General features: G+C 44.8%; 5 protein-coding genes and 1 long non-coding RNA gene across 6 annotated transcripts; 3 read left to right on the plus strand and 3 right to left on the minus strand.

The window, feature by feature from the left end:
• Nucleotides 1–3,365: 3,365 nt before the first annotated feature.
• TGFB1I1 (transforming growth factor beta 1 induced transcript 1) lies at nt 3,366–9,059 on the minus strand. Its single transcript, XM_080830532.1, has 11 exons — nt 8,915–9,059; nt 7,517–7,632; nt 7,342–7,394; nt 7,096–7,238; nt 6,843–6,930; nt 6,613–6,727; nt 6,316–6,510; nt 5,012–5,185; nt 4,709–4,790; nt 4,287–4,435; nt 3,366–4,049 (listed from the first exon to the last, which is right to left on the minus strand). Exons 1-11 carry the CDS (start codon nt 8,925–8,927, stop codon nt 3,783–3,785), a joined length of 1,395 nt encoding a protein of 464 aa, XP_080686658.1. The 5' UTR covers nt 8,928–9,059; the 3' UTR covers nt 3,366–3,782.
• A 1,696-nt stretch (nt 9,060–10,755) lies between these two features.
• On the minus strand, nt 10,756–16,639 carry ARMC5 (armadillo repeat containing 5). The gene is made up of 6 exons (XM_080830556.1): nt 16,140–16,639; nt 14,501–14,608; nt 13,616–14,402; nt 12,621–13,126; nt 11,933–12,065; nt 10,756–11,845 (listed from the first exon to the last, which is right to left on the minus strand). The coding sequence occupies exons 1-6, from the start codon at nt 16,615–16,617 to the stop codon at nt 11,026–11,028; spliced, it is 2,832 nt and encodes a 943-aa protein (XP_080686682.1). The 5' UTR covers nt 16,618–16,639; the 3' UTR covers nt 10,756–11,025.
• Nucleotides 16,640–35,851: 19,212 nt separating this feature from the next.
• Nucleotides 35,852–49,567, plus strand: LOC308359563. The gene is made up of 3 exons (XR_013968433.1): nt 35,852–35,933; nt 36,295–36,493; nt 48,734–49,567. It is a non-coding gene; the product is annotated as an uncharacterized lncRNA (long non-coding RNA).
• A 7,427-nt stretch (nt 49,568–56,994) lies between these two features.
• On the plus strand, nt 56,995–59,755 carry COX6A2 (cytochrome c oxidase subunit 6A2). Its single transcript, XM_080830029.1, has 3 exons — nt 56,995–57,263; nt 57,436–57,572; nt 57,723–59,755. The coding sequence occupies exons 1-3, from the start codon at nt 57,191–57,193 to the stop codon at nt 57,804–57,806; spliced, it is 294 nt and encodes a 97-aa protein (XP_080686155.1). The 5' UTR covers nt 56,995–57,190; the 3' UTR covers nt 57,807–59,755.
• Nucleotides 59,756–62,861: 3,106 nt separating this feature from the next.
• Nucleotides 62,862–106,617, minus strand: LOC308359214 (integrin alpha-D-like; the record flags this gene model as incomplete). Its single annotated transcript, XM_080830027.1, has 30 exons — nt 62,862–63,494; nt 74,656–74,766; nt 75,030–75,131; nt 75,275–75,388; nt 75,578–75,655; nt 75,763–75,870; nt 76,029–76,107; nt 78,578–78,661; nt 78,762–78,841; nt 78,955–79,068; nt 86,249–86,390; nt 86,626–86,699; nt 87,518–87,649; nt 87,906–88,060; nt 88,976–89,133; nt 89,252–89,382; nt 89,868–90,077; nt 90,171–90,311; nt 90,501–90,643; nt 90,749–90,878; nt 92,161–92,234; nt 92,435–92,585; nt 92,682–92,835; nt 96,122–96,267; nt 96,958–97,088; nt 101,145–101,259; nt 101,384–101,454; nt 101,588–101,691; nt 104,671–104,776; nt 106,587–106,617. The coding sequence occupies 30 exons, from the start codon at nt 106,615–106,617 to the stop codon at nt 63,396–63,398; spliced, it is 3,468 nt and encodes a 1,155-aa protein (XP_080686153.1). The 3' UTR covers nt 62,862–63,395.
• On the plus strand, nt 80,914–81,162 carry LOC308359218 (small integral membrane protein 29-like; the record flags this gene model as incomplete). The annotated part of the gene is made up of 1 exon (XM_080830030.1): nt 80,914–81,162. One exon carries the CDS (start codon nt 80,914–80,916, stop codon nt 81,160–81,162), a length of 249 nt encoding a protein of 82 aa, XP_080686156.1.
• Nucleotides 106,618–119,837: the final 13,220 nt, after the last annotated feature.

The following is a 119,837-nucleotide window of genomic DNA, read 5'->3' on the forward strand; positions in this document are numbered from 1 at the left end:
CCCCAGTGACCCAGGCTCAAAATTACTCCTTTCATCCATGCTTACCCTTCAACCTTGACCTAGGGAGCGTGGCTGAGTCAGCCTCCTTGTATTTACTGATCCAGAGGGATCATTTTCCTTTTTTTTTTTTTTTAAGATTTTATTTTATTTGACAGAGAGAGAGAGAGAGAGATCACAAGTAGGCAGAGAGGCAGGCAGGGAGAGAGAGGAGGAAGCAGGCTCCCCGCTGAGCGGAGAGCCCGATGCGGGGCTGGATCCCAGGACCCTGGGATCATGACCTGAGCCGAAGTTAGAGGCTTTAACCCACTGAGCCACCCAGGCGCCCCCAGAGGGATCATTTTCAAATACAAATCTGACAGTGTCACTCCCCTGCTCAGAAACCCTTCCTAGCTCCCCATCATACTAAAGGAAGTAGGAGCTTTTCAGCCTCATGTTCAAGGACTGCCATCCCCTGACTCCTGCCAACTCTTCCTCCTTGCTCCTCCACACCAAACCTGGGGTGATATCACATTTCCCTCCAACTCCCTTGCCCTGCCCAGGCCCTGTATTTTCACACACCCAAACTTTTGCCTTAGCTGTGCATTCTGCTTAGAGTGCCTCCCTGCCTCCCAAATGGCCCACTCCTACCTCACAGAAGGTAATCTTCAGTACCCAGCCCATGTCAGCTCTTCAAGAAAGGCTTCTCTGACTTTTCTGATACAGTTATGAGCACATTGTGCTGTCCTCCTCTGGGCCCAGGTCTGCCTTCCCAACAGACTAGGGGTTACCCACAAGCAGGAAATGACCTGACTCATCCCTGGAGTCCCATCGTTCAGCACAGGGCTGAACTGAAGAAGGGAGAGTATTGATAAATATCAGTACCTCTGTCTTTCTAGAAGAATTGACCAGACTTGGATGTCTGATTATGACAAGTTAGGTTCATGCCTGAGATGAAGAACAGAAAACAATATTTAGGGGAATATATTTAAGGAATGCCTTAGTTGGGTCCTTTCAAAGCAGATCCGAAGATGAGAATTGGGTGTGAGGACTTTCCTGAGGAGGAAGTGAGGGGAAGTGAGACAAAGAAAGAAGAAAGCCAATTAAGGGGCATTTTGATTAAAAGGTTGCCACAGTGAATGAACAATCTCAGTGGGGACTCTTTGAGACACTTGGAGAATATACCTCAGAATTGACCCCCTCAGAGCCAGGAAGCAGGCATATCTATTCACCAATTCCTGTCTCTGAGGTTACAGAACGTCCCCCTCCCACTTCAGCTGTGCTGGGTGCAGGAGCACACTTGTTTCCCCAGAGAGCACCCTCAGACAGAACCTCAGGGAGCAGCTGAGGAGACTCAGCTGGGGAGACTGGGTGTCTGGGAACTGTCTGCATATGACTTCCCCGACGGGCTTAGTGGATATGGGTGGCACATCCACAGCGTCTGCTTCAGGGGATGATAAATTTGAAGTGCCTGAGAGAAATCCAGGTCCAAGTGTCAGAGGACACATTGGGGTTATAAGCACTTAAAATCGATACACCCTCTTTGTGGCCTGCAAAACCCTTTGTGATGTAGCATCTATTTCCTCTTTGACCTCATCTCCTACTACTCTCACCCTTACTCCTCCTAATCCAGGCCCACCGGCCTTCTTTCCTTTTGTTCAATATGCCCAGCCCCTTCCAGCATCCTGGCCTTTGCACTTGCTGTTTCCTCTGCCCGGAATGCTCTGCTCATGCTGTTTGCTTGGCTGTTTTCTTTCCTCAACCTTCCAAGTCTCAACTTAGATGTTACATATTCACAGAGACTATCTGGTTAAAAGTAATCCCTTCCTCCCTTTCTCTAACTTAGTTCTCTATTTTCCCCCCTTCTCACCCTCCTTCTTTTCCTTTCTTCCTCATTCCTTCCTTCTATTAACAAACATTCACTGAGCACCTACAGCCAGCTAGATAGCATTCTAGATACTGGAGAGACAATGGTCAGCAAAACAAACGTAATCTGACAGACAAACTCTTAGGAGCTTGCATTCCAGTTTCAGAAACAGACATAAATAAGCAACAGATAAACACCTATTTGCCATAGGGATAAGTGCTATGAAGGACTAGGGAAGTGCTATGGATGGAAACAAGGAGAAAGGGTGAGCTTTATTTAGGCCATCGGGAAAGTCTCCATTAGTTCATCACATGTGATGTCATCAGTGTACTTGTCATTTGTCTCCTCTACTAGACTTCAGCTCCTCGAGGTCAAGAAATATGTCTGCTTGGTTCCCTGTGGTCTCCCCAGCACCTGATAGAGAGCCTGGCATAGTACATACTCAATAAATACTTGGTGAAATGAATGAATTGAGACTAGAGATGGCCAGTTGGGGCATCCTCAAGACAGGAAGGTGGTTACAAGCCAGGAAACAAATTTCTCCAGGGAGAATATGTAGGAGGAGAAGAGCAGGAAGCCTGGGAAGACCTAGGGAGAGGAGTTTCAGAGAGGAAAGAATCTGGGGGGGGAGGGGGTCAGGCCAAGGTGAGGACGGAGAACACCTCACATTTGTCTTACTCACACATGCTCTCCTTGGCTACCCGTTCTTCGTCAAGTAGGAAGGGTCTCTGAGAATCCATCATTTCCAGCTTCAAAATCTCCTGCACTTTGGACTCAAGAATCCCAGCCCTCTCCTTAGGGAACTGCAGGGTCCAAAGTGAAGGTTCAGAGGCTCAAAAAGGCTCTGGGCCCTAGTTCAGATACAGCCTAAACTCCACATCTAAAAATCCCTGGCCCAGCCATTTCTGCTGGGGCTTAGCTCAGGTGTTACCTCCTCCAGGAAGACTTACTGGACTCCTAGTCTGAGTTAAAAGGCTCCTTCTGGCTCATACAGCCCCTAGTGTTTCCTTTGGTCACGACTCTGACCACCCCAAGTGTCATCCTCTGCTTAGGGGAGATGCTATGAGTCAGTACAAGTAAGAGCGAAGCTGTGCCTTAGTGCCCAGATGCAGAGAGTGGCCATAAATTGGCACTTCTGCATGGAGCCGCATTTCGGACGGTCTTTTCAGGAGGGGAGGAAAATCTGAAAATTAGACAAGGTGACAGCGTGGGAGGGAGTGGGAGATGGGGGTTGGAGACAGATTAATGTTTAGTTCAAGGATACAGGTTGCTGAAGAAGTGGGGAATGAGGGTGGGAAGTTTCCCTGGGGCCCAGTTGGACCTCCTGTTCTGGCTCCCTACTATCTGTACAATCCAGTGCAGGCTCATTTGATGTGTGAGGGACAGTCTGCAAAGGCTGAGGCTACAGGTCCCCCTGAGGCCACAGGGCAGGGACCTAGAACTGGCTGCAGCCAGAGCCAGCACGAGAGGCAAGGCATCACCTCGCAAGGCTTTCCGGCGCACAGAGACACCACACCAGCATCATGTGGCATGTGTTTTTATGTAGGTAGAAAAAAAAAGTGCACAAAACAGTGAGGGTGTGGGGAGCAGGTATGTCCTGGCCTGTCCTCTCATTAGTGGGACTTGCAAGGGCCCGCCTCCAGTCAGGGGGCTCCCTCAAGGGTGGGGATAAAGACCTCAGGTAGGTTGCTTTACAGTGCAGGACCCACGTATGTGGTCTTGAAATTGGCAGGCCCTTTTCTGAATTTGACCATAGAGAACTGAAGAGTACAGAATAGAGTACCTCAGGGGCGGGTCTCTCCAGTGGGTGTGGCTTCCCAGGGTGGGCTGGGGAGAGACCCCCAGGCTCAAAGAGCGAGGCCGAGGCCTTGGGGTCTTTTGGGGGAAGGGTGGGGTCATTAGGGCCTTGGTCTCTCGCAGGGGCAAGCCCCACAGGCGGTTAGCCGAAGAGCTTGACAAAGCAGGGCTGGCAGTAGGGCTTGCCGGCACGCTCCTGGAAGGAGCCCTTGGTGAGTGGGCGCAGGCAGAAGGTGCAGGTGAAGTGGTCTGGGTGGAAGCGACGGCCCAGGGCTGACACGCAACGGCCGGTCACGGGGAGGCCACACGTGGCGCACAACGAACCACGCCGCGCGTGGAAATGGTTCTCGCACAGTGGGCGGCCCTCGTGCTCGAAAAAGCTGCCTCCGGAGAAGGGTGCGAAGCATTCCTGGGGGAGGGCGGTAGCGATAGGATAGGTCAGCCGCCAACCCCCAGACCAAATAATTAGCTTTAGGAGCTTAATAACCCAAGGTGGGAACCCCACTGCCCACAACCCCACCCGCGACGTGAGGCACCTTGCCTTGAATACCTGAATCAATCGCCCCGCCCCAGGCTCCTAGCTGGGCTCCCTTTGGTCCAGCTCCCCTCCTCTCCCCATCCCCCCCAACCTCGCGCAGCAGCGCACCCTGCAGACGAAGCAGTCCGGGTGCCACAGCGCACTGAGCGCGGAGATGTAGTTATCCAGAATGGGGCCTTGACAGCCCTGGCAGCGCGGGGCGAACAGCTGCAGGAAGTCCCGGCGGCAGTAGGGGCGGCCCTCTCGCTCGTGGAAGCCTAGGGGCGGGAACCGAGCAGAAAGAAAAAGCTGCGGGCTGCCCCCAGGACCTGGGAGATCTGAGACTGTGGGGCCAGATTAGGGGCAGTCAGAATGAGCAGTAGCGAAGGAGGGATCGGGTGGAGGCCAAGTGAAGGGGACAGGATGGGCACCTGCGAGGGGGAGAGAGGGTGGGGCCAGAAGACTTGGGACATTGTAGTAGGCTGGACCAAAGTAGGCGAGGCGGGATATTGAGCAGACGGGTATCTTTCGAGACTGGAGCCAGCTCTCACCCTCATCTCCGAAGGGCTCCCCACAACTGACGCAGCAGAAATGCTCCGGGTGCCAGTGGGTGCCCAAGGCAGTAACCATCTTCTGTGGAGAATGAACGGGGACACTCAGTGTGGCACTCCATCCCTTCTACCCTCCTTCTCCCATCATGATACCTATGTAAATGGGCTTAAGTAGCAGTCGGAGGTGCTGGAGACACAAGAAGGAACTTGGACATCAGAGAGAGTGGGCGGAGTCCAAAGGGCCTTGGATGAGGCGAAGGGGCGGGGCATGGGTGGGGGTGCTCTGGGGAAGGCGGGGCTCACGTGTCTGATGGGTTGATTGCAGAGGCCACACCGTGGGGAAAAGCGCTCAAAGTAGCATTCAGGGCAGAAGGGGGCTCCGTCCTTCTCAAAGAAGCTGCTGCCTCCCAGGGCCATGGAACAGCCACCGCAAATGAAGTGCTCAGGGTGCCAAGCTCGGCCCAGCGCGGTCACCACCTGGAGTTGGGGGTAAGGCCCGGGTCAGAGTGGCCCTCAGGTTGCCATGTGCCCAGTAAGCCACGGTTGACATGGCACATTTCAAGTTTTCCTTTTTCTTTTTCTCTTTTTACAATTTGACTCCCTTAGCTCATTTCTCCCCTCTCGCCCTGAGAAGTCAGGCTGAAAAACCTAATGTTCGAGTCAATCTGTAAGTGACAGAGATTCAACCCAGGGCTTCCAGCAGCACAGTGCCTAGGGCCCTCAATAATTTTAGGAGCCCATGAAAATGCTGTAGTTACTTTTAAAATAAGAAGACTGGGGCGCCTGGGTGGCTCAGTGGGTTAAAGCCTCTGCCTTCGGCTCAGGTCTGGGATCAAGCCCCGCATCGGCTCTCTGCTCGGCAGGGAGCCTGCTTCCTCCTCTCTCTCTGCCTGCCTCTCTGCCTACTTGTGATCTCTCTCTCTGTCAAATAAATAAATAAAAATTAAAAAAAAAATAAAATAAGAAGACAAAAATGAGCTAGAAGAAAATGATTTGATGTGTAATATTAATATGTTCATCTTTATACCAACACAATCATAAAGCACAATTTAAAAAAAATTTTTTTAATGGAGGAAGGGGCCCATGAAGATGAACGTGCCTAGGGCCCACAAGGGGCATAATGCCACCCTGCTTTGCTAAGATTGGAAGTTTTGGAATGGAAGCAGGGCACCAAATATAGCAGGAGGATCTAGGTCAACCACTGGGCAGAGTTGTCATCAATAACATCTACTCAGTCCAAAATCCAAGAATAAGAGCTCACAAACCAGATGCTAGTGGAGGAGAAACTGTCCTTGTTGGTGCCCGAGATATGGTGGGTGGCACCAATAAGACTTCTGTGAAGACTAAGCGAGATGGAGGTTTATAAAGGAGCTAATACGGTGCCTGCACACAGTAGAACCACAATAAATGGTAACTGAGTCGGAATTCTCATCCTGCCACTTACGTGCTGTGTGACTCAGAGCTTTAGTCTCCTCATCTGTAAAATATCAACAATGGTAATACCCACTTCCCAGAGTCATTTATTAAAAGGGAACAGCACAAAGTCTGGCTCTCCATAAGGATAGGTCCATGGGTCTCTACCTTCCTACTCACAGGGCTCCACTTACCTGCCCAGCAATAGGTTTATTGCAGGAGCCACAGAGACCCTTGGTCTGGGTAGGAACACCACGGCGGCTGAGATCAGACTGCAGCAGCCCCAGCATGGTGTCTAGGCTGCCCTTGCTGGCTGGCCCTGGTGAGGATGGGGAGTCCTCATTCACAGAGCTTGGCACAGGTGGTTGGGTTGACCCAGACACTGGAAGCTGCAGCAAAGAGGACATGAGAGTTGAGTCAGCAAAGCAGCAGATGTGGAAGGTCCTAAAAGGGTTTGGGAAGCCGCAAATCCACACTGGCCCACACCCCACCTGATTCACGTGGTTTTGGACACGGAAATCAGACAGCGAAGCCATCAGTCTATCCAACTCCAGGGTGGCTGAGGTTGCTGAAGGCTTTGGGAGAACAGGAGATGGGCTGGGAGGGCTGTGAAGAATACAGTCTGCATCAGCCAGAGTCCCCCAGAGTAATGAATGCTACCCTCCAGTAACTCAGGTATCCATCACATCTCTCCCAGCTCTGCCAACTGTGTCAAACTCACAGGCTGGGCCTTTTCTTGTCCTCACATTGGTCCTCCTTCTGTTCCCCTGCAGTCTCCTTGCTTGATGGGAACTGAGACATTATTTCATCTGCCGAGAGGAAAGAAGGGCACTGGACATGGAACTATACTCTACTCCCTCCCAGTTGAGACTCATGTCCCTTTAGCTGCTACCCTGCGAAGAGTATACCCCTCAGTCTCTGCCCTTTCCTGCCCTTTCCCCATCCCATCAAGGCCCATCTCTGTAACCTGGTACCTGTGATGTTGAACTGGGTAGCATTAAGTTCCTGAAGCAACCGGTCTAGCTCACAGAGCCCTGTGCCCAAGACACCGCTGGAAGAGGAGAATGGAGGGGCTGCAGGGGCCGCAGGCTTTGGGGACCGAGGCTTGCAAACCGTACTGCAAAACAGGGTGGGAGTCTGTGTTCAGGGGTGGAGAATCTAAGCCTCCTTACCGGAGTCTCAGTTGGATTTCCCATCTTCCCAGTTCCCAGGCCCCTCACCTGTATAGATGGTCCTTGTCCCCAGAGGTTCCGGAAGACTCCCCAGACCCTGTCTACAAAGAGGACACATGTGTGGGATGATAGGCCTGTACTTTGCCCCACTCAAGCCAAAGTCCCCCTAGCCTTAGCCAAGCTTGGTCCTAGTGTTACCCCAATCCTTAGTATTTGATCTCACCTGTGGTTGGTGGCCACAGGGCAGGGGAGCTGTGAGAGGCTCTGGGGACCGCTCTTTTGGAACCCCTGACCTTGGCATGTGTGAGGTGGTGGTCTCCAGGTCAGACAGCAGGGCATCTGCAGGAAACAGGCCGTCAGGGTGAGCAGTTGAGAGGTTAAGGTTAGAGCAGAGACAGGGCCTTAAGAGATTAGAGGGTAAGGGTTCCAACTAGCCGTAGTTAAGGAGGGCAGAAGCCAGTATTAAGAGCAGAGGTCAGAAATCAGATGAAAAAACACAGGCCAGACCAAGGCAGAGAAGTAGAAGGGCAGCAAGGAATATTTATGGCCAAAACATCCCAAATGGCTCATCTTGGGAGTCCTACACAAAAGTTGCCTGATTCTTTTATTCTCTGCATCTTCCCTGATGCAGTCAAAATTGACTCTTTACTCAAACCAAATCTGGCTTCACCCCAAATTGCTCAACTGGCTGTTTGCCTGGCACCCAACTTTCTGATTGGATGCTCTTTCTGCCCACTAATTCCTGCCCCCTCCTGCACCTAAACAGGCCCGCCCAGCCCTGGCCCGTATCCAGGCACAGGCTCCCACCCTATTCTCCTCATTGGCAGGTCTGCTGGGACCTGCTTTCTGATTGGCGTATTTTCCACAGAGCCGGTTACCCCTGCTGAGCAGCACCCCCTATCGCAGGGTGCCTGAACCCCTTCTCTAGCATGGAGAGCACAGCCTTCCATCCGTTTCCAACAGACCAGAAGGAGGAGATGCCTGGGTCCTCCTTCCTCCCCCAAGACACCCCCAACCCCAACTCTCTTTCCTAGATATAGATCCTTTATACCCTTTCCTTCCCAGAACCTAGAACTCCCTGCTCCTTTACTTATCTCTGAGTACCACAGTGGAACCCTTAACCTCTCCCTGGCACTCATCTATTTTCTTTCTGTTCCCCAAAGACCCGACCCCTACCATATTTAGGGGTGCATAATTCTTTTCTTCCCCAAACCCTGAGATGGACCTGTTTTCTTCTCCAGAATGTGATGTCATATTCTCCCTTCCTGTCTACTTTCCCAGTGCCCGGACCCCAGACCCCTTTAACCCCTCCTTTCCCAGCGCCCTTGAGCCCAGGTGCCCACTGGTGGGCGCTGCACCTCCCTGCCCATTCGTCGGCAGCTAGTGATGGAGGAGCTGAGCGAGGGAAGAAGGGAGGGAGCGGCCAGTCCAGGAAAAGGCAGGAAGGGAGAGGCAGGAAGGGGGACGTGGAGTCGGAAAGGAGGCGCAGGCAGAGACCAGAATCAAGAAGAGAGGAGGCGGGGATGGGAAGATGCGGGGAGTGCAAGGGGTTTCCAGCATGGGGAAGCGGGTCCAGATGGCGGTGAGGAGCTGGGGACAAGGGGATCCGAGCCCCACTCACCCAGGTCCTCCATGGCGGGGCGCGGGCGCACCGCGCGGGGCGAGCAGGGCGGGGGCTGTGTCCGGTGGGGGCGGGGGGCGGGGGGGACGTCCGGGAGTTGGAGGCCCGGCCGTGACCATGTAAGGAAGCCGGGACCCGCTGGGATGGGGCTTGGGGGGGCGGGGGTGCAAAGAACGGGAGAACTCGGGATGGGGGCGTGTAAGGGAGGGAGGGCCACGGCCCACCCAGGCCCAGCCCGCTTGTCTGCCGCGGAGGCAGCCACACCCCAGCCGTGGCCTCAGCTGCCGGGAGCTGGGGCGGCCAGAGCCAAAGTCAGAGAAGTTGCTCTCCCAGACCAAGCTCGGAATCCTCCGCTCAGTGAGACTCTTAGACACAAACTGAGGACCCCGAGCAAACGCGTCTCAAAGCTAGCAACCTGAGTCCTATAGAGAGTCCTGTCCACTCAGGCCATTCTTGAGAGACTTGCTCCAGACAGAATTTTTGGGTTGAGGGCAGGAGTGATGGTTCTAGGGATCAGGCAACAGGTTCAGAGACCTTCCGTTAGAGACCCTAACAGTGACATGAACAGAGATCCCAAAGGGCACATATACCAGAAACAAATCGCTCAGAAACAGAGACAGATAGACACAAGGAACTGTCTCACCCTCTAAGCCAGGACCTTCTCTTTCAGACTTGGAAACAGAGATGTAGACATGGGTAAACCCCAGGCCCAAACCCCATGAAGACTCAGGGGAAACATGCCCAGGCAGCCAGACCACAGCCAGCCTTCAAGACAAAGACCTTCCTTCCCCGACACTGAGGTAACCCAGACCTGTTCCAAAAGAGCCCTTTCCCAAGATACTGGTGAACATAGACACTCAAGACACAGACTCCAGTCACAAAGGAACTCTCCTTGGCCTGGGACCCTGAGAAGTCAAAGTGGAAACGAACACTTAGAGATGTATGGACAGACACAATAATGTTGCAGCCACTGGACTATGGGTCTCAATCCACATGAATACTGGACTGTGGCCCTCAGGCCAGCAGCAAATTAAACCGACCTGGGAAGCTTTTTAAAAATACTGATGCCCAGGGCATACTCCCCTCAATCCAATTCATTGAGGAAGTGCCTAGACATCAACATTTTTAAAAAGCTCTCTGGGTGATTCTAATGCACAGCCTGAGGATGGAGAGCTGGACACAGAAGCACAGAGACAGCAAGAGTCAACCTTAGCTCCCCAGAAGCTAACAGGCAGGCCCAGTCCAGGCACACTCCTCAGTCAGGCTGCCACCCGAGTGGTTAGTGATCTGGGATCCAGGTGATAGATAGACCCTGCCCTGAGAGACCAAAGCACAACATAAGTCCTTCCCTTGCCTGAATGCACCCAGGGCTCTGGCTCTCTCTGAGTGAAACTAAGACAGGACCTGCCTTAGGGACTCCAGGAACACAGCAGGTCTTCCATTAGGCCAATAGCAGAAGGCTACTTGGCCCAAGAGATGAAAACAGACCCAGACTCTGAAGGCTCAAGATGGGTGAAAGACACTCAGTTAACAGTAATGCCAAGGCCTTGGACATACATTCCCACACTTACTGCATTCCCTCAGCCCAGCCCCTTCATCCCTGACCAAGTCTGTGTGTCTAGCTGGGTATTTGTCTGAGCAATGAAGTTGCATGAGCAGGAAGCAGGCTTCCCCCCACATACTCTATTCTATCCCAGGACTCCAGGAACTTACTTATTAAACTCCTACATGCCAGGGGTGGCCTGTATTGAGATACAGCAACCTGAACAGATCCTGGTGGATTGGGGGGGGGCGGGTAGGGGGAGTTCCACAGGAAAGTAAGCAGAGACACCACACAATATGAATATCCAACTCCAAAGTTTTTAATCTCAACTCTGGAAGGCTGGGCCAGGCCAGGTGCCTGACGCCCTGGGCTGTTCTCCTTCTGTGGGCTTCATACTCCAACTGTGGCCTTGGCTTCTCACTCCTGTATCTTCAGACCACTGTCCTGGGGTATAGTTCCATTCTCTCATCAATCCTTGATGGTAACTTCTGCTCGGCCTCCTCTCATGCTGCTCTGAAGGAGTCCTCCTTCATAGCCAACACATTCTTGGATCCCCTCCCAGGGGACATCAACAGTCTAAGCTGGAACCCTTGCCCCCCATTTCAACCCCCATCACCACAGCCAGTAAAGCCTCAGTCAGGGGCCCTGCCTCCTCTCCTGCTGCCTCCACAAGCCCCACTAAGGCCAAGGCCCGCTTCCGCGGGCACTGCCCTGGCCCCAGGGTCCAGCGGGCACAATGGGCAACCAACCGGGGCCGGCCCAAGCGGAATACCTCACCCACTGACTCTGGGCCACCATGGGGTCCAAGGTGGATATGGCCCACAGCCTCTTCCAGCTCCTCCTCCAGCCCAGGCAGCAAGAAACGGCCAGCAGCTTCCAGTGCCTCCTCAGCCTCTGAGCCTAGCAGGGGCTGGCCTGGTGGGGGAATTGGCCCCAGGGCAGCCCCACAGCCCCGGCAACCATGCAAGTGATGCAGGATAGGCCAGGCTGCACTGGGTGACAGGCCTCGAAGTGGCACCAGGTCCATCTGGGCTTCAGCAAAGCTGCCAGCTAGCAGTGCCCGGAAGAAAGGTGAGGCAGTAGCTGAGGCAGCTCGCTGGGCAGGGAGCCGTAGGCCTGAGTCCAGTAGGAAGTGCAGGTCAGGGGCTAGGATGGGGGCTGGGCCCAGCAGAGGTTCATAGAGGCAAGGGGATGGGGAATCTAGGTCCAGGGAGATTGGAGATGGAAGGGCTGGAATCACAGCAGGAGACACCAGGCCTTGGAGGCAGGAAAGGGAGTCTGCAGCAAAGAAGAGGAACAGTGGATGTGGAACTGGCCGAGTTAGTGCCGAGAGGAGGAGACGGAGGCCACCCTGGTCCAAAAGTAGCCGGCGCCACAGAGAGGGTTTCCTTTGGGAAGAAAGGTGAAAAAGGGTGACATTGCAGAATAGCAACTTTGCTCCCCTGACCCCTATGAGACACCCACATCCTCCTCACCGACAGATGAAGGGCAGGGTCAGTGCACAGGCCACACGGTCCTCAGGGCTTCCAGAGAGCAGCAGGTGAGTGAGGGCACCCACTCCAAAGGGTGATTCAGCTTGCACGGTCAAGTTCTGCAGCAACATCTCACCTGCGGAGATGAACAGAGCAGATCAGCTTGGGAGTTGATGTCCCAACTCTGGCAAAAACCTTAGGGAACGGAAGAGGGGATGACTGCAGGCCCTAGAGGGAAAGGGTCCAGATGCTAGGAAATAGAGGTCAAGGACAAGAACAAAGTGTGATGGTCAGGAAGTGCAGTCGGAACACAGAAGATAGGGCACTCCCTTGCAGTGCTGGGAGTAGTGGGAGGCCTGGGAGGACATGGGGCCTCAGCTGAGGGTTTTCAAATCAGTATGCCCAGTGGGAAGGCAATCAGGACAATGCAGAACCAAGAGCAGATTAGGTAAAGAAATATAGACAAGCACAATTCTAAGTTGTTGGGGCTACACCTGGTATTGGGGTATCTGGGCCCCAAGACTTGGACAGAGGATGGGGCAGAACTTTGCATCCTGGGAGTCCCTCTCCTCCTCCCATGTGGTGACTGAAGTTGATGGTAGGCTGGAGAAGGCAGTGAGAGCCATGAGCAGCAAGGTGAGGTTCTCGGTCCAGAACTAGAGGGGGATGGGACCTCTTATGGGAGACACACCCAGCTCCCGGTGCTCGCGTCGAGCCGGCCGGGCACGCAGTGTGGGCCAGTCATCTGGGGCAACGCCTAACACAAGCCAGGCACGCAGCAGTGCAGCACCATAGCTGCGCACGAAGGCCTCGAGACAGGCAGGGTTGCAGGTAAGGCGCGCCAGGATGCGCAGTGCACGTGGGCTCGGTGGGCCTGGCGAGCCTGTCACATAGGCCAGCAGGCCACACAAGGCTGGACCAGTCACCAATGCCCCACTTGGGTCAGGAGCCTGGGAGAATCGCGATAGTAGCAGCAGCGCTGGCCCCTCGCGGCCCCAAGGCTCCTCGGAGGTGGCCGCAGGGCTCCGCCCCGGTGTGCGTGGCATGCGAGGCGTCCGCAGCGAGGTTGGACCCAGGGTGGGGCTGGTTGGCTCAGCTGGCTCTGGGGGTGGTGGAGGCGGGGGACATCGCTCAGGGGACCAGTCAGGAGAGATGTCTCCCGGGCCTGCGGCATAGCCCTCAGAGATCAGCCACGACCTGCAGAGGGAGAAAGGAGAGACTGAACCCAGAGCCAAGGTAATGGGGCAGAGCCAAAAGAGCTGTCATGCAAAAACAGGAGCCTGAAGCCAGGAAGAAGAAGTAGGGCCAAGGGGAGACAGGAAAGAAAGAGAAATGGGGGCCAAAAAACACCCAACTCATTTAGCAATTACTGATGCCTATGTGCCAATTATGTGCAGAGCCCAATATTAGGTACTGGGCACAAACAATGAACAAAACTAAAGTCCCCATCCTCCTAGAATTTATATTCTAGCGAGGGGCAAACAGACAACAAAATAAAAAAGTCCCAGTGAACCTGTCTGGGTCCCAAAGTTCAGAAGTGCTGGGGCAGAGCCAAGGCCAAAGGTAGACCCAGTGGTCTTGCCCAGGGAGAATGAGTCAATAAGAGTCCTACTGAGACAGAGTGGGGGATGAGGGTAGTGAAGAGAGCCAGAGCCCTCAATCCTCAGCAATCAGGTGGAGACTCGCCTTAGGCTTCGGAAGCTTCCAGCCTCTGCCCGCTCAGGGGTCCGCTCCTCAGGGAAGTCCCAAGAAGCAGCTTCTCTTCCCTCTTCTTCCTCATCACCAGCATCGCCACACAGCTGCCCAGCCAAGAGCGGTACAAGTCCCAGAGCTTGTAGCCGGCCCAGGGCTCCAGTATCATACAGGAAGCCCACAAGGGCAGCCACAACACGAGGGTGCCAGGCACTGGCACGAGGGTCCCGCAGCAGACCCATCAATAGCTCCAAACCACCTGCATCCCGCAGCCGGGCGCGGTTAATGGCCTCCCGGCACAGCAGGCACACAGCCCGCACCAGGGGCTGCTGGGAGGCTGGGCCAGCTCCATTAGGCCCCCTGCGCCGCCGGAGCTCACCCAGTAGTACCTCCACACCTCCAGCATTGCCCAGTGCAGGCCGTACAAGGCCTTGGGCACACAGGTTGGCAAGGATCAGGATAGTTGCCTCTCGTACTGCCTTTTTGGGGTGGGAGGCCAAACTGACCAGTGGTCCTAGCCCCCCACCCAGACTTAGCTGCTCAGCACAGGCCCGGGAGCAACCTCGACTCAGCTCCAAGAGTGCACGGACTAGGGCCAAGGTCAGCGCAGGGTCTGGGGCAGCGGCCAGAAGCTCAGCCAGAGGGCGTACTGCTCCCTGCTGTGCCAGGGCCAGGCGGTGCTGGGGTGAGTCCGCCAGGTTGCGGAGGGCACGCACCACACTCTGCAGGCACTGTGAGTCCTGGCAGGCTGTCAGGCTCTCAACGAGCAGAGGAACAGCACCTGGAGAGGGAAGAGGAGGACAAAGAGTAAGCAAGGAGATAACCAAGCCCCTCTGCCACCCCAAGCCCTAGCCAACGCCACACTCATAGCATTCTCACCAGCAGAATGGATGTCCCCACAGCTCTCAGGTTCCATGGCTAAGTTCCCCAGAGCCCGGGCTGTTCGGTTCTGGATGCTATCTGTCTTCACACATTGAAGAATAGTCACTGCAAGAGAATTTGGCCTCTTGAGGGTCCTACCTCTTCTTGTCTGTCTCATTAATGACCTCAAGAATGTGACCTGAGATGGTCAGGGAAGGCCTCTGGAAGAAGCTAATACTTAATAGGTCTGAAAGGTTAAATGGGTCGATATTTGTTAGGAAGACGGTGGATGGGGATGTTACAGGGCATTTCAGATTTGGAAGCAGACTTTGCAAAGGCCCAGAATTGAGATCCAGTGTCTGTGCTGGGCCTCAAATACCAGGCCAAGGGATCAGGCAGGACTGAATATGAGGGCACTGGGAACCACACAGGATTTTAAGAATAGTAGTGCTGTGATGCAATCTGGTAACTAGATTGGGGAGAACGAATTATAGAGAAAAAGAATAAGGCAAGGGAAGCAGCAACGAGGCTGTCCCAATTAAGGTGAGAAAGGAGAGTGGCCTAAACCAAGTCAGCTACCAGCACAGCCCAGCACATGGGCACCAGTCCCTGAGCACATGATGGGAGAAGGATGAATGCAGATGGACTCAGGAGATATTTAAAATGTTGAACAGCGACTGATGATGTGCGTCACATGATAATAACAAAACCAGTAATTTATTGAGGACTTATTAATGTGCCAGGCCTCTTGTCAAACACATTATGGCCCAGATGCACTTTAGGCCAGTATAAAATATGTTAAAGTTTCATTTTATCAAAAAAATTAAGATTTCGTCAAAACTGACATAATTTCCTAACCGGCGGCAGAGTGTAAACTATGTTCCCAACATTGCCACTAGGAGGCGCCAACTTAGCCGGTAAACAGAAAAGCCTAATTTTTTTTTTTTTTAAGATTTTATTTATTTGAGAGAGAGAGAGAGAGAAAGAGAGGGCGAGCACAAGCAGGGGAAGCAGCAGACGGAGTAGCAGACACCCTGCTGAGCAGAAAGCCGATGCAGGACTCGACCCCAGGACTCTGGGATCAGGCCCTGAGGGGAAGGCGGGCCGACTGAACCACCCAGGGGCCCAGCTTGTTATTTTTCGTTAGGATTTGTTCTTATTGTACTAGTTTTTAATAACTCAAAGTACCCAGTCCATTCTTAGAATATCCGCATTGTCTATTTCATTTTCTCCCTACTTCAATTTTGTGAGATAGCTATTATTCCATTTTACAATGAATTCTTTCTCACTGCAGAGAAACATGACACTTTCCGACCCAAGTTCGTGAAATGGTAGCCCTCTACAGGGCCACCCTTCATTAAGTGTCTGCTATAAACCTCATAAATCACCTAGAAGTCACCACATAACCCCTTGGTCTCCACTGGCCCAGATTCGAGGAAGCAATCAATACCCAGGTCATGGCTGTAATTATCTGAACTGGTCAGGTTCAGGTGTAATCTATGAAGAAGGCTTGAGGGTTTGAGAGGTACGGGTGTCTGGCGGTCAGAAAGTACATTCTTTCCAGCTACAACACAAAAAACTCAAAACTCCGCCCAGCCCCAGAGAAAGAAGTTGCAGTGCGTGGAATCCTTCTAGGAAATGAGGGCGGAGCACTTACCCAAAGGGAGAATGCCTCCGAGTCTGCGCACTTCAGCCCGGCACGCCCCTTCCGTACAGCAGTTGGCTAGGATGCTGAGCGCCAAGTCCAGAGTCTTGCGCAGGCGCGCTGGTGGCGAGGGCGCCGACGACGCCGCAGCGGAGGGGGCAGGGCCCGGCGAGGGGGCGGGGCCAGCAGAAGTCGCTGACTCGACGGACGAGGGGGCGGAGCCGGGGCCAGCCTGGGACGGGGCGGGACCCGCTGCAGCCGCTCGCCGTAGCAGAGCGAGAAGGGGGCGGAGCCCGCCGCGCGCCCGGAAGCGCTCGATTCCCCCTGCAGCCTTGACGTGGCGCGTGCGGAGGGCTAAGAGCGCACGGCCCAAGGGTGTCTCGTTGGTAGCTGTGTCCTTTCCCCCACCTAGACCCTCCCCGGCCGCCGCCGTGAGCTGCGCGAGGCAGAACGAGAGCGAGTCCGTGAGGGTCGGTTTCGCAGCCGCCATCTTGGCTCAAGCCTAAGGCTCCGCCCCCCTTCTCGCCGCTCCTCCAAAGGAGCGGAACTGGAGGAGAGGGGCGTGGCCAGGCACCTCCTCTCTGACGCTTTTTAAGTAGCGCCACCGCAGTTATTTTGCAAGTTGGAAGTTGTAGTTCTCGATCCCGGTGCTCTAGACAGTCGCAGAAGGCACGTAGAGAGTAGTGGTTATCTAATCGCTGAACGAACCAAAGAGGCGCATGTGGTGCACGCTGGGAGATGTGGTCGGCGCCTTGCTTAGCACGCCTGTTTTAGGACAGAGGAGAAACTCAGGGGGCTCGCAGTGGGCTGGTTCCTTTGGAGAACCCAGACATCCGACATGGAGACTCAGTACCGTGCTGCTCCAGGTGGCGTGGCTACTCCAACCACCCCCCCCCCCACCCGGTGTGTTCACAACAGCGACCTCCTTTTCCTTCCAGCTCGCTTCCCTGCCCCACAGTGATGGCACGGCCACCGAAATCCGCGCTGACGGGCTCAGACGCGGAAGCCAGGCCCAAAGTATGAAGCTCCTGACAGCAGCGGCAGATGGGGAGCTCTTGCTCAGTTAGGTGAATGAGAGGGTTAAACCTACCGAGACAGTTCGCTGCCACTTCCTAGAGCGGCACGGGCTAATGGGCACTTCCGGTTCCGGTGCTGGATCTGCTCCCCACCCCACCTCACCCCAGGTGAGGAATGTCTCCCGGTGACCCTCAACTTGTGAACTGAGTGGCTGGTTTCTAGAAAACAGATCTTTCTTCACTGCGCTGTAGTGCACGTCGCCAGAAGTGGCAAGGGAGAGCCCAGAGGGTGCGGAGTTGCAGGGGAATTGGACAACACTATCCTGGGGAGCCCAGAGCTCCGCGCCCTCATTAGCGGAGTTCCACAAGAGCGCACCCCGCCCCCCACCGTGTGCGTGCGACAGCCAACCTCCTGGGAAATACTGCTGGTCCTGAAATACCGATGTAGGTCAGGCTCTGGCCCAGGGAGGAAGCCTTTACAGGACCAACTGTCTTGCAATCCCCAAAGCCTTGGAGTGCTGGGAAGTGGACTGACCGTAGCCTACTTCCCTGACCTCTTTCACCACAAAAGTGGTGTGGGAAACAAAGGCGGAAGAGAGATTGTTAAACTTCGTTATTACCTACAGCCCACTGACAAGTCCTTGAATGAGGCAGAGTGACATTCCTCTAGGGACTCAACTGCCTCAGTGTTAATACTTTGCTAAGGGCAAAAGACAATTCTAGCCCCACCCCCCCACCTCCCCACCCCCTTGCTCAGGATCCTGTAAGTCTACTTTAACATATAAAAATTCCTTTAGAAACTTCCTTTAGCTCTGTCCCCTACGATACATGTTAGCAATCATCCCCCAACCATATGACCCACTGATACACATCTGAAGGGCCTCATGTCTAACTTTCTACTAAACAGTAATGATCTTCCTAGTAATACCTAGCCCCCTCAGGATCCTGGAATCCTTGTTTCCAAAATACCTGGGAGGCTTACACTAGCCCTAACCCTCTCCCAACTTGAAAATGTATAATGGGCCACTCCTCATGACCCCATAGCAGCTCTTTCTGCTCACAGGTCATGTCCATGCGCTTTAAATAAAACTACCTTTTTGCACCAGACATGTTTCAAGAATTCTTTTTTGGCCATCAGCTTTGAAACCTAACCTTCTCTCCTACACATCAAAAGCAGCCATGCAGGTAAGAATCCCTACTGTTGTTCGGAGTGTGACAAAAGTTTCCAGCGTGGCTCAGATCTAGTTAAGCGCTACCAGGTACACACTGGTCAGAGACTATATCTCTGCCCTGAGTCTGGCCATTGCTTCAGCCTCAGCTCCAACCTTGTGCAACACCGTGGTTTCCCACTCAGGCCTCCAGCCCTACAAGTTCCATGAGCTCCTGGAGTACAGGGAGGCTTTTGGCTGCAGCTTCAACCTGGTTAAACACCAACAGAGCACATCAGTGAATAGCCCCATACATGCTGAGTGTGATAAGACTTTCAGCATTAGCTCCATTCTAATCCAGCACCAGCTCACACACAGGGACAAGAAGCCCTACTGCTATGGGGACTGCAGTAAGAGCTTCAGCCTTAGCTCTAATTTGTTGTAGGTCCAGCACTCACACAGGGATGTGCAGCCCTTACTGCTGTGCCTGGTGTGGTGCCAGCTTTGGGCACAGCTTTTATATGCTCAAGCATCAGCATTCACACACTGGGGAGACTCCTTGTAATTGCAGTGAATGTGGCAAGCAGTTCACCAATAGCTCGTACTGCCTATGGCACCAGCATACTCATAAATGACTAAGCATTGTCGTGGCTTTGGTGAGCACACCCAAATCATTGAGCACCAGTGCATCCACTTGGGTGAACAACCCTATGCCTCCTCAGAATGTGGCAAAAGCTTATACCACAGCTCCAGAGCTCGCACACAGGCCAGATGCCCTATAAATGCTCCAGTTGCAGCAAGAGTTTTGTAGACAGTTCAGAGCTGCTTCAGCACCAACATACTCACACAAGCCAGAAGCCTTACACTTGCAGTGAGTGTGGCAAGAGCTTCACCCGGAGTTCCCACCTGCTCATCCACCAGCTGGCCCACAGTGATGAGAAGCCCTATGTTTCTCTGCAATGTGGCATTTACCATCAGCTCCAACCTAGGCCATCACCAATAGATGCAGCAGGGCAGCTGCCCCTGCCAATATCCCTGGCTTCAGTTTCAACCCAAACTTCGGTTCTAACTTTGGTCCAGTCCTCAAGGAGCCTGAGCATCTCTAAGTAAATCTTCTTCCTGCTCCTCTAGGGCTGTTGATTTATGACTGAATCAGGGAAATCCCGGCTGGAAGAATTAGAACAGTAGAGCCTTCAAAGAGCCTTCCCCCAAAAGAAGGCTTAACCCTGTTTTTTGAGGCCCCAAAGACAGAGCCCCAGCTGGAGGGAGGGTTTTTGCATGGTAGGAGCTATCCTTTACTGGCCCAGCTGCTTCCAGATGTAGGAGACCTTTGGCAGCTGCTAACCAGATCCCTTCACGGGCCTAAGGAATGATGGGATTAATCATTCCAAGAGTAACAACTGCCTCCTCCCAGAGGAGTGGAACCAGAGGTCAGGCAAACCTGTGAGGAACACAGTTTGTGGGGAGTACCTAACCTCCATAGGGGATCAAAAGGAAGGCTGGATTCTGGCAGAAAGACCAGAAAATTTGTACCTGGGAATGCTATGTGAACTCTGGGGTATGTGATCCTGTGAAAGGACAGTCTTTATGGAGTAAAGCTAGAGCTGGTGGGCCCAGAGCCAAAGCAAAGGACCAGGAGTCCTGTCTGTTGTGACATTTCTAGGCAGGAACAAAAGGCCCAAGGTTTGCCATCTGCCCCTTTCCCTTCTCTAACCCCTTCTATTGTGGGGTCCCCAGATCCTTTGTCAGATCCTTCAACAGAGAAAAGTGGTAAAGTTTCACTTGTGCATCTCATAAAGTTCACATTGAGAACTGAATGTGGCTCTTTTGCTTGGGCATTGGAGAGAGCTTCCTAAATAAATGCACTTTTATTGGTAAAACTTGTAGAAGCCAGAGGGAGGCTTCCCAAAGCACTACATAATCTATTCCCAGAGCAGAGTCCAAGCTGTGAGGGACTTCTTTTTCCTTCCCATAACTGCCTGTGTTCCTGGGAGAAGCCCAGACTAGTCTTTTTGAGGTTGGAGGAGGCTTAATGCCCACCCTTGCGTAACCATCCTTCCACCATTAGCCCCATGCATGTAGCACACTATCCCCAAATTTTGCCTTCTTTTATCAGGTTTGCTGCATCTAGAATTGTACTTAGGTATAATAGGAGTAAAGGAAAGGAATGTAGAGCAACCCCTCTCTCAGCTTCTAACAGAATGTCCAGGTCTATCTCTTCCTAGCTATGTGAGCTTGGACAGGTCTACCTCTTCTGATCTTCAGTTTCTTCATGTATCATACAGGAATGATGATGGCTACCTCACAACATTGTGTTGAGGATCCCATGGGATCATGTTCATGATGTATCTGGGTCAAAGGGGTGACTCTAAACCTCAGCTCTCCTATATCATTCAAGTCTGGAGCATTTTCACTAGTAGTGTCAGTCAAGGAAAGCACCATGCCATCTCATGTGCTAGCTCCTCCATAAAGTTACAGAAATGAGCAAGCAGCCCTTGTCCTGGGGTAGCTTGGTGTCATGAAGGAGATGGACTCAGGACCATTAACAACACGGAGTGCATAATCCTGGCAGTGGAGAAAGGACTTCACCAGGACCAAGTCTGAGAGGCTTCACTGAGGTAACATCTGATTAATACTACCTGTCTCCTCAAGATGGGAGCAACATGGGGATGGGCATAGGGACTTCTCTTGATGAAGCGAAGGATTCTTGCTATGTTTCCCATCAATGGCACTTCAAAGAGCAGAAACTAGGGTCTGAGTTGAAGGCCTGAGTCCCCAGCACATGCATAATTGGCACTCAGTAAATAGTTGTTATGATAGGGTCCTGTTTATACTGCTTACCTGTGTTGGGTCTTTCCTTCTTCAAAGCTCTATTACATGTGCTACAAAATCTGTAATTGCATACGAATATTAGGTATATGGTAGGGTTGGGCCTGGGAGATTTGTTTGCAAATCTTTGGAAGCTAATTTCTTACATTAAGGCAAGTATTGCTGGGCTCTGTCTCCTCTCAACTTGCTATGTTCTAGTAAATCTCTTATCTCCTCCTTTAGGTAATGTTTAATTTTATTTTTAGTGTGTGTATTGCTTTTATAATCCTAAAAAGATTAAAGTTGGGGTGTCTGGGTGGCGCAGTCAGTTAAGTGTACAACTCTTGGTTTTGACTCAGGTCTGATCTCTGGGTTGTGAGATGGAGACCCACATTGGGCTCTGCACTCAGCAGGGAGTCTGATTGAGTTTCTCTTTCACTTTCCCACTGCCCCTCCCTAGCCCCTCTAAAATAAATAAATCTTTTAAAAAACATTAAATTCATATGATGAATGTTATCCATTTATCCCTCATCTATGGAGTAATTAAAATACATCAGTGTTTATTTTAAATGGTTTTTACTACAAGAAGAATAATTGTTTATTTATTTATTTTTTTAAAAAGATTTTATTTATTTATTTTTTTAAATTTCTTTTCAGCATAACAGAATTCATTGTTTTTGCACCACACCCAGTGTTCCATGCAATACGTGCCCTCCTTAATACCCACCACCTGGCTCCACCAACCTCCCACAGCCCGCCCCTTCAAAACCCTCAGATTGTTTTTCAGAGTCTTAGTCTCTCATAGTTCACCTCCCCTTCCAGTTTCCCTCAACTCCCTTCTCCTCTCCATCTCCCTATGTCCTCCATCTTATTTGTTATGCTCTACAAATAAGTGAAACCATATGATAATGGACTCTGTCTACTTGACTTATTTCACTCAGCACAATCTCTTCCAGTCCCGTCCATGTTGCTACAAAAGCTGGGTATTCATCCTTTCTGATGGAGGCATAATACTCCATAGTGTATATGGACCACATCTTCCTTATCCATTCGTCCGTTGAAGGGCATCTTGGTTCTTTCCACAGTTTGGCGACCGTGGCCATTGCTGCTATAAACATTGGGGTACAGATGGCCCTTCTTTTCACTACATCTGTAAAATATTTTATTTATTTATTTGGCAGACAGAGATCACAAGTAGGCAGAGAGGCAGGGAGAGAAAGGAGGGAAGCAGGCTCCCTGCCGAGCAGAGAGCCCGATGCAGGGCTTGATCCCAGGACCCTGGGACCATGACCCGAGCTGAAGGCAGAGGCTTTAACCCACTGAGCCACCCAGGCACCCCAAGAATGATTGTTTAAATAAACACACATACACAGTAAAATTCAAAACACACAGTGAAGTTTGCTGTCTCTGGCCTAAGCACTGTGTGCATATGTGTGTGTGCGCTTGTATTTACACAATGGGGCCAACATTTAAATCAGGAGATTTCACATCCCAATCTAGATTTCTAGTTTGGTGTTTCGGGGAGGAGAGTGGGGAGGAGGACCAGAAAATAACCCACTCCAGGTGCAGGGTTGAAGTTCCCAGGGCTATTAACTTCAGGTGAATCCTTGGGCAGAAGTAGAGACTAGGGGATCATTCAGAAGCAAGTTGGGGTGTGGTTAGCCAGATCTAAAACATACAAAGAGGGGGGCTCAGGGATTTTCCTGATCCCAGCTATTCATGGAGGGTGGGAGAGGGAGAAGGGGCAAAGAAGTCCAGGAATAAGACAGCCTTCTCTAATGTAGTAGGACACTCCCCTCTCCACCTTACCCTCTGTCTGATTTTAATCTCAGTGGCATGAAGATTTCTGGGAATGTCTGAGGTAGGTCCTAGGTTAAGGGCTAGAACTCATGGCTTAAGAATCTCTGATTTCTGGGAAATACCCATGGAGCCTGCCTCCCCCCACATGCTGTTCCAAGTCCTGAACATACTGCACCTCTCCTCCTGCTTTAGCCCTTGTGCTGCAGTTGCTCAGAGTTGGAAGGGAGGTGAGGAGTGACAGAGCCTCCATTTGGGCCATGACTGTGAAGAACTTGAGGATGGAGAAGCTTCATGAAAGAGAAGTATCCCCCACTCCTGTTATCATCTCTGAGCAAAGTTCTGACCCAGAGGGCTCCCTGTTTCTCCTTAGGGTTAGCTGGAAGATGCTGGGATTGGAATTCCAACACCCATAGCTCAGGATACCTGCCACCAGAGAATCCCACACTTCTCTCCTGGACCCCACGGGTCCCACCAACACAACTCATCTACCTCTCTCCACCAGTGTAAGCTCTCTGAGCTAACCACAGACCCTAAGTTCCTAGAGGTTCCCTAAGTGATAAAGAGAATGTCCTGCCATGTATGATATGTTCTTGTGCTGAAGCGCAAAAGTCTCCTGCACTGAGGACTGGGCACAGGCTTTCAGACCAGTAGTGGTGGGTAAAGGACTTTAGGGAATCCCCCAAGTGGAAACCTGGAGCTGAAGGGGTGTGCATACAAACTGGGGGTGGCTGGTGGTTTTAGAAGCATAAAGGCTAGAGACTTGCCTGAACCTGGAAGTGAGGACTGGGAGTACTGCTGTGGGGCACACATTGTAGGACACTGAGGTTTTGAGCAGGACAGACAAAACAGAGGCAGTGTGGCCTAGAGGGCTCACTGAAGAACAGACTGTGATCTCTCTGTTCTGCGATAGAAGCTTGGTTACAGTCACCCCTGCTCTGAGTCTTGGAAGATACATGGAAACCTCCAGGGAGAGACCCCTGAGAACAAAAGCCCCCCAAAAACCAGGTTTCACTGAGCCCATCTCCCGCCCACAGGGGGAAGAGCAACTCTGCCCAAACAGGGTTACCTGGGTACCAGCACAGCAGGCTCCTCCCCCAGAAGACAGACTGAAAGATCAAGAGGCTGAGAACCCTAAAGTCCCTATAAAATGGGTGCATCATAATTCAGTTGTGGTCAATAATCTGGATTCTGTGCATTCCCTCAACCACTCCTCAACAGAATAACTAAGAGGATGAACTCCCAACACAGGAAAAATTCAGACTGTGACCCCTGCCACAGAAATAATGGATATGGATATAAACAAAATGTTGGGTATAGACTTCAGGGTAACAGTTATGCAGACAATAGCAAGGTTGGAGAAAACCATTAATGGCAATATAGATTCTAAAGGCAGAAGTGAGAGCTGATCTGGCAGAACTTAAAAATACTATCAATGAGATCCAATCTAATCTAAATACTCTAACAGCTAGGGTAAATGAGGCAGAATAACGAATTAGTCACTTAGAAGACAAACTGATAGAAAAGAAGAATCAGGAGAAGGCTTGCAACAAATAGCTTAGAATCCATGAAAACAGAATTAGAGAAATAAATGATACCACGAAACATTCCGATGTGGGAATTATTGGGATCCCTAAGGGGGTGGACGTAAAGAGAGGACTAGAAGATATATTTGACCAAATCCTAGCTGAGAACTTCCCTGATCCGGGAAATGAAATGAGCATTTGTGTCCTAGAGGCAGAGAGAACACTTCCCAAGATCGAGGAGAGCAGACCGATGCCCACGCATGTTATAGTGAAATTCACAAATCTTAAAACCAGGGAAACCATCTTTTTTTTTTTTTTTTTAACCAGGGAAACCATCTTAAGGGCAGTTAGGGGGAAGAGAATCCTTATGTACAGAGGGAAGAACATCAGAATAACATCAGATCTGTCCACAGAAACCTGGCAAGCCGGAAAGAGCTGGCAAGACATATTCAAGGTGCTTAAAAAGATGAACATGCAGCCAAGAATACTTCACCTGACAAGGCTGCCATTTAGAATGGATGGAGACATAAAGAGCTTCCAAGACCAGCAAAAACTGAAAGAATATGTGACCACTTGCTGGCCCTGCAAGAAATATTAGGGGAGTTCTAAAAAAGGGGAAAGACATCAAGAGTGATACAGATCAGAAATTTATGGAGACAATCTATAGAAACAAGGGCCTCACAGGCAACATGATGACAATAAAATCATATCTTTCAATAAGCATTCTCAACATGAATGGCCTAAATGCTCCCATGAAATGGCACAGGGTTGCAGATTGGATGAAAAGACAGGACCCATCCATATGCTGTCTATAAGAGACTCGTTTTTGAACGTAAAGATACATCCAGACTGAAAGTGAAGGGAGGGAGAGCCATCTTTCATACCAATTGACTTCAAAAGAAAGCTGAGTAGTAATTCTCATATCAGACAAACGAGATTTTAAGCTAAAGACTGTAGTCAGAGATACAGAAGGACATTATATCATTCTAAATGGTCTATACAACAAGAAGACCTAACAATTGTAAATATCTATGCCCCCAACATGGGAGCAGCCAACTACAAGCCAACTGTTAACCAAAATAAAGAGACATATTGATAATAATAATATGTTAACTGTAGGAGACCTTAACACTCCACTCTCAGCAACAGATAGATCATCGAAGCAGAAAATCAATAAAGAAACAAGAGCTTTGAATGACACACTGGAGCAGATGGCCCTCATAGATATATACAGAACATTCCACCCTAAAGTAATAGAATACTCATTCTTCTCGAATGCATGTGGCACGTTCTCCAGAATAGACACATACTGGATCACAAATCAGGGCTCAACTGATACTAAAAGATTGAGATTATCCCTTGCATATTCTCAGACCACAATGCTTTCAAACTGAAACTCAATCACAAGAAAAAGTTTGGAAGAAATTCAAACACTTGGAAGCTAAAGACCATCCTGCTCAAGAATTTTTGGGTCTGGGACACCTGGGTGGCTCAGTTGGTTGAGCGGCTCCCCACATCGGGCTCCTTGCTCGGTGGGGAGCCTGCTTCTCCCTCTGTCTCTGCCTGCCACTCTGTCTGCCTGTGCTTGCTCGCTCTCTCTCTCTGACAAATAAATAATTTAAAAAAAAAAAAAAAGAATGTTTGGGTCAACCAGGAAATCAAAGAAGAACTTAAACAATTCATGGAAACCAATGAGAAAGAAAACACATTGGTCCAAAAATTATGGGATGCTCCAAAGGTGGTCCTAAGGGGGAGATACATAGCCATCCAAGCCTCATTCAAAAAAGGGGAAAATCCTAAATACACAAACTCTCTTTACACCTTAAAGAACTGGGGAATAACAACAAATTAAGCCTAACCCATACACAAGAAAATAATTAAGATTAGAGTAGAGATCAATGAAGTAGAAACCAGAAATACAGCAGAACACATCAATGAAACTAGAAGCTGCTTCTTTGAAAGAATTAATAAGATCAATAAACCACTGGCCAGACTTATTCAAAAGAAAATAGAAAGGATCCAAATTAATAAAATCATGAATGAAAGGGGAGAGATCATGACTAACACCAAGGGAATAGAAACAATCACCAGAAATTATTATCAACAGCAGTATGCCAATACATTAAGCAACCTAGAGGAAATGGATGCATTCCTGGAAACCTATAAACTTCCCAGACTGAAACAGGAAGAAATTGACAACTTGAATAGACCAATATCTGGTAACGAGATTGAAGCAGTGATCAAAAACCTCCCCCAAAATAAGAGTCCAGGACCTGACGGATTCCCTGGAGAATTCTACAAAACATTCAAAGAAGAAGAAGTAATATCTAAAAATAGAAACAGTTCAAAAAATAGAAACAGTTTCAAAAAATAGAAACTGAAGGAAAACTTCCAAATTTTTTCTATGAGGCCAGCATTACTCTGATCCCAAAAGCAGACAAAGACCCAATCAAAAAGGGAATTACAGACCAATATCCCTGATGAATATGGTTGCTAAAATTCTCAACAGGATCCTAGCTAATAGGATCCAAGAGTACATCAAAAGGATTGAACCATGAGAGACTATGGACTCTGAAAAACAACCTGAGGGTTTTGAAGGGGCGGGGGGTGCGAGGTTGGGGGAACCAGGTGGTGGGTATTAGGAAGGGCACAGATTGCATGGAGCACTTGGTGTGGTGAAAAAACAATGAATACTGTTACGCTGAAAATAAATAAAAAATTTTTTTAAAAAAAGGATTATATACCAAGACCAGGTGGGATTTATCCCTGGGTTGCAAGGGTGGTTCAATATTCACAAATCCATCAATGTGATAGAACAAATCAATGAAAGAAGAGACAAGAACCACGTGGTCTTCTCAATTGATGCAGAAAAAAAAATTTGACAAAATACAGCATGCATTCCTGATTAAAACTCTTTAGATATAGGCATAGAGGAAATATACCTCAACATCATAAGAGCCATCTATGAAAAGCCCACAGCAAATATCATTCTCAATGGGGAAAAACTGAGAGCTTTTCCTTTAAGGTCAGGAACATGAGAGGAATGCCCATCTCACCATTATTGTTTAACATAGTACTAGAAGTCCTAGCCTCAGCAATCAAACAACAAAAAGAAATAAAATGCATTCAAATTGGCAAAGAAGAAGTCACACACTCTCTCTCTGCAGATGACATGATACTTTATGTGGAAAACCCAAAAGACTCCACCCCCAAATTGCTAGAATTCATACAGCAATTCAGCAATGTGGCAGGATACAAAATCAGTGCACAGATATCAGTTGCATTTCTATACACTAACAGAGTGACTGAAGAAACAGCAATTAAGGAATTGATCCCATTTATAATTGCACCAAAATCACAAGATACCTAGGAACAAACCTAACCAAGGAGGTAAAGGATCTGTACTCTAGAAACTACAGAACACTTGTGAAAGAAATTGAAGAAGGCAAAAGGAAACGGAAAAGCATTCCATGCTCATGGATTGGAAGAATAAACATTATTAAAATGTCTGTGCTTCTCAGAGCAATCTACACATTCAATGCAATCTCTATCAAAATACCATTGACCTTTTTTCACAGAGCTGGATCGAACAATCCTAAAATTTGTCTGGAACCAGAAAAAAGTCTGAATCACCAAGGAAATGTTGACAAAGAAAACCAAAGCTAGGTCATCACGTTGCCTGACTTCAAGATATATTACACAGCTGTAATAATCAAGACAGCATGGTGGTCACACAAAACCAGACACATAGATCAATGGAACAGGATAGAGTGCCCAGAAATGGACCTTCAACTCTATGGTCAACTTATATTCAACAAAGCAGGAAAGAGTCTCCAATGGAAATAAGACAGTCTTTTCAACAAATGGTGCTGGGAAAACTGGATAGCCACATGTAGAAGAATGAAACTCGACTATTCTCTTATACCATCCACAAAGATAACTCTAAATGGATGAAAGACTTCAGTGTGAGACAGGAATCCATCAAAATCCTAGAGAAGAACATAGGCAGAACATACTGCCTATGTTGTGGTCAGCATAGGCCACAACAACTTCTTTCAAGACACATCTCCAAAGGGAAGGGAAACAAAAGTGAAAATGAACTTTTCGGACTTCATCAAGAGAAAAACCTTCTGCAAAGCAAAGGAAACCATCAACAAAACAAAGAGGCAACCTACATAATGAAAGACGATATTTGCAAATGACACTACAAAGGGCTGGTATCCAAGATCTATAAAGAACTTCTCAAACTCAACACCCAAAAAACACATTACCAAGTCAAAAATGGGCAGAAGAAATGAGCAGACACTTCTTCAAAGAAGACATACAAATGGCTAACAGACACATGAAAAAATGTTTAACATCACTAGCCATCAAAAAAATTCAAATCAGAACCATCTCAGGTGAGTGAGATGTCACCTTACATCAGTCAGAATGCCTAAAATAAATAAGATAGGAAACATCAAGTAATGGCGAGGATGTGGAGAAAGAGGAACCCTTTTACACTGTTGGTGGGGATGCAAGCTGGTACAGTAACTATGGAAAACAGTAGGGAGGTTTCTCAAGATGTTAAGAATAGAACTACCCTACTACCCAGCAATTGCACTACTAGGGATTTACCCCAAAGATACAGACATAGTGAAGAGAAGGGCCATATGCACTCCAATGTTCAGAGCGGGAATGTCCACAATAGTCAAACTGCGGAAGGAGCTGAGATGTCCTTCAACAGATGAATGGATAAAGAAATTGTGGTCCATATATACAACGGAATATTACTCAGCCATCAGGAAAGATGAATACCCACCATTTGCATCAAAATGGATGGAACTGGAAGGGATTATGCTATGTGAATTAAGTCAAACAGAGAAAGACAATTATCATATGGTTTCACTCATATGTGGAACATAAGCAATAGCACAGAGGACCATAGGGGGAGGGAGGGAAAACTGAAGAAGGAAAAATCAGAGATGGAGAGAAACCATGAGAGACTATGGACTCCAGGAAACGAACTGAGGGTTTCAGAAGAGGGGGGAATGGGGTAGCCGGGTGATGAGTATTGAGGAGGGCACATGTTGTGATGAGCACTGGGTGTTGTACACAACTAATGAATCACCGAACACTACATCAAGGACTAATGGTGAACTATACAGTGACTGACTGAATATAATTTAAAAAATGTGTTCCCTTGGGGCACCTGGGTGGCTCAGTGGGTTAAAGCCGCTGCCTTCGGCTCAGGTCATGATCCCAGGGTCCTGGGATCGAGCCCTGCATCGGGCTCTCTGCTCAGTGGGGAGCCTGCTTTCCCTTCTCTCTCTGCCTGCCTCTCTGCCTACTTGCGATCTCTGTCTGTCAAGTAAATAAATGAAATCTTAAAAAAAAAATCATTTTAAAAAAAAGTGTTCCCTTAAGAGAAAAAAATGAAAATAAATAAAAAGTGTACTAAGCCGAAAAAAAAATGTATTACCCCAAAAGTAGCCCTCTATACAGATACCTTAGTTACAAAGTCACAATCACCTGTTTTTGTCTGTTCAGGCTGCTCAGGCTCCTCTACATGTACAGATCAAATATCTAAAAAATATAATACTGGGTGGTCCAGACAACAGAAATTTATTTTATCAGAATTCTGGAGACTGAGAATTTCAAGATCAAGTTGGGTTTCTGGTGAGAGCTCTCTTTCTGGCTAGCAGATAAGTGCTTTCTTGCTGTGTCTTCATAAGGAGAGAGGGAGAGAAGAAGTAGAAGAAGAAAGAGAAGAAGGGGAAGAAGGGAAAGGAGGAGAAGGAAAAGAAGTGGAGGATGGAGTGGGGAGTAGGAGGAGGGAAGGAGGCAGAGGAGGGGGAGGCGGAGGAGAGAGGGAAAGGGGAAAGATGGAGAAATGGAGAGAGAGAGGGAAGGAGGGGGAGGAGAAGGAGAGATGAGAAAAGGGGAGAGAGAGCTAGAAAAAGAGAGGTAGAGGGAGGGAGAAAGGGAGAGAGAGAGAGATGAAGAGAAAGTGAGCTCTAGTGTCTTTCTCTTTATATAAGGGCACCAACTGTCAGATTAAGGTCTCACCCTTATGACATTACTTAGCCTTTATCACCCCCTTGCCAGCCCCATCTCCAAATATAGTTACATTAGGAATCAAAGTTTCAACATATGAATGGGGGGGATGAACTTTTAGTCCGTAATACCTCCTATCATCCCAGCCCTAGGCAACTACAAATATATTTCCTATCTCTATAGGTGACCTATTCTGGACATTTCATATAAATGGACTCATATAATGTGTGGGCCTTTATAGTTGGCTTCTGTCACTTACCATAATGGTTTCAAGATTCATCCATGTCATAGTATGCATCAGCACTTTATTACTTCTTATTGGAAGTTTTTTTATTTCATTGTATGGATATACCACATTTCCTTTATCCATTCATCAGTTTCTGGACATTTGGGTTGTTTCTACTTTGGGACTATTATAAATAATGCTTCTATGACCACCATGTACAAGACCTGAGGGAATATGCTTTTACTTTTCTTGGGTATATATTCAGGAATGAAATTGCTGGATCATATCACTATATAGTCAACCATTTGAAGAACTGCCAAACTGTTTTCTAGGGCAGATGTATCATTTTACATTCCCACCAAACTTGTATCGTTTACAATCTTTCCATACCCTTGCAACAATTGTTAATTATTTGTATTTTTTATTATGGTGTTCCTAATGGGTATAAAGTGGTACCTCATTGTGGTTTTGATTTGCATTTTCCTCATGGCTACTGATGTTGAGCATCTTATCATGAGCTTATTGGCCAGTTGTATATCATCTTTGAAGAACTATCTATCCAGATCATCTGCCCACTTCTAATTTGGGTTATTTGTCTTTTTATTTTTAAGTTACCACAGTTATTTATATATTCTAGGTACAAGTCCCTTATCAGATATTTGGCAAAATATTTCTCCCATTCTGTGAATTGTTATTTACTTTCTCTGTGGTGTCCCTTGAAACACAAAAGATATTAATTTTGGTGGCATGCAGCTTATATTTTTTCTTTTGCTGCTTTGCTTTGGTGTCATATATAGGAAAATATTGCCTAATCCAAAGTCATGAAGACTCTAAGAGTTTTACAGTTTTAGCTTTTACATCTAACTCTATGATCCACTCTGAGTTAATTTTTGTATGTGCTTGTGAAGTAGGGCTTCAAAATCATTCTCTTGCATATACAGATCAAATATCTATATAATGTATATTATATATATAATGTATCTATATAAATACATTATATATAATATATATAATGTATCATAGTCTTGTGACTATATGTATAGTCACATATATGTATATGTGTGACTATACATATACATATACATGTACATATATGTGACTATACATATAGTGTATATAATGTATCATAGTCTTGTGTTGGAGGGCCTGTAAATGGTGTATTAAATTAAGAATATGCAGTTTATGATTATGCTGGCACAAGCCACCCACACAGAATCAGTAGATAGTTCCCTCAGCACCCAAGCTCCTACTTCAGGGAACTGAAAACTCCTGGGGTCATTTTGATTGAAGTTTCAGTACACCCATGAAAAGAAAGTAAAGCCACAAGATTTATTACTTACACATCCCAGATGTGGAGGGGCAATCAACTGGGGGAAGGGCAGCCTTCTGTCCTGGGTCATGACCACAGGAGATAGAGAGCAGGGTAGCACCTATTTAAGCAACCACCTATGTGGTTGGGCAGAGGTCACTAACTTTTTAAGGGCTCAACTCCAAGTGGTTATTTTAAAAGGTGCCCTGGGAAAAACAAAATGGGAACTTGGGGCAGGATTGCTAAATTCAGCTCTGAATCTAAATGTCCAGACTCTGAATGTGAAGAGGGTTGTCATACAGTAAAATGCCTAGGCAGCGACTCAAAATAGCTGTTTTCTCATTATGCACTTCTGACCTGGCAAGCAGCAGGCAAAGATGACTGTAGAGTCCACAGAGAGTCCTCAAAGAACATGGGTGCTGGTAGTTAGAAATCAGGTGTGTATAGACGTTGGGAAGAGTGAGAGATTTCAAGAAGGGGACCAATAACCTTGGCTAGCCCACTCAGCTTCATTATGCCATTTCCCAATTTTAGACCTTTTCTGAAGCTCTGTCTGAAACCCCTTCCCCATCTCAGCTCACAAGTTTTCCTGACAAGCAAACAATTCCCAGAATCTATTTCCTTAAGGAGGTTTTCTTAAATCTGTCAAATAATACCTTCACCCAGACTATCCTAGGTTTGTTGATGCAAAACTTAACAATACTTATGCCTTCTACATAATGATGAAGCTGCTTTAGGATCTTGGGTAGATACCAACTCCCATAAAGAGAAATGCACAGCACAATAAGGGAGCCGAGGATGTAAGATTGTTGTCTATTAAAAGATCTCCCCCCACCACCACCCCTACTCCCACTGCAAAGTTTATACACACCCTCTCAGCTCCCAACATCTCCCTCCAGGCCTACTTCTTCTCCACTTTCTCAACAAGCAGGTAGTGTAGCTGATACCCCTTAGTTTCTCTATTGTAATTATCTGATGGCAGCAATTTCCTTAGAAATGTGGACCTTCTGGGGCTCATGGGTGGCTCAGTTGGTTGAACATCTAACTTTTAGCTTTGACTCAGGTCATGGTGTCAGAGTCATGAGACCAAGCCTAGGTGCCAGCTTCCACACTCAGCAGACAGTCTGCTTAGGATTCTCTCTCCCTTTGCCCCTCCCCCAACTCATGCTCTCCTCTCTCTCTCTCTCTCTCTCTCTCTCTCAAATAAATAAATAAATAAATAAACAAATAAACGTTTTTTTAAAAAAATGTGGACCTTCTGATAAGAGCAAATAGCTGATAACAGATTACTGTTTTATTAATTAACTTACTGGGTAAGCCTTCAAGGTATTTGCACTCTGAAAATGTTAAACTTAGTGTAAACTTCTCCAAAGGGGGAACTGATTCTTGAGCATCCCCAAGACTTGGTGCAATTGAGAGACAGTCAGGAGACAGTTGGGAGACAGCTCTGAGCAGAAGGACTGTGAAACCTAGAGAGACCATCAATTTCAGTCCTTCCCTGGCCTTAACTAAATTTCCCCTGTCCACTAATGTGTTATCAATCCAAGAGAATTACGCAGGGAGGGGACGCCTGGGTGGCTCAGTTGGTTAAGCAGCTGCCTTCTGCTCAGGTCATGATCCCAAGGTACTGGGATCGAGTCCCACATTGGGCTCCTTGCTCAGCAGGGAGCCTGCTTCTCCCTCTGCCTCTGCCTGCCACTCTGTCTGCCTGTGCTCACTCTCTCTGACAAATAAATAAATGAAATCTTAAAAAAAAAAAGAATTAGACAGGGAGAGTGGTCATTATAATACAAAGTGTGGACAAAATGAAGAAAGCACTGATGGTAGAGGAAGGAATTGCACCAAGATCCCACATGTTAGATTTAGATAGTGAGGCAGTTTCTATAACCATGTAAAGTAGTTGGACTGGAATTTCAGGATCACGTGGTTGGGAGATAAGAGGTTTAGAAACTCCCCTCTTCCCCACCTGGAGGATTCTGGAGACTTGGCAGGACCTTATTTGGACATTAGCCCTCAGGCATCTCCAGTCTTAAAGACTTAAGAACACTTACTTTCTCTTCCTGTTTAGTGTAGTAAAATTCCACTGCTCTGAGATTTTTATTGTTACCAAGCTTCTGACCCAGGCTTTCAAGTAACAACCTCAGGGCCATCCTAATTCTTCAGCTTACTGTTTGACCAAGGGTCTGCTACAGCACTACACTAGTTCATCAATTTTGCAAATATTTATTAAGCACCTCCCACATGACAAGCACTGTTCTAGATACTTTCCTATCTTTGCAAGCATTTTAAAAATGTTCTACATGCAGGAAAGTACATAAAATCTATGTGCTCTTTTTTTTTAAAGATTGTATTTATTTACTTGACAGAGTCAGACATCATAAGTAGGCAGAGAGGCAGGCAGAGAGAGAGGGGGAAGCAGGCTCCCTGCTGAGCAGAGAGCCTGATGGGGGGCTCAATCCCAGAACCCTGAGACCATGACCTGAGCGGAAGGCAGAGGCTTAACCCTCTGAGCCACCGGGCACGCCTATGTGCTCATTTTTAAAAGTTTGTTTGTTATTCATTCTCTGCACCCAACGTGAGGTTCAAACTCATGACCCCAAGATCTAGAGTCCTATGCTCTTCAGACTGAGCCAGGCAGGTGCTCCATCTATGAGTGTATTTCAAGGAATAGTTAAAAGGCACTATCCCTGTAACCACTACCCAGGGCCAGAAATGTTGTGCTCCAGAGCACCACTTCACACCTTCTTCCTCTCTTCTAGGGCTATAAGCACTTTTCTGACGTTCTATATATGTAGAATGAAATTATCATACATATGAAATTTTTATATATTTATATATATGAAATTTATATATACTTTTAAACTTATAAATATTCATATGTAATATATGTAAATGGATTTCTAAACGATATACTGTGATTCTGCCTGATTTTGAGCCTTATGGAAATGGAATTGGACTGTATGTCTTGTTTCTTCTGAGCTACAGTGTTTGCAAGGTCATCCATTTTTGTTGTTCTCCAGTATTCCATTGTTTGAAATACCATTAATTTTATATGCATTTGACTGCTGATGACCATTGATTTCAGGTTTTGGCTATTAGGAACAATGCTTCTGGGATCACTCTGTAGTCGTATACAGGTATGTGAGCTTCTAGTGAACTTTCTTTTGTTCTACCCTGTGAGAATCACTGCTGTTCAGCACTACCAGGACTCTCCTTAATAATGCAGTTGGACTCTAATTCTGCAAGGGGCAACCGTGAGGAAGAGGAGGGGCATGACGGGCCCAAGGTCACTCAGGCAGCCAGTGGCAGAATTCAGACCATAATCACGGTCTTTTCCAGATGTAGTCCACTTTCGTGTCCCCCCAAACTGAGGGAATTTGGCAGAGATGGCAGCAGCGTAAGATGAGTGAGGCACCACCTTCCAGTGTAAAATGTAAAGGCGCACGAAGATACTTGGTAATCAAGATTAACCCTTGGCTTTTTTTTAGATCGGCCAACTACAGCCTGTGCAGCCTGTGCGGCCAACTGTTTTTATAAATAAAATTAGTTTGTTTTTGAGATATTGCATTCAAATGTTGTTTATCTTGATTACAAAATTCTTGGGCGCCCCCTTAAGTTCTGTGCCAGAAGCCAGCGCCTTACTTTCCTCACCCTAATCTCAGCCCTGCGACCCAGGCAGGACCTAGCGGCCCCCTTCGACTTCGCCATCCTAAACCTTCTCCAAAGCTTTCCAGCCCGGTCGTCACCACTGCTTTCTGTCCCTAGAGGGCGCAGTCGTCCTGTCTCCCGCGTGTCGTTCTCTCAATTCCCAGGTGCGGCGCCGGTCCGGGCGACCGAGGGCGGGGCACGCCCGGGTGCGGAGCCGGCGCGTGCGCGCGACTCGCAGCCTCCGGCACGGGTGCGCGGGTGATTCGCAAGCGCAGCACCCAGGCCTTGCGGGGTAAGCGGGGTTCTGAAGCCTCTCGCTTGAGGACAGTTCGCCCCAAGCCATTTCCTCTCACGCTGTAGTTGGGAACTGGAATGGCGGTTCCTACGGGGCTCTGTGGCGTGCTCACTGCCCAGACCGTTCCGCCCCATTCTTGGGAACGCCAGGGGACGTGCGGGGCGGTTTTTTGGGAAGTGAGAAGCGAGAAGGACGGGCCAGAACGAAATGCCCCTGGCCGAGGCTGGGTAAGGACGCCCAGGACCCTCGGCATCCAGGTCTGGACGGTTGGGGGGATGCCCACGTGAGTGGCTTAGAGGCAGGGTCAGTGATCTTCCCGTTTCCGAGGCCCCTTGCCGGCGACTACATTTTCCGGCAGGGCCAGCAGCAGCGGTTGCTGCCCGTGGAAGCCTCAGAGGCCTCTTTGCGGGAGTGGGGCGTCGGCCCTCGCGGAGCAGGGTCCCATTGCAATGCCGCCGGAACTGGGGTCTCCTGTCCGGAGAGTGGGGATGACCAACCCCGCTTGGCTGCACCCCCAGGTGTCATGCAGGAGACCTGCGGGCACGGGATCTCACTAGGTAAGAGCTAGCGAACAACAGGAGCCCGAGCCTGCTGCCTCTTACCTTGAGCAGGGGGCATTTCCGAGCATGCACTTCCGCCAAACCCCTTCCATAGGTTGTTCCATGGACCCCCGCAAACACGTCAGTATTATCAGGTTTGGAAGGGGCAGCACGAGCATCTCCACTGACCTTTTCAGCTTTGCGCTCTCCATTCTCTTCCTGGAGTGTGCTCATTCCATTAGCTAACTCATGTCCCAGCCATTCCTTCCACACTTGCTGCACCACAGCCCCTCTTGGCCTTAGAATCCAGACCTCCTGCTATTCCCAGGGTCCCCACTGAATTCTACCTTTAACTGCCCCCTCACCTATGTGAAAACCTGCGCACAGGTGTAAGCACCCAGGCCCTCAGGTTCAGCTTTCTCAGAACTTTACACTACACCACTGTGACTAAAAGTCTGTATATCCCCACCCTGTATATCCACACTCATTTAGCCTTAGGCAGGTAAGGTTAAATTTTATTATCATGTGGCATGGAGTCTAGCTATTGAGGGCTCCACACACCTAAGTTTAGGGCCTTGACCTTACTTCATCAATACCCTGGACCCATGCCTGAAAAGGAAGGGCTATAGTGAAAGAAAGGTAATCTGTAGAGATTTCCCAGGATAAACTGAGATGTCCCTTTAGTTCAAAGGCTCTCAGCTGCGGCTGTATACTATGTTATTACACCTGAGTGCAGCCTGGGCAAAAGGATTTTTAGAAACTGGTTAATTTTAATGTACAGCCAGGGTAGAGAGCCACTGCTTTAACCCTGAGGGCAGGTGGGTGGGGCCTGCAATGGCCAGAAGCACTGGGCCAAGCAGTGTCAACCCTTTATTCTAGGATGCTGCACAAATTAACATTTTCCATGTGTCCCCTGTGGAAACTGGAAGCACTGCCCTATATTAAGAAACATGCCTGGGCTCCAGAGTCTCTCATGGTCCGTCTCCCTCTCTGATTTCTCCCCCTTCAGATTTTCCCTCCCTTCCCCTGTGGTCCTCCTTGCTATTGCTTCTATTCCACGTATGAGTGAAACCATATGAGAATTGTCTTTCTCTGCTTGACTTATTTCACTCCGCATAATCTCCTCCAGTTCCATCCATGTCGTTGCAAATGGTGGGTATGCATCCTTTCTAATGGCTGAGTAATATTCCATTGTATATATGGATATCTTTATCCATTCACTTTTTGAGGGGTAACTGGGTGATGGGTATTAAGGAGGGCACATGTTGTGATGAGCACTGGGTGTTATCCACAGCTAATGAATCATTGAACACCCCATCAAAAACTAACGATGTACTATATAGTGACTAACTGAACATAATAAAAAAGAAGAAACATGCCTGACAGCTTTGTGTAAGGTAATTGGAAGTAAGGTAAAACAAGCCAAAAAGGCAAATTAGGAAACATTCAATAATCTCCAGATTTGGGGCACCTGGGTGGCTCAGTGGGTTAAAGCCTCTGCCTTCGGCTCAGGTCATGATCCCGGGGTCCTGGGATCGAGCCCCGCATCGGGCTCTCTGCTCCGCAGGGAGTCTGCTCCCCTTCCCCTCTCTCTGTCTGCCTCTCTGCCTACTTGTGGCCTCTATCAAATAAATAAATAAAATCTTTAAAAAAAATAAATAATAATCTCCAGATTTGGTAAAGAAAGCCTGGGCTAGATTAGTGACAGGGAATGTAGGAAGAGATAGTTGGGACAGTCACAGAAAGAATGACGGACTATGGTGGCTACCTAGATGGAAGTTTTTGGCAGGCTGTATAGCTCTTATAACTGTTACAAGGACTGACTGCACTAACATATCCTAGTTGACCCCCAGAAGAGAGTCACCAGAACTGCTGTAGTCTTTCTAAAACTCCGGAGATGGTGAATAAGCTGGGGTCATTGTGGCTGGCCCAATGTCAGGCTCTAGCAAATTGAACTGTATCCATTCATGGTTAGAAGAGCTTCTGCTTTATGGTGGCCAGAGGCCCTTTCTGATATGGGGCAACAGCTATACTCCTGGGGATGATTCCTCATAAGAAATTCAGCAGGGAAAAAACAAGCTCTGTGCATGGCAGGAAAATGCTTACTATAGCATTATTATAATAATGATATATTCCAATAATAAAGGGAATGAATAAAATAAACTCATTTAACTTAAATAGCTAGCATTAAGGGGCACCTAGGTGGCTCATTCGGTTAAGCCTCCAGCTCTTGATTTCATCTCAAGTCATAATCTCAGGGTCATGAGATCCAGCCCTAGGTCAGGCTCCATGATCAGTTGGAAGTCAGCATGAGGATTTTGCTCCCTCCCTCTGCCCCTCCCCCCACCCTAGTGCTCTCTCTCCCTCTCTCTCAAATACATAAATCTAAAAATATATAAATAGATAGCATTAAAATATCATTATGAAAATGTGAATGAACCAGAAAACATTCATAAAGTATAAAGAGAATCTTCTTTTTGGGAAGCAGAATTGATTCCTTTTTTGATTGGAGTAGCTTTCTCTTCCTCAGTAACTAAACTATGATTATAGAGTATTTAAATATGTAGACATGGGGAAAGAAACTTTCTAACATAAACATTTTTTTCTTAGAGAGGGTCAGAATTATGGAGAAAAGGGAATTTCTTTTTCAAAATTGTCTCAGTGAGAGACATTGTAGCATACAAATTAGGAGAAAACTCTCTCAAGCCAGATCATTTGGGTCCTGGTCTGCAGCTTACCAAATGGATGGCTTTTGGCAAGATTAACACTTTTCAGTGGCTTGTTTTCTTCATCAGTAAAATGGGTTAATAGTCCCCATGTTAGAGAGTTATTGGGAGGTTTAATCTATTTGTGGAAACTCTTAGAACAGCCCCTACATATAATAAGTATTCTATAAGTGCTAGCTATTTATTCTTTTATTAATTTTTGTCTTATTATGTTATGTTAGTCATCATTAGTTTTTGATGTAGTGTTCCATGATACATTGTTTGCGTATATCACCCAGGGCTCCATGCAATCCATGCCCTCCTTAATACCCATCACCAGGCTAACCCATTCCCCCCACTCCCCTCCCCTCTAAAACACTCAGTTTGTTTCCCAGGGTCCATAGTTGCTCAGGGCTCATCTCCCCGTCCAATTTCCCCACCTTCATTTTCCCCTTCCTTCTCCTAATGTCCTCCATGCTATTCCTTATGTTCCAAAAATAAGTGAAACCATCTGATGGTCATCTTTCTCTGTTTGACTTATTTCACTTAGCACAATCTCCTCCACTTCCATCCATGTTGATGCAATGTTGGATATTCATCCTTTCTGATGGAGTCATAATATTCCATTGTATATATGGACCACATCTTCTTTATCCATTCCTCTGTTGAAGGGCATTTGGGCTCTTTCCACAGTTTGGCTTTTGTGGACATTGCTGCTATGAACTTTGGGGTGCATATGGCCCTTCTCTTTACTACATCTCTTTCTTTGGGATAAATACCCAGTAGTGCAATTGCTGGGTCATAGGGCAGCACTATTTTTAACTTTTTGAGGAACTTCCACACTGTTGTCCAAAGTGGCTGTACCAACTTGCATTCCCACCAACAGTGTAAGAGGGTTCCCCTTTCTCCACATCCTCTCCAACAATTGTTTCTTGCCTTGACAATTTTTGCCATTCTACCTGGTGTAAGATGGTATCTCCATGTGGTTTTGATTTGAATTTCCTGATGCCTAATGATGTTGAACATTTTTTCATGTGTCTGTTAGCCATTTGTATGTCTTCTTTGGAGAAGTGTCTGTTCGTGTCCTCTACCTGTTTTTGACTGATTATTTGTGTTTTTTTTTTGTTTTTGTTTTTGTTTTGTTTTTTTTTTTGAGGGGGTGTTGAGTTTGAAAGTTCTGTATAGACCTTGGATACCAGCCCTTTACCTGTAACAAAATTTGTAAATATCTTCTTCCATTGCATGGGTTGCCTTTTTGCTCTGTTGATGGTTTCTTTTGCTGTGCAGAAGCTTTTTATCTTAAGTCCCAAAAGTTCATTTTCACTTTTTGTTTCCCTTGTCTTTGGAGACTTGCCTTGAAAGAAGTTGCTGTGGCCGATGTTGGAGAGGTTACTGCCTATGTTCTCCTCTAGGATTTTGATAGATTCCTGTCTCACACTGAGGTCTTTCATACATTTAGAGTTTATTTTCGTAAGTGAAGGGTTGAATCTCATTCTTCTGTACATAGCTGTCCAATTTTCCCAGCACCATTTATTGAGGAGACTGTCTTTTTTCCACTGGATATTTTTCTAATCAAATAGATGATTTTGATTTTTTCTATTCTCTCAAATATGCTTTGATTTGAATCTTCCTGGTGGCTAATGATGATGAACATTTATTCCTGTTTCTGTTAGCCATTTGTGTGTCTTCTTTGGAGAAGTGTCTATGCATGTCTTCTGCCCGTTTTGTGACAAGATTATCTTTTTTGACTGTTGAGTTTAGGGGTTCTTTATAAATCTTGGATATCAGCCCTTTGTCTGTAGTGTCATTTGCGAATATCTTCTCCCATTCCATGGGTTGCCTCTTTGTTTCATTGTTTCCTTTGCTGTGCAGAAGCTTTTGATCTTGATGAAGTCCCAAAAGTTCATTTTCATTTTTGTTTCCTTTGCCTTTGGAGACATGTCTTGAAGTTTCTGTGACTGATGTCGAAGCGGTTACCACCTATGTTCAATTTTCCCAGCACCATTTATTGAAGGGACTGTCTTTTTTCCACTGTATATTTTTCCTGCTTTGTCGAAGAATATTTGAGCATAGAGTTGTGGGTCCATATCTGGGCTCTCTATTCTGTTCCACTGGCCTATGTGTCTGTTTTTGTGCCAGTACCATGCTGTCTTGGTGATCACAGCTTTATAGTAAAGCTTGAAATCAGGCAACGTGATGCAGCAGCTTGTTTTTCTTTTTAAACATTTCCTTGGTGATTTGGGTTTTTTTCTGGTTCCATACAAATTTTAGGATTATTTGTTCCAGCACTTTGAAAAATGCAGGTGGAATTTTGATCGGGATGGCATTGAAAGTATAAATTGGTCTAGGCAGTATAGACTTTTTTTTTTTTAAGAATTTTTATTTATTTATTTGACAGAGAGAGAGAGAGAGATCACAAGTATGCAGAGAGGCAGGCGGGGGGGGGGGGGAAGCAGGCTCCCTGCTGAGTGGAGAGCCCGTTGGGGGACACCATCCCAGGATCCCGAGATCATGACCTGAGTTGAAGGCTGAGGCTTAACCCACTGAGCCACCCAGGCTCCCCAGTACAGACATTTTAACAATGTTTATTCTTCCAATCCATGAGCATGGAATGCTTTTCCATCTTTTTGTGTCTTCTTCAATTTCTTTCATGAGTGTTCTGTAGTTCCTTGAGTACAGATCCTTTACCTCTTACAGATCTTTTACCTCTTTGGTTAGGTTTATTCCCAGGTATCTTATGGTTCTTGGTGCTATAGTAAGTGGAATCGATTCTCTAATTTCCCTTTCTGTATTTTCATTGTTAGTGTATAAGAAAGCAGCTTTGCCTAGTTTGCAGATTAGAGTAATGCTGGCCTCATAGAAAGAGTCTGGAAGTTTTCCTTCCATTTCCGTCTTTTGAAACAGCTTCAGGAGAATAGGTGTTATTTTTTCTTTGAATGTTTGTTAGAATTCCCCAAGGAATCCATCAGGTCCTGGGCTCTTGTTTTTTGGGAGGTTTTTGATGACTGCTTCAATCTTGTTACTAGATATTGGTCTATTTAGGTTGTCAATTTCTTCCTGTTTCAGTCTTGGAAATATATAGGTTTCTAGGAACGCATCCATTTCTTCTAGATTGCTTAACTTATTGGCATATAACTGCTGATAATAATATCTGATGATTGTTTCTATATCCTTGGTGTTAGTCGTGATCTCTCCCCTTTCATTCATAATTGTATTAATTTGGGTCCTATTTCTTTTCTTTTGGAATAGTTTGGCCAGTGGTCTGTCGATCTTACTGATTCTTTCAAAGAACCAGCTTCTAGTTTCGTTGACATGTTCTACTGTAGCTCTAGTTTCTAACTGATTGATCTCTGCTCTAATATTATTTCTCTTCACTTAATTTGTTGTTGATTTTCCAGTCTTTTTTTTTTTAAGATTTTTATTTATTTATTTGACAGAGAGAGATCACAAGTAGGCAGAGAGGCAGGCAGAGAGAGAGGAGGAAGCAGGCTCCCTGCCGAGCAGAGAGCCCGATGTGGGGCTCGATCCCAGGACCCTGGGATCATGACCTGAGCCGAAGGCAGAGGCTTTAACCCACTGAGCCACCCAGGTGCCCCTCCAGTCTTTAAGGTGTAAAGAGATTTTGTGTATTCGGGATTTTTCAGTTTTTTGAGTGAGGCTTGGATGGCTATGTATGTCCCCCTTAGGATTGCAATTGCCATATCTCATAGCTTTTGGACCGATGTGTCTTCATTCTCATTGGTTTCCATGAATTGTTTAAGTTCTTTGATTTCCTAGTTGATTTAAACATTCTTGAGCAGGTTGGTCTTTATCTTCCAAGTGTTTGAATTCCTTCCAAACTTTTTCTTATGGTTGAGTTCCAGTTTCAAAGCATTGTGGTCTGAGAATATTCAGGGAATCTCAATCTTTTGGTATCGGTTGAGCCCTGATTTGTGACCCAGTATGTGGTCTATTCTGGAGAAAGTTCCATATGTGTTTGAGAACAATGAGTCTTTTGTTGCTTTAGGGTGGAATGTTTTGTATATATCTATGAGGTCCATCTGGTCCAATGTGTCATTCAAAGCTCTTGTTTCTTTATTGATTTTCTGCTTGGATGATCTATTACTGAGAGTGGTGTGTTAAGAATCCCTACAATTAGTGTATTCATATCAATATGGCTCTTTATTTTGGTTAAAATTGGCTTATGTAGTTGGCTGCTCCCATATTGGGGGCAAAAATATTTGCAATTATTAGATCTACTTGTTGGATAGACCCTTTAAAAATGATGTAGTGTCCTTCTGTATCTCTGACTACATTCTTTAGCTTAAAATCTAATTTATCTGATATAAGAATTGCTACCCGACCTTTCTTTTGAGGCCTGTTGGAATGAAATATGGTTCTCCATCCCTTTACTTTCAGTCTGGATGTATCTTTAGGTTCTAAATGTGTGTCTTGTAGACAGAATATGGATGGGTCCTCTCTTTTTTTTTCCAATCTGCAACCCTGTGCCATTTTATGGGAGCATTTAGGCCATTCATGTTGAGAGTGATTATTGAACGATAAGTTTTTATTGATATCATGTTTCCTGTGAAGTCCTTGTTTCTATAGACTGTCTCTGTAAATTTCTGTTCTATGTCACTCTTGGATTCTTTCTTCTTTTATAGAAACCACCCCCCCCCTTAATATTTCTTGTAGTGCTGGCTTGGTGGTCACATAACCTTTTAAACCTTGCTGGTCCTGGAAGCTCTTTATCTCTCCATCCATCTTGAATGTCAGCCTTGCTGCATAAAGTATTCTTGGCTACAACTTGTTCTCATTTAGTGCCCTGAATATGTCCTGCCAGCCCTTTCTGGCTTGCCAGGTTTCTGTAGACAGGTATGACATTATTCTGATGGACCTTCCTCTGTACATAAGGAATCTCTTCCCCCAGCTGCCCTCAGAAGCTCTTGTCTAAAATTATGATTTGTGAGTTTCACAATTAAGTGCCTTGAGTTCTTTCTAGATTTGTTGATCTTGGTGGGTGTCTTTCTGTCTCTAGGACATGAACACTTGTTCTGTTCCCCAGATTGGAAACATTTTCATGGAGAATTTGTTCAGTGCTATCTTCTAGTCTTCTCTCTTTCTCCACCCCCTCAGAGATCCCAGTAGTTCTGACATTGGAACTTTTCATGGCATCATTTATTTCCCTAATTCTGTTTTAGTGGCTTCTAAGCTGTTTGTTCCAGGCATCCTCCTAATCCTTTTTCTCTATCAGTTTGTCTTCTAGATCACTAATTCGATCTTCTGCCTTATTTCCCCTAGCTGTTAGAGTATTTAGATTAGATTGGATCTCACTGATAGCATTTTTAACTTCTGCCAGGTTGGCTCTCACTTCCACCCTTAGAGATTCTATGTTGTCACTAATGGTTTCCTCCAACCTAGCCATTGCCTGTATAATTGTTACCCTGAATTCCCTTTCCAACATACTGTTTATGTCCATATCCAATTGTTCTGTGGAAAAGGGCACAGTCTCTGAATTTTTCCTCTGTTGGGCTTTCCTCCTCCTAGTCATTTTGGTGCGAGGTGGTTGAGGGGATGTGTAGCTGAATATGTCAACATGATTCAGGCAAGGTGCACTCTGGAGATTTTCGGGTTGATTGGAAGTCACCACCAAAAAGGAAAAGAAAAAAAAAAAAGAAAAGAGAGAGAGAGAAAGAGGGAAAAAAAAGAGAAAACCCAGCCAAAATGAGCCCCAAAAGTAAGATTTATGAGGTATATAAACAAAAACAAACAAACAAAAAAGACTGACAAAAGTAAATGACAAGAAAAAAAAGAAGAACCCAGCCAAAATGAACCCCAGGAGTAAGATTTATATAATACAAGAACAAAAACAAATCACAACACTGACAGAAGAAAAAGATGGGAGGGTGGTTATAAATCCTCGATGTGGGCAAGGAAGGTTATTTTGGTTTTTCCTCAGTGTATCTTTGTTAAAGGACTCAACTTTCCAGCAATAAAGGCAAATTGTAACTGGTTTATAGGGATAGTATTGAATAGGGAAAAATGATTACCTTGAAGCTTATATCTATATATTAAAAAAAGAAAAAGAAAAAGGAAAAAGAAACTCAAGTATATGTATGAAAAAAGTTCAAGTTAAAAAGTTATTATGGTGCATAAACAATGAATCTTGGAACACTGAAAAAAATAAAATAAAATTTAAAAATGTTATTATGGAATATGTTGTATTAAACCTCTAGTTGTAATGGCAGATAGGTTAAAAAAATTTAAAAGAATAAGAATCGTGAGAACGAATTAAAAAAAAAAAAGTTGTATCTATGAAATATACTTGTTTTAGGACAATACAGGGAGCTTAATATATTGTTTTCCCCTGATGTTGGGGTTTTACTGTTTCATGGGGAACCTGTGGTGGTTTTCCTCTCATTTTTGGGCTTGCCTTCTGGGGGGAGGGGCCTGCTGCATTATTCTGTCAGTCTTACTTAGGTTGAGTGGCCCTGCAAGTTATCAAGGGGCTGGGCTCTGTGAAAACTGGTTTTTCAGGCTTTTGTTCTCTGGAGGTTTTTTGTTCTTTGGCAGTTTCTTGCAGCTTTTCAGGGGTCAGACTAAAGAAAGAATCTGTCTGCACCCAGACCTCTGCCTCAGAGAGAAGCCTCAGACTGTTCCCCTCTGGGTGGTCCAGAACACACAGACTCCCCCTCTGCAAACTCCGCTGAACAGCACAACCTCCAACAGATGCTGTACACCCCCAGCCACCATCCCAGTGTCACCTGAGGCCCCAGCTTGTTTCTACACCCCCCCGTGCCACTAAAACTGTGAGTGATATTGGTCCAGCCGCTTCCAGTGGCTGCATTTGCTGGGACTGCTGTCTGGATTTCAGGCCCATGGCCAGGTGAGCTCAGACAGAGTGGTCACGCAGTTCACAGAAGGCTGCCAGTGAGGGATCCTGACCAGAGATCACGCCAGGTTCCCTCAGGTGCAGGTTGGGAATGTTCAGACCCCACGGCCAGTCATGGAAGGCTGTGATCCTAGAGACCACCGGCTGGCACCCATACCAGGCTGTCTCAGGTGCAGGCAGGAATGCACTAGACCCCATGGTCACTCAGGTGTCGGAAGGCAGCTGTCTTAGAGACCACCGGCCCATACCCACACCAGGCTCTCTCAGATGCAGGTAGAAGGGGGAGTGCATCCAGCTGACAGTGGTGGTGCAAGCAGCGGAAATCTTCGAGCTCAGGGACCATGGACTGGATGCTCCGCCAGACTCTCTCTAGCATGAATGGTCACTGGCGGTGGCTGTCCTGGGCCCATGGGCTTAGGCCCATGCCTGTGACTGCCCGATTTCACCAGTTGCCCCTTAAGATCTTTTGCTCTTTTTGTGTGCTTTTAACCAGACTCCCAAGTTAATGCTTGTCCCCAACCACAGGGCACTTTTGTATTGGGGTATTACTTTCCAATGGGTTCCTTCTGGTGGCTCCTTCCCCCTTCTGTTTATCCTCCAATATCAGTCCGAGCATTCCCACTCTGCTTTACCTTTCCACTGATGTCTTCTACCCCCATAGAGATCCAAAAGTGCATAATGTTACATCTCAGACTGATTTCATGAGTGTTCAGAGTATTCTGGTAGATATTTAGCTCACTTTAGGGAACCAGTTGAAACAGGGTCTCCTACTTCTCCACCATCTTGCCCCTCCTCCTATGATTCAACAGTCTTATACAATACCCAGTGCTTATTACATCACATGCCCTCCTTAATGTCCATCTGCCCTCCTCCCCTCCAGCAACCCTGTTTGTTTCCTATGATTAAGTTTCTTATGGTTAGTCTCTCTCTTTCATTTTATCTTGTTTTATTTTTTCCTCTCTTCCTCTATGATCCTCTGTTTTGTTTCTTAAATTCACATATCAGTGAGATCACATGATAATCATCTTTCTCTGATTGACTTCTTTTGCTTAGCATAATAACCTCTAGTTCCAACCACATCATTGCAAATGGTAAGATTTCATTCTTTTATGGCTGCATAATATTACATTGTGTGTACACACACACACACATACACGCATGCCATATTTTTATCCATTCATCTGTTGATGGACGTATGGTCTCTTTACATAGTTTGGCTATTGTGGACATTACTCCTTTAAACATTGGGGTGCAGATGCCCCTTCAGATCACTTTATTTGTATCTTTGGGGGTAAATACCGACTAGTGCAGTTGCTGGTTTGTAGGGTAGCTCTAGTTTCAACTTTTTTTTTTTTGAGATTTTATTTATTTATTTGACAGACAGAGATCACAAGTAGGCAGAGAGGCAGGCAGAGAGAGAGGGGGAAGCAGGCTCCCTGCTAAGCAGAGAGCCCGATGCGGGGCTTGATCCCAGGACCCTGAGATCATGACCTGAGCCAAAGGCAGAGGCTTTAACTCAGTGAGCCACCCAGGAACCCCTAGTTTCAACTTTTTGAGGAACCTCCATACTGTTTTCCAAGGGAGAGTGAATCTTAAGCAGGCTCATGCTCAACACAGAGCCTGACACAGGGCTCAGTCTCAAGACCCCGAGATCATGACCTGAACTGAAATCAAGGGTTTAACGCTTAACTGACTGAGCCACTCAGATGCCCCAGCACACCATTTTTTTTTTTTCCTAGCACACCACTTTTAAATGGTAGTTTGTTTCTGAGGAAGAGAGGGTATGGGTCAAAAGAAGTTCCAGCATTTCAAGTTTAGATGTTCAAGAGAATGAAAACTAATGCCACTGATAAAATTAAAACTGGGAGTCAGCAATTATTTGCATAGGATATTGAGTTGAAAGTGATCGCAGGGCATTAAGGGGGAAATATCTGCATGAGCTGCAGGCTTGGAGGGCAGGTAGGAAGTCAAAACCAGATATTAATAGAGCTGTGACATTGGAAGCAGGTGGAGCCCAGAGAGTGAGTTGAGAGCCAAGATCAGGTCTTGGGGTTCAGAATGACTAGCAGTGGTGTCCTCTGTCTTCATTTCCAGCTAATGGGAAATCCACACTGATAGGCTTGATAGGCCTAAAAACATAAAATTTAGCATGCATAGATATGAGCCACTGGGATATTTACAAGTCCTATTGCAAACTCCACTCTTGGACAATTTGATTATTGACATTTTTCTTGTATTATGTTATGTTACTCACCATACAGTATGCCATTAGTTTTTGATGTAGTGTTCCATGATTCATTGTTTATGTATAATACCCAGTGCTCCATGCAATATGTGCCCTCCTTAATACCCATCACTGGCCCAACCCATCTCCCCACCCTCTTCCCCTCTAAAACCCTCAGTTTGTTTCCCGGACTCCATAGTCTCTCATGGTTCATCTCCCCCTCCAATCTCCCCACCTTCATTTTTCCCTTCCTTCTCCTAATGTCCTCCATGCTATTCCTTATGTTCCACAAATAAGTGAAACCATATGATAATTGACTTTCTCTGCTTAACTTATTTCACTTAGCGTAATCTCCTCAAGTCCCACCCATGTTGATGCAAAAGTTGGGTATTCATCCTTTCTGATGGCTGAGTAATATTTCATTGTTTATATGGACCACATCTTCTTTATCCATTCAGGCATCCATCAAAATCCTAGAGGAGAACATGGGCAGTAACCTCTTCAACATCAGCCACAGCAACTTCTTTCAAGACACATCTCCAAAGGCAATGGAAACACAGCAAAAATGGACTTTTGGGACTTCATCAAGATCAAAAGCTTCTGCACAGCAAAGGAAACAGTCAACAAAACTAATAAGCAACCCACGAAATTAGAGAAGATATTTGCAAATGACACTGCAGACAAAGGGCTGATATCCAAGATCTATAAAGAACTTCTCAAATTCATCAGCCAAAAAACACATAATCATGTCAAAAAATGGGCAGAAGACATAAACAGACAGTTCTCCAAAGAAGACATACAAATTGCTACCAGACACATGCAAAAATGTTCATCATCATTAGCCATCGGGAATTCGAATCAAAACCACATTGAGATACCACCTTACACCAGTTAGAGTATCAACATTTTAAATTACAAATTTATGTATATCTTCTTTTAAAATGTTTTTCCAATGGGGCACCTGGGTGTCTCAGTGGGTTAAGCCTGTGCCTTTGGCTCAGGTCATGATCTCAGGGTCTTGGGATTGAACCCTGCATCGGGCTCTCTGCTCAGCAGGGAGCCTGCTTCCCCCTCTCTCTTCCTGCCTCTCAGCCTACTTGTGATCTCTCCCTGTGTGTCAAATAAATGAATGAAATCTTTAAAAAAAGTTTTACCAGTGTCCGTTATACTTCAATTTTTAAAAAAGTTATATTTTCCAATCTTATTTGTGACAAACCATTTAATTATCTTCTTGGCTTGTGTGACTCCCTTCTGTTAATCACTTTAACCAATAAAGTAACATCTTTCCTTCTGCTGTTGAGGTTGATTCTTTCTTGATGGTCAGTGTTCAGGTATTCCAGGCTAATGTGAATGAGCCTTCCTTGGTACATTTTAATGCACGATGAAGCTGACAAAGTCCAAGACTACTAAAATGTTATAACTCCAGGTGATATTTTAAAATAAATCTTACCGTCAAGAAACACTGATTATATGATTCTGAAAGCAAAGTCTCCTTTGCAATTTTATAGCAAAACTATCCTCTATGCTCTGCTTTCCCTCTCTGGGGAGCATATCTGTGCAGGAATCTGAAACCTCCAGTTTCTTCCACAGGAACTGGGAACAAGAATGAGGACAAGCTCAATAATGGAGAACATCAAGGGATAGGCCCAAAAATAGTGTCATCTACTCCTGGACTCAGACTTTATATGACATTGTCCAGAATCTTAAATTAGAGAAATCTAAGACAAGCCCTTGAGGATAGGGAGTACTACTCCTAGACTGTGAGCTTGCTGGACCCAGGAAACCTGTGCCTAATGAGAAACCCTATATCTGCACTGACCACAGTCACAGTCACAGCAAGAGCTTCTGGCAGAGATACTCTCTGACCCATCATCTTTGAAGTCATGCTGGTGAAAAGTCTTACCTCCATCCTGACTACAGAAAACATTTCAGCCAAAGTTCCAACCTGATAATATCAATGGATTCACCAGAGAAATAAGCTCTACAAGTGAAGGGCCTGTGAAAAGGGTTTTTCTCAGAATCCATCCCTCATCCAGTATGGAAAGATCCACACCAGTGAGAGACCCTGTCATTATCCCCAGTGTGACAAGACCTTCTGTGGGAGCTCCAGCCTCATTAAGCACCAGTGAATCCACTCTGGTGAATATATATCTATGGGGAATATGGCAAGGGCTTTACAGTCAGCTCTGTGCTGCTGGCTCACCAAATACTGCATACTGCACTGAAGCCCTACATCTGTCCCCAGTACATGAAGGCTCTGGGGATGGGTAGAAGCTGATATTCTACAAGAGGATTCACACAGGTGAGCAGCTTCTGCTGCTATTACTGTGGTGACAGCTTTAGTCAGAAGACCTCCCTCACCTAGCACATTCATCTACAAACAGGGGGAAAGCCTTACAGGTGTGAGGAGTATGGGGAGACCTTCAGCCTCTGCACCAAGCTCAAACACCCTGTGGCTTGTCACAAGCCCCAGACACCACCTGAGGACACTAGCCCTGCTAGTCCTCCCTCTGCTAGAGCTGAGCAGAAGCCCCAGGTCCTTCATGTCCCTTCAACGACCTCCTTTTCTTTATCTTGCCCCTCCACCACAGTGATTGATGTTCCCACCCCATTCAATCTCCAGCCTCTAATCATGCCCATCTTCTTCAGACTCCTCCCCCACACCATCCTTTTACCTCCCTTATGCCTCCATTTTCTGTTCCCAGTATTTATCAGCCCTCCCTCATTCCTCCTTCACTCACCCCTTCCTCAGCTCTCCCTCTGCCCCAGGGACTCCTGCAGAGTCCAGACTCCAAGTTCACCCTCCACAGATGAACCAGAAGCAGCAATGGCTGCCAAGTTTTCCTGTTCTGAGTGTGGGAAGAATTTCCCAGCCAGTAGCATGCTTCTCCATACAGGTGAGCAGCCTTATATCTGCTCTGAATTTGGGAAGTGCTTCACCCAGACCTCCTTTATGATCCAGCATAGAAAGCTCCATTAAGCAGAAAGGCCACACTTGGATTTAGAGTGTGGCTGTGGCGTCAGTCAGCATGTCCACTTGATCAATCACCCAAAAGATGCACACAGAGGAATAGCCATTTGCAGTATGGGGGTCTTCAGTGTGGGAAAGCTTTCAGCCAGAGGTCTAACCTTTCCAGATGAACCCATGTGGTGTGGTCCTAGATGAGCCCTTTGATAGCCTGGCGGTAGACCTGTAGATCAGTGATTCATTTCCTTCTCTATCCATACCCTTATGAAAGTCTTATTCTGTTATCTGTCTTCCTCAGAAATGCTGAGGGGGTTTTCTTTGCTCAGCTCAGCTCTGCTTTGTTTTGTTTTTCCTGAATTCCTCTCCCTTCCCTCAACTTCACCGTTTACAGAAGGATTTAGATGGTAAGCAAAAGTATGTTACTGAAATATGGGTATATTCTCAGTATGGACAAGGATATTAAGTGACATCTTAATATCAGTGATCAATAAATTATTTCTCTGTGCTTTAAAAAATCATTTTATTTGTTGGTTTTCCCAACAGTGTGCTATTAAAAGTGGGGAAAAAAAGTTGAGCTACCCTGTGAGAATTCAGACTGCATAGCTGTCCCTAATAGCATCAGTCATCCAGTTTCTAAGCCCTAATCTTGATTCCTCTTTCTCCTGTAGCTCAAGTCCCACCAGGCACCACATCCTATTTGTTCCGCTTCAGAAAGTCTTCTCACCTTTGTCCCCTTCTCTCAGTTGCCAGTGCTACTGCCTTAAGTGCAAACTCTTGTCATCATTTCCCTGGTTTATATGAAAGACTCCTAATCAACCTCCCCTGCTTCCAGTCTCTGCATTCTGGTTCATCACCCATATAATCCACCAGTTAGAGTACTCACTTAAACCCCAGACTCCAATACTAAATCTGATGTCATTTCCCTGCTTAAAAGCATTCATGCCTGCCACCCCTTCCCCCAACATGGCCTATAAAATAGAGTTCAAGTGCTTCAGCAGACCTTACATGGCTTCTCACTTGGCTTTGTCCTACCTCCACAGCTTTAGTGGCCATGGCATTCATGCCTCTTGCACTTGTTTTATTTCCAACTACCCAGGATGCCCTTCCCCCTTTTCTGTGACCTAAACGTGTCCTACTTATCATATGAGCCCCAACTCCATTGAAAGCTTTCCCAAACTCTCATATCATACTTGGTATGGTAACTCATACAGCTCCATGATGAACCATCATGACTGTCTGGTCACATGGATGTCTCCTCTAGTAGACTGAGCTCCATGAGAGCCAAGACTCAGGCACAGTGCTTGACTCATAGTAGATACTCAATAAATATTAATTAAATAAGGAACCACTTCCAATTGCTCAAGTTCTTTTTTTTAAGATTTTATTTATTTACTTATTTGTCAGAAGAGAGAGAGAGAGAGATAGCACACACAAGCAGGCAGAGTGGCAGGCAGAGGCAGAGAGAGAAGCAGGCTCCCCGCCGAGCAGGGAGCCTGATGCAGGACTCGATCCCAGGATCTTGGGACCATGACCTGAGCCAAAGGTGGCAGCTTAACCAACTGAGCCACCCAGGCGTCCCAAGTTGCTCAAGTCTTTTATCCTAAAACTTGGGTTTCTTTTACTCTTCTTGTCCTCTCAAGCGACAAAATGGATATATTTGGAAATTTAACCAAAATGATCACATCATATTTGTCTTCTTAGTCCATGTGCCTGCCATTCAATCATTCCATGGTTATTTTTATAGTGATACCAGAGAAAAACAACTGAAAACAACACTGTTTACTTGGGTCCAGTGCATTTCATCCACACATTTGTAATAATGAGATTACTAAAAATTTACAGGATGATCTCATCAAATTTTTAGCAACATCAGTGATAGTGACAAAAGACCTTCTAGTTATCTTCAATAATCAGCATTTTTGATGGCAAAATACTTGAGATTAATAAGTCACTATTATAGGATCTCTTTACCAGCAGGCCTAGTAAATACAGCTCATAGGATACGAGATGAAGATCTCATGGGAATAACTCCATACACTTGGCCTGTGGTATAACTTCAGCCTGGGCTCAAGTTATACAATTAATGAGACCAGCTGAGCACAAGAGTGCCTGCCTCAGCTAAAAACCTCAGTGTTCCCAGGATTAGATACATATTTCAGAAAAATCAGGTCATAGTTATAGATTTATTTTTATGTATGATGTTACATTATTATGAAATGCAAGAAGAAAATAAAAGTATAGACTCAACCATTAAACTTTTAGCAAGTTGGACTACATCTTAATGCATACTTTATTCATTTAATTTCATCTTAAGTAACTATGGACTCACTTCAAGTGCCCATTAAGTTTCATCTACAAAATAAGGCAAAAAGTTTCAATAAAACAGACCATAGTACAGAAATTACGAATTCACTGGTAAACATTTAGCAATAGGATGTAGTTTCACAGAAATGTTTAGCAATTAATGAAGACTTAAAACCCCATTTTTTGGTCATTTTATGTAACTGAAATGTCTAAGGGTACAGACATTTCTCAACTCTGGTACATTGCGATCCAGAGGTTGAGATATTATCAACAAGGCTTGATCTATTCCTGTCTTTCAGGTCTGCTCTGAAATATGGCTTCAGTATTGGCTTCAATATTAAGGTTCCAGCCTGAAGCTCTAGCAACTCCAGGTCCAGTTGAAGTACTACTACATCTCAGTATCCAAGAAATAAGTCCCAAAATTGGGACTCATGGACATGTAGCCCTACCAAACTCAATACTGTGGTTAGGAGGACAGAATGTTCTGGTTTGTCTAAGCCTGGATCATGTTGCCCCTCTTGAAGCTGGAGGATGGAGTCAACACCACCAGAACTAAGAACTGAAAATGAGAAAGCGGTAGTGATTTTACAAAGAAAACCCAGGTTGGGGGCACCTGGGTGGCTCAGTGGGTTAAAGCCTCTAACTTCGGCTCAGGTCATGATCTCAGGGTCCTGGGATCGAGCCCCGAATCGGGCTCTCTGCTCAGCGGGGAGCCTGCTTCCCTTCCTCTCTCTCTCCCTGCCTCTCTGCCTACTTGTGATCTCTGTCTGTAAATAAATAAATAAAATCTTTAAAAAAAAAAAAAGAAAGAAAGAAAACCCAGGTTGTTATTACCAGAAGAAGGCATATGTTGGGCAGAGACACACACACAAAAAATAGATGACCATTATAACAAGGTTCACCTGCTCCAAGGGCAAAGGGAGCTAATAACCCCTTTTTAGACCCTGTCATCCTATTGTCATTAGCCCACTAGTGAGTTCCACCCTGATTCTGTCTTATCTCTAAATCCCTTCACAGTTCATCTTCACTAACTCATATCCTGTATCCTCACTTTCTGGGACAATTCTAATTTCAGATATCCTGTCTTAAGCCTCCCCATAAACAAAATTTATATTTAGTAGATTAGACGTTGGACTGATCTTTGCTTTGGACAATATGGTCATGGTATGTAGAATCCCAGGAAAGACATACAAGAGAAAATGACATGGAATTGTTGCTCCACACCCTTCACAACCAACAGCTGAGGCATGTCTGAAAAGGGGCTGGGGTGCTGCCCACTGGGGTTTACTTAACAACTGGTAAGTTTGTTCTCCCCCCTGCCTAAAACAGAGGAAAACCTAAACTTCTAGAAACTAGAAGCTTTGGAAGCAGCCCAATTACTTGATTGTATGTGAGACACCTTAAGAAATAATGGTGGCTACAAAGACCAAAGGAGCTGCTCTGCACCACCTCTACACAGATCAGCTAGGAAAGTGCATACTACCTAAATGTAAGGCTGAGTACTGGGCAGGTGCTCCACATGGAGGCAACAGTAGCAGAGGATAGCAGCATCTCTCAGGGCCTTCACCAAGTACCAGCAAGAAAAATTCTTCACGGAAACTTCCAAGTTGAGACAAAGGGATGGGAGTGCCCAGGCAATTGTTTGGCTATGACCAGCAAAACTCTGAGTGGAGAGAGGAGAGCCTAGAATGTTTTCAAGTAAAAACACTCTTGGTGATTTGCTTTCTCCAAAAGCCATTATCGTAAGCTGAGGGGACTGTATGTTGAGGGAGATGCCAAGTAACTTGTACTGGAATAAGGCCCATCTTGTCAGCAGCAAGTCCAAATTCCAACTGGGAAATAGCAATCATGGGAAGAATTCCATTATAGCTCAGTAAGGGCTCTGGAATAAGTTAGAAGCACTATGAACATTTGACTGTTCAACAAGGTTACTTAAAAAAAAAAAAAAGCCTCACAATGAATACTGTTACGCTGAAAAGAAAAAAAAAGAGCCTCAGATGGGGTGCCTGGGTGGCTCAGTGGGTTAAAGCCTCTGCCTTCTGTTCAGGTCATGATCCCAGGGTCCTGGGATCAAGCCCCGCATCGGGCTTTTTGCTCAGCAGGGAGCCTGCTTCCTCCTCCCTCTCTGTCTGCTCCTCTGCCTACTTGTGATCTCTGTCTGTCAAATAAATAAATAAAATCTTTGAAAAAAAAAAAAGCCTCAGGGAAAAAAAAGCCTCAGAAAGTTAAGTAGAAGCTGGTGTTCAGTTTCAAACCAACAGAAGGAATAGCTACAGACCCCCTTTCTAAAAATGTATGTTTCTCATTTTTCTTTTATATATTCAGATTAAATATAAAAATTCATTTTTCTTTTATATATTAAATTAATATTATGTACACCAGGCCTGATCAAAGCTAGAGGCATCCTGTTGGATTATAGTCCTGCAAAAGCATTTATATAGGGTTAACTAATGTAACATGTTTGAAGCATTCAATAAAAACATATTTTTAGAACAATAACTTCATGCCAGGTTCTGTGCCAGTACAGAGGACAGAACAGTGAACCAGGCAGAAATTAGCCCTGCACTATCATGTAGCTTTCTAGTGACCTACTTTGATACAGAGCTTATACAGGTCTCACTAAGCTTTCTTCTTTTTCCTCCAAGTAATCAGATTTTTCAGATTGAAATAATATACTTAACAGTAGACACATGTCAAGTCTATGACTACCCAGTATCTTTGGAATATTCTTTTTATATTTGGGGATTTTCTCCAAGATAGAATTCCTGCCTCCTTAAGGCAGAACTCAATTTCCCAGGCTTTCTTGAATCTAAAGCGTAGGCAATGACCTAGCTATTGTAAACTGGGGAGCACATGATTCTCTTATTCAGAAGACATCAATTCAAAGATGCAAGCTTCATGAAGAACCCGCTTTCCAGAAGATGTTAGGGTAGAAGGATCCAGCTTTCCAGAGCTCCATGGTGAAGTTTTTGGCATCCGGAGTCCAACAGTACAAATTGTGGTGGTGTCTCATAGCAGCTGGCCCACAGAATAGTTTGTTTCTGGCTGCACAGATTACTGGCCTCTCTGGCCATACCAGAGACACTGTGAGCTACCTAAGAGTTTCAATTGCTTATCTTTTTAAAACCAATTAGAGTGAGTTCTGTTCTTTGCAAAGAACTGTGACTAATACATATACTGAGCTACTGTTTTATGCCAGACACTAAGGTGCATATTCCTGTTACTTTACTTAAATTTCATAAGCTTCATTTAAGGTATAAATTATTATACATTGTACAGATGAAAAAACTGACATTCAAAAGCCACTTAATTCATTTTACACATAGTCACTAAAGACCAACTGTGTGCCAACCACCGGGAATAGAGTATTAGAGGAAATAGCTCCCTGCAACTATAAAAAGAATGGCATATTGGTTTTTTAAAGCATCTCTTACCAAAATAAGAGGTACCAAATAGCAGCTGTCTAGAGAGAAAGACCTCATGCCTAGTAAGGCCTCACTTTAAATATAGAAAACCCCTAAAAATAGCCACCCATGTTAGAGACTCAACAGGTGATTGGCCCAAAAAGAGGGGAGGAGAATCTAGGCCTCCCTGAAGGAGAGCGAAAGGACAGTGCAGTTTCCAGCTTCTCTCACCCACCACAATGGCTCTGCCTCTGAGGTCCTTGAGTCGGGGCTTGGCAAGTGCAGCAAAGGGGGACCACGGAGGGGCAGGAGGTGAGTTTGGCTGAGATCTGATCCTGTGGCTTGCCTACCTGTACCCCTCTCCCACCTCTTTGGCCTTCCAGGGTCCAATGACACCTCCACAGATCAACGCTCCCACTCTGACCTTCAGAGGCCCTGGCCTCCCCACTTCTCTCTCATCTCTGCTTCCCCCCTCCTTCTGCAGCCAACACCTGGCGCCTCCTGACCTTTGTTCTGGCACTGCCGAGTGTAGCCCTCTGCACCCTCAACTCCTGGCTCCACGCGGGCCACCATGAACGCCCTAAGTTTATTCCCTACCACCACCTCCGTATCCGCACCAAGGTATGCTGGTCTGAGGCCTCTGCCCCAGGGTGGGAGCGAGGGTCAGGTGGACAAAGGGTGCTGGGGTAGGGGGTGGAGGTGGGGGGCGGAGTGGGCGCAGAACCCCTCGGCCTGCACCGCACTGGCAATTTGCTCTCCCTCTCTTCACAGCCCTACTCCTGGGGAGACGGCAACCGCACTCTTTTCCACAATCCCCGTGTCAACCCTTTGCCCACCGGCTATGAACAGCCCTGAGGCCCTGGAAGATGCCACCAGGTGCAATAAAGGTGGAAGTTATGTGTCCGAAGCCTCCTTGGGACCGTGGGGTGGGGGTGGGAGTGCGTCAGAATAGCTCTACTGGGTGCAGACGCACAGTGCAGTCTGTGCTTTACTTATTCTTCCCAAGGCCATGATTTGGGAGGTCCTGGAGGGAATGTCCTTGATGACTAGGTGGGAGATCCCCATCCACTCCTTTCCTCTCACCTATTAATAATTAGGATTCTGGGCTGTAAAGGTCTTTCACATAACACTGAATCCTCACAGTATCTCTGGGAGCAAGATATAATTTTGGTTCCCCTTCTCTAGAGGAGGAACTGAGATTCTCAGAGATTAAATGACTTAAATGAGGCCCTGCTCAGAGGCCCTCTGGGAACTCTGGGCTGCAGATCACTTTTTGCCTGACACACACTGACAGTATCTGTGAATGATGGCTTTCTGGAGACAACCTTGATTCCAAACAGAGGATCTACAGCCCTATACATGAGGCATCATGACCTAATTTTAGATTTGGAATATTTCAGCCATTCTCTATGACCTCTCTTAATGTGTCTTCTGTATTGGTCTGGGACATCAGATGTTCCTTTTTGGAAGTCTTTGGGGACCTCCTTCAAGGGAGATAATGGTTCAAACAAGTTCAGGACATTTCACCCCACTCCTAGGACAGTCTGCTCATTTGCCATTACCAAGGATCCTGAAGCCTGTGTTGAACCCCATGAGAAAACACACATAGAATTCTTCCTTGGGTTTCTCCCCTGATATTAATCATAGCACCACTAAAAAAAGATTATCTCAGGCCTCAGTCACCTAAAAAAGTGAGAGAATGTTTTCTAGGCCCACAAACAGGTTGCCCCAGTTCTTCCTAGAACAGGACTCAGGTCTTTGAATTAGAGCTCTTTCATACAAGAGGAATGTGTTATAAACATCCTTATTTAATGAGGCAATTCTTTTTTTTAATTTTTATTTTATTTTTTTTTATTTTTATTTTTATTATGTTAGTCACCATATTAGTTTTTGATGTAGTATTCCATGATTCACTGTTTGCATATAACACCCAGTGCTCCATGCCATAGCGACAATTCTTTATATATATGAAAATTCATGTTGTCTTCATGTTTGGTTCTGGAAAAAGTGGGTTATTACTGAAGAACTGACAAATATGTTAAAATATAAAAACCTTTCAATGCCTTGAGAAGTTCGCTTAGCACCCAATAAGTTGCTCAGACCAGCCCAGAACTATATAGAAAATTTTCCCATGGAAGCAGATTTGTAGGCAAAGGCAAGACCAGTCCATGGGGGTAGAGACAAACAGAAAAGTGAATTATTAGGACAAGGCAAATTTGGGGCCTCACAACTGACGTCCTCCCCACTAAATGCAGCAGTGTCTTCAGGTTTGTTATCCAGCATTTCTTTGTACTGATGTTTGAAGAAGCCAAGCTGTGAAAGGAAGTAAATCAGAAGAGCTGGGTAAGAGGGCAGGGAAGAAAGCTGGGAGTAGGAAGAAGCTGAGAGAGAAGACGAGAAGGGAAATAAGCTGACTCGTATTTGTGTGCCAAAACACTCATGTGAATAACAGCTATCGTGTATTATCTACTGTGTGCAAGCACAGCAGTTATGCATAAAAGCTATAGTAGAAAAGCATAAATTCATAGGCAGGCCTACACACATACCCTAGCTTCACTTCTGTCTCACTTAAACTGCACTGTAATATAGGCATGACTGTCATTTCAAAAATGAGGAAACAAGGGGCGCCTGGGTGGCTCAGTGGGTTAAAGCCTCTGCCTTCGGCTCAGGTCATGATCTCAGGGCCCTGGGATTGAGTCCCACATCAGGCTCTCTGCATTGCAGAGAGCCTGCTTCCTCCTCTCTCTGTCTCTGCCTGCCTCTCCGCCTACTTGTGATCTCTCTCTGTCAAATAAATAAATAAAATCTTTAAAAAAAAAAAAAGTGAGTAGGATGGAGCCAAAACGTACACACAGACCCACCTGATTCCATTGTCTGAGCTCTTCCCACTTTACTATCCTGTCTCTGGAGGGCTTGGGTTAGATGCTGGTGGTATTGAAAGTGGGATAAAAACAGTCACCTTGTACAGGATGGCTGTGATGGGAGCCAAGAGCAGAAGTCCTCCAACAGAGCTTCCCACAATGAGAGGAATAGGATCATAGACCTCATATGCTTCAAGAACCATTGCAGTCTGATTTGTGAATGAGACAGTATCAAAATCTTTGCTGTCTCAGACACTTTAAGGTTCCCCAGCTTTTAAGTATCTCCCATCCTTCCTTTGCTATAGGGCTAAGATACAGAAACACTCATGAGCCACAGTAGCCACCAGCCCCAGGGACCACCGACTGAAGCCTGCACTGGACCCGCTCATGTCCAGGCAGATGTCGACTGTGGAAGGGCACCAGCTGTGGCCATCCTGGGACCATTGCCGTAGGTCCATGCCTGCAGCCACCAGGTCCCAGAAATTGTCCCTTAATTCCCTTTGTTCTGTTTGAATGCTGTTATCCGTCCTTTCCTGACTTGCAGCCACCGATCTCCAAGTTATTACTGGTCCCCAAGTGCAGGGCACTTTTGCATTGGACATTACTTTCCAATGGCTTACTTCTGGTGGCTGCCTGCCTCTTCCGTTTATCCTCCAATATCTGTCCGTGCACTCCCAGCTCCTCTGTACTTCTCCACTGATGATCCTCTGCTCTCATAGAGATCCAGAAGTGTGTAATCTTACATCTTGGGTTGATTTCATGGGTGTTTAGAGTGCTCTGGTAGATATCTAGCTCAATTCAGGGGACCAGTTGAAATAGGGTCCCCTACTCCTCCACCATCTTGCACCTCCCCCTGTTACAGTCATTCTTTTTTTTTTTTAAGATTTTATTTATTTATTCGACAGACAGATCACAAGTAGGCAGAGAGGCAGGCAGAGAGAGAGAGGGGGGGAAGCAGACTCCCTGCTGACCAGAGAGCCTGATGCGGGGCTCGATCCCATGACCCTGGGATCATGACCTGAGCCGAAGGCAGAGGCTTTATTTTTTTTTATCATATTTTATTTATTTGTCAGAGAGAGGGGGGGGGGGAGAGAGCGAGCGAGCACAGGCAGAGTGGCAGGCAGAGGCAGAGGGAGAAGCAGGCTCCCCGCCGAGCAAGGAGCCCGATGTGGGACCGATCCCAGGACGCTGGGATCATGACCTGAGCCGAAGGCAGCCGCTTAACCAACTGAGCCACCCAGGCGTCCCAAAGAAGGCAGAGGCTTTAACCCACTGAGCCACCCAGGCACCCCTGTTACAGTCATTCTAAGAAATCTTTGTTGCCTTATCTGAAAGCTCATTATGCCATGTTTCAAAATGACACAAAAGCTTTGATAGCTTCATGCCATTATTGAACAAAGTTTCATAATGGACAACAGCCTAGGAAAAAATACATATCTGACCCAATAAAATCCAGTTTCAACGGTACAATATTTTCTGGATGTATTTTAATTTTTGGATCAGGATCACTCATCCCAGCATTCACACTTCCCTATGCTAAATGTGGACTGGAGTCTCATTCAATATTGACTTTGATGAAATTATTCTAAGTTGCAACATTTTACTTCTTCATCTTAATTTTTATCCTTCGACCAAAATTTTTGAGTCATTATCCCACTTTTGTGATTCAGGGATATAGTGCAACACAATAGCACTTCTGAAAATATGCAAAGGGAAAAATGTGAAAAGAACACCTGTTACTTTCATTTTACGCAAGAGCCCACTGCAGCCCTTGGAGTCCATGGTCAACTGTTAGGAAGATAATATGAAGGATATAGCAAGATTTCTATGAAGGTCACCATTTCAAATGTGTGTGTTGTATGGGTTAAAAATTCTTTCTTGCTGTATTTTTTTTTCCTCTAAAACTCAGCACTTAGGAGACGACATGGAACACATTTTGAAAAACAACAATCCAAAGCTGGATTCTCTTAAAGTCTAATCTGGAGCCCTACTTAAACCTATTGCATAATATTCCATCCTGGAGACTCCAAAGGGATTTGTGGACCCTGTGATGATGAACGAAGGAGACATTTTTCTGTGGCAGTAAAGAGTCTTTTTCTAGCTTCCCCTATAATCTCATGATCAACTGCCTCCCCTTTCTGTGTTTCTAATTAGAACATCCACATGGACCAAACACCTGGGAAGTGGCAGCAACAATGGGATCGCTCCAGGGCAGGGAATGACCTGAGATGTGTTGACACCTAGCTCACTAACAGACACCACTTTGAACTTTATGCTAAGATGGGTGGCATAATAGTAACTATGACCATACTGGGGGCAGCAGATCTCTGATCTAGGAGTTCAAAGTGCCTGCCAATCACTAACCATATGCAAACAATATCCCCTTCCCTACCTTCTAGGATTTGTAAGAAACACCAGTATATTGGTTCACTCAAATGACCTTTCCACCAGAGGCTTTTTTCTTGCCCCACTCCCACCTGCCACAGCTCCACTAGCTCCCCATCAGTGACAGCTTTGAGAACTGAGTGAGTAGAATAAGAAGCCAGGTTACACCAATATAGGGATGTAATAACCTCCCCTCTGTTTAACTTTCTTGTCCTGGCCCCAGGATTCAGGGCTGGCCACCACCCAGTATTGGTTAAGGGACACCACGGGCATCACTGTACAAGACCCATATCCCTAAAAGGCCTTAATTTAGATCTTTGACTTACTTCCCCAAAAAGGTACATACATTGGTTTTGTGTGATGTGTTAATTTGTTAAGGCCAACATTTAAACACACACTTTTTATAATTATGTCTCAGAATTTTTTCATTCACTATATCTGAAATCTCAAAAAATTGAAGTGTCCTGGGTTTCTTGATCTCTGAGAGATGCTAGATCGAGGTGAGCCAAAGTGGCATTGGGGCAATACTCCTGCTGGCATTCTATTCCTCCCTCCCATTTAGCAATGCTGACAAAGCCTTAAAACCAAGTTTATAAATTCCAATGTGTAGACATTTTGTTCCCAGTTCAATTTGGGAAATCTGGACTGAGATTCCTGAGACAAAGCTGATACTGACATTATTTTACTAGGAATAAGGATGAAAGGGAAGCACAGAGCAAATCATGGTTTCTGCATCAAAGCCCACCCTCCAGAAATGGAATTGCAATCCTAACACCAACCTGGATAGTTCAGATGTCAACCTGAAAATTATAGGGAGTCACTAAAGATAGAGGAGGATTGTGGCTTGTTTAGTACTGCATTTCGGAGAGATCATTGGTAGCAAGTGAAGCAAGAGAGACTGGAGCTTGAGTCTATTCTCATGTATTTCTAAGTAGAAATCCAAACCAACTCCACCCAGGGGCATGTTTCAGATCCTGTTCTGAGGTTTCCAGTTACAGCCTTGACAAGACAAATGGCCCCTCCCAGACAAGGCACTTTGTGTGGACACACTGCATCCTCCCAAGGAGAGAAAGCAGCCTGACCCTAGCCTCACTCATGTTGAACAGTTCTCCCCTGTAGGCCTAACTTAGGTGGGAATAAGAGAGCCAGGAAACTTCTCAGAGGATATCAGGTCCAAGGGACAATAGTAGGTAGTTTCTTATTGGGCAGCTTGAGGGTCTGAAGTCCCATTTTCTGGCACAGTCTGTCCATTTGCTTCCACCATCATTTCCTTATACTGACGCTTGAAGAAGCCAATCTGTGGGGGAGGAAGGAAAAGAAAATTAGGAAACCCAGTGGAAGAGAGGAAAAGAGATGGCTGGGGGGAGAGCGATCACTATTTCTAGAACCCCTACCATGTTCAAGCACTGCACTAGAATATTTAGACATACTGTGTCAATTAGATTTTATTTATTTTAATTAATTAATTAATTTAGGATTTGTACATTTTGCTTTATGTAAAGTATTTCAACAGGAAAAAAAGAAACCATAAGTAAATGTTGAACTCTAGTTAATCATTTGGTTGCTGAATTATCTAGGGTTGGAAAGTACCGTTGCTTACAGCTTACTTTAATAGACATCCAAAAAAATAAAAAGAGGCAGAGACAAGATGGCAGGGAACTAGGATGAGGCGCCGTTTCAACCTGTACCCTAAAGTGAGCTGATTACCTACCAAAGAACACTGATCACCCATGAAATCAGCCTGAGATTAGAATTATACACTTCTGGATCTCTACGGGGGCAGAAGACACCAGTAGGCAGCTAAAGCAGAGTGGGAACATCGGACTGATATCGGAAGATAAACAAAAGGGGGAGGGAGCCACCAGAGGCGACCCATTGGAAAGTAATACCCCAACACGAGAGTGTCCTGTAACTGGGGACCAGCATTAACTTGGAATCTGGTTGAAAGTACTCAAAAAGAGCAAAGGATGTTGGGGGGAAATGGTGGGAATCGAGGCGGTTAGGGACAGGGGCTTAAGTCCCTGGACCGAGGACAGCCACCCCTAGCACTGAGCCAGAGAGAGTGCGGCAAAGAAACCAGGTCTTGGCACGCCTGAGAGTGCCTGGGTGAGGGCTCCTGTGAGGGGCTGGGAGCCTCGCCAGCAGGCAGAACCACAGCCTTTTGCACTCTCCATAATGCAGCCCACACAACCAGAGTCTGAATCACACCCCACAATCTCCCCTGACAGAGGTGTGTGCAGGTGCCAGCCTGGCGCTCTTGGACCCAGAAAGTCTGAGCACTTCCAGCTCGGGCCAGCGGGAAAATCTCAGTTTGCGATCACTGCTTGGGACCTCTCTGGCAGTCTGGAGCTGCCCAGACAGCAGCCGCTGTTGTGGTTTTGGGTACGAGCAGGAGTTCCTGTGTCTCCAGGGACCGCGACTGGGAACATGCTCTGCCAGCTGCCAAGGGGGAATTTATGTGCTCTGGAGCACCCAGAGGGGAACAGACTGAGGTTTCTCTCTGAGAGAGAGGTCGGGGTGCAGTTTGTTTTCCTCTAAACCTCCAAAAACCATCAAAAGCTGTCAAGGTGAGAGAAAACAAAAACAAACCAAAAAAAACCTCCAGAGAACAAAAGCCTGAAAAACCGGTTTCCTTAGAGCCCACCCCTTAGATGGGGGCAGGAGGACTTAACTCAGGAAACACTGCCTGAAAACCCACGTGGCAGGCCCCTCCCCCAGGAAGCCAACTAAAAAAAAAAAAAAAAAAGAAAAAAAGACAAGAGAACAACCACCACTACTTCATAGATACAACTTTTATTTTTAATTTGTTCCCACTATTCTGGTTCATTTTTTTAATAGATAATTTTTTAACCTATTTACCATCACAGTGAGATGTCCAGTACATCAAATTCCATAATAACCTTTTAACCTGAACTTTTTGATACATATACCTGTGTTTTTCTTTTGCTTTTAATTTTTTTAATTTTTAATTTTAGTTTAGTTTAGTTTATTCTTTTTTCATTTTTATTTTTTAATATTCATATAGAGTTAAACTTCAAGGCAATCCCCTTTCCCCAATCAATGCTACCCCTATAGGTAAACCAATATTTAATCCCCCTTTATCTTAGGAAAGTTGAGTCCTTTAACAAAGATATCAAGATACATCCAGGAAGAATCAAAATAACTTTCCTTGCCCACATTGAGAATTTATAACCACTCTCCCTTCTTTTTCTTCCACCAGTGTTTCTGGGTATTTGTCTGTCCTGGTAGTATATAAATCTTATACTTCGGGTTCTTTTTGACGAGGTTCTTTTGTTTGTTTGTTTTGCTTTTATATATATATATTTTTTTTCTCTTATCATCTACTTTTTTCAGTCTTTTTGTTTGTCTGTTTTTGTTTGTATACTTCATAAATCTTACCTCGAGGCCCATTTGGGCTGGGCCTTCTCTTTTATTTTATCGTTCTTCCCCCCCCCCCCTGTCTTTTTTCTTTTTTCTCTCTTTCTTTTTTTTCTTTCATTTGGGTGGGGACTCTTGATTGCTCAGAAGCGTTCCAGGGTGCACCTTGCCTGCACCATGGTCGATACATTCAGCTACATCTGTTCAGCCATCTCTCACCAAAATGACTAGGAGGAGGAATGCCCAACAGAAGAAAAATTCAGAGGCTGGGCCTTCTGCAATGGAGCTAATGGCTATCAACATAGACAGTATGTCAGAAAGGGAATTCAGGCTAACAATTATCCAGGCAATAGCTAGGTTGGAGAAAGCCATGGATGACAAAATGGAATTGATTAGGGCAGAACTGAAAGCCACCAGGGATGATGTTCACAATGCTCTCAATAAGTTCCAATCTAATCTAAATTCCCTAAAAGCTAGGGTAACTGAGACAGAAGATAGAATTAGTGATCTGGAGGACAAACAGATAGAGAGAAAGGATCAGGAGGAAGCCTGGAACAAACAGCTTAGAAGCCACAAAAACAGAATTAGGTAAATAAATGATGCCATGAAACATTCCAACATCAGAATTCTTGGAATCCCTGAGGGAGAGGAGAAAGAAATAAGTCTAGAAGATATAGTGGAACAAATTCTCCATGAAAAATTTCCCAATCTCGTGAATGGAACCAGAATTCGTGTACTAGAGGCAGAATGGTCTACCCCCAAGATTATAGATTCTAGAAAGACCTCAAGACACCTGATAGTAAGAATTAGGAATCATAATTGTAGACAGGACCTCTTGAAAGCAGCTAGGAAAAAGAAGCTCCCTATGTACAGAGGAAAGCCCATCAGAATAACATCAGACCTGTCCACAGAAACCTGGCAAGCCAGAAAGGGCTGGCAAGACGTATTCAGGGCACTAAATGAGAAGAACATGCAGCCAAGAATACTTTATCCAGCAAGACTGACATTCAAAATGGATGGAGAGATAAACAGTTTCCGAGACTGGCAAGGCTTAAAAGAGTATGCCACCAAGCCGACACTGCAGGAAATATTAAGGGGGGGGAGGTTCTATAAAAGAGGAAAAATCCTAAGAATATCATTGGACAAAAATATATGGAGACAATCTACAGAAAGAAAGACTTCAAAAGTAACACGATGTCAATAAAAATGTATCTATCAATAATCACTCTCAATGTGAATGGCCTAAATGCGCCCATGAAATGACACAAGGTTGCAGTTTGGAAAAAACGACAGGACCCATCCAAGAGACCCATTTTGAACCTAAGGATACACCCAGACTGAAAGTGAAGGGATGGAGAAGCATCCTTCATGCCAATAGGCCTCAAAAGAAGGCCGGGGTAGTGATTCTCATATCAAATAAAATAGATTTTAAACTAAAGACTGTAGTCAGAGATACAGAAGGAAACTACATCGTTCTTTTTTTTTTCAGCATAACAATATTCATTGTTTTTTCACCACACCCAGTGCTCCATGCAATCCATGCCCTCCCTAATACCCACCACCTGGTTCCCCCAACATCCCACCCCCCACCCCTTCAAAACCCTCAGGTTGTTTTTCAGAGTCCGTAGTCTCTCATGGTTCACCTCCCCTTCCAATTTCCCTCAACTCCCTTCTCCTCTCCATCTCCCCTTGTCCTCTATATTATTTGTTATGCTCCACAAATAAGTGAAACCATATGATACTTGACTCTCTCTGCTTCACTTATTTCACTCAGCATAATCTCTTCCAGAGTCTCTCCACTAAGAAGATCTAACAATTGTAAATATTTATGCCCCCAATATGGGAGCAGCCAGTTACATAAGACAACTGTTAATCAAGATAAAGAGTCATATTAATATGAATACATTAATAGTAGGGGATCTTAACACATCACTCTCAGTAACAGACAGATCATCCAAGCAGAAAATAAAAAAATACAAGAGCATTGAATGACACATTGGACCAGATGGACCTCATAGATATATACAGAACATTCCACCCTAAAACAACAGAATACTCATTCTTCTCAAGTGCACATGGAACTTTCTCCAGAATAGACCACATACTGGGTCACAAATCAGAGCTCAACCGATACCAAAAGACTGAGATTATTCCCCGCATATTCTCAGATCACAATGCTTTGAAACTGGAGCTCAATCACAAGGAAAAGTTCAGAAGGAACTCAAACACCTGGAAGCTAAAGACCACCTTGCTTAAGAATGCTTGGATCAACCAGGAGATCAAAGAAGAACTTAAACAATTCATGGAAACCAAGGAGAATGAAGACACTTCGGCCCAAAACCTATGGGATACAGCAAAGGCAGTCCTAAGGGGGAAATACATAGCCATCCAAGCCTCCCTCAAAAAAATGGAAAAATCCAGAAAACACCAGCTGTCTCTACACCTTAAAGAACTGGAGAATCAACAACAAATCAAAGCAACTCCACACGTAAGAAGGGAAATAATCAAGATGAGAGCAGAGATCAATGAGGTAGAAAACAGAGATACAGTAGAACGTATCAATAAAACTAGAAGCTGGTTTTTTGAAAGAATCAATAAGATTGATAAACCATTGGCCACACTAATCCAAAAGAAGAGAGAAAGCCCAAATTAATAAAATTATGAATGAAAAGGGAGAGATACAACTAACACCAAGGAAGTAGAAACAATCATCAGAAGTTATTATCAACAGTTATATGCCAATAAGCTAAGCAACCTAGATGAAATGGATGCATTCCTGGAAAACTATAAACTCCCAAAATTGAACCAGGAAGAAATTGACAACCTGAATAGACCGATACCTAGTAACGAGATTGAAGCGGTGATCAAAAACCTCCCAAAAAACAAGAGCCCAGGACCCGACGGATTCCCTGGGGAATTCTACCAAACTTTCAAAGAAGAAATAACACCTATTCTCCTGAAGCTGTTTCAAAAAATGGAAGCAGAAGGAAAACTTCCAGACTCTTTTTATGAAGCCAGCATTACCCTGATCCCCAAACCAGGCAAAGACCCTACCAAAAAGGAGAATTTCAGACCAATATCACTGATGAATATGGATGCTAGGATTCTCAACAAGATCCTAGCAAACAGGATCCAACAGCACATTAAAAAGATTATCCACCACGACCAGGTGGGATTCATCCCTGGGTTACAAGGATGGTTCAATATTCGCAAATCAATCAATGTGATAGAACAAATCAATAAGAGAAGAGAGAAGAACCACATGATCCTCTTAATTGATGCAGAAAAAGCTTTTGACAAAATCCAGCATCCGTTCCTGATTAAAACGCTTCAAAGGATAGGGATAGAGGGAACATTCCTGAACTTCATCAAATATATCTATGAAAGACCCACAGCAAATACCATCCTCAATGGGAAAAAGCTTGCAGCCTTCCCGTTGAGATCAGGAACACGACAAGGATGCCCACTCTCACCACTCTTGTTCAACATTGTATTAGATGTCCTAGCAACAGCAATCAGACAACAAAGAGAAATAAAATGTATCCAAATTGGCAAGGAAGAAGTCAAACTCTCTCTCTTCGCAGATGACATGATTCTTTATATGGAAAACCCGAAAGACTCCACCCCCAAACTACTAGAACTCATACAACAATTCAGTAATGTGGCAGGATACAAAGTCAATGTCCAGAAATCAGTGGCTTTCTTATACACTAACAATGAAAATACAGAAAGGCAAATTAGAGAATCAATTCCATTTAGTATAGCACCAAGAACCATAAGATACCTCAGAATAAACCTAACCAAAGAGGTTAAAGATCTGTACTTGAGGAACTACAGAACAGTCCTAAAAGAAATTGAAGAAGACACAAAAAGATGGAAGACCATTCTATGATCTTGGATAGGAAGAATAAACATCGTTAAAATGTCTATGCTGCCCAGAGCAATCTATACTTTTAATGCCATTCCAATCAAAATTCCACCAGTATTTTTCAAAGAGCTGGAGCAAATAATCCTAAAATTTGTATGGAATCAGAAGAGACCCCGAATTGCTAAGGAAATGTTGAAAAACAAAAATAAAACTGGTGGCGTCACATTACCTGATTTCAAGTTTTACTACAAAGCTGTGATCAGCAAGACAGCATGGTACTGGCATAAAAACAGACACATGGACCAGTGGAACAGAGTAGAGAGCCCAGATATGGACCCTCAACTCTATGGTCAAATAATCTTCGACAAAACAGGAAAAAATATCCAGTGGAAAAAAGACAGTCTTTTCAATAAATGGTGCTGGGAAAACTGGACAGCTATATGTAGAAGAATGAAACTCGACCATTCTCTTACACTGTACACAAAGATAAACTCGAAATGAATAAAAGACCTCAATGTGAGACAGGAATCCATCAGAATCCTCGAGGAGAACATAGGCAGTAACCTCTTTGATATCAGCCACAGCAACTTCTTTCAAGATATGTCTCCAAAGGCGATGGAAACAAAAGCGAAAATGAACTTTTGGGACTTCATCAAGATCAAAAGCTTCTGCACAGCAAAAGAAACAGTCAACAAAACAAAGAGGCAACCCACGGAATGGGAGAAGATATTTGCAAATGACAGTACAGACAAAAGGTTGATATCCAGGATCTATAAAGATCTCCTCAAACTCAACACACACAAAACAGACAATCATATTAAAAAATGGGCAGAAGATATGAACAGACACTTCTCCAATGAAGACATACAAATGGCCACCAGACACATGAAAAAATGTTCATCATCACAAGCCATCAGGGAGATTCAAATCAAAACCACATTGAGATACCACCTGACACCAGTTAGAATGGCCAAAATCAGCAAGACAGGAAACAACGTGTGTTGGAGAGGATGTGGAGAAAGGGGAACCTTCTTACACTGTTGGTGGGAATGCAAGTTGGTGCAGCCACTTTGGAGTACAGTGTGGAGATTCCTCAGGAAATTAAAAATAGAGCTTTCCTATGACCCTGCAATTGCACTGCTGGGTATTTACCCCAAAGATACAGATGTAGTGAAAAGAAGGGCCATCTGTACCCCAATGTTCATAGCAGCAATGGCCACGGTCGCCAAACTGTGGAAAGAACCAAGATGCCCTTCAACGGATGAATGGATAAGGAAGATGTGGTCCATATACAATATGGAGTATTATGCCTCCATCAGAAAGGACGAATACCCAACTTTTGTAGCAACATGGACAGGACTGGAAGAGATTATGCTGAGTGAAATAAGTCAAACACAGAGAGTCAAGTATCATATGGTTTCACTTATTTGTGGAGCATAACAAATAGTATGGAGGACAAGGGTAGATGGAGAGGAGAAGGGAGTTGAGGGAAATTGGAAGGGGAGGTGAACCATGAGAGACTATGGACTCTGAAAAACAACCTGAAGGTTTTGAAGGGGTGGGGGGTGGGAACCAGGTGGTGGGTATTAGGGAAGGCACAGATTGCATGGAGCACTGGGTGTGGTGGAAAAACAATGAATATTGTTACGTTGAAAATAAATAAAGAAGAATGAAACTTGACCATTCTCTTACACCGTACACAAAGATAAACTCGAAATGGATAAAAGACCTCAACATGAGACAGGAATCCATCAGAATCCTCGAGGAGAACATAGGGAGTAACCTCTTTGATATCAGCCACAGCAACTTCTTTCAAGATATGTCTCCAAAGGCGAAGGAAACAAAGGCAAAGATGAACTTCTGGGACTTCATCAAGATCAAAAGCTTCTGCACAGCAAAAGAAACAGTCATCAAAACAAAGAGGCAACCCACGGAATGGGAGAAGATATTTGCAAATGACAGTACAGATAAAAGGTTGATATCCAGGATCTATAAAGAACTCCTCAAACTCAACACACACAAAACAGATAATCATATTAAAAAATGGGCAGAAGATATGAACAGACACTTCTCCAATGAAGACATACAAATGGCTACCAGACACATGAAAAAATGTTCATCATCACTAGCCATCAGGGAGATTCAAATCAAAACCACATTGAGATACCACCTTACACCAGTTAGAATGGCCAAAATTAGCAAGACAAGAAACAACGTGTGTTGGAGAGGATGTGGAGAAAGGGGAACCCTCTTACACTGTTGGTGGGAATGCAAACTGGTGCAGCCACTTTGGAGAACAGTGTGGAGATTCCTCAGGAAATTAAAAATAGATCTTCCCTATGACCCTGCAATTGCACTGCTGGGTATTTACCCCAAAGATACAGATGTAGTGAAAAGAAGGGCCATCTGTACCCCAATGTTTATAGCAGCAATGGCCACGGTCGCCAAACTGTGGAAAGAACCAAGATGCCCTTCAACGGATGAATGGATAAGGAAGATGTGGTCCATATACACTATGGAGTATTATGCCTCCATCAGAAAGGACGAATACCCAACTTTTGTAGCAACATGGACAGGACTGGAAGAGATTATGCTGAGTGAAATAAGTCAAACAGAGAAAGTCAAGTATCATATGGTTTCACTTATTGGTGGAGCATAACAAATAATATAGAGGACAAGGGTAGATGGAGAGGAGAAGGGAGTTGAGGGAAATTGGAAGGGGAGGTGAACCATGAGAGACTATGGACTCTGAAAAACAACCTGAGGGTTTTGAAGGGGCGGGGGTGGGAGGGTGGGGGAACCAGGTGGTGGGTATTAGGGAGGGCACAGATTGCATGGAGCACTGGGTGTGGTGAAAAAACAATGAATACTGTTACGCTGAAAATAAATAAAAAATTAAAAAAAAATTTGTATGGAATCAGAAGAGACCCTAAATTGCTAAAGAAATGTTGAAAAAGAAAAACAAAAATGGGGGCATCATGTTACCTGATTTGAAGCTTTACTACAAAGCTGTGGTCACCAAGACAGCATGGTACTGGCATAAAAAGAGACACGTAGACCAGTAGAACAGAGTAGAAAGCCCGGATATGGAGCCTCAACTCTATGGTCAAATAATCTTCGACAAAACAGGAAAAAATATCCAGTGGAAAAAAGACAGTCTCTTCAATAAATGGTGCTGCGAAAATTGGACAGCTATGTGTAGAAGAATGAAACTCGACCATTCTCTTAGACCATACACAAAGATAAACTCAAAATGGATAAAAGACGTGAGGCAGAAATCCATCAGAATCCTAGGGGAGAACATAGGCAGTAACCTCTTCAATATCAGCCACAGCAACTTCTTTCAAGATATGTCTCCAAAGGCAAAGGAAACAAAAGCAAAAATGAACTTTTGGGATTTCATCAAGATCAAAAGCTTCTACACAGCAAAGGAAACAGTCAACAAAACAAAGAGGCAACCCACGGAATGGGAGAAGATATTTGCAAATGACAGTACAGACAAAAGGTTGATATCCAGGATCTATAAAGAACTCCTCAAACTCAACACACACAAAATGGACAATCCTATTAAAAAATGAGCAGAAGATATGAACAGACACTTCTCCAATGAAGACATACAAATGGCTATCAGACACATGAAAAAGTGTTCATCTTCACTAGCCATCAGGGAGATTCAAATTAAAACCACATTGAGATATCACCTTACACCAGTTAGAATGGCCAAAACTAGCAAGACAGGAAACAACATGTGTTGGAGAGGTTGTGCAGAAAGGGGAACCCTCTTCCACTGCTGGTGGAAATGCAAGTTGGTGCAGCCACTTTAGAGAACAGTGTGGAGATTCCTTAAGAAATTAAAAATAGAGCTTCCCTATGACCCTGCAATTGCACTACTGGGTATTAACCGACAGATACAGATGTAGTGAAAAGAAGGGCCATCTATACCCCAGTGTTTATAGTGGCAATGGCCACAGTCACCAAACTGTGGAAAGAACCAAGATGCCCTTCAACGGATGAATGGATAAGGAAGATGTGGTCCATATACACTATGGAGTATTAAACCTCCATCAGAAAGGATGAATACGTAACTTTTGTATCAACATGGTCGGGACTGGAAGAGATTATGTGAGTGAAATAAGTCAAGCAGAGAGTCCATTATCATATGGTTTCACTTATTTGTGGAGCATAACAAATAACATGGAGGACATAGGGAGATGGAGAGGAGAAGGGAGTTGAGGGAAATCGGAAGGGGAGATGAACCATGAGAGACTATGACTCTGAAAAACAATCTGAGGGTTTTGAAGGGGCGGGGGGTGGGAGGTTGGGGGAGCCAGGTTGGTGGGTATTATGGAGGGCATGTATTGCATGGAGCACTGGGTGTGGTGCATAAACAATGAATTCTGTTATGCTGAAAAGAAATAAAAAAAATAAGAAGAATAACAAGAATTGCTAGATAGTTAATGGATGGATGCAGAGATACATATGCACTTCAGGAAGGTTGGAAAACTATTTATACTGTAGTTTCTAGGTGGTGGTTACATGGATTTTCAATGTACAACTTAGTTGACTTTTCTGGATGGATGATGGGCTTTAAAAGAAAATATTAGGAAAAACTGAATCATACTGAGCATTTGTACCCTACTTTAATCCTCTTCAGTATAACTTGAAAATGCCTTTATATCATTTATATATCTGTATCATTTTATAGATCTTTTCAATGGAGCCAAATACTTGCGTTTTATAGGTGTTCTCATATTTCTGCCTTGTGGACAAATATACAAAACTAAAGTTGCTTTTAGATTTTACCAAGATTTGTGAACTGGATGGAATCACCTTCAGAATGAGAAATCAAGGCCTAGCATGGACAAGAGCCTGCCTATAGTCAGATAGAATCAGTGGTTGTGTCAACCACTGCTTTTATGTTGTAATTTGCTGTGAAGGGAAACATGTAGTGAGGAAGATGAGAGTAGAAGAGACAGGAAGAAAAGAGTGGAAAATACAGAGAGAGCAATTAAAGGAGGCCTGAAAATCAGATAGAAAAGCACAGATATGGGAGACAGTTGGGGACCAGTGATGTCATAGATGAAAGGGGATGTCTCACATGCAATGACTTGCTAAGACTGTGCGCCTATATCCAAGCTGAGCTCTTGCTTACATTATGGAAAGAATGGGATCAAATTGCTGGTGGTGTCAAGAGCGGGATGGAAACACTCACCTTGTACAGGATGGCTGTGATGAGAGCCAACAGCAGCAGTCCTCCCACAGAGCTGCCCACAATGATGGGGATAGGATTGTAGACCTCATACTTCTCCAGCACCGTCTCCATCTGGAGTGGAGATGACCTTCTCAGAAAGTATCAGAACTCTTCCTTTCCCAGACTTTAGGTTCACCAAACTTTAACTCCCTCCCCTCCTTCCCTTTCTCCAAAGGGGGGATATAGAAACACTCATGGGCCTAGGGACAACCTCCTGCTGATGGACCTTCATCCTTCCTCCCTCCAGGCTTCTGAGCCTCCCACACAGCACCATGGATTTAGCATTAGGAGCCCTCTTACTTAGAGCCTGGCCACTCCTACCACACAGTCACTACCTGAGTTCTCAAGAATGCCTCCTGTCCTGGAAGCTGGGAATACACGGATCTGTTGAGCAAGACTTCAGCCACAGTCATTACCAATACCTTCTTCTGCAATGTCTGCAATACACAGGGACAGAGCTGGGGAAATAGCCCAAGGAAAAGCCTCAGAGTTCGAGAACACTCCTGACTTGAGGATGGGCACAGACATATCTAGTACCACCCAAATCCAGGGGAGGGACTCTGCTGTTGGACCCACGCACCTGGCTGACCCAGCCAAAGTTGAGTTTGCCCTTCAGGATGAAGTCAAGTTCCTCCTGAATGCCAAAAGTGGGGAGGTCACAGTGGAACTTCAGGCAGTCAGCAATGGAGCAGTTCTAGGGACAGGAGAAGAATGAAGCTGAGGAGGCAAGAACCACCAGAAAAAGGAAATCTGTCAGGTTTGGGTTGGAGAATAGATGAACAAATATAGGACATCTATAAAGATCTCCAACCTAGCAATTGCATTTCCCTATATCCCCCATTAGGCAGCTGGTCCTGCAATGGGAATCCAGGGTCTTTCTCACCAGTACAAGACTCCCTGGAATCTGGGTCACGAAGTCAGGATGCTGGGGAGGTACCCTCTCCGACACACAGGAGAGATTCTGGTGTGAGAGAGAAACAGCCGCAGAATGATCAACATTTCACCGGTAAGAGGATGTGAGGCACTATAGGATCAGACTCTGGAGAGTTAGGAAAGGCAAGTAGACACCTGTGAAGGGGCCACCACAGCCTCATCCCACACAGCCATTCCATTCAGGAGGATAGGAATCCAGAAATTAATGCTGATGGTCACATCTCGCTGACTCAGGTTATTCACCTGCAGAAAATTGAGACAACCTTATTGTGCTCCCAGAAGAATCCAAAATACCACTTCATTCCTGCATATAGCCCTCAGCTCCTCATTCTCTCTCCCACCAGCTCCCAACATTAGCAGCACCATGGGAGGGAAGATATGGACACTCCCTTGCTTCTCACACGATAACAATGCTCAGCTTCTTTCTTGCTCTTCTCATCAGAGGTTGAAAAGTTGAAGTACTTTGTAGACTCTTCCTGCCTGGAGAGAGAGGGCTTGTTGGTGAGAAACACTCCCAGAGCTGTCCTCAGTTGTGCCCCTGTCTGATGCCAAGGGCTCTGTTGGGCCCCAGCAGATAATCCCATGAAATAATTATGATCCCCACATGCTTCTGCAGCCTCAGTTTCAACTCTTCTCCTATGGCATTTGCCCCAGTCACCCAGAACTGCTAGCTCGTCCTTTGATACCCTGGCTCTTTCACATCCCCATAGCTTTGTTCAAGTTCTTTCTTTTGCTTGGACCACCCTTACCCTTCCCCTTCTGGAAATGTTCACTTAAAGGCCCAACTTAAACATGACCTCTCATAACATTTAAACATTTTCCCATGGGAAAAAAAGGTGTTCACTTGACTTTCTCCTCTACAAGGTATATGGTTGGCGTCTGGCAATGCTTGCAAAGGCTGTTGCCAGAGCAAATAAGCCTAAGGGGACTCAAGGGAATCATGGTTGGATCGCTCAGGAAAAAATGCAGTGCAAGCCCCTCCACGATGGAATGACGAAAAAAGATGTGGCCATCCTGGGGCAGTCAAGTAAGTGTGTGAAAGGATGGTGCGTAAACACAAGCCCCTGGAGTGGTCACACATGTTCCAGCCTCAGGTGGCTTTCTGTGCATCCATCCATCCATCCACCATCCATCGCCTGCTTCAGTAAACATTTACCCTATACCTGGGTGTGTACTTGGCTCTGGAGAGTCAACAGTTAACAAGCCATAATCCTTTCCTTCCCAGAGTTAACATCTAAGGTCTCAGTGGAATCAAGCAAACAATCAGGAGTGCTGCACATTTCACCCGTATGTAGTGTACAGAAGCCTGGCCAGCCCTACAGAAATTCCATGGGCCTCCCACAGTTTCCCATAAATGTGACTGTCAGTGTGATGATTAAAAACATGGGCTTGGAACCAGACCATCTGACATTTCTGTCTACCACTTCCTACCCAAATAACCTAAGGTAAGTTAGTTAACCTCTGTGGTTTCTTCCTGTATAACCTGAGGTTGCTAATAATAGTGCCTGTGATAGAGTTGTGATGATATCTGCAGCAATGATATAAATGTTAGAATTTATATTTTCCCTTACTGTGCTAACCTTTATGTTTTTCACTCCAACCCTTTCCCTCTCTGCTTCAGTTTTCTCACTTTAAAATCTTCCAGTTCTAACACTCTTTTCAGATTTGAGTAAATCACTCATCTTCCCCAATCCTCGCAATGGTATAGTAGCATATGGACATGAGCACAAGCTCCACAGCCAGACCATTTGACTGATTCCTGGTTCTGTCACTTACCAGATGACTGAAAAGAATAAGTTACTTAACCTCTTAATTTCTTTGTTGGTAAAAAAGGGAGGGGTTAACAATAACCATATCGGGTGCCTGGGTGGCTCAGTGGCTTAAGACGCTGCCTTCGGCTCAGGTCGTGATCTCAGGGTCCTGAGATTGAATCCTGCATTGGGCTCTCTGCTCGGGAGCCTGCTTCCCTCTCTCTCTCTCTGCCTGCCTCTCTCCCTACTTGTGATCTCTCTCTGTCAAATAAATAAATAAAATCTTAAAAAAAAAACAAAAAAAACCCAAAACAAAGCAATAAGCATATCACAGAGTTATAAGAAGGATTAAATGAATGTAAATACATGTAAAGTACTTTTTAAATGCTTGGCATATCATATGTATATATAACTGTAAGCTCTTAATGTAAGTTCCACTATTTTCCTATGAACAGTAGGGAAAATTCATACATGGTGTTTGGAAGGGCAATGACACTGTTTGATTGTCCCTCCTCAGTTGCCCTAAAAATTCATGTGTCATCATCAGCAACAACAGTGGCAAACTCTGTCCCATGGCAATATTATAAGCTTCTGACCACCTTCCAAACCTCTGGAGTTTAGCCAGATTATGTGGGTCTCCTTGCCCTGCTTCCAGCCTGGCCTGACCCTGCTCCACCACCCACCTTCAGAACTGACAGCAACAGCCCTGCACGTGACTTTCCTGTGACCTGCCACAGCCTTGGACTCTAGCAACTTTCCCAGCAGTTTGTCACATCTCTGGTCTCCTCTTTGCTTTGTGAAACCCTGACCTTTTCTTTCCTCTGTGTGGTGACAAACCGTATCTCCCACTTCAGAGTGCTCATAAAAACCTCAATCTTAATCTTGTTAGTTTCACTTCAGCATACTCATATTTAGCATGAAGAATAGACTTGGCTTCATGTTAAAGGAAACCTGCACTTTGAGAGAGAGGGAGGAGTTCAGAGTGGTGGCAAACTGTATGTGTGTGTCCCACCAATAGGTAAACCCATCAGAGAAGAAGCAAGAAGTATATAGTATATGGTATTATAGCATAAATAGATGACTGGTCACAAGTATTCCCATGTGAGGAATTAGAGGGCTAGTTATATACCTATCCTTTAAAGATCAGTCTGGGCTGCAAGAGGTGATATTAGGCTTACAGGAGAGTCAAAATTTCACACCTGCTGATCACCATGTAGACAGCATATTTCACTGGGAGCTCCAGATGAAAGGTGGTCTTGCTGGTCATAGGCTTATTATTCTCACTGGAGAGAGAGTGGGGGAAACTCCATTGAAAAGAAATCCAGGGAAGAACTCTCTGGCAGGGGCATGAGATGAAAGAGTGAGGGATACACCTGGCCTCACCTGCTTGCACTGGCCTTCAGAAGCATCTTGTTGCCCAGGGCGGCCTTGTATGAGACATCAAATGTGACTATGAAGGTGCCCTGGGAGAAGAAGAATGAAAGAATGACGATAAGGAAGGTCATGGAAGAATAAGAGATAGGAACGGGTCAGGACAAGGGAGGAGAGTGATGAGGATCTGTGGGGAGGCACTCACCTTAGTGCCCTCTTGGAAGATGGGATGGTTGATGCTACAGCTGCTGCTTTTCAGGCCCTCATTCCCAGTGGGCACTCCCTCGCATGCCAGGCGCAGTGGGCGCTGATGGGGTTGCTTCCAGGGAAGGAAATCGAATTAAAAAATGTTACCCATTTACATTTTGGGGCTTAATATATAACAGTGGTGGCATTGTGGAGCAGTGGGAGAAAGGACAGACTTTTCAACAAAAAAATACTAGGAAAATTGGCCCATACAAAAAAAAAAAAATCAAGCAATCTGAAAGACAAACAAACAAAAAACAATGAATTCCTACCTCACTCCATACATTACAATAAATTCCAACTAGATTAAATATTTCATGTGAAAAAGCAAAATTATGAAGCTCCTAAAATGTAAGAAAGGGGAATATCTTGGTAACATTGGAGTAGGGAATTATTTCTTTTTCTTTTTTTCTTTTTTTTTTTTAAATTTACTTATTTATTTGACAGAGAGAGATAGATCACAAGTAGGCAGAGAGGCAGGCAGAGAGAGAGAGGGAAGCAGGCTCCCCGCTGAGCAGAGAGCCCGATGTGGGGCTCGATCCCAGGACCCTGAGATCATGACCTGAGCTGAAGGCAGAGGCTTAATCCACTGAGCCACCCAGATGCCCCGGGAATTATTTCTTTTTTTTTTTTAATTAAATTTTTTATTTATTTTCAGCATAACAGTATTCATTGTTTTTTCACCACACCCAGTGCTCCATGCAATCTGTGCCCTCCCTAATACCCACCACCTGGTTCCCCCAACCTCCCACCCCCCCCCCGCCCCTTCAAACCCCTCAGGTTGTTTTTCAGAGTCCATAGTCTCTCATGGTTCACCTCCCCTTCCAATTTCCCTCAACTCCCTTCTCCTCTCCATCTACCCTTGTCCTCCATACTATTTGTTATGCTCCACAAATAAGTGAAACCATATGATACTTGACTCTCTCTGTTTGACTTATTTCACTCAGCATAATCTCTTCCAGTCCTGTCCATGTTGCTACAAAAGTTGGGTATTCGTCCTTTCTGATGGAGGCATAATACTCCATAGTGTATATGGACCACATCTTCCTTATCCATTCATCCGTCGAAGGGCATCTTGGTTCTTTCCACAGTTTGGCGACTGTGGCTATTGCTGCTATAAACATTGGGGTACAGATGGCCCTTCTTTTCACTACATCTGTATCTTTGGGGTAAATACCCAGCAGTGCAATTGCAGGGTCATAGGGAAGCTCTATTTTTAATTTCCTGAGGAATCTCCACACTGTTCTCCAAAGTGGCTGCACCAGTTTGCATTCCCACCAACAGTATAAGAGGGTTCCCCTTTCTCCACATCCTCTCCAACACACGTTGTTTCCTGTCTTGCTGATTTTGGCCATTCTAACTGGTGTAAGGTGGTATCTCAATGTGGTTTTGATTTGAATCTCCCTGATGGCTCGTGATGATGAACGTTTTTTCATGTGTCTGGTAGCCATTTCTATGTCTTCATTGGAGAAGTGTCTGTTCATATCTTCTGCCCATTTTTTAATATGATTGTCTGTTTTGTGTGTGTTGAGTTTGAGGAGTTCTTTATAGATCCTGGATATCAACCTTTTGTCTGTACTGTCATTTGCAAATATCTTCTCCCATTCCGTGGGTTGCCTCTTTGTTTTGTTGACTGTTTCTTTTGCTGATGAATATGGGTGCTAAGATTCTCAACAAGATCCTAGCAAACAGGATCCAACAGCACATTAAAAAGATTATCCACCATGACCAGGTGGGATTCATCCCTGGGTTACAAGGATGGTTCAACATTCGGGAATTATTTCTTAAACAAGATCACCTGGGAGGCAATGGAGGGCGGTCCTGTCCGGGCTGCAGCCGCAGGAGGGAGCCCCGTGGAGGCGCCCTCTTGAGGCCCCACTGCCCATGCTGACCACCCAGCCCTCCGGCTGCCGATGTCATGAGTAACATTTCATTGCCCAATGCCCCCCAGGCCAACAGCGACTCCATGGTAATGTATGTGCAGAAGAAAAAGCAAGTGGACCAGCTTCGCCATCACCTGCTCCCCATGTACAGCTACGACCCCGCGGAGGAACTGCATGAGGCCGAGCAAGAGCTGCTCTCGGATGTGGGGGACCCCAAAGTGGTACACGGCTGGCAGAGTGGCTACCAGCACATGCTGATGCCCCTGCTGGATGTCAAGACCTGACCTCACCCCCACCCCCCCACCCCGCTCTCCAGAACCATGACATCACCAAGATCAGCACATAAAAACACTAAACCTAAAGGAAGTTTTGGTAAAAATCAACCACAATCAAATTAACACATTTGGTTTATTAAAAGTCCCCTAAAAGAAACTGAAAAGACAAGCAATGGGGCTGGAAAATATATCTAAACACATATAAATGGAAAAGTACTGGTAACCAGAATATTAAAGAATGCTTACAATTAAGAAAAGTATGTGGGTGGGTGATGGGATAATTGGGTGATGGGCATTAAGGAAGGTATTATATGCAACTGATGAATCTCTAAATTCTACCCCTGAAACTAATAATACAATATATGTTAACTAAGTTGAATTTAAATAAAAATTTAAATGAAAATGAAAGTATGGACAATTCAATAGAAAAATAAGAAACAAAATTGCACAGGCACTTCCTAAAAGAAGAAATCAAAATCACCAGGAAATAGATGAAAGGTTCCTCAACTTTATTAAAGAAATGCAAATTAAAACTGTAAGGAAATATCACCAGATGGACAAAAATTTGAAACTCTGACAATGCCAAGTGTTACAGTGGATAGAAACTCACAGGAACTCTAATAATCTGCTGATGGAAGTGCAAATAGGTGAAAATGGTTGGTCTCTCCTTATTATAATTGAAGATACAGGAATCCAAGATCCAGCAAGTCCATATGTGGCAAATACCTTCCAAATATTATGCATAGGTGCACCAATATACATGCTCAAGAATAGTCATGGCCAAAATCAGGGAACAACTCAAATGACCACAAGTTGTAATATGAGCACAGATGTCCACTCACACCATTGTTGTTTAATGTATTACTGGAGTCCTAACCTCAATAATTAAACAATAAAAAGAAATAAAAGGGGAACCCTCTTACACTGTTGGTGGGAATGCAAACTGGTGCAGCCACTTTGGAGAACAGTGTGGAGATTCCTCAGGAAATTAAAAATAGTGCTTCCCTATGACCCTGCAATTGCACTGCTGGGTATTTACCCCAAAGATACAGATGTAGTGAAAAGAAGGGCCATCTGTACCCCAATGTTTATAGCAGCAATGGCCACAGTCGCCAAACTGTGGAAAGAACCAAGATGCCCTTCGACGGATGAATGGATAAGGAAGATGTGGTCCATATACACTATGGAGTATTATGCCTCCATCAGAAAGGACGAATACCCAACTTTTGTAGCAACATGGACAGGACTGGAAGAGATTATGCTGAGTGAAATAAGTCAAACAGAGAGAGTCAAGTATCATATGGTTTCACTTATTTGTGGAGCATAACAAATAGTATGGAGGACAAGGGTAGATGGAGAGGAGAAGGGAGTTGAGGGAAATTGGAAGGGGAGGTGAACCATGAGAGACTATGGACTCTGAAAAACAACCTGAGGGTTTTGAAGGGGCGGGGGGGTGGGAGGTTGGGGGAACCAGGTGGTGGGTATTAGGGAGGGCACAGATTGCATGGAGCACTGGGTGTGGTGAAAAAACAATGAATACTGTTACGCTGAAAATAAATAAAAATTTTTTTAAAAAAAGAAAAAGAAATAAAAGGCATCCAAATTGCAAGAAAGAAGTCAAGCTATTTGTTATTCAAAGAGGACAAAATACGCTATTTAAAAACCTGGAAGACTCCACAAAAAAGTTACTGGAACTGATACACAAATTCAGCAAACTCAAACAATATAAAAGCAAGGTACATAAATCTATTGCATTTCTTTTTTTATTGTTGTTTTGTTTTGTTTTTACTTATTAAAATTCAGTTAGCCAAGGTATAGTACATCATTAGTTTTTGATATAATGTTCAATGATTTATTAGTTGAGTATATCACCAAGTGCTCATCATATCACATGCCCTCTTTAATGCCCATCACCCATTTATCCCATCCCCCACCCACCTCTGTTACATTTCTATACACCCAGTAATGAAGCAGCAGAGTGAGAAATCAAGAAATTGATCCCATTTACAATTGCACCAAAAACCAAAAGATACCTACAAATAAATCTAACCAAAGAGGTAAGGGATCCATACTCTTCAAAAATTGAATGCTAAGGAAAAAAGTTGAAGAGGACACAAAGAAATGAAAAAATATTTCATACTTAGAGATTGGAATTAAAACATTATTAAAATGTCATACTACCCAAGGCAACCTACACATTTAAAGCAATCTCTAACAAAATATCACCAGCATTCTTCACAGAGCTAGAACAAACAAACCTACAATTTTCACGGAACCAAAAGACCACAAATAGCCAAAGCAATCTCGAAAAAGAAGAGCAAAGCTGGGGGCATCACAATCTACACTTCAAGCTGTGTTACAAAGCTGTAGTCATCAATATAGTATGATACAGGTACAAAAATAGACACACAGATAAATAAAACAGAAAAGAAAGCCCAGAAATGGGCCTACAACTATATGGTCAACTAATCTTTGATAAAACCAGAAAGAATATCCAATGGAAAAAAGTCTCTCCAACAAACAGTGATGGGAAAATTGGAGAGCCACAGGTAGAAGAATGAAACTGGACCACTTTCATACAACATACAAAACAATAAATTCAAAGTGGAATAAAGACCTAAATGTGAGACAGGAAACCATCAAAATCCTAGGGAAGAACATAGGCAGCAACCTATAGGACTTCAGTCTAAGCAACTTCTTACCAGGCACATCTCTGGGGGCAAGGGAAACAAAGCCAAAGTGAACATTTGGGACTTCATCAAGATGAAAAGTTTCTGCACAATGAAGGAAACAATTAACAAGATAAAAAGGTAACCAATGGAATGGGAGAGGATATTTGCAAATGATAAAGGGTTGATCTGATAAAGGGTTAGTAACCAAAATCTATAAAGAATTTATCAAACTCAACAATCAAAAAATGAATAATCTTGTTAAGAAATGGGCATAAGAGGGGCGCTTGGGTGGCTCAGTGGATTAAGCCACTGCCTTCGGCTCAGGTCATGATCTCAGGGTCCTGAGATCGAGTTCCGCATCAGGCTCTCTGCTCGGCGGGGAGCCTGCTTCCTCCTCTCTCTCTCTGCCTGCCTCTCTCCCTACTTGTGATCTCTCTCTCTCTCTGTCAAATAAATTTTTAAAAAATGGGCATAAGAAATGAACAGACATTTTCCAAAGAAGACATAAAGATGGCTCACAGGCACCTGAAAAGATCTTCATCAGTCATCATCAGGGACATACAAATCAAAACTACATTGAGATATCACCTCACACCTATCAGAATGGCTAACATAAACAACATAAGAAACAATAGGTGTTGGCAGTGATGCAAAGAAAGGGAAACACTCTTAAACAGTGAGTAAGAATGCAAACTGGTGCAGCCACTCTGGAGAACAGTATGGAGCTTCCTTGAGAATTTAAAAATAGAACTACCCTACAACTCAGCAACTGCACTATTAGGGTTTTACCCAAAGGATATAAAAATAGTGATTCAGTGGGGCACATGGAACCCAATGTTTATAGCAACATTAAATATGAAAGACTAACTATTGAAAGAGCCCCAATATCCATCAAGTAATGAAAGGATAAGGAAGATAAGGAAGATGTGGTAAACAATGGAATATTATCCTGGAATATTAACAATGGAATATTCTCCTGCCATCTAAAAAAATAAATGAAGTCTTGCTGTTTTCAAGATAGAACTAGAAAGTATTATGCTAACTAAACTAAGTCAGTCAATGAAAAATACCATATGATTTCACTCATATGTGGAATTAAGAAACAAAACAGATGAACTAGGGGAAGGGAAAAAAAGAGGGAGGCAAACCATGAGGGACTCAACTGTAGAGAACACACTGAAGATTTCTGGAGAGGAGGTGGGCAGAGGATGGGCTAAATGGGTGATGGATATTAAGGAGGGACTTGTTGTGATGAGCACTGAGTGTTCTATGTAAGGTATGAATTATGTCCTGAAATCAATATTACACTACATGTCTACTACCTAGAAATTAAATAAAAATGTTTATTAAAAAATTTTAGGATGGGTAAATAAATTATGACATAGTCATACAAAGGGATTCTATATACAATAAAAATGTTCTAAGGGAATGTTCATAGCAGCAATGTCCACAATAGCCAAACTGTGGAAAGAGCCAAGATGCCCTTCAACAGACAAATGAATAAGGATGTGGTCCATATATACATTGGAATATTACTCAGCCATCAGAAAGGATGAATACCCAACTTTTGCATCAGCATGGATGGAAGTGGAGGTGATTATGCTAAGTGAGATAAGTCAAGCAGAAAAAGTCAATTATCATAAGGCTTCACTTATATGTGGAACATAAGAAATAGCATGATGGACATTAGGAGAAGGAAAGGAAAATGAAGGGGGAGAAACCTGAGGGGGAGATGAACCATGAGAGACTGTGGACTCCAGGAAACAAACTGAGGGTTTTAGAGGGAAGAGGGGGTAGGAAAATGGGGTAACATGGTGATAGGTATTAAGAAGGGCACATATTGCATGGAGCACTGGGTGATATACAAAAACAATGAATCATGGAACACTACTTCAAAAGCCAATGAAGTACAATATGTAACTAACATAACATAATAATTTAAAAAATGTTCTACAGCCACAGGCAACAACATGGGATTTCACAAACATATGTTGAAAAAATGAAAAAACACACAAAAGAACATATAACATGTTCCCATACATTTCAAATATTGATAAAAAACAACAGTTTTTTCATAGATGAACTCATGGGTGGTAAAACCATAAAATACACAAGGAATTGATAATCACAAAGTCAGAATAGAGGTTACCTTGGGGAGAGACTGAGGTTTTCATGAGAAAAAGAACATAGAGGGAGTACTTCTGGAGGTACTACCCGTGTATTATTTCTTGACCTGGATGCTATTTGCTCAATATTATTTATTAAACTATACATCTGCTTTATGCACCACTCTCTCTCTGTCTCTCTCTCTCTTTTTCAGAATTGTCTGTACCTATGTTTAGATTTCATTGTAGAAGGATGAAAAAGAACCTACTGTAACCCAGGGCAGGGAAGAGACATAAGAGAACAAGGGAGCTATTTACCTGTGTTCCTAACACTCGTCGATAGGACAGCCCTGCTGGGTAGTAGAAGTGGACCACAGTTCCATAGGAATCCTCACCCTCATTCCACAGAGTCACTGTCACATTAAGCTCCAGGGAGCTCCCTACCACCAGGGTCTGCAAGCTGAAAGAGGAAGGACAAAAGTGAAAAGGAGACTCCACTGAAAATCGGTTGGAATTGGATCAAGGGTAAGGCCAGGACTGCAGGAACTCATGAACTGACAACATTCCAATCAAAATTTAATTTCTTTGTTAGAAGGAGAGACAAAGGGAAACAAGCATTTCTCATCCCATGGGGATAGGAGACCCAAAAACTTAAGTGACTAGAAATGAAAAGAGATAGACATCTCTCAGCTCACCCTGAGAAGCTGAGATTGATGCTCAAGTCCCCTTCACAGAGGTGATCTTGTCCACAGTTCTTCTCAAAGGGGAGCTGCAGAAAAACAGGAGATTCTCTTCCCCTCCATGTCTTGATCGTTCTGCATTTCCCTCATGAGGACCACTCATCCTGAGTGTTCATTATTGAGTATTACTGAGCACCCATCCCACACCCAGCACCATGCTAGACACTGTCAAGAAGTGGGGCAGTAAGGAAGGGGCAGAATGGTAAGATCCTTGGTTTCAAGGAACATGAAGTTTAGCTGAGGAGTTAATTCCATCTCACATTGGAACAATTGTTCAACAAACAAAATTAAGTGTCAATAGGGGACAGGTTCTGAGTTGGGTGAGGCATTAGGAAGCATGGAAGCACAGGTGAATTAGACATGGCTCTTGTACTCACAGAACTCACAATTTACAGAGATCAACCAAAGTGGATGCCAATTGCCATGATTCCGGTCATGTAATATTTGGTATCACCGTGATATAATAGGAAGCCAGTGAAGGAGTAACAGATGCTGACTGTGATTTCCAAAAAGGGGGAAGATAAGACTGGGGCTTAGAGAACTAGAAAGGATCTTTGAGGTGGAGAGAAAAAAATGTTTTCCAAGTAGGAACTACGACATGGACAAGAAACAGAGAAAGGAATGAGAAAAATTGGGAAGGATTTGGAGAATCAGAGTTTACGTTGAGGTAAAGTGGTGACCAGCTGGGATTTGTGTAAGGGTCCAAGCTAGGCAGGGCCTTGGTAACTGGGTGGAGGCATTATGGTCCTGATGTGATTGATGAAACATTGGGAACCACAATAAGTTCTTAAGACACAGAAACAGAATGAAAGTCAGCACATCCCTGGGACTTCATTGGAAAACTCACAGAAGCAGTGAAGAGGTCCTGTGAGTCCATAGCCAGCACAGGGCGAAGGTTCTGAGATGAGGGGATGGGCTCCCCAACCAAGGAGAAGTTGAGGCGTAGGATGATGGGATTGACCACGTCCTCCACACAGTCCTGAGGGAGAATGGGCTTTCAAGAACCCACTATCCTTCTCGTCATTTTCCACCACTGACCCTTCTCAACTGCATCCATTTCCTACTGTCGGGACAGCATTCTGTCCTAGCTGTGGAGTCAGGTTCTCTGGCCTCAATTTCCTCTCTCTGGCCCCAATATCCCCACCCTTTACACCCCACTCAACAGGGAGCAGAGGTGCCAGAGGCTCTCCTTGGACTCCTTCTCCCCCTCCCTTTCCCAGAACCAAAGTCCTTACTGGTAAAAGCAGCTTAATGGTTTCACAGTAAACTCCCATTCCCAGGGTTTTTCTTCGAGTCGAAGTCCAGTTCTTGGTTTCATCAAAAATGGCACGAGAAACCAGACGGCCTGGGTCTAATGCCAGATCATACCTGACAGAGCTTTGGACATCACCTGAAGCAGAAGGGAGCAACAGAAGATGGAAAGTCAAAGAGAATGTCGAATGTTTGGGTTTTGTTTATTCATGCAAAAAATATTGCTGAGCACTTCCTATGGGCTATGAGCTGTATCAGGTGCTGGAATACATGTGGAGAAGAAGATAAAGAAATATCATCCCTGCCTTCATGAAGCTCTCAGTCTAGGAAAGGAGACAAGCATGCAGGGCACAATCCCCCAGCATGATAAACCCAATGATGGGATCCCCAGTAGTACCAAGGAGGGCTTGCCTGGGACCGGAAATGCCTTCCTGGGTGGGCCTCGTCTGAGCCCCAACCTGGAGGATGACCAAGGGTTGGTGAAGAATGGGGAGGAGAAGGTCCCAGACCATGAGAACAATGGCTAAGACCAGAAGAGAGAGGGAGGATGGCACATTTACAGAAAGGGAGAGTGGGATGAGGTGAGGTTGGAAGGGCAGGGAGGAGCAAAATCAGCCAGGACATTGTAGAGAAGGATTTCGGTCTTTATAAATGGAAGAAAGGAGAGGCGGGAGGATATTAAGTTGGCAAGTGAGAGAACAGATTTGTGTTTTAGGACCACTACTTCTAGCTTCTCTATGGAGAAAAGGTGGGAGGCTGCAAGAACAGACGTGGAAAGAGCTCAAAGTATACGTAGGGAAGAGAAGTGGTGGCTTCAAGGTAGGCAGTGGCTGGAGCAGGTGGAGAGAAGCAAGCAGACTCCAGATCATATCCTGGACTTAGAGCCTACTGGCCTGGGTGTGGGGAGAGGGGGAGAGAAGGGACCCAAGGTTTCCAACACTGGCAGGCAGGTGGATGTGGAGGTGGTATCCGGATTCCTTAGCCCATTTTCTCCTGAGGATAGGCTTGGTGTCTCAAGGGGATAAGGGACTGGGTCCACTGGGAAGAAACTCACCTAGCTGGTCCAGTGAGCTTTTGTGGATAGTGAAACAGACTGTGGCATTCCCAGCTTCCAGGGTGGATGGCATGTCTCCCCAGCACTGGTACACAATCTTTGGCACCTCCGCTGGCATGAATCTCATGGCCACCGCCACATTCAGCACTGGCCGACTCCTGAGGGTGCATGCAGGAGCTGAGGACCTGAATCTGGCTTCAGGCAGGAGGACAAGGGAGGGGGCAGCTTGTTGAATGGACACACAGTGGGCAAGGGTGGGATGTGGAGAGTTGTCACCTGAGCAGCAGCACCTGTCCCCAGGCCCCGACAGCCAGGTCCACCAAACCATCCTGGGTGAGGTCCTGACCCCCACTCAGCGACTGCCCAAAATACTGGAGTGTGGGAGAGAGCTGGGAGCCTGCGATCCGCTGGCCAGAGGGGAAAAGGAAACGTGGAAGTCAAGGGGAGGGCATCTGAAAGATTTGAGAAGATTTGGAAAGAAAACTGCAGTGAAAGCAGAACTGAATGGAAAAATTCAGAGAGATAAGAGGGTAGGAATGGAAAGCAAGAATAGTGAGACCCCAGGGACCCCAGACATAGAGCTCCTTCGTTTAATGTTTCACAGAAGGAAACTAAGGCTCCTAGAGGCTAAATCAGTCACTTGCCTAAGGCCACACAGCTGACATGGCCGGCCAGGCATTTGAGCCACGCCCTGCAATCTCTTAACCACTAAGCTGCCCACAGGAGAACGGAGAGAGACTCTGTGCTTAGCTTGGTCTGGTGATATTCAGGGCACTAGACCCCTAAAAGGAGCATGGCTACTGTTCAGGTCAGTGACATGACAGGGCCTCGGGCAAATCTGAGACCTAGAAAAGCAGATGGAGCTGGGAGAGGCTTCAGACAGGGGCCTCACCTGACTGTGGGAGGGGCTGATGCCCAGTCTTGAGGTTCCATGAAAAAGGTAGACAGCACCCCGGTTCTCCTGCTCTCCTGGGGCCCCGATGGCCACGTCCGTCAGCTTGTCCCCATTCACATCCCCCAGCACTGTCAGGGCTGCCCCAAAGCGGCCCCAAGGGTGGCCTTGCTCTCCACAGAGAATGACCTCACACTGCCACTTAGCCCTCTGCAGAACAAAACCAGTGTCAGGTCCCAACCCAGGCAATCCCTCCACCCCACACCCAGGCCCCACCCAGCCCTGGTCTCATCAGACACTCACCCCCTGGGGCAAGGGACACACAGACACCTGCCCCCCTCGGGTTGGCTTGTAGTAATGAGGAGCCCCGATGAGGACAAGGTCAGAGCTGCCATCTCTATCCACATCCACAGTGCAGAGGGAGGCCCCAAAGTAAGAGCCGATCTGCAGGGCACAGCCAAAGGTCATCCTGCCTGCCTCTGCCAGAGGCAGCCCCTTCTGGGACAGGTCCCACTTCTCCCCCACCACTGGGACCTCCCCCCTACAGGCTCCCAAACCCCTTCATCTCCTCTCTCTCTGCCCCTGCAGACCCTGCCACCCTCATGTTCCACTCTGGTTTCCTCAACATCCAACCTGAGTCCCTGTGACTTCAGTTTTCGGCCTCCATTGCCCAGACGTCTTGGTGAAGATGACAACCTTCCCAGTATGCTGATGGCGGGGGGCCCCCAAGATCAGGCTCTGGACCCCCTTCCAAAAGGCCAGCTCAGTGGAGTAACCTGAGGAGGGCACACCTCAGCACAAAGGCTTCCTCCCCGCCCCTGAGCCCCTGCCCTTCCCAGGCTCATGTCCCACCTGTGCCCCCAACCCCAGCCTTTTCTCACCCAGGTAAGAGTCCCTCATGTCCACATTCTCTTGAGACATGTTGATGAAAGTGGGGCTTGTATTTTGGGGATACAGGAAGGCACCTCCAGACCAGCTGAAGCTCCCCACTGCCCCCAGAACTGGTCCATCCTGGGAGGAAAGGATTCCAGGGCTGAGCCAGACCAAGCCGAAAGAAGACAGCCTTTTCCAAAGCGAGGCCTGCCACTGATTCTGCTCACTATTTGGAATTCTTTTCCTCCCTCCCCAGTCTTCTTCAACAACTTCAGTGTCGCTCACTCCTAACATCTCTCAGCCATCCCCAGTGCCACTGTTCCAGTAAGTACCAACTCTTCTCACCCATGACCCTTTCTGCTCCATCCTCTAGTACACCAGAGTTAGGTTTCCTCAGGACCAAGAAACGTATAGCCACCACCCTGCTGGCAATCCAAGATGGCTCCCTGTCACCAAGCCCCTGAGGATTGCATCTAGGGTCCTCCCAGTCAAATCTGTGGAGATACCTTATGTTTAAACACATGAAGCATTTGAGCTGGACACCTCTCTCTTCTGTCTTTCTAGGACTCCACTCCTTTCTCAGGAAGACTCAACCTCAAACTCACCTCCTCTGTGAGGTCTTCTTTGGCTCCCTCGGGGAGTGATACGCCTTTCCTACTCTGCATGCTTTGTTTTTTTTGCCTTTTTAAACTTTTGACTATGGATAATTTAGAACATATACAAAAGTAGAAAGAAATGCTTAATGAACTCCTAAGTACCCATGACCCAGCTTCAATGACCAATTCATGACCAACCTTGTTTCATTTCTATGTCCCCCCAACTCTCCCCCAAAATTACTTTGAAGCAAACCCCTCTGGATGTTTTGAACACACATCTACTTACACACAAGCCATGCTATATTGTCGTTTCTTTCATCTGCATAATCAGGCCTTTCCCATCTTTCCACCCCTCTCTCTCACTCTGCTCCAGCTATGCTGGCCCTTCTATCTCTCTAGTCCAGTAACCGTGTTCATGCCTCAAGACTTTTGCGCTTGCTTTTTCCTCTTCCTGGAGCAATCTCTCCCAGATTTTTCCAGGGCTGGCCCTTTCTCATCATTTGGCCTCAGTTGTCACTCCTTGGGCCTCCTCTGATCACCTCTCTTGCTCTACCCTAATGCCTAGCACAATCTGAAGATATTTTTCGTTGTTTGTTGTCTCTCCCCACTGGATATGTGCCCTATGAGAGCAGGAACCGTGGATACCCTGTTCTCTGCTGTGCTCCTGGCACCTACATACTCTACCCATATGTCTGTCTCTAAACAGACAATGACCTTGAGGACAGAGTCTGCTTTCTTATTTACGTCTGGGTCCCAACTCCCAGCACAGGGCTGGCCCAGGATTGGTGCCTGACACCTGTTTATCAAGTATGTGTTCCACCCACCATTGCGAGCACTGAACTGAAGCCTTCTTGTGACATCTCATGTTGGAAAGAGCTACTTGTCTTCGACTGGGTTCCTGTGGGGAAACAGGTCACTTAGCCTCTGGGGACCATGAGACCACAAGGACTCAGAGCACAAGGAGAAGAACGAATCTGAAGCTCAGGTTCTGGGGCACAATTCTGGGTGAGCCATGAGTAGGGATAGCCCCTCCATACTTCAGGGGACAGCTGGGTCCAGAACTTTCAATCCCAAGATCCAGGCTCGCCCTGCATTTACCCTCGACTGCAAAGATCTTCTCCTGAAGCTGCTCCTGGATGCTGCCGAGTGCTGCAAAGTTGTCCACCCTGAACACGTGGTCCTGAGAGGGCAGTGAGCCAATGGTGTTCAACTCCTGCCTGGCAGTGGGATCCTGGAAAGCATTTCCCACCTGTGACAGAGAGACAGGTGAGGAGGAGACCACCAGCCTTTCTCCCAGAGCGAGATACAGCCTGAGTCTGAGGGAGACATGAGGAAGTGGACATACCCCAATGGCATAGCGAGTGATGCCAGCTCTCTGTGCCTGGGGGATGACGTCACTGTAGTCCAGGGGGTCTTTGTATTTCTGCCCATCTGTGATGACAATGAGGATCTTCTTGGCACTTTTTCGGGCCCCATTCTTACTATGAAATAGTTCTTCCCTGTCAAGGAAGAAAGGGAGATGACTCTCTGTAGATGATATTGATTCTGGAATGAAATAATTTGTAGGGTGTCTGGGTGGCTCAGTTGGTTAAGCAACTGCCTTCAGCCAGGTAGATCCTGGAGTCCCGGGATTGAGTCCCACATTGGACTCCCCAGTCGAAGGAGACTCTGCTTCTCCCTCTGACCTCTCCCCTCTCATAGTCTCTCGCTGTCTCTCTTTCTCTCTGTCTCTCTCTCTCAAATAAATAAATAAAATCTTAAGAAAAAGAAATAACCTGTAGCACTAGAAGCTCATCTGGAGAGAATGGGGAGTCCTGGTACCGTCAGACTATCTCAGGCATGTTAAAAAATCGCCTCACCCTTTTTTCAAAGTAATGCATTGATTAGTAAGACTAATAATAAAGGTACTCATATTCCTTTTTCTATAACTCCATCTGCCATGGAATCTCATTTTCAGGAGGCAGTATGGTTCAGAATAGGAACCTTAGAGTCTAACAGACTTGGACAGTTGTTTTACTTCTTTGAGTCTCTGCTTCTCTCTGTGAAGGTGAAAATAACAATTGCACCATAGCTGTTCCTCAAAGATGATCCCCAGTGTGCAGCACCTGGTTCCCTTCCCATACTGAATCTGACCTGTGACCAGTTTCAGCAGTAGCATGAAACAGAAGTGACACCATTCCAGTTATAGGCCTAAGAAGCCTTGATAGCTCTTGCACTTTGGGAAGCTATGAGCCACCATAAGGGAAGTCTATAGCTCAAGACTTCTATAGCTATGAAGAGAAAGACTCTACCACCCCAGCTGAGTCCAGCCTTCCAGCCAGTCCTGCCCAGGCAGGACTATGTGAATGAATCTCTCATGTTCCAGCTTCTGAAAGCAGATGAGCCCTGAATCATGAAAAATATTAATAAAAGAGTTGTAGCTTAAGCCACTAAATTTGGGAGTGGTTTGTTAAGGAACAATAGATAAATGAGACAAAACATTTGAGGTTATTCTTAGGATCAATTTCACCCATAGTGAATGGCCTATAGGTAAGCATTAATTCTATAGTAGCTATTACAAATGATTAAAAATGTAACTATATGATCTTATAGTTCTATAAATGCAGAATAAACACACACACACACACACACACACACACACACACACACACTCCACATATAATACTGGAAACAACCTAAATGTCCAAGATCAGGGAAGGGATTTAGCAAAGCATGATCCACCTGCTTGGTGAGAAAGTACAGAGCCATTTCAAAGGAAAACAGCAAAAGCTGTAGAAAACATGGCATAAGTTCATGTAACAGATGGAAAAAAAAATAAGAAGGCAGGATGAAATTAGTTTCTGCCCACACTGTGACTATATAAAATATGTCTGAATAAAGACAAGGATGGAAATGGCCCTGTGCTTTGTGGGTGGGATTTGTTTATTCATTTCTCATTCTTTCTTTTGACTAAAAATACTGTGAGGTGGTGGTAGAGGGACTATAACAATTTTCCCAAAAATTTCCTTAATGTTATTGCAATTTTACCTTTTTTGTAATGAAGCTTCTAAAAAAAAGAAATAGAAAAAAAAAAAACAGTGGGTGGCAGAGAGGACCTGAGATGGCTTTGGCTCTGGTGAGTGGGGAAGATACTGTTCTGGGTGAGGGGAGCAGAATGGGTCTTGAGGAGAACTACACCATCACCCACCACTGGAAGGAGCTCCAACGGCTAGGAAGAGATATCACTCCTTTGTAACTTTCGTTTTATTATTTTTTTTATTATGTTATGTTAGTCACCATACAGTACTTCATTAGTTTTTGATGTAGTGTTCCAAGATTCATTGTTTACATATAACACCCAGTGCTCCATGCAATATGTGCCCTCCTTAATACCCATCACCAAGCCAACCCATTCTCCCACTCTCAGTTTGTTTCTCAGAGTTCACAGTCTCTTGTGGTACATCTCCCATTCTGATTCCCCCCACCTTCATTTTTCCCTTCCTTCTCCTAATGTCCTCTATGCTATTCCTTATGTTCCACAAGTAAGTGAAACCAGGTGATAATTGGGTTTCTCTGTTTGACTTACTTCACTCAGCATAATCTCCTCCACTTCCATCCATGTTGATGCAAGATTTGGGTATTCATCCTTTCTGATGGCTGAGTAATATTCCAGTATATATATGGACCACATCTTTATCCATTCGTCTGCTGAAGGGCATCTTGGCTCTTTCCACAGTTTGGCTATTGTGGACATTGCTGCTCTGAACATGGGGATGCATATGGCCCTTCTTTTAAAGGACAGAGACATTCGTCTTGGCTGTCCAGTCCCATGGGGCCAGTGTTCAAGGCAGAAAAGCCACCCAGCAATAAAGAGGATACATTTGGTGGGAGCATTCCTTGTTCAGCATTTCTCCTGCACCACCTCCAGAGTGGGGCCCAGGGGTCCACAGGAAGTCAGAGATCCCAGATATTCAGCCAATTTCTTTCCCCTAAGAATCACATCTGAAGGTTTTAGTGGGGGGTGGGGTGGGGAATTGATTATCCCAGTGGTGGGTATTAAGGAGGGCACGTATTGCATAGAGCACTGGGTGTTATACTCAAACAATGAATCATGGAACACTACATCAAAAACTAATGATGTGCTGTATGCTGACAAACATAACATTAAAAAAAAAAAAACCCACATCTGTTCTTGCGCCACCACCTAAGTCATTTCTTTATGGTTGGCCTAGCTGGACCAATCAAGGTTCATATGGATGAGGAATGTGGGAAGAAAGGAAATGAGTGAGGAGAGAGACACAGAAACACTTGGCAACAATTCCAAATATCTACCAGGAAGGTAAAACAGGGGTGCACCATTCTCAGGATAAAACGCTTACCTAGCACTTCTGGTGCAAAAGAATTGAATGCATGTTATATCCTTTAATCCTTACAACCAAGTTGTAAGTTTATCCTCATTTGACAGTTTCCTGAGACTTAGAAAGACTCAGTAACTCCCAGGGTGGCCCAGGTCTCCAGCAGGGAGCAAGAATGAGAATGTGGGCATACCTGAACCAAAGTCCATGTCTCTGGCTGTCCCATTTGGAATTAGGGTCCAGCCAATCCAAGACCAGGCAAAGAGGAAACACTGAAGAAAATTGCTGTACTATATCAGGAATAATCCAAGGATATCTCCACCTACTTCCCCCTCACTTCCCTTTTGATCCCCTTTCCCCAGAGTTCCCACAGCTGTGCAGAAGGGCTGTGCAGACCAGCATAGGAAATGGTGTGGTGGCTTATCCACATGAGGCAGAAGGGGGAACTTACACCACTGTCCGGATCCCTGTGGCTGTAAATGTCAGGCCATCCAGCTGGACAATGGGATCCACCAGGCTCTGAGGGTTCGAGATACTCTGGAATTGGGCGAAGGTAAAATGGATCTTCATGCGGTTGGAGTACTGTATCAGGGAAAACTGCAAAGGAGAAGAGGAAAGGAGAAGAGGAATGCCCTGGGGCTCAGGAGTTATTCTTTAATAAACTTTTTATTTGGAATAACTTTGGATTTACAAACAACTTTCCACGTGTCTTTGAAGCTAAAACCCAGGGGGAATATGGCCCAAAAAGAAAACCAGAAAATCAAAACCGAATGATGCTTCTTTCAGAGTTTGTAAGGAATAACCTTTCCTACCTCAACATTTCTTAACTTGGACTTTAAAAAAATTTCATAACATGTGAATCAACTTATAGACAACATTTTCTCACTTCTCAAGAATTTCTACATACATATGCACGAATTACTGGGAAATAAAATAATAAGATAAATCATGAATTACATGGAAACATAATAAAGAATCATTAATTATTTGGCCAAGTTACCTTCAGTCTAATTTCACAGCAAAACGATTTTTGCAATCCTTTCAATGCTTTTAAATAGGAAAAAAAAAAAAAAGGAATTTCCTAGGCCATGTGGGGACATATCAAATGCCATGGGGGAAATTCCTCAGGTCAGGACTCAAATCAGCCCTGTATTAGGACACTAGTCTCATCATGGCATAGGTCCCCTAAGCTAACCCCTAGCAATACCAGGCTTCCTACTAGGTTGGTCTGCCCAAGGCAGCTGCCATCCCCTCCTCACTTCCCAGATCTCAGGGACCCAGTCTCACCAGGGTGTTGGTGCCTTCAAACTGTCCCATCACAGCTCTGACAAAGTCCTTCATCTGCTTAAAGTCACTTTGGACAATGCTGCCAGAACCATCAATCAGGAAGACAATGTCCATCTCTTGACTTGGACACTCTGTAGAGAAGAAGGAAGGAATCAGAAATGCCCGTGTGGGTCCCAGCCATCTCCCAGGGTCCAGAAACCCTTCCTGCTCCACAGAGTTAAGAGGCCATTCTTGGCCTAGGAATCAATTCCCAGCCAGTTTCCACACCTTCCATGGAGGAGGCCCAAATCCGTTGCCCAAAATTTAAGAAGCAAAACAAATGATTGAAGAAAAAAAGGGGGGGGGGAGAGACAGAGAGAGACAGAGAGAGAGAGAGAAAGAAGGGAACAGACTCTTAACTGAAGAGAACAAACTGATGGTTCCCAGAGGAGAGGTGGTTGGGGGATGGGTTAAATAAGTGATAGGACTTAAGGAGTGTACATGTTGTTATGAGTACCAGGTGACGTATGGAATTGTTGAATCACTATATTGTACACCTGAAACTTGTATAACACAGTATGGTAACTATACTGGAATCAAAATTAAAACTTAATTTTTAAAAAAGGGTTCTAAACTAAAAAAAAAAAAAAGAAAAAAAGAAATCAGTTGCCCAGTACCCCTACCCCCACCCTGCAGAATCCCTTGCCCCCGCAGAATCCCTTGCTTCCCTCCTTCTACAAGGTCTAGAAAGGGGAGAAAGAAGTAAAGGACAGAGGCAAGATGGGTTCCTTATTCAATTACTCAACAAATAGTTATTGACTACACACTAGGAATGTCAGAGAGCATGAGGGAAAGACAATTTAGCAAAGTGATTCAAGTGTGCATTCTGAGCATGCTGGGCTCAAATCCCAGCTCTGCCACCTACTAGTGGTGAATTCAGGCAACTTATTTAACTACACTGGGCTTCAGTTTTCCCATATGTAAAATGGGACAGTAAAATAGCAGTGCGTAACACATGGGGTAGGCTACAAAGTGTTGATATGTACCTAAAATACTTAACACAGGGCCTGGCCCCCCATAGCTGTTATGGAGGTTAGCTGTTATGACCATCATCACCATGTGCCAGGCATTGTTCCAGGCACAAGAACACACCTGCAGCAGATGCTAAGGTTTGCCACCAAGAAGACACACGCCCTCTCAGGACAGAGGTCCTTATTATCAGCTATAGGGAGTAGTTGTGGATGCCTCCCAGATGATAACTCAGGAGATGCCTTGCCCAAGATTACAACTCCTGCTCCTGGGGGTGCCCTGCATCCAGCCATGTTCCAAGCTCCTCTGGATTGGCTGAGGAGCCCACATTCTTTCACTGCCCAGTCCCGCTTCCTTCACACTCCCAGAACTATTGCTCCCAAGAGTATTCCCAAATGAACCTCAGAGTCTGTTTCTCAGGACACTTGGTCTAAGACCATAGCTTGAAAAAGGATATCACCCCCGCCCTCATGGAGTCCACCATAATGGAAAATCACACCTTACACCCATAAACAAATAAGACACTTCACATTGACCCCAAACTCACATAAGTGTTTGTGGCCTGTGTGAAGGACACAGTTGGTACCTCCACCAGTGCCCCACATCCTGTATTGCTCCCCAGGTGGTAGGAGATCAGCCACCACAGACAATAATGAAGCTTGATGCTGAACTGTGGAAGCTGGCCTCCTGGCACTGAAATAAAAAATCAAAAATACTGGGATGCCTGGGTGGCTCAGTTGGTTAAGCAGCTGCCTTTGGCTCAGGTCATGATCCCAGCGTCCTGGGATCGAGTCCCACATCAGGCTCCTTGCTCAGCAGGGAGCCTGCTTCTCCCTCTGCCACTCTGTCTGCCTGTGCTCACTCTCTCTGACAAATAAATAAATAAAATCTTTAAAAAAATCAAAAATACTTTCTCCTTGCTCCCCACACCTCCCCCATCCCATCTATGCAACCAGCTGGTGCTTCACCCCTGCTGAGAAGAAATGGAAGACCACTTCCCTCCCTGCTTTCTTTCTTTTTTTAAAATTTTTTAAATTTAAATTTATTTAGCCAACATATAGTACATCATTAGTTTCAGATATAGTGTTCAATAATTTATCAGTTGTGTATAACACCCAGTGTTCATCACATCATGTGCCCTACTTAATGCCCATCACTCAATTACCCCACCCCCTCCCCTACCTCCTTTCCAGCAACCCTCAGTTTATTTCCTATAGTTAAGAGTCTCTCATGGTTTTTCTCCCTCTCTGATGACTTCCCATTCTGGTTTCTCTCCCTTACCATTTGATCCTCTGTGCTAAATATACTCTTATATTCTGCCACCCACCTCTCCTCTGTTAACCACCAGTTTGTTCCCTACAGTTAAAAGTCTGGTTTTTTTTTTTTTCTGAATTCTTGACCAGGAAATTCAGCCCCCCACATGGCAGGCCAAGAAGCCCTCACTGCACCCCTCCTCACCCAATGTCCCCACAGCTGGGTAGCTGAAGTCCCCATCCCCACATCTTACACTTGTGCTCATTTTGTTAGCTGCACCACAAAACCATCCCTCATATCCTCTCTCAGGCCACGATGGTGGCAAGTTCTCTCAAAATATCACTTCTGGGGTGCCTGGGTGGCTCAGTGGGTTAAAGCCTCTGCCTTTGGCTTGGGTCATGGCTCCAGGGTCCTGGGATTGAGCCACGCATCCGGCTCTCTGCTCGGCAGGGAGCTTGCTTCCTCCTCTCTCTCTGCCTGCCTCTCTGCCTACTTGTGTTCTCTGTCCATCAAATAAATAAATAAAGTCCTTTAAAAATATCACTTCTGTTTCTTGTTCCTTTTACTATCTTCACTGGGCTTCCAATAGCAAGCACCAGGCTATAGCTGAGCACCTTCTGAAAAACGGACCAAATCTGTCAGGCGAGGTTGGCTCCAGGTCTCAGCTCTGTCACTTCCTAACAGCAGGAACTCAGCTCTCTGAGCTTCAGTTTTCTTGCTTGTTAGACAGGACCATCCTACCTACCAGCCTGGATCTTGTGGGGTGCAATAAAAATGCACACCAGTCATCAGGCATTGTCTGGCTACAATTGAGGTAGTCACTTCTACCTCTACTCAAACTTGATTTGCCTACACCAGGCTTACATGCCTGTGTTCCATTTTCATCAGGCATCCCACCTCATGAGTCATGGAGACATCTAGGAGAAGAGACTTATCTCCTAGTGCTTAAATGCCACATTGCCTCACCTGGCTGCACAGACATCCCAGGCAAGTATCCCCAAGACTCCTGGAATCCCACTCTTTACTCTCTCTCTGTCCCCTTTGTAGACTCTGCTCTCAGAGTTTGGGTGGGAGGCCTTTCTGTTGCAGCTCTAACCTTTGCCTAAAAGCCCACCATGCCTGGCATCATTGCTTCTCTAGTCTAAAACATTGCTCTCAGTCAGCACCTTGAATGGCCCCTGTCTCTGACTTGGAGCCCATTATCTCCTCCTCCTAGGGCAAACACATGGTCCTAGCTAGAAGGTCAGTCATCACAGTATTCACATATTATGTGTTGGGCAGAGGTCAAAACACTTTATATATATTAAATATTTTGATTGTCACAACCACCTTAATTATTCAGACCCAGTTTACCAATGAGGAAATTAAAGCCCAGGAAAGAAGCCCGAAGTACACAGAAGACAAACTCATTCAGATTGGCTCTCAGAGTTGCTGCTCAGTGTCTCTGGCCCCATTCTTTGCAGAAAACATCATTGCTGGCAAAACTGTGCATCACAGTTTCCAGGGCCCTACCATTTGCTCCCCTTAGAAGCTCAGCAGTGAACGATCCAGAACAGCCTCCCTCTTGGACCCTATCCAAGGATCTATCATCCTCACCACATTTTCAAAATCCAAGGTCTTTCTTCTGAAAACCCAGAAAGCATCCCTGCACTTGTTGGCAACTGTGAGGCCCTCATGCTTCCTGCAGCCAGCACTCTGAGACTCTCTTCTGCCTCACCAGAACTTTCTCCCCTTGACTAGCTTAGAGTCCTTCTGTGATCTGCCCTCCCTACCAGGCCAGACCATGTTCCCAGACCTTCTTGGGCTTGCTGAGGCCTCTGGGAAGGGGCCATGGGCACAGGAAGCCAAGACCACAGTCACGTGCTCTGGCCGCTCTTCAGTGCCAGCATGTACTCACATAGAATCACTTCTCTGTAGGGACCTACCTGGCAGGGAAGTAGGCATGGTCCAAATGGTCTGCAGGTGGGAGCCCAACAGGAAGCAGAAGCCTTCTGCATACATATTCTCCCCACAGGCTCTGTGCATGGTGGGACCACAAACCTAAAGGCAGAGGCCTGTGTGAACAAGGGGGTCCCCAGGACTCTCCATACTCTTCTTCCAGTCACAGCCTCCCCTAGCCCCTGCTCCTCCCCTTGTCACCCTCTTATGACCCAGGGAAACTTACCAGCATCCAGGAACGATTGGTGCAGGTTGCCAGGGACAGACCCAGGGACATATTCATGGCCTCTGGGGGTGCTGAGAGGGCAGATATACATGATCATTCATGGGCACATCCCCATTTGAGGGGAGAGTCAGGGCTAGAGGCCAAGGAGGGAGCACTGCAGTAGAGGAGGACTGAGGGCCACAATTTCTGGGTGGAGTCACTCACTGTGCAGTGGTATGGGTTGACATAGGCCAGTGGCAGCCACACAGTCGTACAACCGTCCTGTTTGGTTGACCGCCACCACCTCCAGGGGGGCTCCCACCACGAGTCTGTAGGCACAAACATGACATATAGTTGCAGGAAGGGTAAGGGCACAGGACACTTCAGATGAGGAAGTGTCACTGTGTAACAGGGAAGTGAGACTTTGAGAGGGAAGCTCTTGGCCTTTGCCACTCATGAAGCTTTAAATAATGGGGCCTGAGTTCAGCCCACAAGTGCCAAAGGACCATGCTGTGCTTTTCCTTTGTTTGTGTGGGTGTATACATAAATAAATGTGTATTTATATACAAAAATGGTTTGAGTGTTGTTTTTTTTTTAGAGATTTTATTTATTTATGTGAGAGAGAGAGAGAGAGAGAACATAGAGGGGAGGTCAGAGGGAGAAGCAGACTCCCTGCAGAGTCCCGATGTGGGACTCGATCCTGGGAGTCCGAGATCATGACCTGGGCCAAAGGCAGTGGCCCAACCAACTGAGCCATCCAGGCGCCCCTAGTGTTGTTGTTTTTTTTAACATTCAACAAAAATAAAACTATTCAAAGCAAAATAGCATTTCCCAACCATGGACAAGAGTATTTAGTTTTGGGGGTGCCATTATTCTGAGCCACCCAAGAAATAGATCATCTCAAGTTAAATGGAAAAATTTGCTAAAGCCATAAGTTATAAAGACAAATAGATGATTCTGTAATTAACTGGACAGTTTAAATATAAATAATTTAAGTAGGACCATTTAAAACCACAGTATTGGGGGGCACCTGGGTGGCTCAGTGAGTTAAGCCTCTGCCTTGGGCTCAGGCCATGATCTCAGAGTCCTGGGATTGAGCTCTGCATCGGGCTCTCTGCTCAGTGGGGAGCCTGCTCCCCCCCCCACCTCTCTGCCTACTTGTGATCACTCTCTCTGTCAAATAAATAAATAAAATCTTAAAAAATAAAACCACAGTATCAGAATCCATATCAAAATCTACAGTCATGTATGTACAATAATTTTTGCAAAACTCCTAGAAAGGAGAGAATTTTTTATATTGAAAAAAAAATTATGTCTACCAACAACCTCTCCACTCAGATGAGATAACTAGATAAATGTTTGTGTCTTTTAATTAATTAGCCAACCAAGCCTTGTTAAATTAATATTTAAAGGTTCTTTCTAGGGACACCTAGATGGCTAAGTTGGTTAAGCGTCTGCCTTTGTCTCAGGTCATGATCCCAAAGTCCTGGAATCAAGCCCAGCATGGGGCTCCTTGCTAAACGGGAGCCTGCTTCTCCCCTGCCTGCCGTTCCCTCTGCTTGTGCTTGATCTCTCTCTCTCTCTCTCTCACTCGCTTTCTCTGTGTCAAATAAATAAATAAATCTTTTAAAAAAGAGGTTCTTTCTAGAAAGCTCTCCCTTTTTGGAAAGCTGAAATCCCTAAGTATCTGAGAATTGCTGATGGAAACCTAAATAAATGGTAGAGACATAGCAGTCTGGTACCTGCTGGCCTAAATGGGTGAAAACATCTTAAACCATTGATCTGCATGCTTTTCTTTACCCCATCCATTCTTCACACATAGACTTAGTCTTCTTGGTATTTGGGCTATGATTCCACAGAAACCAGGAAAAACATTAACGTCGTAGCAATCGGAATGTCATCCAGTATATACTATTTACTTTCTTGGAAATACTGGTGAACAGTGGTCAATCAACTGGTATATATATACATGTATTTTTCAAATAGGGTCTGGGCACAAACTTATGGTGGTGAAACTGAGGCAGTGACTATCTTTGGATCTGCTGCATTTGCATCTTTGGGAAAGGTCCAAGGGAACCCAAGGTAGGGGAGCTGAAGATGTTCTACACCTTGATCTAGGCAGCAGTTACCTGGCTATATACACATGAAAAATTCACTGAGTTGGGCCTTTCAAGTTTGTACACTTCAGTTTATGAGCTCTATATTTCAAAACAAACAAAGGAAAAAACAAAACTCTGGTCCCTGGCACTTGCTTCCATGTCCCAGCCTGCCAGCTGGATGAGGAGGAGGGATGGATGTGCATGTAGAACTCAGTGACCTGAATCTTCAGCCCAGCTGAATCTTCCTGTATTCTCAGGCTCATTGCCAATGTCATCTCCCCTGTGAAGCCTTCCTGGAATTCCCTCTTGGGTTTGATCTCTCCCTTACTATGCCTCCCAGACTTGGATCACATAGTAACTTCTACATCTTGGGTCCCTGTCATGGGGACCTGAGACTGTGTGCTCCTGGAGGCAGGGTGAGGTACATAACTTGCCTGACCCAGGGTGAAATAAAGATGTGGGGCCTCTTGTTCATGGGGAAAAAAGTTTTTTTTTCCTTTTTTCCCTTTTTTTTGGTTTTCTATTCTTCTTCTTCTCCTCCTCTTCCTCCTCCTCCTTCTCTTTCCTCCTCCTCTTCTTCTTCTCCTTTCCTTCTCCTCCTTCTTCTTCTTCTTTGCAATTTGCCTCTCTACCTGTCCTGATATTTCCTTTTTTCTCTTTAATGTTGCATTCCCTCAGGCACAGGAATACTCATGGGACAAGTGAAAACCCCCATAAGACTGGGTGAACTGTGCACCTCAGCCAACCCTGACCTTGTTCAGCTCATGCCAGGGCCTGAGGGTGGCAGCTGAGAAACATTCCCCAGAATGCTGGGCTGCATGTGAGCCAAGGCTTTAACCCACAGCACATCCCCACAGTTCCATGAATTTAACTTACAATATACAAATACTAAGATTAAATTATTAACAATTTCAAAAGGAAGACTGCAAAACATTACTTCAAGCACAAGGGTGACTGTACTGGTCACATGTACTGATCACAGAAGAACAGATTCAAGACCTCCCTCCTGAAGCATTATCTTGTCCAGAGTTTGTGGTCCTTCTTGGGATTGTGAATAGTTAGTAGTAGGGGTGTCATGGGCCTTGGAGGAGCGGTGGACAGGTTTCTTGCCCATGCTGCCCTTCCTCCAGGACACCTCCTAATCATGCCATGTTCAACCATTTGCCTGCAGGTTGAAGGAATAGAGGTAAGGGAGTGGGCATGGCCTACCTAGATCTGTCAAACTGGGCCACGCTCTGTCCAAAGCTAGCTCCATCCTCTTGAAATATCACGGGCTCCTCCACATCCAAGTTGAATCCATGATAAGAAGCCAGGACTGAGGAATATGGAAAGGGAGGCATGGGTAGGAGGAACAGTCAGAAAATCTGCTCTGGACCCCTGACTTCTTGGGATCTTGATGCCCACCCCAATTCAGCTCATGTGCCCAGGAGAAGGATGTTCTCTTTTTCTTTGTTTCCTGATTTGCCATCTATATGGCTGCTGTCTCTCTCCCTCAGAAATAATTAAACCACAATACAAAAAGTGACAACCCAGAAAAATGCCCCCTCCAGGACATTTCATAGGACATCCACAATCTGAAATTAGGCCTGTCACCTCCTGGTCTGTTAGATCAGGCATGTCCCCTAAAGAGAAAGTGACCATATAATTTATTTCCTAAACTGAGACCTTCTGTGAGTGAAAGGGGCACCATTAATAATTACACCAGGGTCATTGGGACTGGACCAGGCAAACCAGGGCATATGGTTACCCTTCTTAAAGACTGTCCTGCACCATCTTCTCATTATACAGAGACCCTAAGGTCCAGACTAGGGAACAGACTGAGAATCTTATTTGTAAATTTGATAATTTGTAATTTTATGTTTTTCATGTTCCCCTATCTTGGTGTTAAGCTCTAAGAGGGCAAGGATTGCAACAGTCTTGTGTGGTGCCTGGTACAGTGTCTGGCCCTTAACAAATGACTAATTACTATTTGTTGACTGGCCTAAAACTCCATAACAAGTCACTGATACAACCAGGATTCCAACCCACTCTTTGACCCTTGACATTCTCCTCTCTGGTGACTAAGCTCAAAACCTCAGCAGAAGACCCTCTACATTTCATGGGCTTTTTCCAACACCCTTACTCCCAAGCAACATTTCTACTAACCATTTCTACTAGAATTCCCAGTCTCCGGATTGAGGCGTCAACTTCAACCCAGAAAGTAAGGAAATTCTAAGGAGTTAAAGCATCAGGCCAGGAAGTGACAGGCAGCGTCCAGACACTTGAACCCTAGGGTTCTAAGGAAAAGGTCAGATGTTGAAGGTGCTGTAACCCTACTATAGCCATATGCAAGGGACCTTCACATCCTACATCTTCCTTTCAAAGAATGATTCTGTTTCTGAGTCTCAAAACAGGTTCTATGACCTGACAAGTAAGAGGGTGCCAAGGGCCTCAGACTCAAATACCTCAGAGGCCAGGCAGGTGACATCAGTAACTGAAGTGGGTAAGTGTGAGCACCAGGAATTACTGGTACTTACAGTCCGTGGCCCCTTTAAAGGAAGTAGCCATTACCAAGCTCTAGTGTTCAGAGCTCTAGACCTTATAATCTCTCAAGAGAAGCTGACAGTCTGGACTTTTGTGTGGAATCTGATTTTTAATAGACACACAAGTGATTTCAAATGACACATGGATGTGGTCCTGATACAGTTTTCAACTTCTGGACTATTCTTTTGGCAACAGCGGGACAACATACCTGAAATCAAGACTTGAAGGACCTGAGGGACCAAGGAGTGATATCCACCATTTCCCCTTCCTAGTGACTCCTATGGCCTTCACCCTGAGGCCCTGGGGCAGAGTCCTGTCCCCCATACCACACACCAGAATCCTCACAGGAGGAGTTGTGGAGAGAGAGCTCATCCTCCACCCAAGCATAGCCTATAAGTCCAACTTCTCTCTCTTTGCTCAGGTTATGACCCTCCCCTGATTCCAGGCCATTCCTCCTTCCACACAAGACCGGACACTGGGGTCCTCCCCTGTTCTCAGCCCCTCCAGAGAGATATATGAGCTAACCACCAGCCCCAGCCTGTCTTACCAGATGGAAAAGCACCCCCCCCAGGCTTCTCCCAGCCCTGAAAGCCCCCACTCACCACCCAGGAGGAGCACAATTCCAAAAGCCATCACAGAGCATGCATTGAAGGAGAAGTGAAGAGCTGAGCAGTAGAGCACCGAAGGCCACTCAGTGCCCTGGGGGAGAGTTAAAACACTGACTCAGAGCCTTGAGGTGACAGAAGGAAGGGCACAGTCAGGAAGTTCTCAGTTAATCATAGAACAGAGGCAGGGGCAGCAGGCCAAAGACGCCCTTGGGGAAAATATCCCATACTTTCCCACCACCATCACCTCTGCAAATCTGGCTTCCTTTTCCAGGGCCTGGTTTTCCCAGAAGACCACTTTCCCCAGCCCTTGAGACCCAGTTAATATCAAGGGAACCTAGGATCCCTCTGGGGCCTCAGAAACCAGACTGCACATAAGTGGAAGGGATGAAATAGATGGTTACAGAGGCCCCACTGTATGAATACGAGCCTGGAGAGAGGCAGACCTCCACCTCAGATAGCAGTGCTGGATGGGGGATAGCATAAGTGAGGGTGTTGTTTAAAAAAGCAGTGTGGTGTGGTGCCATAAACAATGAATCTTGGAACACGGAAAAAAAGAAAATAAAATCTAAATAAATAAATAAATAAATAAGCAGGCTCCATCAAGAGATAAATGAAAAATCAAATGGGTAAATAGACTTAGTAGTCTTAAATTGACTGGCTGACTAGTCAGCAATAAAAGAGAACAGACTACAGATACATATAACAACATGGATGAATCTCAACTTTGTCATAAGTAAAAGGAAGTCAGACACCAAGCTGCATAATGTTTGACTACTTTCAAACAAATAGGAAAAACTAATCCATGAGGATAGAAATAGAACAGTGATTGCCACCAGTGAGGGGGAGAAGGAACTTCTAGCACTTGTTAAATGTAACATTCAACCCTTGCTATTTTAATATTTAATAACAATACTTTAAAATTTGTTAAATGGGAGAAGGGTAGATAATGGGTAGTTGTTATTTATTCTCTGTAATTTTCTGTGTGTTTTGAATATTCTACAATTAAGCATATATGAGTGTTTCTCAAAAACTTGAAAAAAGGTACAAAGTATAAAAGCCCAGGAACAGAATTAGAATGGTAGAATACATGACAAAATCCCTAACTACGGCATACTATTTTAAGTATACTTGTGACAGTTATTTAAACACTTAAAATGCAGGTTACATGTCAAGTATAGACAATGCGAAATAGCTAAAAGTTTTAGCTCAGTTTTCTTGAGCTGATATTTAAAGAAGAGAAAAAATTAACTAGATACTGGGAAGGGCATTTGATGCTGGGAATGGGCCCAAAGTTTATGATTGCTGGTTTTAAGGCTGACTTCCCTACTTCCTGCTGAGAATGTCAAGGTCAGGTTAAGCTTGGGCTAAGGAGACCTAGCAAACAGCACCCATGCATCTGGTCCATGGATCTGTGATCTTCTCTGTGTTTAGAACCACGAAGTAAAACCATATGATAATTAACTTTCTCTGTTTGACTTATTTCACTTAGTATAATCTCCTCCAGTCCCGTCCATGTTGATGCAAAATTTGGGTATTCATCCTTTCTGAGAGCTGAGTAATATCTCATTGTGCATATGGAGCACTGACTGTTATACACAAACAATGAATCATGTAACACTACATCAAAATTGTGTAATGGTGTACTGTATGGTGACTAACACAATTAAATCAATCAATCAATTAATTAATCAATTAATTTTAATTTCTTTTCAGTGTTCCAGAATTCATTGTTTATGCACACACCCAGTGCTCCATGCAATACTTGCCCTTCTTAATACCCAGCCCCAGGATCACCCATCCCTCCACCACCTCTCTTCCAAGACCCTCAGTTTGTTTCTCAGAGTCCACAGTCTCTCATGGTTCATCTCCCCCTCTGATTTCCCCCAATTCATTTTTCTTTTCCTTCTCCTAATGTCCTCCATGTTATTCCTTATGCTCCACAAGTAAGTGAAACCGTATGATAATTGACTCATTCTGCTTGACTTATTTCACTCAGCATAATCTCCTCCAGTCCCATCCATGTTACTACAAAAGCTGGGTATTCATCCTTTCTGATGGCTGAGTAATATTCCATTGGATGTATGGACCATATCTTCTTTATCCATTCATCTATTGAAGGGCATCATGGCTCTTTCCACTGTTTGGCTACTGTGGACATTGCTGCTATGAACATTGGAGTACCTATGGCCCTTCTTTTCACTACATCTGTGTCTTTGAGGTAAATACCCAGTAGTACAGTTGAAGGGTCATAGGGTAGCTCTATTTTTAATTTTTTTGAGGCATCTCCACACTATTTTCCAAAGTGGCTGCACAAGCTTGCATTCCCACCAACAGTGTAAGAGGGTTCTTCTTTCTCCACATCCTCTCCAACACTTGTTGTTTCCTGCATTGTTAATCTTTGCCATTCTAAGTGGTGTAAGATTGTAATTCAGTGTGGTTTTGTGCTTGCTTCGGCAGCACATATACTAAAATTGTAATTCAGTGTGGTTTTGATTTGAATTTCCCTGATGGCTAATGATGATGAACACTTTTTCATGTGTCTGTTAGCCATTTGTATGTCTTTATTGGAGAATTATCTGTTCATGTCTTCTGCCCATTTTTTGACATGATTATCTGTTTTTGGGGTGTTGAGTTTGAAAGTTCTTTATAGATCGTGGATATCAGCCCTTTTTCTGTAGTGTCATTTGCAAATATCTTCTCCCATTCCATGGGTTGTCTCTTTGTTTTGTTGAATGTTTCTTTTGCTGTGCAGCTTTTTATCTTGATGAAGTCCCAAAAGTTCATTTTTTTTTACTGGGTGTTAACTAACTGGAATTTTTTTTTCCAATTTTTTATTTATTTTCAGCGTAACAGTATTCATTGTTTTTTCACCACACCCAGTGCTCCATGCAATCTGTGCCCTCCCTAATACCCACCACCTGGTTCCCCCACCCTCCCACCCCGCCCCTTCAAAACCCTCAGGTTGTTTTTCAGAGTCCATAGTCTCTCATGGTTCACCTCCCCTTCCAATTTCCCTCAACTCTCTTCTCCTCTCCATCTCCCCATGTCCTCCATGTTATTTGTTATGCTCCACAAATAAGTGAAATCATATGATAATTGACTCTCTCTGCTTGACTTATTTCACTCAGCATAATCTCTTCCAGTCCTGTCCATGTTGCTACAAAAGTTGGGTATTCGTCCTTTCTGATGGAGGCATAATACTCCATAGTGTATATGGACCACATCTTCCTTATCCATTCATCCGTTGAAGGGCATCTTGGTTCTTTCCACAGTTTGGCGACCGTGGCCATTGCTGCTATAAACATTGGGGTACAGATGGCCCTTCTTTTCACTACATCTGTATCTTTGGGGTAAATACCCAGCAGTGCAATTGCAGGGTCATAGGGAAGATCTATTTTTAATTTCCTGAGGAATCTCCACACTGTTCTCCAAAGTGGCTGCACCAGTTTGCATTCCCACCAACAGTGGAAGAGGGTTCCCCTTTCTCCACATCCTCTCCAACACACGTTGTTTCCTGTCTTGCTAATTTTGGCCATTCTAACTGGTGTAAGGTGGTATCTCAATGTGGTTTTGATTTGAATCTCCCTGATGGCTAGTGATGATGAACATTTTTTCATGTGTCTGGTAGCCATTTGTATGTCTTCATTGGAGAAGTGTCTGTTCATATCTTCTGCCCATTTTTTAATATGATTATCTGTTTTGTGTGTGTTGAGTTTGAGGAGTTCTTTATAGATCCTGGATATCAACCTTTTATCTGTACTGTCATTTGCAAATATCTTCTCCCATTCCGTGGGTTGCCTCTTTGTTTTGATGACTGTTTCTTTTGCTGTGCAGAAGCTTTTGATCTTGATGAAGTCCCAGAAGTTCATCTTTGCCTTTGTTTCCTTCGCCTTTGGAGACATATCTTGAAAGAAGTTGCTGTGGCAGATATCAAAGAGGTTACTCCCTATGTTCTCCTCGAGGATTCTGATGGATTCCTGTCTCACGTTGAGGTCTTTTATCCATTTCGAGTTTATCTTTGTGTACGGTGTAAGAGAATGGTCAAGTTTCATTCTTCTACATATAGCTGTCCAGTTTTCCCAGCACCATTTTTGAAGAGACTGTCTTTTTTCCACTGGATATTTTTTTCCTGTTTTGTCAAAGATTATTTGACCATAGAGTTGAGGGTCCATATCTGGGCTCTCTACTCTGTTCCACTGGTCCATGTGTCTGTTTTTATGCCAGTACCATGCCGTCTTGGTGATCACAGCTTTGTAGTAAAGCTTGAAATCAGGTAACGTGATGCCACCAGTTTTATTTTTGTTTTTCAACATTTCCTTAGCAATTCGGGGTCTCTTCTGATTCCATACAAATTTTAGTATTATTTGCTCCAGCTCTTTGAAAAATACTGGTGGAATTTTGATTGGAATGGCATTAAAAGTATAGATTGCTCTGGGCAGTATAGACATTTTAACGATGTTTATTCTTCCCATCCAAGAGCATGGAATGGTCTTCCATCTTTTTGTGTCTTCTTCAATTTCTTTTAGGAGTGTTCTGTAGTTCCTCGAGTACAGATCTTTAACCTCTTTGGTTAGGTTTATTCCGAGGTATCTTATGGTTTTTGGTGCTATAGTAAATGGAATCGATTCTCTAATTTGTCTTTCTGTATTTTCATTGTTAGTGTATAAGAAAGCCACTGATTTCTGGACATTGACTTTGTATCCTGCCACATTACTGAATTGCTGTATGAGTTCTAGTAGTTTGGAGGTGGAGTCTTTCGGGTTTTCCATATAAAGAATCATGTCATCTGCGAAGAGAGAGAGTTTGACTTCTTCCTTGCCAATTTGGATACCTTTTATTTCTCTTTGTTGTCTGATTGCTGTTGCTAGGACTTCTAATACTATGTTGAACAAGAGTGGTGAGAGTGGGCATCCTTGTCGTGTTCCTGATCTCAATGGGAAGGCTGCAAGCTTTTTCCCATTGAGGATGATATTTGCTGTGGGTTTTTCATAGATAGATTTGATGAAGTTCAGGAATGTTCCCTCTATCCCTATACTTTGAAGCGTTTTAATCAGGAACGGATGCTGGATTTTGTCAAAAGCTTTTTCTGCATCAATGGAGAGGATCATGTGGTTCTTCTCTCTTCTCTTATTGATTTGTTCTATCACATTGATTGATTTGCGAATGTTGAACCATCCTTGTAACCCAGGGATGAATCCTACCTGGTCATGGTGGATAATCTTTTTAATGTGCTGTTGGATCCTGTTTGCTAGGATTTTGTTGAGAATCTTAGCATCCATATTCATCAGTGATATCGGTCTGAAATTCTCCTTTTTGGTAGGGTCTTTGCCTGGTTTGGGGATCAGGGTAATGCTGGCTTCATAAAAAGAGTCTGGAAGTTTTCCTTCTGCTTCAATTTTTTGAAACAGCTTCAGGAGAATAGGTGTTATTTCTTCTTTGAAAGTTTGATAGAATTCCCCAGGGAATCCGTCAGGTCCTGGGCTCTTGTTTTTTGGGAGGTTTTTGATCACTGCTTCAATCTCGTTACTAGATATCGGTCTATTCAGGTTGTCAATTTCTTCCTGGTTCAATTTTGGGAGTTTATAGTTTTCCAGGAATGCATCCATTTCATCTAGGTTGCTTAGCTTATTGGCATATAACTGTTGATAATAGCTTCTGATGATTGTTTCTACTTCCTTGGTGTTAGTTGTGATCTCTCCCTTTTCATTCATAATTTTATTAATTTGGGCTTTCTCTCTTTTCTTTTGGATTAGTGTGGCCAATGGTTTATCGATCTTATTGATTCTTTCAAAAAACCAACTTCTAGTTTCGTTGATACGTTCTACTGTATCTCTGGTTTCTACCTCGTTGATCTCTGCTCTAATCTTGATTATTTCCCTTCTTACGTGTGGAGTTGGTTTGATTTGTTGTTGATTCTCCAGTTCTTTAAGGTGTAGAGACAGCTGGTGTATTCTGGATTTTTCCATTTTTTTGAGGGAGGCTTGGATGGCTATGAATTTCCCCCTTAGGACCGCCTTTGCTGTATCCCATAGGTTTTGGAGTGAAGTGTCTTCGTTCTCATTGGTTTCCATAAATTGTTTAAGTTCTTCTTTGATCTCCTGGTTGATCCAAGCATTCTTAAGCAAGGTGGTCTTTAGCTTCCAGGTATTTGAGTTCCTTCTGAACTTTTCCTTGTGATTGAGCTCCAGTTTCAAAGCATTGTGATCTGAGAATATGCAGGGAATCATCTCAGTCTTTTGGTATCGGTTGAGCCCTGATTTGTGACCCAGTATGTGGTCTATTCTGGAGAAGGTTCCATGTGCACTTGAGAAGAATGAGTATTCTGTTGTTTTAGGGTGGAATGTTCTGTATATATCTATGAGGTCCATCTGGTCCAATGTATCATTCAATGCTCTTATTTCTTTATTGATTTTCTGCTTCGATGATCTGTCTATTTCTGAGAGAGGCGTGTTAAGATCTCCTACTATTAATGTATTCATATCAATATGACTCTTTATCTTGATTAATAGTTTTTTTATGTAATTGGCTGCTCCCATATTGGGGGCATAGATATTTACAATTGTTAGATCATCTTGGTGGATAGTCCCTTTAAGAATGATGTAGTGTCCTTCTGTATCCCTGACTACCGTCTTTAGTTTAAAATCTAATTTATCTGATATGAGAATCGCTACCCCGGCCTTCTTTTGAGGCCCATTGGCGTGAAAGATGCTTCTCCATCCCTTCACTTTCAGTCTGGGTGTATCTTTAGGTTCAAAATGGGTCTCTTGTAGACAACATATGGATGGGTCCTGTCGTTTTATCCAATCTGCAACCCTGTGTCGTTTTATGGGTGCATTTAGGCCATTCACATTGAGAGAGATTATTGAGAGATACGTTTTTATTGACATTGTGTTATCTTTGAAGTCTTTCTTTCTGTCGATTGTCTCTATATTTCTGTTCAATGCTATTCTTAGGATTTTTCCTCTTTTATAGAACCCCCCTTAATATTTCCTGCAGTGTCGGCTTGGTGGTTGCATAGTCTTTCAAGCCTTGCCGGTCTTGGAAACTCTTTATCTCTCCATCCATTTTGAATGTCAGTCTTGCTGGATAAAGTATTCTTGGCTGCATGTTCTTCTCATTTAGTGCCCTGAATATATCTTGCCAGCCCTTTCTGGCTTGCCAGGTCTCTGTGGACAGGTCTGACGTTATTCTGATGGGCTTTCCTCTGTATGTAAGGAGCTTCTTTGTCCTAGCGGCTTTCAAGAGATTGTATCTACAATTATGATTCCTCAATTTTACTATGAGGTGCCTGGATGTTTTTTTTGAATTTATAATCTTGGGGGGGGACCTTTCTACTTCTAGTACATGAACACTTGTTCCATTCGCAAGATTGGGAAAATTTTCATGAAAAATTTGTTCCACTATATCTTCTAGACTTCTTTCTTTCTCCTCCCCTTCAGGGATTCCAATAATTCCGACGTTGGAACGTTTCATGGCATCATTTATTTCCCTGATTCTGTTTTTGTGGCTTCTAAGCTGTTTGTTCCAGGCTTCCTCCTGATCCTTTCTCTCTATTTGTTTGTCCTCCAGATCACTAATTCTATCTTCTGTCTCAGTTACCCTAGCTTTTAGAGAATTTAGATTAGATTGGAACTCATTGAGAGCGTTGTGAACCTCATCCCTGGTGGCCTTCAGCTCTGCCTTAACATTATGAACCTCCTCTCTGGTCGCTTTCAATTCTGCCCTAATCAATTCCGTTTGGTCATCCATGGCTTTCTCCAACCTAGCTATTGCCTGGATAATTGTTAGCCTGAATTCTCTTTCTGACATATTGTCTATGTTGATAGCCGTTAGCTCTGTTGCAGAAGGCCCATCCTCTGTATTTTTCTTCTGTTGGGGATTCCTCCTCCTAGTCATTTTGGTGAGAGATGACTGGACAGATGTAGCTGGATGTATCGACCGTGGTGCAGTCAAGGTGCACCCTGGAACGCTTCTGAGCACTCAGGATTCCCCACCCAAACGAGAGAAAAAAGAAAAGGAAAAGAAAAAAGAGGGAGAGAGAGAGACAGGAAAAAAAGGGAAGATAAAAGTGAAGGTTCAGCCCAAATGGGCCCCAGGGTAAGGTTTATGACGTATATAAACAAAAACAGACAAACAAAAAGACTGATAAAAGTATATGACGAGAGAAAAAAAAAATATATATATATATAAGCAAAAAAAAGGGAGGAGCCTCGTCAAGAAGAACCCCAAGTATAAGATTTATATACTATCTGGACAAACATAAATACACAGAGACACTGGCAGAAGAAAAAGATGGGAGCATGGTTATAGATTCTCGGTGTGGGCGAGGAAGGTTATTTTGATTCTTCCTGGATGTATCTTGATATCTTTGTTAAAGGACTCAACTTTCCTAAGAACAAGGGGGATTAAAAATTGGTTCACCTATAGGGGTAGCATTGCTTGGAGAAAGGGGGTTACCTTGAAGTTTAACTCTATATGAATATTAGAAAATAAAAATAAAAAAGGAATAAACTGGACTAAACTAAATTAAAAATTTTTTTTTAAAAATTAAGAAAATAGAAAAGCAAAAGAAAAACACATGTGTATGTATCAAAAAATTCAGGTTAGAAGTTTATCATGGAATTTGATGTACTGGACATCTCACTGTGATGGTAAATAGGTTAAAAAATTATCTATATAAAAAAAGAAAAAAAATGAACCAGAATAGTGGGAAAGAATTAAAAATAAAAGTTGTATCTATGAAGTAGTGGTGGTTGTTCTCTTGTAGTCTTTTTTTTTTTTTTCCTGATTTGTTTTCTGGGGGAGGGGGCTGCCACGTGGGTTTTCAGTCAATGATGTTCCCTGAGTTAAGTCCTCCCGACCCCCTCAAGGGGGTGGGATCTGAGAAAAACGTTTTTTTTCAGGTTTTTGTTCTCTGGAGGTTTTTATGTTTGTTCACTTCTTTTCTCTCGCCTTGACAGCTTTTGATGGTTTTTGGAGGTTTAGAGGAAAGAAAACTGCACCCCAACCTCCCTCTCAGAGAGAAGCCTCAGTCTGCTCCCCTGCAGGTGCTGCAGCCGCTGGGCAGCTGGCAGAGCAGGTTCTGAGTCACGGTCCCTGGGGACGCAGGATCTCCTGCTTGTACGCAAAACCAAGGCAGCCCGCTGGGCAGCTGGCAGAGCAGGTTCTGAGTCACGGTCCCTGGGGACGCAGGATCTCCTGCTTGTACGCAAAACCAAGGCAGCTGTGGCTGTCTGGGCAGCTCCAGACCGCCAGAGAGGTTCCAAGCAGCGATCGCACACTGAGATTTTCCCGCTGGCTGGGGCTGAGAGCTCAGTGCTTGCGCGCACCTCTCCCAGGGGATGGTTTGGGGCGCGGCGCCTCCAGCTCTATCGGCTCTATCGCCGCGTGGGTCCCAGAACACCAGGCTGGGCGTTCGTGCACCTCTCTCAGGGGAGGTTGAGGCATGCGCGCATCTCCAGTAAGGTGCACGTTCTGCCGTCTGGTGTGGCTCCCAGCCCCTCACGGGAGCCGTACTCCACCCGTTCTCGGGCGCACTGGTGGCTCCGGGACAAAGACCAGGTTTCTCCGCCGCACTCTCTGGCTCAGCGCCAGGGGAAGCTGCCCTGGGTCTGGGGACTTAAGCCCCTATCCCTATCCGCCCCGATTCCCACAATTTCCCCGCTCGAGTCTTTGCTCTTTTGAGTGCTTTCAACAAGACTCCAAGTTAATGCTGGTCCCCAGATGCCGGGCACTCTTGTATTGGGGTATTATTTTCCAGTCGGTCGCCTCTGGTGGCTCCCTCCCCCTTTTGTTTATCTTCCGATATCAGTCCGACGTTCCCACTCCACTTTACCTGCCCACTGGCGTCTTCTGGCCCCCGTAGAGATCCAGACGTGTATAATTCTGATCTCAGGCTGATTTCATGGGTGATCGGAGTTCTTTGGTAGGTAATCAGCTCACTTTAGGGTGCAGGTTGAAAAGGCGCCTCCTCCTACTTCCCCGCCATCTTGTCTCCTCAACTAACTGGAATTTTTTAAAAATTTTTATTTATTTTTTTTATTTCTTTTCAGTGTTCCAGAATTCATTGTTTATGGACCACTCCCAGTGCCCCATGCAATACATGCCCTCCACAATACCCACCACCAGGCTCACTCAACCTCCCATGCCCCTCCCCTCCAAAACCCTCTGTTAGAAAGAACTTGCAAACACCAAACCAGCTCTACAGGAAATATTGAAAGGGGTTCTCTAAGCAAAGAGAGAGCCTAAAGGTAGTATACCAGAAAGGAACAGAGACAATATACAGTAATAGTCACCTTACAGGCAATACAATGGCACTAAATTCATATCAATAGTTAGCCTGAATGTAAAAGGGCTAAATACCCCTATCAAAAGATACAGGTTACCAGAATGGATAAAAACAAAACAAAGGCCATCAATATGCCATCTACCAGAAACTCATTTTAGACCAAAAGACACCTCCAGATTTAAAATGAGGGTGTGGAAAACAATTTACCATGCTAATGGACACCAAAAGAAAGCTAGGGTGGCAATCCTTATATCAGATACATTAGATTTTAAGCTGAAGACTATAATAAGAGATGAGGAAAGACACTATATCTACTTAAAGGGTCTGTCCAACAAGAAGATCTAACAATCTTAAATATCTATGCCCCTAACATGGGAGCAGCCCACTATATAAACCAATTAATGACAAAATCCAGGAAACACATTAACAATAATACAATAATGGTAGGGGACTTTAACACTGCCCTCACTGAAATGGACAGATAATCTAAGCAAAAGGTCAACAAAGAAATAAAGGCCTTAAATGACACACTGGACCAGATGGACATCACAGATATATTCAGAACATTCCATCCCAAAGCAACAAAATACACATTCTTCTCTAGTGCACATGGAACATTCTCCAGAATAGACACCCTGGGTCATAAATCAGGTCTCAACTGGTATCAAAAGATTGGGATCATTCCCTGCATATTGTCAGACCACAATGCTCTGAAGCTAGAACTCAATCACAAGAGGAAATTTGGAAAGAACCCAAATACATGGAGACTAAACAACATCCTTCTAAAAAATGAATGGGTCAACTAGGAAATTAAAGAAGAATTGAAAAAAAGTCATGGAAACAAATGATAATGAAACCAAAATGGTTCAAAATCTGTGGGACACAACAAAGGCAGTCCTGAGAGGAAAATATATAGCAGTACAAGCTTTTCTCAAGAAACAAGAAAGGTTTCAAATACACAACCTAACCCTACACCTAAAGAAGCTGGAGAAAGAACAACGAAGAAAGCCTAAACCCAGCAGGAGAAGAGAAATCATAAAGATCAGAGCAGAAATCAATGAAATAGAAACCAGAAAAACAATAGAACAAATCAACAAAACTAGGAGCTGGTTCTTTGAAAGAATTAATAAGATTGACAAACCCCAGACTTATCAAAAAGAAAAGAGAAAGGACCCAAATAAATAAAATCATGAATGAAAGAGGAGAGATCACAACCAACACCAAAGAAATACAAACAATTATAAGAACATACTGTGAGCAACTCTACGCCAACAAATTCGACAATCTGGAAGAAATGGATACATTTCTAGAGACATATAAACTACCACAACCGAACCAGGAAGAAATAAAAACCTGAACAGACCCATAACCAGTAAGGAGATTGAAACAGTCATCAAAAATCTCCAAACAAACAAAAGTCCAGGACCAGACGGCTTCCCAGGGGAATTCTACCAAACATTTAAAGAAGAATTAATTCCTATTCTCCTGAAACTGTTCCAAAAAATAGAAATGGAAGGAAAACTTCCAAACTCATTCTATGAGGCCAGCATCACCTTGATCCCAAAACCAGACAAGGATCCCATCAAAAAAAGAGAATTACAGACCAATATCCTTGATGAACACAGATGCGAAAATTCTCACCAAAATACTGGCCAATAGGATCCAACAGTACATTAAAAGGATTATTCACCACGACCAAGTAGGATTTATTCCAGGGCTGCAACGTTGGTTCAACATCTGCAAATCAATCAATGTGATACAATACATTAATAAAAGAAAGAACAAGAACCATATGATACTCTCAATAGATGCTGAAAAAGCATTTGACAAAGTGCAGCATCCCTTCCTGATTAAAGTTCTTCAAAGTGTAGGGATAGAGGGCACATACCTCAATATTATCAAAGCCACCTATGAAAAACCCACTGCAAATATCATTCTCAATGGAGAAAAACTGAAAGCTTTTCCACTAAGGTCAGGAACACGGCAGGGATGTCCATTATCACCACTGCTATTCAACATAGTACTAGAAGTCCTAGCCTCAGCAATCAGACAACCAAAAGAAGTTAAAGGTATCCAAATTATCAAAGAAGAAGTCAAACTATCACTCTTTGCAGATGATATGATACTATATGTGGAAAATCCAAAAGGCTCCACTCCAAAACTGCTAGAACTCATACAGGAATTCAGTAAAGTGTCAGGATATCAAGTCAATGCACAGAAACCAGTTGCATTTCTTTACACTAGCAACAAGACAGAAGAAAGAGAAATTAAGGAGTCAGTCCCATTTACAATTGCACCCAAAACCATAAGATACCTAGGAATAAACCTAACCAAAGAGGCAAAGAATCTATACTCAGAAAACTATAAAGTACTCATGAAAGAAATTGAGGAAGACACAAAGAAATGTAAAAATGCTCCATGCTCCTGGATTGGAAGACTAAATATTGTGAAAATGTCTATTCTACCTAAAGCAATCTACACATTTAAGGCAATCCCTATCAAAATCCCATCCATTTTTTTAAAGAAATAGAACAAATAATCCTAAAATTTATATGGAACCAGAAAAGACCTCAAATAGCCAAAGGAATATTGAAGAAGAAAGCCAAAGTTGGTGGCATCACAATCCCAGACTTCAAGCTCTATTACAAAGCTGTCATCATCAAGACAGTATGGTACTGGCACAAAAACAGACACATAGATCAATGGAACAGAATAGAGAGCCCAGAAATAGACCCTCAACTCTATGGTCAACTAATCTTCAACAAAGCAGGAAAGAATATCCAATGGAAAAAAGACAGCCACTTCAACAAATGGTGCTGGGAAAATTGGACAGCCACATGCAGAAAAATGAAATTGGACTATTTCCTTATACCACACACAAAAACAGACTCAAAATGGATGAAGGACTTCAATGTGAGAAAGGAATCCATCAAAATCCTTGAGGACAATGCAGGCAG

This window comes from Martes martes (genome assembly GCF_963455335.1).
Source record: "Martes martes genome assembly, chromosome: 18".
NCBI lineage: Eukaryota > Metazoa > Chordata > Mammalia > Carnivora > Mustelidae > Martes > Martes martes.

Excerpts from the sequence above, each read along its gene's own strand:
- TGFB1I1 (XM_080830532.1), bottom strand. Across the intron at positions 4,436-4,708 it reads GGAGCCCTTCGGAGATGAGG|GCTTCCACGAGCGAGAGGGC; the intron begins GTGAGAGCTGGC and ends TCCCGCCCCTAG. Across the intron at positions 4,050-4,286 it reads CGGACTGCTTCGTCTGCAGG|GAATGCTTCGCACCCTTCTC; the intron begins GTGCGCTGCTGC and ends GCCCTCCCCCAG.
- ARMC5 (XM_080830556.1), bottom strand. The coding sequence starts at position 16,617 with ATGGCGGCTGCGAAACCGACCCTCACGGACTCGCTCTCGTTCTGCCTC. Across the intron at positions 14,609-16,139 it reads CGGAGGCATTCTCCCTTTGG|TGACTATTCTTCAATGTGTG; the intron begins GTAAGTGCTCCG and ends ATTCTCTTGCAG. Across the intron at positions 14,403-14,500 it reads TGGGGACATCCATTCTGCTG|GTGCTGTTCCTCTGCTCGTT; the intron begins GTGAGAATGCTA and ends TTCCCTCTCCAG.
- COX6A2 (XM_080830029.1), top strand. The coding sequence starts at position 57,191 with ATGGCTCTGCCTCTGAGGTCCTTGAGTCGGGGCTTGGCAAGTGCAGCA. Across the intron at positions 57,264-57,435 it reads GGACCACGGAGGGGCAGGAG|CCAACACCTGGCGCCTCCTG; the intron begins GTGAGTTTGGCT and ends CTCCTTCTGCAG. Across the intron at positions 57,573-57,722 it reads ACCTCCGTATCCGCACCAAG|CCCTACTCCTGGGGAGACGG; the intron begins GTATGCTGGTCT and ends CTCTCTTCACAG.